The sequence below is a fragment of the Pezoporus wallicus genome, unplaced genomic scaffold (genome assembly GCF_028554395.1).
Source record: "Pezoporus wallicus isolate ANWC-B61680 ecotype Strahan unplaced genomic scaffold, APGP_CSIRO_Pwel_v1 contig_5935, whole genome shotgun sequence".
NCBI lineage: Eukaryota > Metazoa > Chordata > Aves > Psittaciformes > Psittacidae > Pezoporus > Pezoporus wallicus.
Window position 1 is genome coordinate 1,176,508 of NW_026637215.1, and position 143,437 is coordinate 1,319,944.

At 42.5% G+C, this 143,437-nt stretch overlaps 4 protein-coding genes across 12 annotated transcripts; 2 read left to right on the forward strand and 2 right to left on the reverse strand.

Moving 5' to 3' along the window:
* Window positions 1-12,896: 12,896 nt before the first annotated feature.
* RAF1 (Raf-1 proto-oncogene, serine/threonine kinase) lies at window positions 12,897-91,059 on the forward strand. Of its 8 annotated transcripts, XM_057404201.1 has the most exons (19): window positions 47,787-48,042; window positions 58,445-58,500; window positions 66,066-66,281; window positions 67,169-67,281; window positions 68,334-68,436; window positions 69,948-70,105; window positions 71,013-71,111; window positions 72,573-72,726; window positions 74,235-74,294; window positions 76,025-76,052; window positions 76,144-76,271; window positions 77,548-77,665; window positions 81,383-81,467; window positions 82,391-82,567; window positions 83,557-83,603; window positions 85,091-85,209; window positions 86,909-87,040; window positions 88,602-88,736; window positions 89,920-91,059. In XM_057404201.1, exons 3-19 carry the CDS (start codon window positions 66,075-66,077, stop codon window positions 90,058-90,060), a joined length of 2,004 nt encoding a protein of 667 aa, XP_057260184.1. In that variant the 5' UTR covers window positions 47,787-48,042; window positions 58,445-58,500; window positions 66,066-66,074; the 3' UTR covers window positions 90,061-91,059. The 8 variants fall into 8 exon arrangements, with proteins under 8 accessions (XP_057260186.1, XP_057260184.1, XP_057260187.1 ...); XM_057404203.1 differs by lacking the exons at window positions 47,787-48,042; window positions 58,445-58,500 and adding an exon at window positions 12,897-13,049; XM_057404204.1 differs by lacking the exon at window positions 58,445-58,500 and having other exon boundaries at window positions 47,787-48,015.
* Window positions 91,055-103,410, reverse strand: MKRN2 (makorin ring finger protein 2). 2 transcript variants are annotated; one of them, XM_057404216.1, is made up of 9 exons: window positions 103,327-103,410; window positions 102,980-103,108; window positions 99,889-100,064; window positions 98,829-99,133; window positions 97,200-97,414; window positions 95,410-95,520; window positions 94,233-94,377; window positions 93,552-93,707; window positions 91,055-91,370 (listed from the first exon to the last, which is right to left on the reverse strand). In XM_057404216.1, exons 1-8 carry the CDS (start codon window positions 103,350-103,352, stop codon window positions 93,564-93,566), a joined length of 1,251 nt encoding a protein of 416 aa, XP_057260199.1. In that variant the 5' UTR covers window positions 103,353-103,410; the 3' UTR covers window positions 91,055-91,370; window positions 93,552-93,563. The 2 variants fall into 2 exon arrangements, with proteins under 2 accessions (XP_057260199.1, XP_057260198.1); XM_057404215.1 differs by lacking the exon at window positions 91,055-91,370 and having other exon boundaries at window positions 93,537-93,707.
* A 231-nt stretch (window positions 103,411-103,641) lies between these two features.
* MKRN2OS (MKRN2 opposite strand) lies at window positions 103,642-107,705 on the forward strand. Its single transcript, XM_057404223.1, has 4 exons — window positions 103,642-103,872; window positions 104,371-104,420; window positions 105,001-105,163; window positions 106,955-107,705. Exons 1-4 carry the CDS (start codon window positions 103,667-103,669, stop codon window positions 107,178-107,180), a joined length of 645 nt encoding a protein of 214 aa, XP_057260206.1. The 5' UTR covers window positions 103,642-103,666; the 3' UTR covers window positions 107,181-107,705.
* A 2,625-nt stretch (window positions 107,706-110,330) lies between these two features.
* TSEN2 (tRNA splicing endonuclease subunit 2) lies at window positions 110,331-119,979 on the reverse strand. Its single transcript, XM_057404214.1, has 11 exons — window positions 119,759-119,979; window positions 118,869-118,950; window positions 118,074-118,110; window positions 115,765-116,278; window positions 115,556-115,633; window positions 114,943-114,993; window positions 114,114-114,252; window positions 112,906-112,942; window positions 112,160-112,271; window positions 111,112-111,201; window positions 110,331-110,632 (listed from the first exon to the last, which is right to left on the reverse strand). The coding sequence occupies exons 1-11, from the start codon at window positions 119,930-119,932 to the stop codon at window positions 110,573-110,575; spliced, it is 1,374 nt and encodes a 457-aa protein (XP_057260197.1). The 5' UTR covers window positions 119,933-119,979; the 3' UTR covers window positions 110,331-110,572.
* Between the last annotated feature and the right edge of the window lie 23,458 nt (window positions 119,980-143,437).

Here is a 143,437-nt window from a genome sequence, read left to right on the forward strand (position 1 = left end):
GCACTTGGCTGCAGAAGCTTTCACATGTTCTTTATATCCTTGTAGCTGGAATTTTTTAGTCTAGAGCTGTGACATGCCAGCTCCAGCACTCCCATACTACCAGTGAATGCAGCACTGGAACTCTAGTATTAGTCTGCTTTTTCTGTTGTTTTTAAATGTTCTAAGAAAGACTTACCCTTTTTGATCCAGGATTTGAATACAATAATCTCAAAGGGTGGCTTCAGATACTCAACCCTTCAGCTAACCCCTTTCCTTCACCTGACGCTGCCATAACTGTTGCTAACTTTACATACAGCCACCAGCAGAGGTACTTGTTTGTGCTTTTCTGCTAGCTGCAGAAGAGGTTTTTCCTCATGCTCCTATACCTTGGGAGATATTTGTTTCTAGCTACCTGCAGATATTTTGTAGGAGAATTTGCTGCAGGGCAGCAGGGAATTTGTTATTAATTCTTTCCAGGCCAGTTTGTAATCAAAAAGTGAGCTAGAAACCTTGGATCAACGCAAGAATGTCAGTGTTTTGTTTAGGGGCTCCTGACAACCAAAATCACATTGCTAGCCTATGGCATCAAACAAGGCTCTTGGCATTCCAACTGTTCGGTGTAAGAGTATGTGGGAAGTCACCGCTTGCTTTGAGTCGTGAGGACAGAGAGGAGGATTTAACCTCACTGGTCCTCTTGTTGAGATCAAGTCTGTAACTATGCCACTGGAAAAAAAGGCAAGTTCGTGCAGAATGCGTGTTTTAAGTCAGACAACGAATAGAGTCTCCAAAATGATCCAGCATGTGCTCAGGACAGCATGCAGTCCCCAGTCATTCAGTCATCAGCCTCTGCTGCATCCCAGATCTGAGGCGCTGGGACTGGGTTCATCAGATCACGCTCTTACTGTAGCAGACTGCCTTAAGGCATCAGTGTCCAGTCCAACTCCTCCAAGTCTGCATGTGCAATGCAGCTTTCCCCATGTGAGCTGGGACACTTGAACTAGTATTTGAAATCGCTACTGATGTGCATAGGAAAGAAAATATGGCAACAATGAGGAGATGATGCAAGACCGCCGGCTGGCTTGTTCCGTCTTCAACACAAAGCCTTGTTCAGACTTCCCAAGGGTGAAACACTTGAAGAGACTGTTCACCAGAGGAACATCTATAAAAATAATCATGGAAGTAATTGGAGTGTTACTGGGTGGTGCTGGTGCATCAGCACAGCATCTTCAGTTGGACAAGAAAGTAGGAACATTTGTACTTCAACTGTATTATAGCTTTGCAACTAGTAGAATCTATTATTAGCTGTACAGCCTCATTAAAGTCATCTGCACTTACACAGATACATGTTTCTCTGTCTCAGCAATGACTCTCTTAAAAGATTCCAAGTTTATCCCTGTTGGATCCTTGTGACTGGAAGGTCTTTTTTCAGTTACTGTTTCTGATATCTAATGCTTATTCTGCACATTGAAAACACCCAGTCACTGGTAAGCACTTTACCATAGGTGGGCTTCAAACCTTTACGAAACAACAAAGAATAACTCAAAGATGTTACCCCCAGTTCTATGCAAATGCAAGTAGGTCAGCGTCCCCAAATGCATAATTCATCTGTTAAAGACATTTGATTGCTTTATTACAGCTAACAGGCAGGGTGAGAATGAAGCTGAAGAGAGCATTGCTGTCACTGCGTGTACGCCCCACAACCTGTTTCAGAGCGGCTCCTCTTTCCTTGGGGTAGCCCATGAGTCACAGCTGGCTGCGCAGTGTTCTCACGCCCCATGTGCTGTGTTTGTGGGCTCACGTCACTCATCCTGCTTCCTTAGGGAAAGTATGTTCAGCAGAGCTGCCATCATGTGCCCAGAGTCACTCGGTGGTGGTTTGGAAGGGCACAGCTGAGCTAAGCAGGATGGGCTTCTTTCCTTGCTGTTCTGGCCTCACCACAAGCAATTGTCTCCTCCTTTCAGTGTTCTTCATTGTACTGCTTTGTCACAGTGATGCACACAGAGAATGAGTCTTCAACGTAAAAGCTTCAGAAGGTGGATATCTGGGGCTCTGAGTCTGCCCACGGTTCAGGCTTCACAGCCAGGGAACTGGAAGCTCTCTCAAGACCAGATAGAAAACCAAAGACTCAGCCAAAAACGATTCCCACTGAAATTCTAAGGCTAAACCAGTGCAACTTTACAAGTCAGACAGCTTGATTTTATCTCCTTCTGTGCAGCACTGCCCTACACTTGGTCACTGTTCAGGATGTCCTACATGACTATTAGGAATAAGGGGGGCAGCAGATGTGATTTGGAGAATGGAGACTGCAGCTTCAGGGAGCCTGCTGTTCCAGGGAATCTGTTTCTGATATTCCTGGCTCTCTGTGCTTTCAGCATGGGTGAAGGACATAAACCCCATTAGACCAACACCCCCCCCCCCCCCCCAGACTAACGCCAAGACACCAGTTTCACATAAGACTGTAAAACTGAGCAGCACAAAACCTCTCTGAACCTTATTCCTCTGAGGACTGTACTGTGTACTGTGCTGTTCCACATTCCCAGCAGGAAGAAGGGAATGGCTGTGACACACTGTGCCAGACTGCTTCCAGCTGGTGGAGATCCTGCCTTTATGTACCATACAGGGAAAAGAATCCAAGTTCCTTGGCCAGCTGGTGCAGACTGGCTCAAGTCTGCACTGCATAGCCCTGGGCCCTGTGTGGCTGTCTCGAGATCACTGTGATTGCTCTTTCATTTCTTTTCTCAGCTGGAAATGCATGAAATAATAGTGGGCTGTGTTTGCAGCCTGCCACAGTTGTATCTCTATGGGCTGACACCAAAAGTACAGATCCCCTGCCTTTGGGCATCTGAAGATACAAGAACTACTAGAGCAGCATTAGAAGAAGCTGGGTACAGTTCATGTCCATCTCTCAAGGCTGGACATGTCCCCTGGTTTCCTTTCAATGCTAGAAGGAAACCCAGTAGTAAATTAACTTGACTGGGGCTCTAGGATGAAACAGCAGTAGAGCACAATGAATTTGTACATCCACATCACTGAATCCTCAGTGGAGTTCAATGAGGTAGGAATGATCTGAGCATTTGTACTCAGACTATTCCCTCGAAGCTTTTCAGCATCTCCCTCCATATAGGAACCCCTGCCTTCTGGGAAAGAGTTCAAAGGTGACTGAGGCAATGCAGGGCTGGAAGCAGTTTCATTCTTTAGCTGCTTGTGTCCTAGGGCACTTCTTAGCCAGCTACAGAATTCCCATTGGCAAGGGGAGCAAAGGGGCTCAAAAGCTATCAATAAATTAAAACTATTCGAATACCTACCTCTTGATTTTGGGAAGAGCTGCACAAAAGGAACAGCTCCGATAAAGAAAAGATTTGATATTTATCCATAAGTTAAAGCTTTATACACAACCTTAGCAAACTCAGGCAGTAGTTTAAAAACACGGTGTTGGTAGTCAGTTTAACACCCTTGCTTCTATTGTTTCTAGCTTTAATAAGTACATTCCTCTTGGGTCAGAGCTCTCCATGCTTAGTTCTAGATCAAAAGCCAACTTTCATGTCGGAAAGACCAAGTGAAATGAGTTTTCAGCTGCAAATTATTCAAAAGTGGGAGCAGGAAGGAAACAGACTTTAATGCTCTGATAAAAGTGTTGCCCTCTGGTTACTGAAAGTTCCTAATGGACTTCAGCCATCTCTCCAGGAGTGTGTTCAGACTCAGGAGGACCAGCTCCCTGGGACTGGATGTGGCTGGACTGGTTCAGGGTGCTTTGGAGGCATTTTCTCAGCGATTCTCCTAGCGTTACTGGGGCTGGTGCCACAAAGCACAGGCAATCAGGTTTCACACAGTCAGCCCTCCTGCACAGAGAAGAATGTGGAGACACAAACCAAGTAACTCCTTCCTCAAGATGGTGCAAAAGCTCTCCCATCTGAGTGTCTCTACAGCTGTGAAGAAGAAGGTCTGGGAGGAAGATGAATGATCCCTAAACCAAACTGATTGAGCATGTAAAAACTGCATTTCTAAAGGTCATGTTGCTCTCATGCTAGCTTGGCTCTGGCTGTGCATTTCCCTTTGCAAGGTAAACCTCAGCTGTTGCTGTTATTTGCTCTTTGCGTATGCCATAAAATAGACAGGACATGAAACACGGAAGCTCCAGAGATGCAGGAACACATCTAAGTTAAAGAGTTTTCTGATTTAATACTGAACTGAAGTTAAAATTTCACTTCTGGCATGGTAGTTGCCTTCAGTACCTTGCAGAGCCTCTTTCGCCACTGAGTTACCTTGAGTCCCTTCTGGATACTTGGCTAAAGACAGAACTCCTGCAAAGTGTAAGAGATGCTGGGCCTGAGTCAGGAGCATGCCTTTGGCCTTATGAGGCAGACTGGCTGAAGAGCAGACAAATATGCAAAGCAGACCGGCATGTTTTATCATACATGCAAGAGCCCAATTACCTTTATATAAAAAGCCTGAGGGGTAGGTGTTATGTGGAATTTAGACCCGGTGTGAAATAGCCAAAACCGTTTAGGCAATATAATGAGTCATGGGTAATGACTTTGAAAAAGACCTCATGTAACCACATATGAAGGGCAGATTCAATCTTCAATGCTCCAGGTAGCTGTGCCTTTAAAGGAGCTGACATTCACTTCACCTCCCTGGTATGCAGTGTCGGATAACCACAGCTCTGCTGAACAATAGATAGAAAGCTGACAGGCTTTCAGAGGAGGGAGCTTGGTTTACATTAGGCATTTTCCATCAGGTCTTTTGAAAAGGTACACCCAGGTCTGAGAAAGAGAGCAATAATAACTGCACTTTGTAATGTGTACAGTAAACAGACGGGAGGGCAGGTGACAGGCTCTGCTAAAGTGCATTTCTAATCTTAAAAGTGACTTTAGAAGTGACAATGTGGGAGGACTGCTTCAATCTGCCTGTCTTTTGCTCGTTCCTTAAACAAGCTTTTTCTTGAGCTGCCAAGTCTGCCTGTTCCCCAGGGAGACTGAAGTCAAGCAGGGTTCCTCCTGACTCATGCTTCATAGACAGCAGTTGAAGATGTGTAAGTGAAACTCACTTAACCCTACCCGGGATGGAAACTCTCAGCTGGGTGGTGCTTTCCATATGGCTGAACACTCAGCAGCTGTGTCCTGTGTACCCTTCATCTACGTGAAAAACCTCAGGAATGGTCTGAGGTGACTGCACTGAAATCCTGTGGAGAGGTTCAAAGTGTCGCATTAGACCAGGATCATGTCTTACAATTACTGTCACTGGTAGAAATACCAAGCTGTCACTAGCATGAAATAATCTGAACATGAGAAATGAGCAGAGGAGAGCTCACTCTAACTAGTATTGCTTTCATTGTTTTCCAGGATTTTCAACTTCTTGTATGGTAAATAGCAAGGAATGACCAAAACCAGTTCAGGCTGTTGCTCATCTGACCTCAAAAGCTGCAGAGGGTTCCTTTTCTCACCTGTACCCTGCTCTTGCAGCAGTTGTACAACTTAATCTGTCCCACAGTTTTTAATCACCAAAAGGCTTCACTTCCCCCCTTCTGGTGTCTGTAAGGAAAGTCCTGGCCAACACACAGAGCCTCAGGAAAGTCACACGAGAAAAAGAAAGGCTCTGTGGCTTTGGATCAGATTCTCTGTGATGAATCAAGTGGATCTGTGCAAGGAGCCCCATGCTAGGGTATTGGTGGTGGCCCTGACTGTCCTGTTGTGCAAATGAGGGTCTGTCTATGGTTGTATAGTTAGTGATATATGTAATATATGATTCCAATACATATATATAAAAAACAAGTAACATATGAATCCAAAAAATAAAGTTCTTATTGTTACTAAGTAGCTGAATGATTAGATCTGAACTCTAACTGCTGTTTGAATTTGGGCTGGAGTCTCCATAATCTCAAGTTCTTTCCAGGGACAGAAGCTAGACTGATTAATAGGACTCATAGTCTGCTGAGTTTCACTTTATAATACCTTTGCAAACTGTTTGGTTTGCAAATAACATAGGACGTATATATATATACACACATACACACATATATCTATAGAAATATGTATCTAATGAAAAATAAAAAGCTAATTTTATTGACTTGATTTGTGTTAGTTTTCATTCTTCCTAAAATTTGGACACTTCCTCCAAACTCCCTCACAAAGCAAACTTCCTCAAGAAGCCTTTTTAGCCTCCTGTACAAACCAGAGGGAGTCCCATCAGGAGTCAGTCTCCACTAGCAGACTCAAGCAGTTGCTCCCAGCTGATAAGAGGAGAATGGAGGCCAGGGACTCCTCCCACCCCACCACATAAAACGAGGCACTGCACATCAAGGACCCAGTTTCAACCACAAAGCAGTCCTTATCAGCACCAAGGAGTGTCTTTGTTCTCATCCTGGCTCCTGACCTGGACCATGAAAGTAAATATGCTTTATGGTTGCTTTTCCTGTGTATATCTATTGCATAGGACAAGCAAGAATGGACAGCAATGAAAGTGTAAAGACTCTTTTCCGGCAAATCAGTTGAACCCCTGGCCTGACCTAAGTATGTATGCCACTCCTTCATTGTCTTTAATGAAACTTCTGCTTACTTAAAAGGACCTATTCTGGTAATACTTTACCTCTGCCGTACATACACAGCAAGTACACAATTCTCAAATCATCTATGTATCTTTACTGCTGCTCCATGCAGTTGGGCTAGTATGTTGACCATGTTGATAGTATAACATCTGATAGTATATTATTTGATAATGTTATTAATGGCATCACAGAGAATTCATCCATGGTTACATGACGGTGGAGGTCTGAGACTGTAACGCAGAATTCTCTTCCACAATCCTTATTGTAACTAACTTGGTTGTAACTGTTGACTTGGAGGACTCTGGCATCCTCTCCCTGGCTGTGCCTCTACGGAGATGCTGAATTGCGGTAGTTTCATAGAATCATAGAATCACAGAATAGTTCGGGTTGGAAAGGACCTCAAGATCACCCAGTTCCAACCCCCCTGCCATGGGCAGGGACACCTCACACTAAACCATCTCACCCAAGGCCTCATCCAACCTGGCCTTGAACACTGCCAGGGATGGAGCATTCACAACCTCCCTGGGCAACCCATTCCAGTGCCTCACCATCCCAACAGGAAAGAACTTCTTCCTTATATCCAATCTAAACTTCCCCTGTTTAAGTAACTGTTCCCCGTTACCCCTTGTCCTATCACTACAGTCCCTAATGAAGAATCCCTCCCCAGCATCCCTATAGGCCCCCTTCAGATACTGGAAGGCTGCTATGAGGTCTCCACGCAGCCTTCTCTTCTCCAGGCTGAACAGCCCCAACTTTCTCAGCCTATCTTCATACAGGAGGTGCTCCAGTCCCCTGATCATCCTCGTGGCCTCCTCTGGACTTGTTCCAACAGTTCCATGTCCTTTTTATGTTGAGGACACCAGATCCTGAAGCCCAACAATACTGCTGCACTCACAAATGAACTTGTGACACCCTGGCTCACACAGAAGTATCAGAATCATCAGAATTATTCTGTCATCAGTTTCATGAGGTAAACAAAATGGAAGAGTTCTTTTTCTCTAAAATTATACTACTTCATCATTGTCTTGGGCTGTAATTTTACAGCCAGCCCTGTCCCAGCTGTACAAAACCTCTAGTTTGCTATGTAGTAATGAGGTGTGACTGCTCTTTGCTAAGAGAGAGAGAAGCTGGTGATACTTCTACATGAGGTAATAGTCATATGGGAGTTCACTCCCCTGCTCAGACTTGGTTCCTGCTTTTCAGTGTCTCCATCTATAAAGCAGTATATATTACAGGGAGATTTCCAGGCCGTTGAGAGCCTGTGTAAGAAAAGCAAACAAATGTTAACTTATTCCATCATCCCAGAATATCAAAGTGGCCGGAAGAGTCATTTCTCTAAGAAATCCAGGATTCTGCTAATGTTATTTTGCTTTTGATTTTGTTGAGTATTAACCCACAAGAATGAGGGCATAAGGCATATTTCAGTCAATAGGTAGAATTCAGTTAAGTCTATCAGAAGATAAGAGTGATGTAAAAAGAGAGCACATAGGCAGACTAATTTGATTCTGGAACAAAATAATCTTTAAGGACTGTAATAAATTGTATCATCTAAAAATTAATTCATTTGGAATCAGAGATTTGATTATTTTAGTAGTGATATATTTAGAATGTATTACATGTATTAATAATAAGGATTCTTATTTGCTACAGACATCCAGGCGTCTGCTTGCCTGTCCTGCCCAAGTCTGTATACCTGCACTTGCCTCCTTCAGGCTTGGGTTTCTGATCTGAATAAGCCACCATAAAATCATCCCTGAAAACAGTGTGAAAGGAATCAAGTGAAAACACTGTTAAGGACATTCAAGCAGCAAGTCCAAGTTGGTAACAGAATGGTATTTGTAGGGAACTGAGCTCCTTGAAAATATTCTTTACATATATAATGTCTTTTCATCAACACCAAACCTATTACAGCTAATTTGGGTAATTTCCTTGCACGTGAACAATGAGGACAAAGGAAGTGTAAAGTGTATGTTATAAATGAATGTTGAGTCTATTGATAGGTTCAGATCACGATACATAAGAAATAGGGGTATACCTATTTCCCTATATGAAGGAAACACTCATGGAAGAAGATATGTAGACTTTTTGGCTCATGGCATGAACGATGGACACATTGCCACTTATGATTTGGAACTGCATCTGAAAGATGTGTCAATGAAAACCATAAGCACCCCAGCTCCGAGATGTGAATCTGGTTGACAGTTGACAGACATGTAATTTCTCACTCCCAGTGAAAGAAGAGCGAGAGCAGATCACATCCTTCTCAGGCTAAGGCAAAACCCTCACATTGAAGGAATTAATGTAAAATGGTTTGGCTCTGCTCATCCTGGCACACTCTGTGCTCAAAGAGAGAGACAAGGCTTGAGAAAGTAACTCTAAGAAATGAGAGTTCACTTCTTTCCATAGAGACCCCAAGTTTACGTACTGCAAGTTAGGCTGCATGGATATGCTCGTCCCCTCTCAAAATCATAATTAAGGTTGATGGACCGAATAAAACCTTTGGATTTGAACTTAAATTATCTATGCCTTCCACAATTCTCTTCACATCATTGGTTTGAAAACCTGCCTTCTCCACAATACAGATTCCCAGATTAACAGTTTTTACCATGTCCAAAGAAAGAAAGAACAAGCCAGTGAAGTAAAGAGCAACCTGCCTGAAAGCAACATGCCAGGGTAGGTAGGTAGCAATCTTTCTTTAGAGATTACTTGTAAAGAAGCTGTTCATTAGTGGCAGCTACACAGCACACAGCTTAGGGTTTGGATAAAATACACTTGCATGTGAGAATAAGCCAGAAGAATTCATGTTTACCCTAATGCACAGGACTTACTGTCTGCTTTACAAATATTTACATGCTAAGAGCTTAAGGCTTCTTGTGTGTCCTCTCATGGACTCGCTTCTCTACATTTCTTGGTGACAGAAATGCACAAGTCAATGAATCATGACCATTCGTGGTAACTCAGTCCTTACTGGTAAGTCATCTGAGCAGCACTCTATTTTCCTTTTATATCTTATAACTAAGGCTGCCATGTAGGCTTCCTAGAATATCTGGCTGCATTTCCTGCCCAGCATTGAAAATGCGCTGCCATGTACATTCAAAGCTGTATATAAACACATGCCACACTTAAAATCACTTTTGGCAAGGTAACTGATTAAACAGGATGTAATGTATATCCCCAAATCATACTCTGGGCCTCAATACTATAAGGGCTTGTATTGTGGCCATCCCTGCTTTCCCACAGAGGCTTCTTCCCAGGCAGGAAGAGCCCTGCTGATAGAGCCCGCGGTGGTGTCAACACGTGTTCTGTCCTGGTGGTCACGCCTGCTTTACGATGCTCATTACACCTTGGGTTGTGCTCACCTGAGGTTCCTTGGTGGTAGATAGTCCATACCTGCTTCCAGCTCTGCAGAGACCAGCCCACTCTCAGCATTCCCTGGACTTTCTGCCTTGAGTGCCTTCTCCAAGCCCTGTGGACCAAGTAGAAAGCTTTCTGAGACAGGCTTAATACTTCTGAGCTCTCTGGCAGCTGCTGCGTCAGCTCACGTTCTCTGATACAATCTGTGTGTCCTGAATGCTAGGAAACAGAAAAACCCAAAGAGCAGGTCAGAACCTCACAAATCAACATTAGTGTTTTTAAGAGGAGGAAGTCAGTGGGTAAATTGCCAATGGGACATTGTGAGAATCCTTGGCTCCCCATCAAGCCATGGTCTGAAGCACTTTCAAGTAGGTGTATAAGGCTGCTCGCCAGCAGCAGGAAGGGAAAGCTAAAGAGCTGGGTCATTTCAGGGAAAATCTTGAGGAGAGCAACTCTATGGAAAAGTTGCATCACTGTGGGAGACCAGTGAGCTTTCCACTATAGCTCTGCTTGACATGACAAGACGTTGAGGCCTCAGAGTGGTAACAACAGTTCCTAAACCATGATATTCAGTGTTGGAGGTCAATAATATCAGTTCTCTTGTGTTTCCTTTTAAGAGTTTGCTAAATGGGACAATGAAGATGAAGAGTGAACCACCATGAACGAGGAGGCTCAAGGAGAGCCAAGAACTGTGGTACAGATGCGCTAAAAAGAGCAACTGAAAAAGCAGGGGACAAGAATACAGCAGGACACAACATAGATACACTTCTACAATGTCCTCCCAGCCCATGCCACAGCAACGTGGTGAAGGCAGAGCATTTCGTGCCTGTGTGTGAGGTGGCATCACTTATAGTTGAGCAAATATGACTACTGAATAGCACCTATGCCAAGGAGACATGCTTACATTGCAGGATTTCCCCAAACCAGCTTTCAATATGCCAGGAATAAAAAAGGAGAGATGGAGCTTTCTTTATGCAGTGGAGAAAAGTGACTGATAACATCACTCTGTTCAAGATCGCAGCTTTACAGTTCTTTTACTCTGTGTTTGGTACTTGCACAAAGACAGAGAAGATGCCTTGTAAAAGATTAATTTTCAAGCAATTTCAGTGTTAACACACAATCTAGCTATGCAGTGTATTGGCAGATCAGTGTTCTTGTTCTTTCCATGAGGAGTTTTGCTGTTGCAGTGTCCTTTGGTCCATGGTAAGACCAGTGTTTTCCCTGATTTTCTTGGTTTTTTTTACCTTGAAATGTTTCTCTTGATTTTTTTCTTGATTTCAGCCTTCCAATAGCTAAAGGGGCTACAAGAAACCTGGAGAGGGACTTTTTACAAGACAAGGGCCTGTAGGGACAGGCCAAGGGGAATGGCTTGAACCTGCCAGAGGGGAGACTGAGATGAGCTCTGAGGCAGAAGCTCTTCCCTGTGAGGGTGCTGAGGCTCTGGCACAGGGTGCCCAGAGAAGCTGTGACTGCCCCATCCCTGGCAGTGTTCAAGGCCAGGTTGGACACAGGGGCTTGGAGCAAGCTGCTCTAGTGGAAGGGGTCCCTGCCCGTGGCAGGGGGTGGAGCTGGATGAGCTTTAAGGGCCCTTCCAACACAAACCAGGCTGGGATTCTGGGATTCTATGAATTGCACTCTTTCTTGGGAAGGGCTAAGCCTGCCAAAACTTCAATCAATAACCACGTGATGTGCGAGGGCAGGAGTCGTGCATTTACCACTGGGGTAAATGAACTTTATTCCCTGGAGGCTGCAGGAGGAGCTGTGGTTTAGTGAGCTGCACGAGGGATGGGCAGTCTGAACACTCATCTAATCTGGGCTCTGCTGCTGACTCATCATGTCACCTTTGGGAAATAACTGCCTCCATGCTCTTGGTTTTTTCTCCTGTGAAGTGGTCCCACTGCATTGTAGACACTGGATACCATAGTTACAGATCCTAGAATAGTTAGGATGAATAATTTCTCAATCAGAAGCACTGGCAATCCTTCATTTTGTTCTCTGCTACAGGAAGAAAGGGACAGAAGTGATAGAAAATGAAACAGATGTTCACACTTCTTTTGGTAATTCAGCTCCTTACTAGCAGAGACCAAATGTATTCCAGCTGCATGCTGTGAAAGAGCAAGGTAACAACCTGACACCTTCCTACCAAAGGCTGGGTGGAAGATGGGATAGCCCACATGAATCCTGGACAGAACTGGTTGCTGCAGTTCTGTGTGTATCAAGCGAGCCATCGTAACTTGGAAAGTCTGACCTGTGAGATCACTGTCAGCAGTGACCTGCTGCCAAGCAGCCTATTCTGATTTACTGCACTAAAGTCAACCTTGCTGACAGAAGCCTTTTCTAAAGGCAATCTGCTTTGTGCATGCCTGTCCTGTTACTAGCTTACTGGAGAATGAAACATCCCTGTTCATTTTCTGTAAATCTCTGATCTTGCTTTTGGCAGTCTGGTCACACAAATCTGTTGTAGGACAGACTTATTTGCATTGCTGATTTCTATTTGCTTACCCCTAACCTTTCCCAGCTATTCCTTACATTCTGATGAACTCTTCTTGCCTCCTTTCCCAAGCCCTGCCATGAGATAAATGGAGGATTCAGACTATGTGTCTGTGGCCAGTGCCAAGGTTTGTGCTCTTGCTCTCGGCAGCATGCTGATCATGGCTGCAATTCCTGGCTCGCAGGGACTCAGGATCCAGTTACATTTGCTGGCGTCAAGCAGGCTCTGCAGACCACTGTGAAATACTGCATCTAAAAATAAAAGAGTGAAAAAGGACGCAACCAAAGGGAGCTGGATATTAAAATTCCAGGGAAACTGTATAAAAGTTTGGAAGAAGCACATAAACAGCCTGAGGGAAAACACTGACACACTGGGGGAGTTTGAACTGAGCCGATGGGTTTGCCTTTTTTAGCTCTGTCCCCCATGTGACACTCGAGTCCAGCCTGTGGGTCCAGGTATTTCTGCTAACACAAAGAATGCATTTGGAGCCTGTGGAAAGGGGAATCGCTGGGACTGGCTCAGCTCCTGCCTGTGTTCTCCCCAGGAACTGTTAACTCCAGTGCACTTGGTTTCTGCTCCCAGACGGGTCTGCCTCAAGCCTTTGGATTTCTCCTTCGGATCAAGACCACTCCTGATGGTGCCAGTGGGCAAGCTGGGTGTGGGAAGGGGTGTCAGGCTCTGGTGAGTCTCAGGGGGTGGATGGATGGATGGATGGATGGATGGATGGATGGATGGATGGATGGATGGATGGATGAACGGAGGGAGGGAGGGAATATGATTTTCACAGCTTTTGCAGTGCTTTTAATTGTACAGTGACATGGGGAGAATTAGTGAACCTGTGAACCCAGGCTAAAGGGTCAGGATTAAACACGTGATGGACCTGCTACACAAGGTTAAATTAATGAATCTGAGAGCAGATAGAAGAGCCCAAGTGCTATTTCTAAGGGGCATTTTGTGAATCTCATATAAAGAATTTGGTGGGAATCTCATCATTTTTGGATGAAAAAATCTAATAATCTTTGTCTTTTTCTATTTAAATATTAAACCAGCACAAGAATGAAATTGTACCAAGTACAAGCTGCATTTTTAAGTGCACCATTTGTTGTGACTGTCCTTTCCTGACCAGCACGGTTGCATTTCAGGGTTTCAGGCTGCCTGTGTTTGAACTGTTTGTAAAAAGTCTTTCTAGATGTAACTGAGGCCTATTTGCAGAAGGCTTTATTCCTGCCTTCTTTTTGATGCTTTGAAATTAAATCCATGATGACCATGAAACTGAGGTTTAAAAGTAGACGTGTGTTTGCATAACAATGTATTATACATACACAAAACTGGAGCTCCATGGCTACCCATAATTGCAGTGATAGTGTATCTGCAGTGGTAGCTCCTTGGAAGTTTGCATATAGGTCAGAAGTTTCCAAGTGATGACTGAGATTATATGTATTCTGGATTGCATTTTCCACATGTGCCACAGTTCAGTCATGGGATTCATGGGCACTCGTGAGAGCAGCGAAGTTCTGCTCCTCCAAACTAACCTGACAGTTCAGCTCTGAGTACCTGAACCAGCCCTGCTCTGTGTTGCTCACATATTGCAGTGTCTCAGCCTACCTCTTACTTCAGCTTCTTAACTCATTGCTGCAATGGAGTCTCTTGCACTGGATGAAGCAATAGGACTCAGCACCTTACTTCCTTGGCCTTGTGTATGATGCAATTTTTAGATTTGCTTTGGTCCTTGATCCTAAGTGCAGTAGCTCACACTGTGCTTTCTAAAGAAGCCTAGAAACCATCTCTTGTGAGTATTAGGTGGGTGTTTAAAACTGCATGGGTATCTTTGTTTGGATTCCTTCTAATACATGAAGACTAAACCTCCTTTGCCTCAGCTGTGTGACCTTGAAAGTACTTCACATGCCACATTTTATGCAAGTGAACAGTTTTGTACCAGTATAGCTGAAATGTTATAATCACATGGAACAATTTGAAAAACACAATCCAAGTATTTTACAAATGATGCTGCTAATTTACAGTTCTTCCTTTCCCTCACTAACTTTGTAGAAGAAATTTGGACCTATATGTTTTAAATCACAGCAGAGAAAAAGCTAATGGAGCCATCAAGTGAGTGTTTGAAGCTGTTTCACTGTGTCTCAGGCTGCATGTCTTCTAAAGAAAAAACACCTAAAAATAAATATGCAAAATGCCTGTTACTTATGTATATGAATATATGAACATGGCAGATGGTAGTTTTGCAGCACTTCAGGTTTGCCACTTACCAGCTGGTGAAGTGCACTGTACAGTGAGAGCCTCTGAGGTACAAAGGACCTGAAGGCATTGCTCTGTGATCCTACACCACCCACAGTGGGTGAGCTGATGGAGCAGAACTCGAGGCACAGTTGTGTGAGGACTCAGAGCCGTTATGAAATAGCCAGAAGGCTGGGGCAGGATCTGAACCCACTGAGCCAGGCGCTGTATCCATGACAGAGGTTCACCTCCTTGCTGTCAGGCCTGCTGGGCTCCTCTGTGGCCTCATCTAACTGTTGTTCAGCTATAGAACAAATCCTCTGAAGCCTCTGAGTAATGAAGGTGAGCGAATATGTTGAATTTGTCTTTACAATAGAAAACTGTCAAACTCACCCCCCCCAAAGAGCTAGGTTTTACATTTTTTTTCCCAGATAGTCTGAGATTTAGTACATTTCACCTATTTATTTGGAATTCTTTTGAAGGAAATATCAGTCATTCATATCCTCTGATAGAAAAAACACAACCAAGCTTTTTGAGGACTGTCTACAATTGGACAATATCTGGCATCAGGTCAGAAGTTGCAAAAAAAGCAATAATATCCTCCTTTATCAAAGCCTGTGTCAGCCAGGACATTCAGCACACAGGAAGGTCTGGAGTTGTTGCCCAACTCTTAAACTCTTTGGCTGCCTCGGGATCATAACTTCCCTTAACTGCCCCAGTTCTGTGTGTGTCCAGGCTCTGTCCTTCTGTGAGTCCATGCTCTTGTGAAATCCTTCCTCTCATGGCTCAGTAAAAAAGAGTTACTACATGTGTTGTATGAAAGCCTACCTTTTCTTATAACTGAAACACAGGTCAAGACCAAAGGTGGGGGACATGAAATACCAATTCCCCTTTTCCAGAATGGGGAACCGAGGCAGAGGCTAAGTCAGTTGCTCAAGGACACACAGTTTCCACTAGTGGTGAGGGAACCCAAGCAGACTCACTGAAGCTCACAGAAAGCTGTGAGTACCACAGGGGTGGAGACAAGCAGGCTTTGTAGCGGAAAGATCCAGTGTAACTGTAGGACAGAATGATGTCAAAATAAAGTGATATTTAGGAGTGGCAGAAAGAGAAACTTCTGAAGGAAGGCTGAAATTAAAGGAATTGTAGAAACCTGGAAGACGCTCAGCACAGTCCCAGCTCTGCTTCAGTGCAGTGAGGAAACGGAGTGACAGGAATATCAGTTGTCTTCTTTCTTCATCTTATCTTCTTTCTGGTGCACCTTCTGAGTAAAGAGTAAACATGTTAAAAGCCTCATGCAAAGTCTGGGTGCTGTGTTCTGCCTTCATCAAAGGTCTCTGACAGCACAGAGTGATCATGGAATATGTTCCGGGGAACATGCACAAGTTTCTTGGGAGGTTTGATGCTGACATCTTAAGTTTCAGGGCTTAAGCATTTAAACTCTCTCTCCACCATGAGAAAGGATGACGGGCACAGTCTTGGCCCCTGGCAACCTGTGTATAAGTCCATGCTGTTCATGCTTTCAGCTTGCCTGGGACTGTGACCCAACAGCCAGTTCAGCCTGTAAGTAAAACCAGTGGATGGCCAGCAAGGGGAACTATACCAGTTCACAAGATGTCAATAAACACATCCTTAATCAAAGTAACCATCTCACCATATTTGAAACACTTTCTTGAAAGGCTGGGCACACTCCAGCTTCAAAGAAATAGTTGGAAATGCTTACTCATTTTACTATTTTTCTTTCTTCAGCAATTGATTGTTGCTGTCTTGTCCATCTGGGGGCACACACAAGCATACTGTCACCTTAGGGCAGAGACTGAGCATGCAGATTTAGAGTTCAAATAATGTGCTGGCAAACTAATAAGCAACAGAAATCAGGACTTTATGTTTGGAACTGTCAAGTAGGCATGGTTATCTGTACCACCTGGATGTATAGTGTATATTATGTGTCATGCTCTCAGACACCTTCAAATCTAGCTTACCATCTTTATAGGCTTCATGTAACTCCATCTGTTATTCTGCAGGTTTTCTGCTGGTTGTATGTAGCTATAAATGTTTCACAGAAGTCAGCTAAGTTTTTGTTAACAGTTGTCTAGCAGAACCCAGCTCTCTCCACGTATATCTTCACTGTTGTCAGCAGCAGGTACTAGCCAGACCAGCACTGAGAACAACTTACATGTGTGCACAGCCCACAGCATCTTTGGTTATTGGATGGTCATAGAAGCATCAGTAATTCAGGATCTGCAGCACTGAGCAGTGCTCACTGACCTCTAACGCTGCCACCTTTACTTGTTGCTGTGTTTTAGGCAAGTAGAGCAGAGTTAGAACTCGCCCTCTGAAGGTCTGGGTCACAGCTCCCTTTGCCTGGTTTCTGAAGGCATTACTTGGGAAGCAGCAGGGGTAATTTTGTATGGTGTGCTTTAGTTTTGGCCTTATTTTAAAGACCGATTGCTGGAGCAAGTTGAATGTGCTGCGTCTTGAGTGTTCCTGAGGCTGGAGAGCAGCCAGAAAAACCAAAGAGCAAAACTTCTAGGCAGTTTTCCATATCTACAATAAAACTCAAGTCTCTAGCAAAGTTATCTAAGGAATTCAGGCCGAGAACAACAAATGGAAAAGGAATGACACAGATAGGGCTGTGCTCTAAGGAAAAAAAAGTGAAGCATTTTATGATTTTGGACAAAGTTTCCTGCACAGCTTTATCACTGTGTTACTTTCAGTCCTCAGAAAAACCTGATCCAACATATTGCCACTTCAGCAGCTACATTCAGGTTCTCATTCTCTGGCACCCTGGCTATATCCAAATGACCTTAGAGAGAGAGATTAAAAGTTATTACCCAACCTTGCCCATTCATACATGAGGCAAACTATGGTCCTCTAGCCAAGGACCAAAATGCTGTATATAGTTCCACCCCAGATTTTATTTGGTGCCTCAGCTATGGTACAATCTGTTGAGTGTATGCTTCTTTGAGGACAGGAAGACTCTGCTCACTCTGTACTCAGTGTTAGTTGAGTACATTTCAAGAAAGACAAACCATTGCTTTATGAGCAGCAAAACTGAAGCAGCTTCACTATAGTTTGATATGGTCTCATCCATAAAGCACCTTTGCTCCCCTAATAAATAGGGATATCTTAGCTCTGTGTCTCATTTCAGGGTCACCCCCACAGGGCAAAATCCTCACAGAGGGTGGCGAATCCAGTTTTAGGTAAATGGTGACTGGCCAGCCTGCTGTAGTCAACAGCACAGTGGGAAATGGTTTCCTTGAAGGAAAAAACTCAAAATCCACTCTTTTTTTCCTGCCTTTGGTTCCTGTCTTCCAAGAAATGTTGGGAATTTAATTATTTCTGAGATCTTGGCTCATGTGTCAAATCTGCTTGAAATTTGGAGCAAGAGATAGGCCGAGCCATTCCCTAAGGCTCCTTAGGAAAGCACGTGAATCAAGACGGCTCCATGAAAAGCCGCACACCCAAATGACTGGAAGTGCATTTTTTTTCCCAAACATAGACCCATGCCAGGCAATGGCCATCAGAACCCCTTTGCCCAGCATCCTTTTTCTTGGCAGCAATACATGCTTGTGTTTGACAATGAAGCACAAATCTTTTGTCATCTGCTTTGAAGGAGATGACAAGTTGAGAGTAATGTCAAGTTATATTCCCAACTTCAGCTGAATCCAGATCACTAGTAGATTACCATTGATCGGGCTGTAGGAGAATCACAGAGTCCTAGAATGCTTTGTGTTGGAAGGGACGTTAAAGCTCATCCAGCTCCAACTCCCTGCCACGGGCAGGGACACTTTCCACTAGAGCAGGTTGCTCCAAGCCCCGTCCAACCTGGCCTGGAAGACAGAGTAACAAAATGGGAATGTAGTGAGCTTTTCCCCCAGAATGCCAGCTTACCATAGGTTTTCCCTCTAAGCTCCAAAGCTATACTGTGTTTCAGTTCATCGGCAGATATCCCACACTTCTTCAAAATCTGAAGCAAAAAGACTGGGATGAGTATTGTGGGCATTCATAGTATGCTAGACTAATATTGTTGGCTACCTACTCAGCATACCTCAGTAAGTCAGCACTCCCTCATCTGCTAGCTAGTCTGGATTCTGTTGTAGTTGATGTGGTTGCTACTTACTTAATTTCTGAAGCCTGAATGATATCTTTTGTCTGGTTTTTGCATGCTCCTATAGCGTGGATATGTGCTGTGTGCGGGAATGCTCTATGCTCCTTCCAGTACCTCTCTCCAGGTACTTGAGAATATGAACTGTACTTTTCCTCCTAAGCAAGCAGCACTGTATCACTCCTACTGGGAAAGCCAAAGAGGATAGTGATGCCATACCTACAAACAAGAGCAGTAGCTGAATGCAGAGCTAAAGGATGCACCAGCATTTGCAAGAAAATGGACTGAGTTCCCTTTCCACTGAACCAATCCTCGCACAAACCCCTGTTATACCTATGCAGTTCTCCTCCAAAAGAGCTGTTGGCTTTATTTCACTTCTAATCATACTGCACTGGAAGTTTTAATTGAAAACCTGTTCATTTTGATACTCAGAGTTATATTAAGTTTTACGATCAATTGATTCAGTTTGATACTCCAATTTAACACTTACTGATTTTGATTCCAGAAGGTGTACAGAAGTCCCTGCTTAAAGACCTCATGGCTGAGGTTCCTTAGCTTGTTCCCTTTTTGCAGTATTTCCAATCAGGGATCACTCTTTTCCCCTGCCTCAGATTTGGGGAGAATCAGCTTTTGTTATCCTGGAATGTATCAGTTATCAGTAAGTATCAGGGGGTTAAGACAGAAACCTTAGTTTGGAGGCATCAGAGTCCAGAATTCTGTCACAAAGTTTTATTCTACTATATCTTGTACTCTTATTCATTTGCAATACAGGAAGAAATCATAAGTTCTTCCATCAAGAATGTGGACTTTGGTTGAAATGGAAGAACACGTCCCTCTGGTGCCCAAACCAAGTTTTGGCAAGCCGTGGTTTTGCATGCCCCAACCACCAGGCAGACACCTGCACAAATACTGTTTGCATACAAATAAAAGGTGCGCACAGAAGTCTGGAGCACAAATCTAAAAGCTGAACCACACTATAGAAGCCAAGCCCCAACCCTCCATCTCATACAGTATGTCATTGTTGAAATAATGATTAAAGTAACTGTGCTAAAGGAAGAAATCAGAATCAATGTGTTTGATAAACAGTGACATTCACGCCTTCTGACACTGAGACTTCACCAGCATTTTTAATAGCTGACTGAATTTTATGCAGAGGTATTTTTACTGCACTTTTAGGTTGGTTTTGCTTTTAGAAAATGTCTACACACATACCTACAGTCTTTTACACCACTGTACCCACATGCTGATCCAAGAGATCCTTGTCAATAAGCTATCTGAAACAGACGATTCTGCTTTAGCGACAAGGTTGGTCAAAGGAGGTGATCCTGCCCCTCTACTCTGCTCTCATGAAACCTCACTTGCAGCACTGTGCGCAATTCTGGTGTCCTCAAAATAAGAAGGACATGGATCTGTTGTAGTGAGGCCAGAGGCCACGAGGTTGATCAGGGGTATGAAGACAGGCTGAGAAAGTTGGGGCTGTTCAGCCTGGAGAAGAGAAGCTGCATGGAGACCTCAGAGCAGCTTCCAGTGTCTGAAGGGGACTACAAGGATGCTGGAGAGCGACTCTTCATCAGGGACTGTAGCAATAGGAAAAGGGGTGATGGGTTCAAACTGAAACAGGGGAAGTTCAGGTTCTTTACTGTGAGAATGGTGAGGCACTGGCACAGGGTGCCCAGAGAAGTGGTAAATGCTCCACCCCTGCCAGTGTTCAAGGCTAGGTTGAGCCTTGGGTGACATGGTCTTGTGTGAGGTGTCCCTGCCCATGGCAGGGGGTTGGAACTGGATGATCTTAAGGTCCTTTCCAACCCAAACCATTCTATGATTCTAAGATTTACAGTGTCCTTTTCTCCTTTTGAAAACAGGGGACCTGCAGGTAGGCAATGCAGGACTTAACGTTGTTCCTAAGCAGAAGTCCCAAACATGTCAACTAGTGTTGAAAGCTCTTCCAAGCCTGGTGTGTTATGTCAGAGACTGTTACTGAACCACAGGCTCCTTCCCACTGTTCACATGTGGTGTATCCTTTAGCATCCAAGTGTGAACTGAAATGGAGAGAAACTGCTTGAAGTAAATCCATGAATTTATAGATACTGGGATAATATTTTCTTAAGCTGAAATGAAATTAAGTCTTCTCAACAACTAGCTTATTTTTTTCTCACTTTTACTTTTGTTACTTTACTTCCTACTGTGTATTATTATTACTTATTATAGGAATAATATTACTATTTTTTTGAGGAAACTAGAATTTAATCTGTTTGTCTACCAATTCACTGGTACCTAAAAAAGCTGTCTAAAACTGAGTTGCTTTTCCCAGATTTCATATGGAAGATTATGGAACCTTTCCTGTTAGGAAACCTATGATGGATTTGAAACTAACTTTGTAATTAGGAGACATAAATGACACGAAACAGGTTTGGATGCAGAAGCTTGAAATGTCAGGCAGAGAAAGCTGTGCTGCTATCTAAAGGCTACCCCAGAATTAACAGTATAAATCCTGTATTTTCTATGCCTTCCAAAAGCCAAACTTCAAGTGCTTGGGACTGATTATTTGGTAACGTCTAGCTGAGACCTTCAATAAAAATCTGTACTTAAAGACAAAAGTCGTTGATCTCTTGATGAGAACCATAGTCAGGAAGGTGAATGTTTTACCAGACATATCAAAGCAAGCTTTCATTAAGTCCCACACCTGTGTGTTGCAATGGCTTTGTGCATCCCAAGAGGCAGTGGCGCTTGCAGCCATGGCCTTAGCATGTGTTGCAGTATTCACTCTGCACTCTCTAGACTGTGTGTGTGATTTCTGAATCCAGTTTCTCCACTGCAGGGTTTACTATTTTGGCTGACATGCACTTTGTTAGTTTTAATTTGAATCTACATGGGAATACACCTGAGTGGACACTTGCTAGTAGTACAAAAAGAAGGGCTGTCCAGAAGCAGAACAGTGCTATACCATGGCACACACAGGACCTATCTAATGACTGACTGCACGTGAAAAGAAGTGCTTTACTGGTGAAAGGCTATGTGTTTCTAGTGCAATACTATCTTGCCCAGATGGGTAACATTTCAGGGAAACATTTCATCTCCCCACAAGAGAATTGATTTTCTTTCTACCCAAAGCCCATATATATTGAGTGAAAAGGCTGGTTTGTCTTTGTTTTACACTATTCTCAGGATCCTTGCCTACTTTCCCACATGTGGAACAAGGCAGAGGTCACAATGATAATGCACAGGCATGATAAGAAAGAAAGACAGCAACCTCTTTGCCTCCCCTCTGTGCTCTTGCAGAAAGGAGATGTCCATGAAGCTGCTGCACTGGAGAGCATAGGTCTTTATCGGAGGAAGGGGATGAAGAAAAAGTACTATACTGCTCACAGTGGTTCCACTCTTAGAGAAGCTGCAATTTACCCTCGATATGAGAGGGCAGACTTTTGTGCCTGACACACAAGTAGGCCAGCCAGCAACCACGGTGTTAATGTGAAGAGAAGAGACAGCTGGTGAGGACAGTGAATCCCCAGCTCTGCTGCTCGAGATGCCAGCAGGAAGAAGAGGCTATAGGAACAGCTGGAGGAACATAAAGCAGCACAAATTCAGCATTGCTCAAAAGGAGGAAAACGGAAGAAGCATTAGTCTTTTAGTTCAAGCTCAACCCCTTTTTCTTTTTAGGCCCATTATCACAGCATGCTGCTTTGCATTTAATACTGCAGCCTCCTCCTCACTTCTACATATTCATAGACTTTCAACAGCTAGACATGCTAATGGCAGAATCTTTTCAAATTGTGACAGTGGAAGATGCTTTATCATCATGCATTTACCTAAATGCAAAGTGCCAAATGCAAAATAACAAGAATAACCCTGAGTTTGCAAAATGGGGAACAAAAAGTGGGTCAGGCATAAGCGTGCTCACTGCTGATCTGCTGAATTGCCAAGCACCTGAAGTTAGTGGGTAGCAGCAGTTGCAATTGCTCGTTGAGGTTCTTCCTATCTTACTAAATCAAGTCAATACTTGCTCAATGATCAGAATCTCTCTCAGCTTCAATCTTGTGCTGGAGCTCAGGGGAGGAGACTTGCATGCAGGCTTCACCATTCTTCTTATAAGAACTAATAAACAGTGTAAAAATGGAAGCAGGAGCAATCCGTCTTGCCTGAGGATATTACTGAAACCTGGTTACATGTAGATTCATTTGATGATGGCAACTCCCAATCTGAAGTCACCTGTAGCAGATGAGGAATTCCTTGGGTGTATCAGATACTTCATTTACCTTTGGGCAGATACCAAGAAAAATTACAGGTTAGTTAGCTAGTTCAAAAGGGAAAAAAATGCATTGCAATTAGAGAGCCCATTATAAGCAGGAGACTAATACCTGCCAAGCTGCATTCTGGGATGTTGGGATTGGTTCCAATGCCATCAGATGACATGCAGAAGAAGATGCAGTAAGTGCAAGGCTTTGATTTTGAAATTATACACATAAATATATATACACATATATTGTTTTTTTATCTGAGGGAAGATTGTAATCACTATTTAATCAAAGATAATGTTTTCAAGGTGCAGAAGCAGCTATGGTCTTCTTCAGATTATATATTAAAAGTTGGCTATACCTTTATACATCTTGTTTTGTCATGAGCAAGGGTTTCAAATTGTGGATATGGTTTTACTTTGAACAGTGCATTATGTATTGCTCACTAAATACAAAAGTATATGGTTACTCTCCTGAGAGAGCTAAGCATTTAATGTCTGATAAATTGATACTACGGTAGTTGTGAAAAGCATTTAAATACCGTAACTAATTTTACTCATGCACTGGAGACTGCTTTTATTCTCTGTTTCCACAAGGTACATAAGAGACCCTTAAGAAAGTTTTATGCCCTGTTTGAATGTATTAAACTCCTATGTTAAATAAGTACTGTTTAGAAATCCTTTTTAAGCGTGCACAGCTTGAAGCCTATGTGGCAACACTCGGTCCAGCACCCAGAACTCAGGAATTGACACGTTCCCTTGAGTTAGTTTACAAACTAGTGGATGTGCAGTCTAACTGGCTGTTTTACCTTCCTCTGCTCAGCTTCACACTTCCCCATCAACATTTCCACCCCTGTACTGTGAATGGTAGGTGACGCTTCGGGAGTGCATGGCCATGTAGAAAAGGGGATTCTTGTAGCAATTTTGTTCCTGAGAAAACACTACTGGATTTTATTTCAGAAGTCAATGAGCTGATCTACTGAGACTGAAAAACAAAGGAAATTTGACAATCATTCCTTTCTCCTAAAGTAATTGAAGGAACCTGTATCTGAAAGACTAGTAAGAATGCTAAAGTTAATGATACACTACTATTACTATTTTTAGATTTACACAAGATTCAATTCTTTAAAAGGAGTTCAAATCTGTTCAGAACCCAGATCAGTGTAGTTTGTGTATATGAGTGAATGCATGGCGAATGGCTTCCCTCTCACTTCCCTATCCCTTCTCTATTCTATCTGAGCACACTCTAATACACAGATCTCCAAGATCACATTAAGGTAATTGTTTTTCACATTGGTGCTACTGTACAGAAGGAAGCAGTAGCCATGGGATGTAAGAGTGCAGCTGAACCAGATACAACTTGAGCATCTATTGTAGAAAGTGGCTCTAATATCTAGGAACTGTTTCCTCTGGCTACAAAAGTGAGGGATGATAATCGCTCCCTTTCTGCAGATAGGCAGCCCTCGATTTCAAAATCCAGTTCACAGTATCCTGTCTTGCTGATTAATGACATTGCCAGAATTAAGCTGTAAGAACCAGTATAGTGCTGTGAGAAACAGCCCCAAACCTGATCCAATCCCCCCTAATCCACCCACCTCAACCTGCCTGCCAGCTTCCTGCATGTAATCTCTCTGCCTCTGACCTTGTGAGAGTGCCTCCCACCATGTGCTCTCTAGCACCTTTCTGGATCTGGTTTCTTTCACAGGCTTTGCATTCAATTCCTTCACACACAGTTAGATGCTCACAGTGCTTTCCTCAAAGTCTTGAAGCCCAGAATAAATGCTTTGCCTGACTTTTTCTGGTTCTTCCTTTGACCCAACTCTCCTTACAGGCAGACACAAAGCTGAAGGGATGCCATGATTTCCTTCAGCAGCATGCAAGCTATTAATATTGCTTAAAGAGCTGATGAATCTGTGAGTTTCTAACTCACATAAGCATATGCGACTTCAGTCCAAGTTTATGTGCTAACAAGGGCTTGTGGGAAATGTAATTATTTCACTGAGGAATTACCCAAATTCTTGAGTGCAGGCTAATGAAGAGGAACTGTTACATAAACCAGAGCCAAGTTTTACACATTTAGTTCTTAATCAGAAACTTGTGCAATATTGTTTATGTAACTGTCCAGATTCAAATTTGGCTGTTGTACCACTTCAGATTAAATAGATGCCACAATAAGCACTCGTATTCTGGCCAGAATCACTGCAAATAAACATGCAGTCAGAAATCTCTTTCATTTAAGGACAAAGATACAGGAGGTGAACCATGGAGTCAGCAGGATCATTCTTCTTTGATACTTTTTGCCTGAAGTACCCATGTAGCCTTCACACTAATACTTCTTATCCAGTGTTTGCTTTTCTTCCTGTTTTCCACACCCACCACACCTTTACATTGACTATCAATTCCTACGAAAAATATCACTTTGATGCTATTGTACCTTGCCCCTCTGATTGTGGCAAACTGCACCAACCCCCACCTTTCTGTATCCTGCCTCTCCGAATGTGGGTCAATGCATACGCAATAGAGACATTTTGCCTTCCAAAAGGCAGTGGTTTATTCTCCTGGTTTCAATTACACACTGAACTCTGAGATCATAAAATGATATGATCTCATCGTTTAAGTGTCTCCAAGTACCAGCAGCATTAAATGACTGTTCTTCTCCAACAAGCAAAATGCAGTATTTCACAGCTCTTTTCACCACAGCGGTGGAAATCTGAATGCAATATGGGTAGCTTTTACATCCATGTTGTGATGCTTTTTAAAGAGGCCAGATGGGAAACAAAACCATACTGGCCATGTTAACAGAGCTTTGGTGGTTCCTCTTCTCTACTCCAGTAATAAGACACACAATATTCAAGTCCTCTGTGAGGGGAGGAAAAACTTATTGAGAAAGCGGATATTTACAGTGATGCTTTTTTCCAGTAACTCTTGTGCAAATGGTGACCAGAGACTATGCAAGAAAGAGGTATTTCAGAAATCTCAGTGCCAGGAACCGTGCCCAGAGGTTGAAATGTCCAATAAATTCTGTTAGTAGGAACGTCTTGACCAGTTCCTGTACCATAAATATGAAACCTCCTCAAACGTTGCAGAGGGTGTATCAACACCCCCAGTGAAGGTTGTGTTAGAGGACTGGTAGGCACATCTTTAATACTGCATAAATTTACTGCATAAATACTTACAATAGCCCCCAGGGAATGTGTATCCTAAAACTGCTTTCCAGGTTGAAACCTATGATAACTGCTATTTTTACTTGTTCTACCTATACTAAAACTGGCATGGATATTCTGTGATCACATCTTCTCTTGCAATATATTGTAAGTACTCGAATAAAGAAAGATTTGTGTGTCTGGTTTGAAGTAAGCACAAAGATAATTCAAAACATTCAGATTCTCTTGTGTTCATATAATTTAACTGCTTAGAGTCCCATCAGTTATCACTTTATGGGCCTTAAGCTTCTGCTTCAGTGGTATTTGTTGGATAATAGCAAAAAGCAACTGAACAAGTTAAGAATGAAGTACAACTTCCAACCTCACTGCAGTGTTCAATACTAAACTGTCCACATAAATTGTAATTGCTCTCTAACAGGAAGCAGGAGATGTTTAATCTCTTTCAGAAGAAGCAGAAATCCGTTATTCACAAATCAAAATTATTCATATGCAAAGATGATTATCTATAAATTGCAGCTGCTTTCAGATGCAGTGTTAGATTACTCACTGTACTCTGAAAATTACTGCAGAGCAGTAGAGAATGCTTATGCATATTTCTTTCAAGTTAATTCCTTATGCAAAACGCATCTGTTGGGTGACACTGCTGAAGCTCATGATTTTCAAAGAGTTCCTTGTCCTACACAGTGATTATTTTAAACTCATCTGTTCAGCAAGAGAACTCTTCCGGAATCTTCCAAATACAAGTTTTCTCATTGGAAAATAAGACACAAAGTCAAAGGTTTTGCATGGAAATTAATTGATTTTGGTGCAGCTTTTGTCAGGGAAGGTTTCAGAGCTTCAAGACAAAGCTTCTGGTTTAGATGAGACATCCCTTCATTACAAATTATCAAATAATGTAGACCAGTTCCTTGGGACAAAATAAGTTCCAGGATTTTCCTCTTATTCATGTGTATTTACCCCAAACAAACCAGTTCCATCAGGAAAGAGTGGAAAGCCTACTGCAAACCAGCCTGCTGAAAACCAGAGCAGGGTTTCTGTAGCCGACTTGGCTGTGGCAGAACATGAGGACCTAGCGTGTAGGTAAGGAGACTTTACCCCTAATGGTTTTGTTTTGTTTCATTGACAAACTTCAAAAATGGTCTTCACTTTATCCTCTAAAGCTTCTTAAGAGGCTCTTCCACTCCATGATGAAGGAACTTCTAATCCAGAAAGAACTGATTTGCAGATTCCAAAAACACTTGCACTGTTACAGCATCCAAGTTAGGAAACAGATGTGCAATCATCGCAGCTTTAACAGGCCTGGATTCCTCCCTTCAGATAAAAGTAGCAAAAGAAGTAAAACTTTCTTTAAAGCAGAAGCATCCTACTTGACCCCAACTCTTTGCATGTGGCCATCCAGCCAGTTCTTTATCCACCAAGTGGTCCATCCATCAAACTGATGTCTCTCCAACTTAGAGACAAGGATGTCGTGTGGGACAGTGTCGAACGCTTTACACAAGTCCAGGTAGATGACATCAACTGCTCTACCCCTGTCCATCAGTTCCGTAGCCCCATCATAGAAGGCCACCAAATTGGTCAGGCAGGATTTCCCCTTAGTGAAGCCATGCTGGCTGTCACCAAGCACCTTGTTGTGTTTCATGTGCCTTAGCATGCCTTCCAGGAGAATCTGCTCCAAGATGTTGCCAGGCACAGAGGTGAGACTGACTGCTCTGTAGTTCCCCGGGTCATCCATTTTCCCCTTCTTGAAAATGGGGGTTATATTTCCCTTTTTCCAGTCATCGGGAACTTCACCTGACTGCCATGATTTTTCAAATACGATGGCCAGTGGCTTAGCAACTTCATTCACCAGCTCCTTCAGGACCATCCCAAGATGCATATTGTTTCCTCAGTTCTTTTCCTGTATCTCAGTGACTTGAGTTCCATGTCTGTGACTTCATGCCACTTTCTGTACTCCAGTTGCTTTATCTTCAGCTACCACTCTTGATACTAGCTGTGCATAAGCCCTCAGTGTTGAACAGCTGCAGAATATCTTCCATTCTGAATTTGGTGCTGGTACTGCAGAATTAACCTCAAAGAGTCCAGTCTGGATCCCAAAATATCCCAAGGAAGAAAACTTGCACAACAGGAACATGAAAGCATGTGGGAGTGTAGATATGTGTATTTCTTTGATTATCCCAAACACTCTGCACTGGAGTTGGTGAGGTTGCCAGTTCTCCCAAGTGTATAGAATACAATTTGCCCTTGGGGTACAGAGCTTCTGAAAATGCCTGATAACAGCTTCCAGTAACGCCTCACATTCTGTTCCACCATCCTATCTGCTTCCATCAGTTAGAGATCCACCTGATGACAACATCCCTCATCAATACCCAGGGCAGCCAGCTTTCATTGCGTCATGGTCCTTATTTGCATTTCTGTTCCTTGTGCACCTGCTTTTATCACAGGCTTGAGATGGCTTCTAGTCTGGAGTCCTCCAGTCAAATAGAGAAAATCTCCATGCTGAGAGGGAGAGCAAAGCCCAGCTGACCCCTTGTCTGCAGAACAGCAAGGAGAAGGGATGAGGGCAGGCCTGGACTCATGGGCACTTTCTGCTTCTTTTCTTCCTATGAGGGCTGCATTAATGATTCTGTTTCCTATTAAACCTCTGCTGACAAAAGTCATATCAGGTAATGAAGGAGAGAAAGAAAGGTCCATGTGCCTTGTGAAGTAACGACCTAGGTCTTCTACCCCAGAAGATGGGAATAGCAGATAGTCAGAGGAGGTTTCCACATGTAGCGCTAAAATGAGATGAGAGCTGGAACTGCTGGAGTTCCAAAAGACTGGCTGGATCACAGGACAGGATCATCCCACTCTTGGCAGAATCATAAGCATTAACAGCATTGTACTGTCAAAGTTCAAAGGAATTGGTCAGGGACTATAGTCTGTTCCTCAAGCCAGACCAAGATCATATCATGGATGAGCCATACTACTAACAATACATAGAAGAATTTCCCTTTGCAGGATTAAACACTGAGTTGTTGCTACACAACTGGCTTTGGGAGATCAGAGCTTTACGCAAACAAGAATTTATAAGTTCAAGATAAGTTGTTGCCATACAACTTTTTATTTTAAACTTCTCACTGGAAGTCTTTATACATTTTCCAGAAAGACTTGTAAGCAGTACAAATGCTGTTCTCCAGAACTCCTGGAATGTTATATCTCAACAGGGTTTAACTGTCCTTCCCAGCTTGGAAACAAAGCAGTCATCACTTTTATTCTTTAGGGAACTTGCTGATTTATGGTGGCATTTGACACTCCTCAGACACAGTTTTGGATCAAATAGCCCCTATAAAATCAAGGATCCCTGTAACTACTGCAACAGGAGCTGAGTGCTAATGATGTTCTTTTACAGGCCACGGAGCAAATAGGGCTTCTACCCAGAACAGTGCGATGTTCATAACATTGCAGTGTCATTCAGCATGCTGAGAACTCTGAATTTTGATTCTGTTTATACTTTGAACAGCAAAACCAGCTTGTTTATGCTGCAAGTAAAACCCTTCCTAGGTAGGCATAGGAGCTATTACAGATGTTGGGAACAAATGTGTAAATGCTTTGAGTGATAAGAATGCAAAGAAAAAACACCACTAAATCAGAACCAGTTTTTCCTAGTGGAAAAGGATATACAAACATGTGCTTTTGGAGAACATGCCTTTCTATGATGGATTTCTCTACTGGGAGTCTTTTTGCCTCTTGGTTCCCCATGCCCCATAGCCAAGAAAGGAGGCAGATGCCTCAGATGGAGGAGGACCATGCTATTTGGAGGTGGGACTTTCTCCTACAGCGTGAAGTTTGCTGTGCATGGGCACAAGCACCTGCTTGGCCCAGGAATGTCAGTGAGGTTCCCTCCTGACTTCCACAGCACACTCTGCCTCTCATCCACCAGAAGTGGACTAACGCCTACAGCTGATTCATGGCTAAAGTGGGAATTCATGTAGGAAATAGTTCTATTTTCTATTCTAGTATGCTCTTTAATCCTTCTTGTTCTAAGTAGTAAAGGGGCTTTTTGTCGGTTTCCAATAGTTTGTTGATTCAGTGTGATGTGGTGTTTGGGGTCTTTTTGGTAGCTTTCCAGTGTTAGTAAGCATTAGAGAAATTTTTCTTGTCAATATTACAGTCATAGCCAATGCTAGCAGGAATCCTGGATTAGAAATGAGTATGTCCCTCATATAACCAATGCTGATGCCTTTAAACAGGTAAAAGTATTGTAAGAACAAAGGAAACGTGCCTGTTCCCACTTCAAGGATAGGAAATAGAGGCATCAGGAGGCTATGGACCCTTACTGAACAAAACATTTTCCAAAATATGAGAATTGAGTCCTCATAACAGTCACACTCAGAGTCCTGTGATGTTCAGCTTTCTTTGCTTCATCCTTCCTCACGGAGAAGAGATTCAGAGCAGCCCTGAGGAGAAGGACTTGGGGGTGTTGGTTGATGAGAAAATGAACATGAGCCGGCTTCAGTGTGCGCTCGCAGCCCAGAAAGCAACCGTATCCTGGGCTGCATCAAAAGCAGTGTGACCAGCAGGTCGAAGGAGGTGATCCTGCCCCTCTACTCTGCTCTCGTGAGACCTCACCTGGAGCATTGTGTGCAGTTCTGGTGTCCTCAACATAAAAAGGACATGGAACTGTTGGAACAAGTCCAGAGGAGGCCACGAGGATGATCAGGGGCTGGAGCACCTCCTGTATGAAGATAGGCTGAGGAAGTTGGGGCTGTTCAGCCTGGAGAAGAGAAGGCTGCGTGGAGACCTCATAGCAGCCTTCCAGTATCTGAAGGGGGCCTATAGGGATGCTGGGGAGGGACTCTTCATTAGGGACTGTAGTGATAGGACAAGGGGTGACAGGTTAAAACTGAAACAGGGGAAGTTTAGACTGGATATAAGGAAGAAGTTCTTTCCTGTTAGGGTGGTGAGGCACTGGAATGGGTTGCCCAGGGAGGTTGTGAATGCTCCATCCCTGGCATTGTTCAAGACCAGGTTGGATGAGGGCTTGGGTGACATGGTTTATTGTGAGGCGTCCCTGCCTATGGCAGGGGGGTTGGAACTGGATGATCTTGAGGTCCTTTCCAACCCTAATTATTCTATGATTCTATTCTATGACTTGACTAAGTAGTTTCTGGTAGAGCCACAGCTGGAGCCCTGTACAGTTTTAAATCCAATGTCTTTGTAGTTGTTGCTCATTATAATCTGAAATTTGGTATAATATTGTTGTATATATTTTTCTTGTGCATTTTTTATTAAAAGCACATTATTTCCTTATTAACACCTGGCTTTATGAAAAGAATTAAGCGGCATAAAGCATCACACCTTCATATTCAAGTACACCGGAATAAAAGAAAACTGCAATGCATGAATCTGGGAAAAGTAACTTCAACAACCAGGAGCTATGATAGGCTCCAAAGTCAAATGAGCCTGTTTCTGACCTTGTCAATGGTGTTACAATGTGATAGAAAGATGACATAATGCAGAACCTATTTATGGGCTACTTTAAATTCAGTACCAGTTCTATAAGATGGACCTGGCAAGTCATGTGCAGCTCATAGAAAGCAGGGCCCTTGTTTTGTTTTGTTGTTTCTTAAAGGAGATTTTAACCCTTTTTTCTCTTTTCTAGCCATATTCCATGCTGGAAGGGGTGATGCTTTCTCATGCGGTTTGAAATATTCAGTTACTTGGCCAATGATCTCATGCACCAGGGCATACAGAATGATGCTCTCTGCTTGCATTCGTGCATTAGCACAATGCATACAGCTATTAATTTTCTTTAACCATTCACAGCTCAGCACTATGCTGTGTGTTTTCAATATATTCTAATGGTTTATTTTCTACCTGGCTTCCTTAGAAAAGTTTTAGGAGTATGTTTTTAGTAAGATCTCTTCAAAATACTGTAGACTCTGGAAAACCTTATCCTGGAGCACATAACTACGGGAGTGGGGTGCAAAACTGAAACACATTAAATGCAGATTAGCTTTTCCAGAAATGAAGGTCTTATCCATTACTTCAGTGCACTTGGCACTGTTATGCTAATGTTAGTATAAGATTTTTCTGCCGTGGGATACTGATGTAAGCATCACAGAATCCCAGACCAGTTTGTGTTAGAAGGGACCTTAAAGCTCATCCAGCTCTAACCCCCTGCCACAGACAGGGACCCCTTCCACTAGAGCAGCTTGCTCCAAGCCCCTGTGTCCAACCTGGCCTTGAGCACTGCCAGGGATGGGGCAGCCACAGCTTCTCTGGGCACCCTGTGCCAACGCCTCAGCACCCTCACAGGGAAGAGCTTCTGCCAAAGAGCTCATCTCAGTCTCCCCTCTGGCAGGTTAAAGCCATTCCCCCTCAGTCTGTCCCTACAGGTCCTTGTCAAAAGCCCCTCTCCAGGTTTCCTGTAGCCCCTTTAGGCACTGGAGCTGCTCTCAGGTCTCCCCTTAAGGAGCCTTCTCTTCCCCAGGCTGAACAGCCCAGCTCTCTCAGGATCCATATGGATGAATATTGCCCATGACCTGATTGGGTGCACTGGGGCTAACCTTTTTGTTGGTTTGTGGTTTTCCTAGAGTTTTGCTGAATATAATTTTTTCCATTTGAAAAAAGCAAGGATTTATTCCATGCTCACATTACATCACTACATGTGACTCCATCTGTGGCTATTTCTGTAGCCTGTGGTCATATCACTCCTAGAATCATCGCATTGCTCCTAGAATCAGGATGATAAATGTTAACACTGAACACTTAGTTAGGAAACTTCTGTGTTTTCTGACTGCAGAGTTCCTCATTGTACTTCTCCTTGGAGCCTGGCTTCTCTGTAAGCTGTTCACTATGCTGGGTAGAGTCTGCAATACTTTCCAGAATACCTGCATGGGAAAACATTTCTCCTTCTTCTGCCCACCCCGTTTTTTTGACTTCCCCTTTTTTTGGGAGCAATCTGGGCTGACAATCCTGTGTGCTTGAAACTTGCTCTTTTAGAACCCATGTCACACATGTTAATGCTACTTTGGGTTGCCAAGGAAAGTGCTATGTATAAACAAAACCTCTGAAAACACCATCTTTTTATGTATTCTATGTATCTTCATTCCTGCAGTTAACACCCAGATATTTCTTTAGAATATACCTGTGGAGGATTTTCAGGGTTTTTTGAAACCTTTCTGCAAATACAGAACTGCTTTTTAACCCTTAAGTTAAAGCAGATGGGATTTCTGCTTCACTGTAGAATGTTTCAAAGTAGTTTCATGTCATATTGCTATTTTTTAACTCCAGTTTCTGGGTATGGAAGAAAACTGTGTTTGTCCTACTTACTTAAACAAAGGTCAAGCAAGGCAAAACATGCACTCCTCAGAATTCTGTGAGGGTTTTGTGAAGGTACAAGAGCATTGCTAAATCTCAGCCATGATTTTCCTAAAAAGCCCAGGCAGTCCTGGATTACCAGCTCAAGATCCCGAGAACTAGGGAGCACTTGGAGAGTAGAGCTGGATCTAAAACTTGTGTCCTAAATCCTTTTTAAGTTAGGAGGTTCACATGACTTAAATGCTAAGTAATGTGTATCAATAGATAATTGGTGATTATTCTTGGTCAAACTGGGCTTCGTCAGAACCTTGGATTTAAGGCATATTTTGAAGGCAGAAAATCTGCCCATTTGGAATTGCATAATTGGACTAAGAGGAAAGTAACTGATGAACCATTCAGGATGGAAAACAAGCAAAATCAGATCAGCACGGAGCAGAAGTAGGAAAGGGATGAAAATGTCTTGCAATGACTGAACTGAGATGCTGTCACTTGAAAGTGACAAACTGATAATATTGGCTGCATTTAGTAAAAGTAGAAATTAATTCCAAAACACTGTATATACACACCTTTTTGGTGGGAATATGCTGTGTAGTTCTATTATACTTCATGTACTTCCTACATACAGTAAAACATTAAGATCTGTATTGTAATACTTCAGAGATGCATGTAAATTAAAATCTGGTAATTCATTTACTGCATCCCAGCCTGGTTTGTGCAGGAAGGGACCTAAAAGCTCATCCAGTTCCAACCCCCTGCGCAGACAGGGACCCCTTCCACTAGAGCAGCTTGCCCCAAGCCCCTGTGTCCAACCTGCCCTTGAACACTGCCAGGGATGGGGCAGCCGCAGCTTCTCTGGGCACCCTGTGCCAGCGCCTCAGCACCCTCACAGGGAAGAGCTTCTGCCTAAGAGCTCATCTCAGTCTCCCCTCTGGCAGATTAAAGCCATTCCCCTTGGCCTGTCCCTACAGGCCCTTGTTCAAAGCCCCTCTCTGGGTTTCTTGTAGTCCCTTTAGGCACTGGAGCTGCTCTCAGGTCTCCCCTTAAGGAGCCTTCCCCAGGCTGAACCAGCCCAGCTCTCTCAGCCTGTCAATTCAGTTCACAGATGTCTCTAAATCTGGTAGTCAAATTGTGTGAGAAGTCCCATTACACAAATGGAAGGCATCTGCTTTGTATATTAGTCCTAAAACTCTCCAGTTGCACCTTGTCAATAGGTACATGCTCTGCTTTAACTGTGGTCGGTACTGAGACCATACAAAATCAAAATCTTCATGTGTAAGTATATATCAATCACGTTCAGCTCTAGCATATGTCATGTAGCTGTGTCTGGCAGTATGGTGAACCTGCAGGATAACTGTTGTTACACAGTAAGAATTATGGCAAGGAAGTTGTATGGCTGGATACTGAAACATCAAACTGCCAGCCTTTGCTCCTCAACTTTGTCTCCCATCCCTCTCATTCATTCATCATATGCCCTTAGGCAAATCAATCTGTCTTCATTTCCAATAACAGCTGAATGGATAAAATGCTTGCAGGTGCCTCAGAGTTTAAAGATGCTCTACTAGAGACTCAGCATCATCTACTGACTTAAAAACAAACAACTCTCACTCAAAACAATCAAACAATGCCCCCCCCCCCAAAATACCAAACCAAACAAACTGAAAGGGCCTTTACCTCCAAGCCTAACAAGGCTGAACTGCAGAACAAAGAGCAATATTAACTGAAAGAAGTCATTTGTCAGAAAGAGTAATTTGTTGCTAAATGAGAACTTGAAAGCCCCTGGCTCTGGCACTTTCAATATAAAATCATAGCAGGGTGAGCACAAAGCACAAAAGGCAACTTACAGAAGCATAAAACTATAGAAGACTTTCAAATGTACAGAAATAGAAACTGGGCCTCTAACTCAGGAAGACCTGTCACTGACTGCTATAGGATGGGAGGTCACAGCAGGGCAAAACACTTGTTTGTTCACAGCACTCTTCCTCATCATCTGTCACTGGATTTGCTGTGGTTTGTGAAGTGCTGTGAGAACCTGGCATAGAAATGCCTGTAAATACACACCCAAGTACTCACTCTCTGAGTTTGCTTAATTCTCATTCAGGTCTATCTGTTTAGTCTCTACAACAGAACTCCATAGGCTTGTGAGAGGTACTTGTCTTAAAAATAACTTTTCTCTGTCATCCTTTTATTTTCCCAGCTGAAGAGTCCTAATCTAGTTAGTCACTTATGGAAAATCTGGTTTCTAGCTCTTAAAATCCCTGCTGCCCTTTTCTGTTCCTCTTAATTTTATTAACCATATGTTCTGGCACAGGAACAGATCTGCATGCTGTATTCAAAATGTGGGGACATCCTGAACTTATACAATGCACTAACTACTTTCCTCTGTTCTCAGCTCTCATCCTAAATTCCTCACATTGTTTCTTGTCTTAACCACTGCTGAGCACTGGGCTGGCATTTTTAGGGAGTTATTCACAATAAATCTCACATCTCTCTGTCTGGTTGGCAAGAGCTAAACCTGAACCCCTGTTTACCTATGATGGAGGCTGTCTTTTCCTAGACTGTTGCTTTGCATTCGTTTGCATAATATTTAATCTACTATTTCACAATCTAATATTGCACTTTTTCACTGTGTATGTTTTAAGTCTCAAGCATCTTATAAACCTGTGTTTATCAGCAAACTTTGGACCCTTCCTGTTTACTCTTATTGTTTTTTAATACCCCTTTTGAAGAAGTCAAATGGGCTTTTTTTTCAAATCAAACAATACCTATAGTGTAAGAGGTGAGTTAATTGTAACATAGGTGGAATTTATGAATAATAGACAAAAATCCTAATTTAGCAACTTAAGCTGTGATTGTATATAATGATATTGCTGCTTCTGTCAGTGTGATAAACAGATGAGTAAGAAGGTATAGCTTTTGAGATACTCTTTGCATATGGCAAAAAATACTCTTTCTGGGATCACAGAGTTTGTAAATACTCAGGCTGCAGGTTCACAAACCAAGTAACTGATCTGTAGGCTGTTATTCCATTCTCTACACATCTCATCCACCAGTTGAGCCTCCCGGCTCCTTCTCTTGTGTTAAACAAAAAGTGCTGGGATGGGGAAATTAGTCATGAGAACACAAAATCTGACTCACTACGCAGGGTCATGACTGCTAGATCATGACCCTGCATAGAAGGGAAGAAGCGTGCAGCTGGGGCTGAGAGGGGAAAAAGGGACTGTCCCTTTGGCAGCAGTATGTAATTAGACTGTTACATATATTCTGCAATGGCACCTAAGCCCTGAAGTATAGCACTGCTCCTACTTTTTCTTCACAAAGGAAAAACCTGAGGTATAAGAACCTAACCAAATCCACAGTTTTTCTCCATGTGACAAATGCTCTGATGCACTGTGAAGCTTTAACTGCAGACAAAACCCATGAACTGCTTGTCCATGTTACCAGCCCTGTGGCTTGCTTTGAGCACATAATCTGTGATAGTTACACAGGTTGGTACTCATACCACTTCTGCTGGAAGTGAGAGCTTATGGCAGGAAATTAAGCCGAAAAATGAAAAGCTCTCTAATGAAATATAAAGGTTGACTCAGTTCAATCTGTCTGATAGTATCTAATTCTGGTAAGAATAACCTGTAAAAACTTCTTAGCCTAATTCTAAAGCTTCTCTGAATTGAAAGGCTCTCTTCAACCTCTTCATTATCAACAGCTAAATACAGCTGGCATTCTCAGTGGGAAAGCATCCTGGGTGGCATATACCTAATGCAGTGCAGGTGATGCAACAACTTTGGCAGCAGTGAAGGCGGGGGAAGACAGCAATGTCTGAAAGCAGAGAGTGATTGAGGCTGCCTGATAACAGGAGCCTTTTTGCTGGTTGTTTACTCTTGTAGTATCAATGGGAAATCAGACTAAAAGTACAGGTTAACCTTAAAAATAAAGCAGTTTATACTGAAGATAGATGCTCATGTAACTGAAAACAACTGTATAGCATTTCATCAGCTGCTTTAGTATGACACACTGATACTCATAATGACATTCATCTATTCTAAAATGCTAATGAAGTTTTATGCCTTGTAGTAAATAACCCTGTTAATAACCATATAAATACCATTCTTCCTTTGAAAGCTTTCTACTGCATTGTTATTGTGAAAGAATAATTCTATATTCTCTCCTATGATAAAAGTTTTCTTGAAACTGCTGTTCTTTCCTTACCTCGACTGAGGAATGATGTATTCAATGTGAAAATGACCTCTTTTCATAAGGAAAATATTGTTTGCTAATCTACATAAAAGATTATTTATAATACTGCTCAACTTTGGCTACTGGCAGTTTAGATCCTTGGCAAGTCTTCTTTTGTAGAACATTATTTATGTTCTCGTTTCTGCTTAGTTTCTGGCCCAGCAGAACAATTGAGTTTACTCAGGATTACTGAATTCTACACTATTAGCTACTTCCAAGCAGCATTTTCTTACCAAGAACACAAATTGCAAAGTAAAGGTAATGAGAACATATGGCTTTTTGCCAAATTCCAAGGTAGGCTTCCTTGACAAGCATCACCTCAAACAGAAGTCGTTCTACAGCAGTTCCACTTTCCTCCAGGAAAAGCTATTCTGTAAAAGGGAGTCTCAGTGATCCTTACTTGACTATTTCTTGTTCTATACCACTGTACAGCAGTAGCATATTTTGTTGTAAATTCTTTCCATTGCTCACAAAGCCACACAAATATCTTGGAGCTTTCCTCAGAGAATTCTTAACTTCCTACAAAAACAAGGAACAAAAAGCTATCAGGAAAAGTAACCAGCAGATTTTTAATCACTTGAGTCTATTTCCTATCCCAAAGAGAAACTAGGATTTTCCACATGTTTAAGTTAAATACTCAAGTGAATTACATAACCTGTATTAAATAAATATATGAACTATTATTTTATATGAACTGTATTGTGTCAAATATGAGAAGAGATCCTTGTTCTTACTCATACTCAAAGACTTCCTAGGATTGCTACAGAAGTGGAAATTCTTCCTGAATAGGCCTGTTGAATCTTTTGCTCACTTAAATGGGAGATTTCATTGTGGTTTTCAAATGCATGAGCTAGCTGCCATCACTCCTTTTGGTAGATGGAAGCTTCTTAAATCTCATGGTTTAAATATAAAATATTGGCTGACACATGCATACAATAACTGTAAGTCTTTAACTTAGATTTTCCTGTGGTAACACTCCCCTCCAAGTACCAGGGAGCTGAGTTATACTGTAATATCAGATTTCACCACTTTGAATACTGCAGGACAAACTGTTACACTGATGGTAGTGCATGATGCTAAAGCTTTGCATTGATAACACTTAAATACTGTAGACTGCTCCAGGGTGTGTTCAAATGAAAACTTAATTGCACTGAGGCTTGGCATATGGTTTTACATATTTGTGCATTTAAAAGTAATGGCCCACCTTGGAGAAAACCTGGAAGCAAAGAGGAATGCCAGGTGCATCTGGAAGAGGTGATTTTTGTTTCTCATAGTCAACTTACTAATAAGGAGCTTACTAAATTTAGTAAATCCTGTCCTCTGATACTGAAAGCTAATGATTTTCTTATTACCATTTTAACCCTCATGTGTTCCTGGTTGTGTTTAGCTTGCTTCTGGTCTTTTGTTGCATGGTTTTGGGTTTTTCCCTCCACCATCTCAAAATTCAACGCTAAATCTTGCCTTCTGACATCTCTCTGAGGCATATGAAGATGGGCAGAAAAGCACAATTGTAGAAATTAAAGGGCAAAGTGTAGTCATTATACATGAAGTTGTAGCAGTAACCACCCTCAGTCATATGCTTTGCTATGATAGCACTAAAACCTGAGGTTAGACCTTTGGTTTCAATGGAAATATCCTGAACTCTCCTAGATATAGACAAAGCGGGTGTGAAATATTAATCTAGAATAGATTTCATTTATAATATTATATAGAATATCCTGTATTTCAAGTATTCTGGGAAGTTGCTTATAAAAATCTGAAAAAAAAAAAACCCTGTCTATAAGCACCAATACATTTTTAAGAATAAACATAGTTGACTGTATGTTACCAAATGCTAGCTGAAGGCTGGGGTGGGGGAAAGGCAAAGCATCTTGCCTGCATTCTTGTCAGCTAAGAGCATGACCCTGCTTGAAAACTCAATAAATCAAAATCCATTTCTTGGGGAAATAACTTGGTTGCTCTGTGCTGAATGTTTCACCCAAATATTTAGTTGAAATAGCTAATTCTGAAGCCTGTGATCCTGAAAACTACAAAAAGTCATATAATTTACCCAGAGTGCTTGATCGAAGTATCTGAAGACTGCATGCACCAACATAAGGTCATACTTTTTCTTACCCACCACATGGCCTTTACAAGAGGAGGAAAGGAATCCACCTAAACTTATTTTCAAGAGACAGCCTTAAAAGAGGTGTATCTGTCAAGTATGTCCTGGGGAGATGTCTCAGCAATTGATCCTCCTCAGATAGCAAGAATGCTTTGGACTCTCACCTAACCTGCCTCAGGAAGGATTTAACTTTACTTCAGTTATGATGGCTTGGCTTCAGTTATAGAACCATCAAAAAGCACCACTGACGCTATAATACTGCAAGTAATACTTCACTTAGAATTAAGGTAATAGCATGGCATATATGAAAGAATTAAAATAGTCGTATGCTGAAGTCATCAACCCCCAAATTGGAATTCTAAGTCAATGCATATTATATACCGGTAACAAGCATTTGCTATTCCTTGCCCTCCATTCAACTTTATGTGTGTTAGGGGATAAAAAAAAAAACAACACCCTTTTTTTCCTTTTTCTTTTCCTGTCTGAATGTTAGTGTGTGAACATAGAATCAGCTTTCTGTAACTCACAAAGATGTTAGCAACACTTACTTCATGAAAAACAGGCCTTTAGTGCCCCCCCAAAGATACTTCTTTTAAATTTGGCCTGCCTATCAACTAAAAGTGATGTCTCAGCAGTAATGTTTTAGCAGTTACCTAATTCCTTATGTCACTGTTCCATGTAGGTGAAATGCAAAAGGAAGGCTTACATAATCTGTTGCTAATAGAAAGCTTCTGTCTCCACCAGAAATAAGGTTGAACTTAAGGAATGTCTGAATAAATTAATCTGAATACATCTGAGTATTAGATATACATCTTGAAAATATTAAAAATACTTGGGTACAAGCAGACATGTTGATACTTATTTCCCTGCAATTGCTGAAAGATTTAACAAATCTTCTAACGCAGCACACCACAGTTTTGCAGTGAGGCATAGCAAGAGACTTGTATGTTTGCATTCCTTTGACCTGATGTCTTTGCTAATTACTGTTGAAATAATTGAGTTGTTTTGCTCATAGCATTGTTTTGGGGTTTTATTATCTTGCAGAAAGAAATTAAAAAAAAAAAAGAAAAGAAAAAAGCACTTACAAAAACAAGACCAAAATGAACATCATTTTGTATTCGAAGTTTTAAACAGAATAAAGCTGACATTTCCACTGGAGAAAAATGATATCCTGATGGATAGAATCAATCTCACCACTGTCTAATCTAAGAGAAATGAATTTGTAACAACAACAACAAAAGCCTCAACAAATGACATGAAACATCTGACAAAAGCAACCCCCTTTTATAATTGCAGACTAAATTAGCCATATACATATGCAATATATTTAATTTCAAACCTCCACTGGTGCATCATCCTACAGAGCTCCACATGGAGAAACCTACTGCTTTGTTCTGCTGCTGACAACGATAATGCTGGTACCTGGAACAGAGATGGGGCATATTAGCATACACTGACATTTTCACCGGTGACCTTAGTCTAGCTCTGAAACCCTGCACGCTTTAGGCAGTTCTGATATGAACTTATACTTGTACAGCTACTGAGCTTCATCAGCTTAATAACAAAACTCTGTCACTGTTGTCCTATTTTCATGACCGTTTCTGAGCTTACTTGCTTACAACATAATGTTGTAATACCCTTGTCATTCCCTTCCAAGCACAGCTTGCTGTATGTGACACCGAGGTACAAAGTATCAAAGGCTAGCTAAACTAGGGGTCTATTGCCAAAGGTAATGTATGCCTTTGATCACCTATCTTTGTTTATCTGACTGTTTGAGATGAACTTGAAAGACAATGGATAAATAGGCTTGTGCTGAAAGCCAAATCCTCTTTTTTTTTTTTTTTTTTTTTGCCTTTGCAGAGCTTCTTGTAACAGAATCCAGTAAATAAGAGTTCTGTTTCTCTTAGTACACGAATATATGCACGTGGTTAAAATGGACTTTTGTCTTCTTGCTAGATTCACTGAACCTTTGAACGATGCCAGGTATTTAGAATGATGCCAGGTATTTATAACCTTGTACCTATATTCTGATTAGTCTGGCTTTACCTGGGAATGGCAGTGCTGGAGAGCAGCTTGGATAGATATGCTGGCTAGACTGCTTTTGATTCCCTTGTCTCTTAGAATCTACCTTTGATAAAAGCTAAGCGTGGAGTCAAAAAGAGCACAAGGGAGTGTCTCTGTACACGATACATATGACAAGAATAGGTTCTCATCAGAAAGTTTGGCTTTTTTATGAGGAAACACAACAAATGGGATTTATAAAAAGATAAAGTTCATCATTTTACCTGTTGTTGCCTATCATCCCTCCATGTGTTTTGAACGTACACGTGCAGTCTGATATAATCAGATACATACGTGCACATCCACCCCTCTTTCTATTTCACCCTAGCAATACCTGTAATTTTTTCATAGAAAAATGGAATTTTGCTGTCATCCTAATGTGCATTATTACAATTAGTAACTTCTAGAGAAACCCAGCATTGAATGCAGTTCAGTTCTACACACTAGAAATTGTCCATGCTCAGGAAAACCGATGCACAGCTTGAAGTCATGCCAGATCAGATGATCAGTCTCTTTATGTAGCTCTGTATCAGGTGTAATAAAAACCCTTTTGCAGCTGAGCAGTTATACATTCAGGCTGGTTCTAAGAATGTTTGTCAGGAAAGAGCTATTTATGCATTGTTATTTTTAAACTCTAGTACCTAGCTCTGAATAGATTTTATTGTGGTTAGACTTTCTCAGAAAGTCAAAATAAACCCAATAAACCAGTTTGGTTGGGTTTCAAAAATAGAATACATATGTAAACCAAAGTGCTGTATTTATTGTCTATGAAGGAGGAATGACTGTTCAAATACCCACACATGAAAGCCTAGATTTTGTTAATTTTTTGCCTTGTTTGAGCTCAAATAATGTTTATTCAGACTGTGAATTTACTCACTGTGCAGGCAGCACCTCTCAGTTCACTTTAAATCTGTAAATTGTTATTCTAAAATGATTTTAATGCTTTCATATTCACGGTATATGGCGGTACACTAACTACATTTATCTTATGCTCCTCTTTGAGGCTTCCCAAGTTGTGTCTGTGATGAAAGGAATGTTACTCTGATTCTTGACCCTTGCATGGGGAATCTAACTGCTATCCCTGCAATATATTTCCATCTACAGAGGAAAAGCACAGCTATGGTCACCTAATAAAATACAACTATACGTGTCACCATTAACTAGTGATCCCTTTTAACCACTTAACTGAGACCCCTTTGAAACCAGGTGGCTTTGGTGATACTTTAATTGTTTAATTGCATTTTTTCCAGCCAGCTGGTACTGCATTTGCAAACAAAGAGGCAGCCAAGGTGTATAGAAGCAAATGAGTCAGTGGACATGGGCTGAGTCATGGAGCAGGGACAACTGCCTGTTAGCAGGACCTCTGCTTTCATTTTGGGTTTCAAAGTTAGGACCAGCATTCTTATGTGTCACAACTTCTCTTTACATGAGAAGAAAATGAAATCTTGGTAATACGTACTATACCTGAACCAAGAAAGCACCTGAAGCTCCCCTGGCTGGAGACAAGTCTGAGAGAACTGGATGGGGGAGTGCAGTGCCTCTGAATTTTCCTAGAAGCAAACTGCATTGCAGCAAAATTGGAGAACCAGAAATTCTCTGCTGCACTTCATATAACAAGCCCAGAGACACCGGATATCTATAATACCATAAATTACAGTAGGAGCATATGGAGGACTGAAAACTGGTACAGAGTTTGTTGACAATTTTAAGGATGTTTCACATATGAGTATCACTGAATTAAGGCAAACATAACTTCAAATTTTTCAGTAACAGATTATTGTGTACTGCTCTCAGAATAATTTTTTATTACTGCAAGGCTTAATGAAAATCTGTTTCAATCTTACTCTGAAGTGTTCCCACAAAAACTTGTCTTCAAAATTTATTGCAATTGATGTTTTTATTGAATATTTTTATTGTTAGGTTTATATAAGGACAACCCAAGAACCATGTAAGTATGACTGCCTAATAGATGGATTATAGTATTAGAGATGGGATTGATTCTGGAAGGATATACAAACCAGCAGAGGATAATGTCCTTGACATTATAAGGAATTGTATATGTTTCTTTTACATAAATGTGTTTCTTAAATGCAAGTGTTAAAGCGGTAAAAACAGAGGAAAGAAAGGAAAAATGAAAGACACTAACTTAGATTTATATACAGAATTGAATGGTCAACAAATAAGGTAAAACTTGTTTGCAGTACTGTGGAGGCACCTATGGCAAAATGTATTTACCTCAGGCAGTGTGTCTCACGAGGTGTGTGCATGTGTAAAACATGACAAAAGACACTTTGCATAACAGCTCTTGTAACTGTATTAAAGCACTTAAGTTAGCTTGACCCTGGCAGTAAATAAACCAAAGTGTACTTAAAAATATATGCTGCTATTCCATCATGCTTCAGCATCTCTGAGGTTTGTACCAGGCAGTCTATTCTGTATTGTACTGAGACAAAGAAGGAAATTCTTGGGGGTTAGAACCTGCTGATACGCAAGCCCACACAGCCCTGTCTCAGCCTGACTGCCTTCCCCCGAGTTTTCTGAGTGCAGGAATTGCTTAAATGGATCTGCTTCCAGAAGCCAGCCTTTCCAGGGAAGTAATGAAGTCACTACATGCTTAATCTAACACTGATGATAACGACTGAAGCTGTTGGAAGGAGGTGTCTTTTGCGTTGTACTTATGGGAAATTAGGTGTTATTTTCATAAGGAAGAGAGAGACTCCCAAGGTTTAGCTTCACTATTTGGCTGAAGAGAGTGGAGAAAGGTACACACTGTAGCCAGCCCAACACCACCCACATTTAGTTGGATATGGAGAAAATAAAGAGTTAAGAGTTTGTTCAGGATAAAACAACAACAGTAATTAACATGAACAGACTGTGCTACGGTTTCCATTCCACCAAAACAAGTTTGCTGCTTTAAGAGCTTCATATATAAGATGTCCTATTGTTGTAAAGTAATGTATGCAATTTGAATTTGAGAATGCATGAAAAAATGCAAACAAACTATAAATTACATTCCCACCCCTCTTCTTTGATCACTTCAGTGACATAGGGAAATAATAAAGTCTTTTAGCTGAACTACACAATATAAATAGTTTATGCATCATCACACAAGTAAGTTGCTCCTTATTTGGAGTGCTTCTTTTTCAGGTTGCTACTCCTTGATTTGTTCAAGGCCACTTTCTTCCTGGTCTCTGCATGCTGCAATTCTTTTGTGTCTAACGTGACTTCAGCTTTTCCTAAGCAAAGCTTTATTGAAAACCAGCAAACAAAAAACTCCAATGGGTAATAAGAGAATAATTTATAGTATATATAAAAAAACTGGCAGCAGTACAATGTGGCTCGGACTGAATAACCTTGGATGAAATGGCAAAGTTTGTCTTATAGAAATCCTTGGCTTGTAGAGTAAGGGAGTAAGATTTGATACCCCAAATTCTGTAGGAAAGTGTGTGTATATACATTTCTTCCTTTTCCCAGTCAGCATTACACTAATGCTTGCTACTCCTGATCAGTATTTCATGTGCTAAAGCTACAATGAAGGTTACAGAATGTCACTTAAAACATCTTATATTTTTTGAGACTCCCCAAGTAATCACAGTGAAGTAGGCCTTGAGTACATGAATATTGCACATAGCAAACTGAACCACAACAAGTTAGTAACAGGTTATAGTCTACATGCTGCTTTCCAGCAGTCAGTATTAAAACTGTTCTCAAAGATAGTCACTCAGAATCATCCATCCCACTCTTAACTGTGAGGAAACTCAAGTCTGTGAAGCTGAGATAGCTTTGCCTCTGACATACCCACTGCATGAAAGGGACTTCCTGAGTCTACAACCCCTCCACAGATTTGCCTAGTGTCTCAAGTTAATAGCTACTGTCACTAACTCAGCCCACCCTGAACCCTAGCTCTCATTCTCCTTCAAATCACTCCTCTGGCTGCTTTTTATAGAGGTAGAAACCAGATTATGAAAATGTAAACTTGTATTATATGCCTACACCAATGAAAGTCTTAATACCTGGACACTTGCATGTTAAACATGTTGCAAACCTAACCACTAAACACAAACAGATAAACCTTGGGAAGAATGCTAAAAATTTTCAGCTTATTTTAGAAAGTTTGTTCAGTTTTGTTTCCATTCTGCTTCAGTGCTGTAATGATCCTTTGCTTGGTTTTCTTGTTTGCTTTTTCTTTCTTGTAACGATTATGTTTCTTTTGCATGTGTTACACTGTTTATCTGAAACCTGGCTTGCTTTCCTCTGAATCCCTCCTCATTTGCTCCATGACTACAATCCTTCATCTTTCTACTCTTTTAAAGAAGAAGATTAAAACTTTCTGAAAGGTCTGTCAAAATCACCTCTTCTTGAGGTGGTTATCCCTCTCTTCTTTCCCTTTTAAGCATCTCATGGCATATTCTTATTTGTATTTTCTATTAAAATATTTTAAACTCTTTTTGCATATTTTGCAAATATCTATTTGTCTACCATACTACATGGATATGCTTAGTCTTAAACTGTGTGAATATTTATTGTACACAGTGCTTTTAGTTTATTTGTTTCTCCAAGGCCAACTCTTGCAGTTGGATACATAGATATGACTCCTGTTAAAGTCATGTAAACTGTGCCTGTGCATCAGAGGACTCCTTCAGTTTAAATGTGACCATTTAAGAGAAAAGTTGCTCTGTAAGAACGTGAAAAGAATGATTCACACTTTAAAACGTTGTCCTTGGTTTGGATTTGCTTTTCTGGTAGATATGAGCCCATGGCAATGGGGATGAGAATAAGAAAGGAGTAAGTGATTTTCCTACTAGAAGGGTTGAAATCTCCTTGTGCTTTGTCTTGTAAAAAAAAGTGCTCCAAAAACTATAGCTAAATTTGTCTTTAGCAATTATCCTCTAAATTGGGGGCATTATTACATCGGAATAACTTCCAGAATGTATGGGAATGGGGTACTCAGCTGTAGTACCCTATAGAGACATGGAAATGTCCGTTTCAGCCTTCTGGAGCTTCTGGTTGCCATCCCCAATTCAATCTCCTATTACTTGGCAACCACACCTCTTCCCGGAGGGCACCAGGAGCTACAGACTTTGCATGGGTTGTGTTTTTGTTATTTGGTGCTTAGGAGAGACAGCACTGCTCTTTTTCCTTGCCTCTGTGAGGTTCATGTGACTTTAGCTGAACTCAAGCCTTGGTTTATAGCAGAAGAAACCTTCTTCTGTAGACAAATCCCAAATAAGGCTGAGAGAATTTTGATGGAGGCTCTTTTTAGAGAAGTGCTTACTTAATTGACAACTAATATAACTTATATGACTTTAACGCAAGCATGTATGCGCTTTAAAGAAACAGTTCTAGGAGAGACGTTTTACTCTGCAACGGCTACCCTTGGAAGCTCTATTTTGGGGTGATAAATTACCTGGTTAGCAGTGAATACGCAGGGCTGTGCGTTTTCAAGCCTGAGCTCCCGGAGCTCGGTTTGCCGTGCAGCCGCAGTACCTGCAGACAGCAGGGCTCTTCCGTACCTCGCTCCCAGGTGGAGGCTGGCCGGGCTGCACACGGGGCACTGCTGTCCCACAGCCGCTCGCCGTCTCCTGCAGGAACAGAGGTTGCCCGCTGTGTGTTTTCTGCCGCCCCAGCAGCTCACACCCCTCCCCTCTCGGCACGTACCGCCCCTGGGGAATTCCTGCCCGTTCCCTGCACAAGCAGGCTTTGCTTTGGCACAGGTAGGACTTACGAGCGCCGCTCTGGAAGCGGCCGAGGCCCGCGCTTAATTAACCCTCACACAACCTCGGCGCTCACCCTGGGCAGGGCTGAGCGGGGGGCGCGGGGCTCAGGGGAGGCGGCCTGCAGCCCCTGCGGGGTCCGCGCCGTCTTCCCCGACGCAGCGCAGAGCTCATCCCTCCCTCCCGGAGGGGATGGAGGAGGAGAGGCGGCGGGGGCGCCTCCCTCCGCGGCCGGGCGGGGGCAGCCGCAGCGCCTCAGCCGCTCCAAATGGCGGCCCGCGGCGGGGCGGGGAGGAGCGGGCTCAATCGGCAGCTCGGCGCTCTGCGGTCAGGCCTGGAGGCGGGGAGGAGGAGGACGGGAAGAGAAGGAGAGACAAGCGAAAGGGAAGGAGCTGAGCGCCGAGAGGTCGATGGGCGGAGGATAAATGTCTCGCTGAGTGTGTGGCCGCCATTTTAGATGAGGAACGAAACGGACGGCACCGAGCGGGGCAAGAGCTTGGGGTGAGCCGGCGGGAGGGACTGACACAGGTACGAGCGGCGCTGGGCTGGCGAGCCACGGGGACGTGGCTGGGAACGCGGGACAGAGCGTCTCTCCCTTACCCCCTTTCGGCTCTCGGCGAAGGGCGCCTGGATCGGCGCCGGCTGCTCGCGGCGGCGACTCCGCTCCGGGCGCGCTGACCGGGCCGTGAGGGAAAGCAGCGCGGGGGAGGGCGGCCGCTCGCCCCCTGACACGGCCTAGCAGGAAGGGCGAAGGAATCGGCCACCTCCGTACCTGCGGGCTGCAGCTCATTGCAGAGCCCTGCGCGGTTGGATCGCCTGTGCCGGGCTCGGGCGGGGGCTGCCGCCGCCACGGGAGAGGAGAGGCAGGGAGAGGGACGGAGGTGGGCTGGGGGTGCCTGCGGCTCGCCACGGCGGGCCGGGTGCGAGGGGAGGTGTGTCGTGGCCGCCGCCTGTCAGCCCCGGCGCCGAGCCCCGCGGAGGGGGCCGTGCCCGGGGGCTAGCGGGGGGGATGCGCGGCCCGGGCGGGTGTGCCCCGCGGCTGGGGTCCGGCGTCGTGGCAGCCGGCTGGCGGGATGAGCAACGGGCATCCAGCGGCACTGGCGTGGAGCCCTGGCCGCGGCGGGGGGGTCCCGGCGGCGGCTCCGCTGGCCCGGCCTCCGTGGGGCTCCGCGTCGCTGCTGGCAGCGCTGTCCCTGCCGTGCTTCCAGCGGGGCCTCCCGAATCTCTCTGTTACTTTGATCTTCTGAGCCGAGAGCGGAAAATGCGTGTACGGTGTATTAGCATAACTGAACGCGTTCTGCTGGGGCGTTCTCGGGTTTGAACGGCTCGCTCGGCTCTTTCTTGTCGACTTCGGTTGAGTTTAAAAACAGACGTTTGAAAACTGGAGTAAGAATCTTTAGTTACCGCATTTCTTCCAAGCTGTTACAACTTTGCCATGTAGAAATAGTGTTACTGCAGAGCCAGGATTGTGCTGTTTCTGGACACATTTTATCTACAGCCTAAGTGTACACACAAATAACCTGGCTGTGCTAACAGCAGCACGGCTCTTGTCCATTGTTCGTCTCAGGCTAAATAAGCTGTGCAGAGTTTCTTTTCCTTCTTAGCCTTCAAGTGACATCCATAAATAGAGGGACCTTACCTGGGACAATGAGAGCTCAAAACCAGTTGTAGTGGAATTGCTAAACAGCACAGTGTGCATTCCAGATGCAATTGTAGGTATGCAGAACAAGAAGGGCCTTTAATGGAGTAAAACTATGATTCTTCCAAAACTGAAGCCAACTTAAAATATCTGAAAATAGATTTGTACAACAGACTTTTGAAATGTCTTTAACACTTCTGAAAAACTCAGCTCCAGATATTGCCTAAAGGATCAGTGCATTGTGTAAAAAAAAAGAAAAAGGATATAATTTGAATGGGCATGCCTACAGTGGTGGTGCAGAAGAAAAGATTGGGTTGGTGAGTGTGAGAGTTAATTTCAGGCAGTTTGGTTGAATCCATTCTGTGGACACCCATTTAGAATGGAAGTGGCATTAATTTGGTTTGTCTTAATGAAAATTTTCCATCAGTAAACCCTAAGACTACAAGTAATCATTAAAAAGCTATAGATCTGTCTCTATGTTCATGAAATGGCTGACTGGTTAATTTGGTAAGCAGTTTAAGCTGGGGTTATTGAATGAGAAGTGGACTAGCTGACTTGGGTTGGAGCAGTGGTGCTTTCAGAAATCTGGAATGTGTTTTTCATATGGTTTGTTGCCATACTTAATATCATCAGCACTGGACAACTTATTGTGCAACACTGCTGACTAACCTGCTTTGAAAGAGAATCTGGAAGTAGCAGAGAAAACATCTCCAAAGAAGAGATAAAACTTTGGTTTTTTTTTCAGTTGAATGCCTTTCAGTTGAATTTTCCATATTTTATTCTGTTACAACAACAAAATCTGTTCAAATTACATCTGAAGTTACTGCTGTCTCAGGGCCTGAACTTACTACAACTTATTAAAATAACTCACATTTTATAAACCACAAACATGACCCATGGAAATCATTGGTCAGCATTTCTTGGTATGCTAAATCAGCACTAGTTTCTTCGGGGACATACTCCACTCCTCCCCCCAGTTTATTTATTTGGCTAATTCACTTTTGGGAAACCAGGAGTTGGGGGAAAAAACAAGTTTTCCTTGTTTTGTGTCTTTGAAAACAAATTAAATTGGGATGATGAGACCTCTTCGTTCTAAAATTTCTGTAAGAGATGGGGACCAGAAGCTGCTTGAAAAATTACTGTATGTAAGTCTTCAATCTGTTGGTTTCAAATGCAGGAGTTGTGTTAATAAATTCACTTTTGTGTTACGAATACAGAATGTTTAAATTACTCTTATGTTCCTAATAAAGTTATGAGAGCAGATGAACTAACAAAGTCTAGTTCAATGTGTATTTGGGGCTCTGATCATGTCTGCTGCAAACATGTCTTTGTCTTCTATGACCCCTTTGGTCACTCCCCATGCCACACCTTTGTGGCACCCCTTGCTTCCCCATCTTTGCTGTTGGCTTCCTAACACCCTCCAGGTTTTGTCTCCTCCTCTTCCTCCTCCTTTCCCTCTATTCCTTTGTTGCCTGCTTACCTTCCTGGGCTGCCAGCTAGGCAAGAGGGAGGGTTTTATGTCGGCTTGGTTTCCTTGGTGGTGATGTGCTGCTGCAGCTGGCACACGAAAGGTTTGTGCTGTGGCACCCAGCTGATGATGGGAGGGCAAAGGATTCTTCCATAGCCCGTGGGAGTTTTGATGCCTGTACCTGGCTGTTGAGTTGAAATAACCTCATACATCCAAGAGCTGCAGGAGGAGAGGCAGCAGCATGGCATGACCACATAAGGCTAGTTGCCTCACAAACAAAGGAAGCATGGCTTGGTACGGTTGAATTTCCAAAACTTGTATGCAAATAGAGCTTGAAACAAATGAGTAATTCAAAAGGAAGATTGTTTTGTATGGAGTAGGTTCCTGGACCATCTTCTGACTTCAGAATGCAGAAATCTAAAGAGTGTGTAACTGTGTGAAGAGAAACAGAAGTCACCATTCTATTTCTCAGAAAAACATCAATTTATGAGAGTCAAAGTTATTCCTTATTTGGAGAAGTAGCCAAGACAGTTAAAGCAGATTAAAACTTGTGATTTAACTAAAATGTCAAGCATTTCAGCAGGATTTCAGTAAGCTCGGTGTAAGTGGCATTTGTAATGGAGCAGGTGTGTTTACGTCTGCCTTGTACCAGTTTTGTTTGCTTTTGCGTAACTGCTTATGCAAAACTCTTCAGTATTTTCTGGTACAAACTATATCCATTGTGTATTGAATAAGGTTGTGGAAACATTTTGCCAGCTCTAGAAATTAATGGGAAGACGAGTTGCTGCAACACTAGGAAATCAAGTAAAAATGCCGGCTTTATGACAAAACAAGGTATTTTAGCAACAAGCATGCATGAGCTCATGAGTTTTGAGACAGCATGATAGAACTTACTCTCTATGGGTAATCCAGATATGTATTTAGTGACATTCCTAGTTCCTCTGAAAACAAAGTCTGTTTTGGATGAGGTTCTGTGACTAATTCTCAGTGCTGTGTTGGCTCTTGCTGCGTCCTCTGGTTTTTTGTAAACAAGGGGTTTGCTTTGAAAAGCAGCTGGCACACGTTTATCCCTGTAGTGACTTGAATATTGTGTTTGTACTAGAAATGTCATCTGTTTCACACAAAGTTGATTTTGTGGCAGCAGTGTGTAGTGACCTTTTAGAGTTTAATAGAATATGGTCATCTTGTGTACTGAAATGCTGCAGTGCATATAGAAGGTGAGTATAGACAAAGCACTGTTCTTGAGTCATTTGTAAATGAGGAAAGCATTTTCATGGGAGACTTCAGAGCTAAGAATTATAAGTGACAATAAATAGAATGTTTACTTATGTGAGTATTCCTTTACTGGGGTTTTAAGTAGCATAACCAATGTGATGGATACGTGCGTTTTCCAGAGGGTTTTGCTTGCGTATAGGGTGTGACAAGCTTTTTAGAGCTAGATTTTTAACATATTAAAACTCTGGATTTGTGTAGAACAACATGGTGGCAAACACAGGGCACTGGATTTGTTTGCAGTTGCAGGTGTGTCTGGGTTCTGCTGTTTCTCCCATGCATGTTCCAGACGTATCCTGCACACTCACGTAAATGAAGCAGAGCAATAGCACAGTTAAAGCTGATTGGTTTTAACTTCAGGCAAAAGAGTTTTAGAATTGCCTTGCAAATTATCTGCGTGTGTGGTGAGTGTGGAAGCGACTCTGCCTTGTTTTCTTTGCACTATCTGAGAATCTGCACATGGGACCTGTATCTCCAGCTTCTCTGATATAAGCCCCTTTTTATGTTTGTTGTTCTTGGTTTCGTTGCTCTGTGGAATCTTTTCGCTTGCTGTGTTGTGGCTTTGCAGATGTTGAGTCGATTACGGTAGTGCTGTGGGTTTTCTCTTACTACTATGTTATGTTGCTTTGTTTCGAATTCGAGCTTACCTTGCACACTTGCTATTGGTTTGACCCTAAAATATCTCATTTCTGACAAACAGCTGACAAAAGGGCTGTTAATATTGCATTCCAATTGAAACACGTAGTATCGGTTAAGAGCAGTTGAGACATCTTGTATATTTTTAGTTCGCAAGCTGAAGGGAGGTTGCTTCACTAACTTGCAGCTGGGTGTGGTGTGGGGTTAACCATATTCATTAAAGCTGGCTCAGAGGTTTAGACTTGAAAAAATGGCTCACAGCCCCCATTATAGTATTGTTACAGACATCTTTTCACTACAGAACAAGCTAGAGTTTTGACAATGAGGGTTTTAGAAACACCAGGCTGGAGACACTAGCAAGAGGGAGGGGCAAGGTAGCATGCGTCTAGGAGAAGGATGTCTTTAATGTACTTTTATAGGGCTAACATTTGGCTATACATTGAGAAAGTTCAATATATGACTAATTGAAGTTTAGTTTCTTTTTCTGTAATGTCATTTCTTTTGCTGGTCGTTAGCTTCCAACATATGTCCCTGTCAACTCTATCAGTAATGTGTGCTAGTTTTCACATGTTCCACTTTCTGATTCTGTTCTCATTTAACTGTTTGTGCAGCCATCTGGTCATGGTTTCAATGTTTTCTAGTAGAATAGACTGGTCTTTTCAGTCTGTTCATGTGCCACAAAAGGCACTGCTCTCTCTTTACCCTTCTACTACCTGTGAAAGAGGTGAAATGTGTGTCCGCCACTGTGACTGCTTGTTGAACAAACAAGTAAGTTATCAGTCTTTGTTCTTTGTCCTGTGATTTCCCCTGTGTAGAAGAAACTACTTGTGAGATTTTACGTGAGAGTTTCTTGGTGGGACTGAAGGCAGCATAGGGAAACAGGTGAAGATATGCATTCTCCCTTGTGTTTGCATGGAATTTACCTGGGAACACAGGCCAAGAGTCCTGCACAGTAATACAGCAAATGTAGGGAGGACCATTAGACTGGAAACTTCAGCGGTGGCAGTGTTGCTGGGAAGGAAATAAACTTGTTAATCATATTTCAGTGATTTTTGAGAAAATTCAGGCTTTATTGCTCCCCCAAACCTGTTAGTTACATTGTTCCCAAATTAGTATCATAGAAAGTACAATATTTTTAGAAATCAATTGCTAATTCCAAGGTTACCATCAGGGTAATATTTCCCTTACTTTGACAATTTCTGATACGTATTTTTTCAATTCCTTCAGGTCTCACATATTTCCTAAGCCCATTAAAATAACTTTTATCAGTTCTTTATTTCTGCACTTGTAATTTTGTGTGGTTTTTTAGAACCTGTATTGTAAAAGTCATGTACTAAGTATGGCAGATGTGTCTGAACTCTCACTACTGTTGAATTTGCATGAGACCTTCATGTAGGCACTGTGCTGGGGCCACCTTGTGCAAATAAGAAACATATTTTGATTATGCCAGCACTTTCAAACTTCAAGAGAGCTAAATATGCTGATGGTAATTCAGGTTTTCTCAGAGGGGATAAAAGTACCTGTGCAAGGTGAGTGATGTCCTTCTTTTTTACAGCTTGCTTTTCCCTCCCTATTGCTCCCTCCAATACCTTTTGAAAGCTGTGTCAAATCAATACCAATCTGTAAGCATGAGCAGGCAGAAACCTGTTTGCGGTGTTGAAGATGGGAGGATACTGGTTTCCCTTGTACCTAATTAGAAAGCTGAGCAATTCCAGTCATCTGTAAGTCAAGCTCCTGGCTAAGGAGCATGAATTTCTTCTAGCAGAACCTTTCTGTCTCAGTTTGATCAGTGCTGTGGCAGTTTGAAAGGTTCATATTGTGACAGTTGTTGTCTTTATGTGGAAACAAGGATAAAAACCTATCTAGAGTTCTGGTGCTAGGGAGTTGTTGGAGTTGAGGGGGGAGCATTTGCAGAAATGGGCTAAACCAGGTTCATTGGAGGATGGCACATGTGCAGCTGCAAGAGGCTGTAGTAAGTTAAGTAGCTGCCAGAGTATGTGGTAGCCAAAAGAAACAACAAAGTGTGCAAGCCTCTAATTTTATGCTGACATTTAACAAAAAATAAACCATATTCTGAATTACATCATTCATCTGTGTTAAATGCTTTAGAAGCAAGTATAAAGCTTACCCAGGCAATAATGGCATGCTGAAACAAAGTGTTCATGTTGGAGTGATACAGTGGATTGATTTCAGCTGAAAGTGAGTTCCAGAGCTTACTCTTAGATTTCTCAAACCTTTTAAGTTGACTGTGTAACTTGTTCACTGGCAATCAGGAGGTTATAAAAAGAGAGCCAGCTGATGTTGCAATCTAAGCACAGGCCATATAGTGGAAAGACTCTCCTTTGGCATGTCCACTAGTGCTATTTTTACCTATTCCAGTAAGATCTGCCCTTGTGATGTTGAATTACAGGACAGTACCTGGAATCATTTTGTTTTATAGAAGTGCCCTATGCTCTGAAGAAATCTTTCAATAACATTGTCAGGCAGATTGACATAAAAAATTGTCTTAGATTTAAAAATACTTTTTCTTCTGTCACCCTGCCACCACAAATAATACTGCTGCTGTAACTGCAAGAGGTTCTTTCACTTCTGTTTGCGTAGTATCTGGCTGGCAGGGGGGGTCTTTTAATTTTGGTTTCCTTTGTATATTGAGTCTTTCTCAGTTTCTCCCATGGAGACTTTAAATAGACAATGTGATTGATTTTAGAGACAGGCAATTAACAGTGTAGCCCAGGATTAAGTGTAGTAGGAGGGTTTTGTCGTAACTTCTAAAAAGTCTAGCTGATTTTGATTACATTTTAAGTTGATGGCTCTTTTCACACAATAGAAAATCAATATTTCTTGCTGGGAATAGATTTCCAGCACTGCCAGTAGCAAAGTGCTGTATCTACCAGACTGATTGCAGTGAAAACTGGAGGAATCAGCAAGAATGCCATAATAGTGTAGCACTGGGCTTCAGTTGTAGAAATAGCACATCTGGAATATAACCCATGCAGATGTTTGACTGTCTGAAATGTCTCACGCTTGGGATGACCTAATCTTAAACACAGTATTGTCCAGATGGATCTTCTGAAACCATCAGTGCTTAGTATGGGAGTGACTTGTCACCACTGAAACACAAATGTAGCAGTTTGGAGCCCTGTGTGTTTCAAACTCTTGCTCTGTTGGTTTCTGCAATCAGGTGTGTATTTGTAGCAGAATATTTCAGTTTTCAAAAGCAGTGGTTTGACCCTGAAGTGTGGTCAGTGGTGCACTTCTGTGAGTTCACCTTGCAGAACACCTGCTTCCCTTGCTCCTTCTCCTGCACTCTGGAGTATCTCAGGTGGAAATCCTGCAAGTAGGCAAACTTCCTCCAGGCCAGAGTCATTTTCTTCTCCCTTGGCTTTGCCATTGTCTTAGGTGAACAATTCTCAGGTTTAATTGAATCTCACATCTGCAATAACAGCTAGTTATTTTTGTCAACTCTTTCACTTCTTAAACCCTCCTTGTTGCCAGTTCTGTTAGCAAATGATCTTGCTGATTGTTGCGTTTCATGCATCTCTTATCTGTCAAGGAAAAAAATGTGATTTTTACACCCTTACAGCTTTTACTTTTGGTGGAGGTAGAAATAATCATACCTGCTGCATTAACCCATCACGTTAGTTTTATGCTATGCCTTCTCTTTTTGGTTTTATGTGAGATTTTTTTTTTCTTCTGACCGAGCTTACAATTAAAATGCTTTAGGTTTTCAGTCTGTAAAACCTCTACCCTTCCCCATCAGTTTTCTCTCCTTTTTCTCATCTAACATTATACATCATACTGACTTTTCCCAAAGTTTGTCCCAGAGTCTTTTCAGCTCAGTTTTTAGCTCTTTTTTTTCTTCAGGAGCTGGTCTTTATGAATCTCTTGACCTCGTAGCTGAATGCGAGGACCAGAACTGCATCCCTGTTTTTATCAGGAATTGTCAATCTGGCTACTTTTAAAAGACAAAATCCCAACTCTTCCCCCCTACCCTCCCATGCCTTCCTTAGTTCCTAGGAGGATGTGGTTCTCTGGTTTTCTGCTTATTCTCATGGTTCTTATGGTGGTTTCATTCTTCCCTGTTTTACTCTGCTTCTGGCCCCCACATACTTTCTGATCATGTCACTTTTCACACCTTATTCCTCAGTAATGGAGTCTGTCAAAAATAAACAAACACCTCCTCTGCCTTGATTCAGTGGGGATTATTTCCTAAATATGCTGGTGTTGCTGACTGCTTGTCTGCTGTTAGAACCAGCTTTTCCCTGGGGTACAAAACACAGAATCCTCCTTTCTCCCCAGTCTCCCTGCTTACCTTTTTCCAAGATGGAAACAATATTCACCTTATTTATATGTCATGTTCCTAAATGTTTGTCATTGAGAAGTACACAAGTTAGTAAGTGGGGTAAATGTACAGTTCAGACTGTAAGTAGGTTTGATTTTACAGTTACTAAGTGGCTCAAGGTGGGGGTCCCAAAGCATTCTTCTGGTTTGTTAGTCTTTGGGAGTTTACTGTCTTGGGTAAAAACGTTGCAGTTCCCCACACACTATTGAGGAGAAGAGGATGCTTCTAACCAAAAGTGAGCTAACAATGTAAGATCTCTTATTTTTTTTACGTGTACTTCCTTGTATTTAATGTAAAGAAAGACAATAGGAAGCTGGGACTGTTCAGCCTGAAGAAGATAAAGCTTTTCTATGAGGGTGCTGAGGCACTGGCACAGGGTGCCCAGAGAAGCTGTGACTGCCCCATCCGTGGTAGTGTTCAAGGCCAGGTTGGACACAGGGGCTTGGAGCAAGCTGCTTTAGTGGAAGGTGTCCCTGCCTGTGGCAGGGGGTTGGAACTGTGTGAACTTTAAGGGCCCTTCCAACCTAAACCGTTCCATGATTCTATGATCCTGTCAATGTGTAAAAATACACTGATGGGAATGAAGAGGACACCAGACTCTTCTCACTAGTGCCCACTGACAGTGCAAGGGGCAGTGAGGACAAATTAAAACACATGAATCTCCATCTGAACACGGGAAAATAATTGGTTTAGCTGTGAGGGTGATCAAACACTCAAACAAGTTGCACAGAGAGGCTGTAGAATGTGTACTGGGGGTGTGTGTGCTCAAAACCCAGCCAATGTGGTCCTGGGCAGCCCAGCGTAGCCAAGCCTGCTTGAGCAGGGAGGTGGAACTAAAGGATCTTAAGAGGTCCCTTCTAGCCACAGTGACTCTGGCTGTGTTGCATCTTTTCCTTCTCTAATCATCTCTGTATGGGATTGTTTTAGGAATTGCTAAGTAAGATGGGAATTTTGGGTAAGAAGGCATTTTACCATTTACTGGCTAGTGAATGTTCTTGTGTATTTGATTTACACCTCTTTCTTGAACTAATCTGAGCTTCCAATCTTTTAATCAAGTTCCAATCTTTTAATCAAGTTCTCTTCAGCTTCCCTAGGAATTCTTCCTCTTACAGTTAGTGCTTCATGGAAGATACAGATAGCCTTCAAGGGCTTAGCTTCTGATTCCTTGCTTGGTTTGGATCCAGGTTTTGTCATAACATTTGTGAGTCAGCACGGTGTTTCTGTGTTCTCCAGTGTCTTGAGAAGAAAATATTCAACTTATACTTGATTTTACTTCAGTGAGTTTTTAGCTGTGAAAGATTTTGATGATGTTCTTGAATAAGAATGAAGTGATGTTGGGCTGGGCTGGCATTTGGTTGTCGTGCAGTCTGTCCTTACATAGTGTGTTGCATTGCACTGAAAAGTTGCATAAAATAGTGAAAGACTGGAAAGGCCTGAAAACTCGAGCAGAACTCTACTATTGATGTTAATTCACAAAGTAATTTCTTGGTTATGTATTTTGTATGTTTCACACCTGTACAAATTTGTCTTAAAATAGTAAATATCTTCTGTTTTTCTGTGTTACCTTCCACAGATGATGTACTTCATCCTTTTGTCATAGGAGTTCAGTTGCTGAAAGCAGAACTAAAGGTATAAATAACTTTCAATGGTTATCTTTCCCTTCCTCATTACCCTGCCTCATTCTTTCTTCTGAGGTCCCTGGACCTTTCCTGGGGGACAGGAAACTCTGCAGCTGAGCTTGGTGCCTGTTTTCCTTCACTGCTGCTGGAATGTCCTTTCTGTTTTTGAAAGAATTGCACAAGATTGGTACGATCCCTCCAGTTGGTTCAGTGCTTGCTTTATCCAAAGTGTATGTTTAACTGAAGCTCTTACTTTAGTCAGTCTCCCCTAAAACGGGTATTTACTTTGCAGGTGGAAAGCCCTTCTTCAGTTTAGAACTTTAGGACTTGATGTTTGCCTGTCTTCTACAAATAGCATTTGCCTTGCCACACAACTGCAGGCCTGTTGAGAATAATCCAGATTTAATGTAAACCATATCTGTGACATTATCTTACAACTGGTGGTCGTGTCCCCCTCCCCATCCCCTCCTTTTTCTGAGATTGTATCTCTGAAATAAAAAGTCTACTGTGGCACTTTATTAAATAAAGAAACCCCCACCCACACCAGAAGTGTAATTTCATGGATTATTTAGTAAAATAATGTAAGATAGCATTAAAATGAAGCATCATTTCTTTTTAGAGGCACTCAGGATAGGAAATATTTGACATAACGTAATTTTGCTTGTATACAGTCTGTAACTTCTAATTACATTCTGGTTTTATTTGCCATTTTATGCAGGTTTTTTTGCAAATACTAGTGCATAGGACACCATCAAATAAAGTTGTTAGAGCTGTTCAGGCAGCCTGTAACTGAACTACTCAAGTAGTATCGCATTAGACTTAGTTCATATGCTCAGTTATTCCCAGGTTTTTATTTATTCCCAGGTGCTATATTAGCAAATACAAGGGAGAATCTTTTGGTCTGTCTTCTCACAGAAGAGTATCTCAGTGTCCCTTCCAAACCTTTCTTGGTGCTCTTGTCCCTGCTCCCCTCATCTGTACATTGTTTCCATGCCCAGGCTCTTTGAAATGCAGTATTGACCTCCCCATGGCACTGCTGCTTCTGGCACAGAGCCCATGGTTAATAAAGTGAATTTATTAGTTTAAAGCTGCCCTGGGCGAATGCAGAGAACACCCAACTTTGGAATTAGCTGGATTACTGCATCCTGTTGTGTCTAACTGTACACATCATCTGGCACTGCCTGCTGTTTTGCAGTTCTAACAGCCAGTGTGGTATGGTTGAACCTTACAGTTAGCTTAACTAGCAGCTCCCATTAGTTACTTGAATAACCTAATCTTAGGCTGAGCTCCTTTTCAGCAAACCCGAGGTTGGTTTAAAGACTGGTATGTTCTCAGTGGTAGTGTCCTCACTGTTACTTAATTTACTACATGCAACTGAGGGAGGACAGAACCAGTAATTATTTGTGCTGAAATTCCCAGTCACTTTTGTTTAATCCTTGAGAAGTTGTGTGGGAAGGGCATTTGGTGAATTGCTGACATTTGAGTAACTTTTCCATCCTTGCTGTAAAGTGGATCAGTTCCAGGCAACTGTACGCACAGTTTGGGGCTTTCATCCCGACTTGAAACAATTCAAGCATGAGCAAGTTCAGAATGCAAATAGGCACGTGTCTGAGAATGTCTGTGCACTTGATTGAAAGACTGGGGATAAAAAAATGCTTCTCTAGAGTGTCCTATCTGTGTAATGGCAATGCACATGTAAACTCACAGCCTCACTGCCGCAGTGCAAGGTCTGCTTTAAAGATCGCTCTAAACTGGAGGATTCTGCTCTGAAGAGTTTAGTATTATAATGAAGAAACAAGAAGTCTGAGTGTGACAAGAATGTCATGTAATGGGATTCTGATCCAGTCAGATGTAAGAAAGCAGTGTTCAGTTTTTATTTCTAGTAGTGCATTTGAATTTGCCCAATTAAAAAATGAGAATGTCTTAAATAGAACTTCAGCCTTAATAGTCTTCATAATGCTGAGAGAACACACTTTGAGAGAAAGCATTGAGTGGCCACCTCTCAATAGTTATCAATTTTGATTATAAGATAAAAAATATAAGTAGCTATACTAAAAAGGTTTTACTCCATGACGTAGAGTTCTGGTGCTTTGTTAGCAAAACTTGGACAAAATGGATGTGCAGAATGTGTGTGCTTTTCGTGCTTGCCTTGGCCTGTCGTAGGTATTTCAGTGGCAATTTTCTAAACTTTGGTGTGAGTCTGTATTAACTCAGCAGCTGTGCCTGACTAAAATCTACAAAAGCTTGGAAAAACCTGCTGCATTTTCCTTTTTCCCTGAGATTGGGAAAGGGGAGGATTCGGCTTCTGTATCCCTTTGAGCTCTTTTAGCTACAAGCAGGGTGTTCAGTGCTCGCATTCCTCTAATGAAGGAGTTTGGGTTTTGTAGGGACGCTTACAGAGTTTGACCATTTGAACTTCACGTGAAAGGAAGTGGGTGACATGGCAGCAGGCTGTGTGGAAAGGACAAACCAAACAGATCTTCCCAAAAACTACTTGGGAAATGTAGCTTGGCACCATCCTAATCAAGAGAGGAGGGCAGGCATGGAGCGGCCAAAGGTGCAGATAGCTTGGTGACGAATAAATACCTACTAACCAGAGCCCAAAGTACAGTCTGCTCCAGCCAAGTAGTATGACTTGGTTTATGCTTACTAACCAATGTTTTACTCTGTTTATGCAGTTTTCTGCATCTTTTTGTGCCAGAGATGAAACTTTCTTTTAAGCCACTTTTAAAGCTTGTTTTTTTTTCTACCAGAAGTGTTCATTTTGAAATGCACCTTGGGTTTTGTTCTGTGGTGGTTTGCCTTTGTATGTGTATCTCATTAAGCATGAGTGTGACTATTAACTGTTTGCATGGATAAAAATGGTTGTGTGTGTGTTGGGAGGCGAACTGAATTTACATTTTCCTTAAAAGCTTTTGGTGTTTGCTTCAGAAATAAAGGGCAAGGCATATAAACTCTATATGGAGAGTTTAGGTTTGTATCCTGTGAACTTCCAGGCTGTTTCATTTCCACTTTCAGCATTCCTTTGGGAGACAGATTAAAATCCTTACCAGTTCAGCCTAAACACTTTTTGCTAGTCATGGAACAAGTTAAAGTATCTTTGGGCTGTGAATGAATGCTGTGAGTGGATGATCTGAGTGAATGACATCGAGGGATGTGTTACTGTGAGATGGACACATTGTATAGCCATTTTTGCTTCTGGTTTTAGCGCTTGTTCAAATGACTAGTGATCAAAATCTGTAATCTGTGCAAAAAGCTCTAATGAAAAGTGCAGTCTTGGTCACCATGGGCAGAGTACTTGTGCAAGGTGGAGGAATAGTATCAGATTATCTTTTCTGCTCACATTGACTGTTTAACATGAATGAATCAAGATCAATTTCCTGCTGGATCCACAAGAGGACTGATACACTCATACTTCTAATATCTTAAATCTTTGAATGCTGCTGTGCTGTTTTTCAGTTGTAACAGGCTGTTTGAAGGCATTTTCATGAAAGTGGAGAGTTGCTGGAAGATGTATCTTAAAGAAAAAACTTAGGAAGATGCCTGAAAACGTTCAGCTGGCGATGCATTATTTGAGCATGGCTTAAACTTAAGTCTAATATCTGGTAATGTTTCCAAAATGTGCTTGTAACTTATTTAAGGGAAGAAAACTTAGTTTTTCTGAAAGAGACAAATGAAGAATTATGTCTTTATGAAGGCATAATTGTAAAATCTTTATTTTAAAGGAAATTTCTCCTTAGAGCATATCAGACGTTTTTACTGGAGTGGATTGGTGTGGATCTTGGGAGAACTGTAGAAAATGAAATTAGTTTCAGTAAAAATGGCTTTCATCAATTTCTGACTAAAGCAAAAGACCCCAGATGAATGAGGGAATTAATCCTAGGGCACAGGTTACAGCGCACTGAGAGGTAAGCTGTGCTGTGCACATGTCTTACCTATTCAGAGGGCCAGAAGGTGGCCATGCTAACCTGTACGTTGGGAACTAGGATGTCTGTTGTCTTGTGCTGTTGTGCTTTGCTCCCTGTTCAACGTGCCAACTAGAAATCGTGTGCATGTGTGCAATATTACATTGTGTGAGGTTTTGGTAGGGATTTTTTTGTCAGTTTGAAGCTGGTCAGGTAATTGCCATGCTGATTCTCTTACCTCAGATCTTTGTCTGCAGTGAGCTGTGAGTCCAAAGGGGGGTGGTTTTGTATATATTATTACAATTTTTAAGCTTGGTTTCTTTACACTTGAGGGCAGGGGAAAGATGTCATTCAGTCGCAAATTACTTCTTAAGAAGAAGTTTTTACTACTATCTCTGTTCTTTCATGGTAATAATTTGGAGTAAGAACAGTGACTAGAGTTGGGGAGTGAGCATGGCCGGTAGCTGCCCATGAGGTATCAGACTTGAAATGCTCTTGAGTAGACTCTTGGCCTGAGTGAAGAGGTATTGCCGAGGGCCTGGAGCCTCCTGTCATCCCAGATGAGGGTTGCCTCTGAATAACTGCAAAAGTCAGCAGCAGGACAGTTGATTGCTGATGTTTCTTCAACAAGCTCCACCTTCCCAACTGCATGTCCTTGTACCATGGATGCCAAGAGCAGGTTTAGCAGCTTTTCATCATGGGTTCCCTGTCTCTCCCCAGGAGACTGCAAGTATCTTTTAGCCTTCCCTTTATTTTCCCCTACCCCTCCAGCCTCAGGCTGCTTGCAGGTTTTGTCCACTCCAGGCCACATCTGGTTTGTCTTCTACCTTCAGTGTAGCTCCTTCTTGAGGTGTGTGAACAGAGCCCATTAGCCTTCAGTTCAGGCAGGAAGGAAAGCTAAGGGTGGCATATGCTACATTTGCTTGCCGAGTTGAGGAGGTGCTTTCATTTTCTAGAAAGGGAGCTCTCAACATCCGAGAATGAACTCAAGCTGCCAGGAATACCGTCAATAGCTCCAGCCAAACAGAGGGCAAAAATGCACTGATGAAGTGTGGTGGCAAGAGAGAGCAGGGCGTTGCTGGGAGAGAGGATAATGCCACATGTACACAGTCCTGAGAATATCCAGCACCTCCTTGAGGCAAAGATCCTAGGAAAGAGAAGGATGCAAATGCATAATCCCAGATACGACTGACATTTGTATTGTACAGAAGGCTGACAGAAGTCTGCCTGTGTGTACAACAACCTCAGACTGTGTTTCTGTGATCTTCTGGAGCATGCTGTTCTACATTATGCAGCAGGCTTTTCATACTTGGAGCAGGGAAGTACCTCTTTTGGTATGAAACTTTGCTTTTGCCAGGGTGCAGTTTTGCATTTTTTGGTCGTTTCCTGTTTTCTCTTGGATTTTTATGGAGATGTTGGCAGCATGGCTGTAACGTTAGCATGTTGTTAACTTAGGTCGGCAGTGACTGCAAGGAGGGTTTTGATTGTTGCCCTGCTGCTCCTTATCTCAAATAGTTCAGTAGAGCAATCCAGTTGAGCTCCTCTTGGTTTCTCTCATGTATTATCTAGAAGGGTGAAATGAAGTAGGGTTCCCCATAGAGAGCACATTAAGAGGGGGAAAGAGAACAAGCTGTCTGGGTTTTATCTTACCCTCTTATTGAACAGTTTATCTCCACTCTGCTTTTATTATTGCCATCTAAGTAGTTACACACTTACCTGTCCATATGCAGAATATGGTTGTTGCAGCTGTATATAACTTTTTCACCTCTCTGACTGCTGACAGGAAGGCAATGCATATGAATTGTGAGTTGGTTGTAGTTGCTTGTGCATGCTGAGCTCAGTTGTACCCCAAAATCTGTTCTCCCCACCTCCATCCTTTTTTCAGAATGTCTCTGGGTCTTCCCATTCTCTGCTCCCTTTTTATATCAAATGTAAGACCATTGTCATTCATGTGCTGTGGATTTAAACCCATCATTTCCAATTATCTAAATCCTATTAGATTTTGAGATTGGGTTTTGACCCTTTGGACAACTGGACTTGCACAAATGATGGCATTGATGTGGAAATGACAGCAACTGGCAGGAGGGAGGGAGAGGATAGGCATGTTCATACTGTATCTGTTGTCAGTGAAAGAAATGTTGATGAAGGGACCCAAAGATCCCATTGTAGCAGAGTGTCAGAGGCCCAGAGTCCTACTGCTGCAGTTTGCATGGGATGGTAGGTGTTTGATGTAACACAAACCTTTCTCTTGAAGCTTGTTGGTACATGTTTCCTTTATAGCAACTACTCAGATCAGGGTTTAGGTCTGTAGCAGTGTTAAGGACTTAAAATCTAACTAAGGCTTTTGGAGTTCTGCTGTGAGTGAAAAACACTGACATTGAAAGTTTATCCTTCTGGGCATCCCAGACTGGGCATTTCACACTAGTGGAGTTTTTTTCCCCCCATGAATTCCATTACTTTAGCTCTTCAGCTGTAACAAACACCATCTTTTTGCTGACATAAGCAGAGGAGCTCCTTTTTTTTTCCTTGGCATGGGTATCACACAGAAGGGCATGTGGAAGTGAATTGGAGGATTCAAATCATTTACAACAAAGGAGGTACAGGACCACACATGAAATGGGTTTAATAGATACTGATAGGTGCTCAGTGAAGGAGTGTTTGGTGTTATGTACTAGATGAAGTTCTTAGTGATTTCAGGGGAACAGTGTAGGGCTTTCAGTGTAAGCCCTTTCTGTACCATAAGGATTGCTTGGAAGACCTTTGTTTTGGCATTTCCTGACTGGTTTGCTTTTTGACTTTGCAGCTTTAATATGACTTTCTTTCCCTTTCATAGTGGTGATCAAGAATACAGGTGATGTGCACAACCACTGAGGGTTAATTTGGAAACCATCTACTAACCTGGCAAAAATGTGCACTTGCACTGTGTAGTTTTGAACATCAGTTTCTCAGAGGTTCATAGAAGGATGCAGTTTTATGGAGGAAATAAACCATCATCTTATTTTCACTGTTCCTTAGTCTTTCTTTTCCTTTTTAAAAGCTTGGCAATGAATCTGGCTACTTGGAAATCTAGCAAGAAGTACATTTCACTGTTCAAAACTGTTTCAGACTTTGTTTTTGGTTAGTTTAGGACAAGATGCATCTGGGATAAAAAATGCACTGATACCTTTTTTTTTCATCCCTGAGCGTGCAAAGCTGGTCCTGTGTGCTTATCTGGAAGCATGCTTTTTATTCCAGTTCCTGTTTGGCCTCTCTTTCTTAACAGTACAGTCTCTGCTAATGCTTGTGTGCCCTATCTGGCTTACAGGACTCTTCTTTTGGCCTGCAGCTAGCATCTAGCCACCTGGCTGAAAGCCCCTCAGGCGCTGGTTACCTAAATTAACATGATGGCAAACTGCTCTGTGACACCAGGGATGCAGTGAGAGGAATTGCACATGAATCTGTGATCTGTTCGTGTTCAGAAAGTCAAGTGCTTTCAAGACTCAGGCTATGCAGCTGTGGGTGAGCTGTACCGTGTATGTGTAGGTTGATCATGTCACAAGGCAGAAGGCAGTGCAGTTTTCAGATGCTTTCAAAAGAGGCTGTGAGGTCTGTTGTCTCAGGAGGAGACAGTGCCACTTTATAGTGAAGGATATTGCCCTTTTCCCTGACTCTCTCAATTTTTGTTTCTTAGACCGCACCGATGGAGCACATTCAGGGAGCTTGGAAAACTATCAGTAATGGTTTTGGACTCAAGGATTCTGTCTTTGATGGCCCAAACTGTATTTCACCAACTATCGTCCAGCAGTTTGGTTATCAACGCCGGGCATCTGATGATGGCAAAATATCAGATACTTCCAAAACTAGTAATACTATTCGTGTTTTCTTGCCCAACAAGCAGCGCACAGTGGTAAGTCTGCATTACCTTAACATAAGAAATGTTGTACTGTTCCCATTGCTAACACTGTGGTGTGTATCTGGCAAGAGAAATGCCAAGCTTCACTAAAGGTCTTTATTGGGATTAAGTGTGTTGTAATCGGTTTGTTAATTCTAGAGGATATATTTTGAAAGCAGTGTATATGTATTTTGAGAACTTGTATTTCTCTACCTTAGTGCTATATTTTTCCTATATACATTAGTAAGATGCTTTGCTTACATATTTAACATTAAAAGACAGTAGTTGGCTGACCTAAGCCTGTATGAAGTAAAGCATGTAGTCATTTCTGTCAGTTTTCTTCCCTTGGATGACTACAGTGAAGTATGGTAGTTAAAGCTGAAGTGAAACTTCTTGAAGGCACACTTCTATTTGATTTCTTGGAGCTGAGTGTACTAATAATAGTGTCATCAGAGTTCCCTGAAACATAAATGAAGCCTTTTTTCTACACTTAGGTAACTATATGCCTTGATTTCTATTGCTTTTATAGGTTACCTGCTTGTATGAGAGAATGTATATGTATAAAATCCCAGAAACTTAATATTGTAAGAAATTGGAGAGTTATAGAATGGTTTCAAAACTTCCCTTGCAGTAGCTGGGTACATGGCAGGAAACATGCCTGCCTGGCTGGTTGGCTCAATGTGCAGCAAGTTCAACTGGAAGGCACAGCAGTCTGTTACATCATGGTTACAAGTAGTTTTTATTACTCTGTTAACTTCAGAAGTGAACAGCTCTGCAGTTTTACTGCAGCTTCTACACAAAGGAGAAGAAAAAGATTCTTTTGTGCCCCCCCCCAAAAAAAAAAAAAATTTTAACCAAGTTCTGCAATCACTGACTGCATTTTCTCTTTCCCTTGGTCACAGGTGAATGTGCGGAATGGGATGACCTTACATGACTGCCTTATGAAGGCACTTAAAGTCAGAGGTCTGCAGCCAGAATGCTGCGCAGTTTTTCGACTCCTTACTGAACCAAAAGGGTAAGAGTCTGGAATGTTATATGGGAAACTTCCAGTTAGAGAATGTCAAAACCTTGAGTTTAGAATAGCAGCAATAATGGTTTCTTCCTTCTCTCATGCTAGTTTCTTTTAAAAGCAGTTTGGTTGTGAACACTGTCATGTTGCTTTCTTTGCCCTCCTCGAAGGTAGATCCTTCAGCTTCCTGGGTATTAAAAATCTTACCTTTGCTTTAAAGCTAAATATTAGAAATGTTTAAAATTGAGGGGTGCACTCTTACAGAGGCTTTTGGCATACTCCATATTAAATGATTGTGATATCCCTTCGTATTTTGAAGTATTTGGATATTTCTCCCCTACATTTGTAGTTGGCAAATTTCAGTGCTAGTGATTCTTAGCCAATTTAAATGAACATCTCCTCTGTGTGCTCAGTTTTAAGGCTCTACATTCCTCTACAACTTTTCAATGTTTGGATTTAAATCTCACTTCCGGTATTCCTTATTTTTTGTAGGACCGGGGATGCTGCTATTAAATACCAAATGATTCTTTTACAAGCTGAGGGAGTGAAGGTATCTCATGGAGTTAATACATTTAACTTCACACCTCGTAAGGCTTGGGCTTAATGCTCTTTTAAGTCTCAGTCATGAGGCAGTCATTTGTGGGTTTACATCTCTATGTAACAGAGTCCATTCTGGGGTCACCAGTAACTTTAGTGCTGAAGCACATAATATGGCTTTCATGTCACTAAGTCTGTCATTCATAATTTCTTATGTTTTGTTTGTAAGGATATTTCTGTGACTATTACAGCTCCTAGGTGTCTTACTTCAAATAATCTATATAGCTAAATGACTTACATGTTAAAAAAGACACAGAGAAAGAGGTGAATTGCTATGTTTTTGAAGTTGCTTCTAATCTGTAAGTGAAAGAGACTGAAACAGAGCTCACTATAAGAAGTTAGCCACGCTTTTCTGTATTTGTTTTCAGTTTACTCAAGAAAACTCACAAACACAGATCATGGCTTAGGCCACACTTCTTAACTCCTCAGTAATTTTGTTGCCCCTATTTTCTCTCTTTCAGAAAAAAGGTGCGTTTGGATTGGAATACAGATGCTGCCTCCTTGATTGGAGAGGAGCTGCAAGTGGACTTTCTTGATCATGTTCCACTCACTACACATAATTTTGTAAGCCTCTCCTTTTCTGCATGTTGATGTAATTTGTAACAACTGAACCACATATGCTGTCAAGGTCGTGCTAGGCCTTGGGTATCTTTTGGCTCGCTAAACACAGGAGGAATTTTGAAAGTGATGGCTTGATTCATTCACCCCTACTCCCACAGATTAGATTGGTTAAATATCAGTTTGTAACGAAACGCCAGAATTCTGTTCATATTTACTGATCCCCAGGTGTCAGAGACCTTGAAAGCTCACATTATGCATGTTCTTCAAAAGTCTAACCATTGCCATTTTAATTTTAGATGTGTATATTTTTGTAACTGTCATATTAAGATCTCATGTCTTTATAGTCAGGGAGAAAACTTGCATTTTCAGTCTCTTGCTCAGCAGTCAGAGAAGGCTGGATGGGTTTGGCTGTTGTAATGGCACTGAATATATGAGGGTGCTGATAGTTCTGCAAGGTCATGACATTGTTTTGTGAGCTAATGCTACCTTGTAATTTGGCAGTGTTTTTTTGTGAAAGAAAGACTTCAGATTTGTAATTCCTTCTCAAAAAGTGATTATTTGCTCAGTATAGATCGAATGAATAGAGGTGGTGGTGGGTTTGGTTATTTTTCACAAAGAGATAATGCCTCTTAACAATTTTATCTTGCATTATGTTGTTCTCCCTGGGAAACAACTGTATTCCTCTTTCTAGCCTTTTTGTTGTTTAATCCCAGAAATGTATTGTCCCAAGTGGAAAACCATAAAGATTGTAATTTACATCCATCAGAAAGGTCAAGATTGATTTACAAAACCTGAAAGTAGCTTTGCTTCTATTTTACTTCCTCAGAGAACTGCAAATAAAACTGTCTGCAGTTGCTTATCAGAAAACTGGTATTTTTCTCCAGAGCTGGAATAAGCTCAAACTTCAAGTTTTCCTCCACTGTATGCTCTGGAGGATGAAACCCTTTGGTTCTTTTTAATCTTTCTGTCACATTTCAGAAGCTTTAGCAAAATGTTAAATGCCATTTAAAGGAGGAGAATTTCCTTAAACTGTTTAATTTATGAAGGAATTTGTTTCTTATGCAAGGGGTGTTGGTTAGTCATAGACATGCAACAAGCATTTTGACTAATAAAGAAACCAATGAGGTGCTCCTTGCAATCTGATCCTCCTTCATCTCCTTGGCGATACTAAAAAAACAATAAAAGACCCAGTTCCTGGCCTACCCAGCTTTGTTGCCTTACCCAGCACAAACTGGTGCTTTTTGAACTAGACAGAACCTTTTTCCCCTTTAAATAGTCATGTAAAGAAAGCCCAAAGTGTTTGTAACCTTTCCAGGTTTCCAGTCAAACTGGAAATATAGGCAAGAATTCTCAAGCATGGGTTTGACTTCAGTAGCACTGTGGGGGCACTGATAACATTTTACTTGTGGTGTTTATTTATGTCAAGCTCTGAAGATTTATTTATGTCAAGCTCTGAAGATACTCACCTTGGCTAAAGAAGAGAAGCTGGATTAATCATTTAATGTGTTTTCTAGGCTCGGAAGACCTTTCTAAAGCTTGCTTTCTGTGACATCTGCCAGAAGTTCCTGCTAAATGGGTTTCGGTGTCAGACATGTGGCTATAAATTCCATGAACACTGCAGCACTAAAGTCCCAACCATGTGTGTCGACTGGAGCAATATCAGGCAACTCTTGTAAGGACTGTTCCTTTTTCATAGCCACAGCAATTCTCTGTGACAGACAAGCATTGGGTTTTTTACTCTTCCGTTATAGAGTTAAATTGGAATTGTTGGGAAGTGGAGTCACTTTCATCAATCTACAGAACTTGTGTATTGATTTCATAAAACAGCCAGCAATGATTGTCTGTTCCCAGGTGAAGAAGGCCATTTAGATTAAATGCATTTTGCTCTTGCTGTAATCTTTAATATTCTGGGAGAAGCAAACAAGATCATGAATGAGCAGGCAGTTGCTATGATTCCCTCTGTTTCAAGAAAATAATAGTGATTCCTCCTGCGTAACACCTTTTTAGAAGAAAAAAGGCACAATTCAGTTGGACTTTAGCTGTTGGAAGCATGAGTGTTCAGAACTACCACAACTTTTGACACCCTGTTGAAAATGCATGAATGGTGAGAAAACTCATGAAGGATAATACTTTCCTAATGTTGATTAGAAAAAGTTGAAGATCATTATGTTAGAAGAAGTCCTATTATGCAAAAGTGTTAAAATCTATAGTTGGCCTTATGATGGGCCTTAGTGATTGTACTACAACTAAACTTGATCGTACAGTTACACATTTTCTGATGCTGATGAGTTAGACTGTAGGATGACTTGTGCCACTTGGTGCTACCTAGGTTTAATAGAACGTAAAAAATTTTGTATCTTCAGTTTAGAAAGAACACAATGAAATTTTCTTGGGGAGTCTGAAGACCTAGTTTTTAATCATGCCATACACAGCAGAAAAACACTATGTAAAGATAAGGATGTGTTCATCAAGTTCATTGTGCTGGAAAGAAACAGCCCTTTACATTGTCAGCTTTAAAGAGCATTGTACAGGAGGTAGTGTAGCAGTTGAAATTGTAATTGTTTCTGTTGATATTTCAGATTGTTCCCAAATTCAAATATCAGTGACAGTGGTGTCCCTGCACTACCTCCCTTGACAATGAGACGGATGCGGGAGTCTGTCTCCCGGATACCTGTTAGGTAAGCTAGTATTTCCTGTCATTTCTGGTTTGGGAAATACAATTTTTTTAAAAGCAAAAAACCAAAATGCCCCAACTCCTCAAAACTAGAACCATCTCATAGAAAGTTGGGATAAATGTGCAAGAAGGCAACACCACTTCATCACAGATAACATGTAGTGTCCTTTCTTGTTCTTATATTCAAGCAAAACACTGATTTGGAGTTTGATCTTTTTAATTTTGAATCTTAAGACTTTAAGGGAGGGTATTAAAGGTTTTCTGGAGACCTTTGTTTTCCTTCCTAAGCAATTCAAGGCTCCCTCTGGTATTTTCATTGATTTTATTTTATCTGATTAGGTAGTACACATGTAAAGGCATGTGACTCATTTTGCATGGCTGGCATACGTCAACTAAAAGAAGGTTCCAATGTTATGGTGGCAGATGAAAGTTTAAAGAGAGAACAGTGGAAACTGAAAATATGCTCCTCTAAAAGAAAAATCTGAGACCTAAAAAGAGTGTGCCTGTAGTTTTAAATGCTAGACTAAAACCTGCTTTCCTTTCAGAGATGCCTGACTTCTGAGCCTAATTTGTGCCTGTATTTTTCCCTTGAAATTCTAGAGGCTGCAGAGGGCAGGCCATCTCTTGTTTTCCCTACATCCCTTTGAAAGTCTTGGCCTATTCAGGAATGAGGCACAGAGCACGTAGCTGACTTGCAAATGGTTCTATATATTCATTTATTTATTTTTTTAGTAGCAAATACATCAGGAATTGATCTTATGTTATCTTTGCCATCCTACTCTCTTTCCAGTGTTGCTGAACAATGACTGTTAACTTGATAGGGTTTTAAGCTTTTTGTGATGGCTGGCTGATTCCAGTTAGGATACTTGCGTGATTTGGGATACATAAAGTATGAATGACCTTAGCTGTGATTTATAGCTCTTTGTTGAACTGGATTTTAGTGTTGGCCTCCTTTTAACCGATATTGGGTTTCATGACTTCCTTGCTGGCTGTTCTCTGCGAACCATTGAACAGTCTTGCAAAGCTTTGCAAATTCAGGGCTTAGCAGTAAAAACAGCTCTTAAGCTATGCACTGAACAGGTTTGAAATGAGCAGTTTGTCTAGATTTCACAAACCTGAATTAATCTAACAGAGCCAGTATTTTATCAGTATGTTGAATGTGATTTGATGGGGATTGAGCTGAGCTGTGGCAAAATTCATAACAGCAGAAATAGACTTACATTAAACACACTAGATAAGTGTGTGAGCTGACAGGATCTTCAAGTTTTCTCATTTATTTTCTAACTTAAACTGGGAATGGGTCAGCTGACCAAATAGTGTAGTTGGTGTGCAAGTCCCAGCTTTTTCTGTGCTTGGAATTCTGTGTATGTTGCTTTTGGACAGGTGACATTGAACAGTATGATTCAGTTGTTAGAGGGGGAAAAAAATAACCACAACTTTCCCATTTTCTCTCTTTCCTTCTCAGTTCCCAGCACAGGTATTCTACACCTCATGCCTTCACCTTCAACACAACAAATCCTTCCTCTGAGGGTTCTCTTTCCCAAAGACAGCGATCTACGTCCACACCAAATGTCCATATGGTTAGCACTACAATGCCTGTAGACAGCAGGATAATAGAGGTAATGCTGATGGGGAGGGAATAGCTGAAATTTGAACTAGAATTGTGACTGGCCATGTAATAGTCACTGGTTGGGTTTTCTTCTTTGCTTTTGGTCATTACTGCTCGCCTTGGCTGAGTGCTGAAGAAGATACGTGGCACATTTGCATAGAAAGCTGATAGTTCACTCTTAGTCTTTATATACTTTTGCTGAAGTTCTAGGTAGGTTTTGGGGGCCTGTGAAGATGTGGGGGAGCTTAACAATAAAGTTTCACAGAGCTGAAAAGAAAACAAGCTCAGTTTTGCTGAAGAAATGCTTATTAGGCATATATAAAAACGTTCTTCCAAACTTGCAAATCTGGATGTGTTGGGAGCTGGTGTTTATTTTCAGTCAGACTACAAGTACTGTAAGTCTGGATGTAGTTCTCGGAGTTGGAATACTCGAGTCAAAACTTTCTTGCAATATGTTTTGTGTTATATCTGAATGGAATGAACAGTGATTCTGGGCTTGTGTGCTAAAGCCATCTGTATCTCAGAACGTTTTTCTGCTGTTACTTGCTTTCAAGCACCTCTTTCCTTTTTCTTCTGTACCTTAACCTGGCAGTAGTGCGAGACAGCTCTTTGAAGTCAGGCCTAAAGTGGTTGGGGTTTGTTTTGTGATGATAAAATAAGGGAGTGGTGTGCTGGAAAGGTTTGCAGAAAGAAGTGCTGAACTGCAAGACTTCAGAGAGGTTTGTTGGGTTTTTTTTTGCTCTGGAATAGTTTAAAAACTGTTTAGGCCAAGCAAAAGCCTTTGACTGCCAAGTTTACTTGCATCTTCAGCTGGTAGTTTATAGGCTTCTCTGAAATGGCCTGGAGAACTCCTCTGGATGTTTCAGCTGAAGAAAAGTTTACTGCAGCCCAGTAAAGTTGTTTTGGTGAGAAGCTTTGTGTCAGCTGGGCTTTATGGGGAAAGGTATTCTCCTTTCTGTTTGGTTTTCTTAGGCTTACAGTCTTTTCTACAGCTTCAGAAGCGTGGCTGACCAGCTTTAATGCATGAAAAATAATGAAGCAGTCAGGAAAGAGAATATGAATTATTGAACTTTCTAGTCTGATGAGCCTTTAAATAGACATTGCTTGCTTTATGCTTTATGCATAGCAGTAGAAACAGAACTGCTTTCAGTTCTGGCTCCTCATCATGTCAGAGGGACTGAATAAAAATCACTGCCATGTCTTAAAGGCAGTAGCTGCTTTTCCAAAGGGCTTCAAAGACTGAAAAAGTTAAAAACCTCCCAAACACCACAGAAGGTAGTGGAGACCTTCTAATATGACATGAGAAAGACCACTCTAATAAAGTGGTTTACCAAAGGATAGATACTAGTGAACTTTTGGGTTTCAATGGGAATACTTCAAAGTTTTACTGCGCTTAATGATCATCTGTCATCAGATTACTCTTTCTTTTATTTATCCTAACATTTAATTCTTCCATTTTTAAATTTTCTTTTATACTTCCTCTGTTCTTTTCTCTCATCTCTTACCATGTTGGCCTAGAATAACAGCCTGAATGCTTCTCCCAGTTCCTGGTGCAGACGGTTTTGTTTGAGGGGAAGAGTAGGTATTTTCTTGGTGCCTTTTGTTTTCTTGTGATTAACAGGATTGCTGTAACTTGTAAGCCGTGGCAGTGTCCACATTCAGTGTTTTATCTGGCCTTGATTTGGTGCACATGTTTATAGCATGTTTATACTTAAATTGAGGATACTAATAGGAAGATGCAAATTGATGGAAGTGCTTCACTTTTAGTTTAGCTGTATGAATCCACACTGCGATGAGATTTGGTGTGAGTTTGAATAGGCTTGAATTAAAGATGCATTCGGTCACACAGTTTTTAAAGCCAGGCCCTTAAGCAGATCTATTGTGTAGGGTTTTTTCTCTCTCAAAACTTTTGTTGAATATAAATGTACAAAGGCCTTAGATGAAGAGCATGATTTATTTTATTCATATCCAAGTAAAGCTGCCAGACTACAGCACTGTGTATGGTATGATTTGTGTTGTAAGAACAGCTCTAAAGAATGCTGGGGTTTGTTCATTTGCTGTCGGACTCATAAGCAAAAAAGAAAATATTCACATCAGGGTTGAAGTTCAAAATTACTTTTTCCTTAAATAAGGATTACTTATGCATCAGTTTGAGAACAATTTATTTAGTTGTCCTTTGCCAGCTCCCTTGAAAGCAGTTCCATTCCCAGGCTGGTGTACAAAACCCATCACCTGGTATTGATTCAGGGCCTTAAAGAGTTTTATTGTCTTCAAAATGGACAAAAGTAGAGTTAGAGGTACTGGGTGTAGAGTCAAGCTTGGGAGAATGCGACTAGCAAGCTAAACTGATGTATTTCATAAATGAGTCTTTACTAAGGGAAACCTGCGTTTATTTGAAAACTGTATGGTGGAATGTAGGCTTGTTCTGTCCTCCTATGACATCTTACATTTGTTATTCTACTAATGAGTGTGAAAGTTTGACTTGACGTCTCTTAACTTTGACAGTGTTTAACATTTCTGTAGTGCATGTTCTTGCTTTGTACTTAATACAGTACCTGGATATTTTACCTTTCCTGTATGTACTTTGGGATAATACATAGCAGGTGAGAAAAGTTGTAAAGTCTTGTTTGTCAGAGCTTAGTTATCTTGTGCATGGCTGTAGAATTGTGTTGTAAAGTGCCTGTGGCATGAGGTGAGAGTTGTCGCACTGTGCCAGCTAGTGAACTGTGTAAGAACGTGCTTTTCAAATACCATCACACATTAATCTATGGGGAAATGTCTTGAAAATAAGATGCTTTTTATATTAGGGCACCAAATGTAGCCTTTTTTGGGTGGACATAGTATGGCAGAGATACTGAAACATGTATATTGACTTGGAATATTGGAGGAGCTTTTAAAAGTTTTCCTCCTTGTAATGCCAGAGCTTTTTGAGAACCCCCAGAGGTGTAGGACCATCTCAGGAGCTATGCTCAGGCCTGAAATACACGCATGTGCAAAAATCCCATGGTGGGAATGCAGACAGGGTTTGCAGTGGTTTTTCTTGTTCTGTGTCTTTTTCTTTTCCTTTTTCTTTTTCTTTCGTTTTTTTTTGGCAGTAACACCTCTGAATATGCTGTGAATATTTTAAGTGTTTTGGAAGAATTCACAAATTGCATGGGTTTTAGTATAGAAACCAAGCTGTCATCTTGTGAAGGATGTTGGTCAACTTGACCAAAACTGTCAGGAACAATTTCAGCACTATTCCTGTGTCTTCTTTTGTATGCTGTCATTATGTTTATTAACTTTATTACCTACTTTCTCTGTTCTAGGATGCAATTCGAAGCCATAGTGAATCAGGTATGTTTTCAAAACCAAAAATAATTTAGAATATTATTTTGTGTTTATTTTCTAGGTCATAAATTGTTTTTCTTCTGTTTTAATATTTCAGCCTCACCCTCTGCTCTGTCTGGAAGTCCTAACAATATGAGCCCAACTGGCTGGTCTCAGCCTAAAACCCCAGTCCCAGCCCAAAGAGAGCGAGCCCCTGGATCTAATACACAAGAAAAGAACAAAATTGTAAGTATGGCAATGTCTGATTTATTAATTTTTAGTTATGTAAAGTGGGCTGGGAGTAGTGGTGTGTTGGGATACATTCCTGTAATTAAAAGGCAATACAAGCTGATGGCTATCATAAAATGGTTTGGGTTGGAAAAGGACCTTAAGATCATCCATTTCCAGTCCCCTGCAAGTGGGCAGGGATGCCTCACAGTAGAGCATATCACCCAAGGCTCTGTCCAGCCTGGCCTTGAACACTGCCACGGAGGGAGCATTTACCACTGCTTTGGGCAACCTGTGCCAGGGCCTCACCACCCTCACAGTAAAGAACTTCTTCATTATATCCAACCTGAACTGCCTCTGTTTAAGTTTGAGCCATGCACTGTGTGTATGTAATAGCAGTGTAATAGTAACCAGCTTGGGAAGGCTAGCACTATTACATTGTAAATACACAGAACCAATTGTCAATCACTTTATCTCAGACAGCATTGTGAAGTTATTTTTCAGCACACATTTGAGGATTACCTTTCCAAATCTTTAGGATCTCTATCTTTTCTGAAGTTCTTTTTTAATATGTTTAAAGTTAGCCTTATTTATCACTATTTGAACTGCGTTGCCATAGCTTCCATAGAAAGTGGCTATTGATAGCGCTGTCATTTTCATAGGGATTTCAGTCACAGTGTCTCAGGCATTTAACAACATACAAATTTTCCCTCAAAGGCTTGATTTGAACTTTGGGTGGGAAAAATTACAACAATAATGAATTAATATCTCAAAATTTCTTTGAGGCTTATAATATTAGAAATGAAAATAAAGTTGTTTAGTGGGACTAATCACTGCGGCATTGGAGAATTCTGCTCTCATCTTTTTGGTTTATTCCTTTTAAATATGTAAAGGAGTTCCTGAATTTTAGTACTGTTGTTTTGAAAAAGTCAATATTTCAGATGTCTTTCAGTAGTTGATTATGAAATATTTGTTCCTCTTAAGATCTAAGGTAGGAGTTTCCAGTGCAGAACTTAGCGATAGCTTCCTAAGCAGGTCAAGCCATCCAAGAAAATGTTGGTGTGGAGCAGTGTGGTTTTGGCTTTGGTTTTTTGTTCGGTTGTTTGGTTTGGTTTTGGAGTTTGTTTATTTGTAAACAAACTCACTACCCCTCACAAATTGAGATGGGAAAAACAAAGTCCAAACTGCAGCACATCTTAAACATGTATGAAGGGAGTTCTTTCATTCTTGGTGTGTATATAGAATATATTTGATTGAATACTAAAAGTAAAACCCATGTCAATTTTTGTTCCAGAGGCCTCGTGGACAGAGAGATTCCAGTTATTACTGGGAAATAGAAGCAAGTGAAGTCATGCTTTCTACCAGAATAGGGTCAGGTTCTTTTGGAACAGTTTACAAAGGCAAATGGCATGGTAAGTTCTTGACAAGTGTTACAGTTTCCTCAAAATGTTGATAAGGTAAAAGGTAAATCTAGAAACAGGTAAAATTGTTTTAATGGTGCTGTGTGCTTACCTGCCACCAAAGGCACTAGGTGAGAAATACTCATTGACTAATACAAGCAGTGGGGAAATGAAGGCAAACAACAGACATCAAACTCTAAAATCTCACAACTGCCATCTACATGTGCACTGTGCTGGAGCCAACATTGTTTTCTTTATCACCACGTTCTCCAACAGCTTGTCCTCTGTGGAGATTTTTCTTTCCATTGTCAGGATTGAATTGGCAAAATTACCTGGGAAATTTCACAGCCTGATGTGAAATTATATTTACCTGCTTTTCAATACCTCTGTGGTTTAGTTAGCATAATATATTCAAGGTGGCAGGGAAAGGAAATGAGCATAAATTGCTTTTGCTGTGGAGTCTTTCTAAGGAGAAAATGGTTGATGTGAGAGTTTATGATATAAAGTTAGCTGGAATACTTTGAAAAGAGGCACACTGGGAACTACAGAACCAGTTTCTAAATTCAGGGCTTGTGATGTAAAAAGGGCCCTCCAGGCCCTAATTTAAATAGCTTTATTGTCATAAAATAAGCTGGAAATTTACCTTCCACCCTCTATTTTTAAAGAATAAATACTTGCATGTCTTGATGCTGACAATATCTTGGCTTTAATAGAAGAACTATCCTTATGCTACAAGTAATATTCATGAAAAGTTAAACTGATTTTCATTATACAAGTGAAATGGAACACAAAACAAGAGGAAAAATAGGTTAAATAAGAGTTTACTCAGGACGCAAGGTAAGAAATGAGAATTTCTCATTAATATTTATTGTAACAAAACGTTTGCAACTCTTCATATATCAAGAGCTTTGGTGTGTTAAACAGGAAATGTATGGGGCTACATAGGTAGGAAGAGCTCTCAGTTGTGTGCACAGGATGGCTGTCTCTTAAGTCAGTATCGATAATGTTTGATATTTATTGTAGCTTTTTATATTCTCCTGGTTTCTCAGGGAAGTCAAAATGAAATTACTTTTTTTTTTACTCATTTTTGATGTGTTCTTAAGAAACTTACAGGGTTCTATTTCTTACAAGTCTTTTCCGTTTAGAATTGAAGAAACAGGGTGCTCACTGTGCTTATTAGTGAAACCGCAGAGTTTTTTTGTAGTAACCTAATAGTACAAATGCAGCAATAAAAATGGTGAACCTAAATAAAATTAACTGAGGTGGGCAGATTACTGCAAACTTCAGTAGAAGAGCCAGGTGAAGTTAGAGGTGTTGGGTTTCCTGAAACACCCAGCTACAAAGGGCTGTTTGCAGTGAACCTGTGGGAGGTTGTGTACAACTGGATGCAAACCGTGTTAGGTTTCCCATAAGCTTTCCTGGTTTAGTCTTCCACACTAAAACTGAAGTGTCAAGGGCAGTCTTGCTCTGAGGAGTGCGTGTCTCAGTATGGAATAACTTCCATATTTTTCCAGCTTGTTCTGATGGTTAAGTACTAATTCTCATATTTGCACCACTTCTGTTACAGACCCCATTTGGATCCTGTAGTGTCCTGTAGCATGCTTCTAAATTTAAAAGGCGGAAAGAGAACCAAGGCAGTTTAAATGGGTTGGAAGACTACCTATCATAAACACTCACATTTCCCCTTTGACCCTGGTAATCAGCTCTAGGGTTTTGGTGGTTGGGGGAGGGGGGGTGTGGTGAAAGCTGATTTATCTTCAGATCGCTGCTGAACAAAGCAAGTGCTATTGTGTATTTGTTTCTGTAGAGGAAACTGCTTGGGAAATTCCATCAAGCTTAAAGAAAGTGTGGCACCTCATTCAGTGAGCCCACTCTAAGGCTAAAAACATCTCTTCATCTGTGGAGCAAGGATCATAATGGAGAATAAACTGGAAAATCCTCTGAAAACATTTGGCCTGTAGTCAGTGGGTGCTGAATCCTTGCCTTGTCTGGGCATATATCTTAGCAGGTGTCTACTTCAGGTGTTGGTAGACCATCTGTTGGTCTTGCATTGTACATCAGTAGGAGTCACAGTAGAAACTGGCTGCTTCAAAGCCTCTGATGTTGGTGCTCTACCAGTTATATTCTCTAAGCAGAGAGACCTGTAAGGTATCAAACATTATGCATACCACAGATATGAGATGGTTCTCTTTATGAGACTGAAATAGGAAGTATATCACATTTACTGAAGTGAAAGGAAGAAGATAGAAATGTACAATAACATGTTCAGTAGTTGTGCATCCTTTGTGACTTCAAGTTATACAGCAAATTAAGCAGCTGGTAACTACAGTGGAAGATACTTCAGTATTTAGTGGTTAAGTATTCCTAATGTTTTCAGTTGATCATTATGTTCTAGAGACATGCTAATGTTTTTCACATGTATCTTTGAGAAGAGGCCATATTAAGAAGAAGAAAACTGGTGATTGTGGTGAAGTCTGTCACTCTAGTGGTTTTTTTAAATGTAGGCGATGATTCAGTGATGCTAAGAGGCAGCACCCTTTAAACTGTGGGATAAGTCTAGATTGGAGTATAGAACCTTTCAAATCTTTTTACTGCATGCGGACTAAGACTGAAGTTTTGGTTTGTCTGAGCTGCTTACATCTTCCTGTGACAGTGTTAAGTTTATCTTGAATTCTAAAATGCTGTCCATCCACAGTTAAATGTGATGCTTGCTTCTTTCCCAGAGGAATTAGTGGGTTTTGCTGGTGGTGCTTTTACTTTTGTTAGTTGCCTCCACTCTTGCACCCTTTTTGAATCTCTTCACTTCTACTGTTTTCTGGATGTACACTGTAAAGGTTTTTACAACTTCATTCTCTAGAAACAGTCTCCAAACAGATAGCACTGGATCATCATCTATTCCCTTTGTGTTACCATTTAACAGACACTGAAATTTAAAGCAAGCACTGACAACGAAAGCAATTCAAATGTAGTTTTAAAGTAAAACTTTCTAATCTATCAGCTTAAAGAACAGTAGAGAGGTTCTGCTTTCTGGGGTCCCCAGCTTTGCTGTTGAAATACTAAGATCAGTGATTTTTCTGCTATTCCTTGGTAGAAGATTTGCTCCTCCATTGATGGAATTTAGCAGTATTTAAATCTAGCAAGGTTAGGGTATGTACATTATATATATAGTTTATATATCTATATAAACTTTAATATACAGAATTATAGGACAGTTAGGGTTAGAACGGACCTTAAGATCATATAGTTCCAACTCCTCTGTCATAAGAATACAAAGGTGTACATATATGTACACTAAAGCTGAATAGAAAATGGAAAATGGTGAAACTGGATACTGTTTGGAAGCTAAAGCACTCTGATGTGACTGCGTTTGAAATGAGACGCTGAGAATGCAGCTACACTAGAATACCTGCCCTTTCAACAGCCATTTCAGATGTTGGTAGCTTTATATCCTGCAGAAAGCATTTGTGTGATGCTAGCCACAGTTAGAAACTAGAAGGGAAGCAGGTGAACAATTAGTGACTTTTTCCATTAGACTGAAGTTCAAGTAAATGAATTGCTTGATATAGTGGAAGTTTATATGTCTGCAGGAAAACTCTTGACCTGTTACAAGTTACTGGAATTGTACTGTGCACAAATGGGGAGTGTTAAGACTACTGTATATTAATGTTACTTTGGGAGGGCAAAAAAAAGCTTCATTTTTAGTAACTTCTTCGGTAACTGTATTTTCAGGGGATGTAGCAGTGAAGATACTAAAGGTTGTGGATCCAACCCCAGAACAGTTCCAGGCTTTCAGAAATGAAGTGGCTGTGTTAAGGTGAGTTGCTAGTTTCACTGCTAAATTCTGTTATTCCAAGGTACTCACTTGGCTATTACCCCTCCTTTAAGCCATCTTGCCCAATATTCTATATTTGAGAGACACAAAAAGCAGATCTGCAGAGAAGAGTAAACGAGACAGTTTAGTGATACTTGCTGTGAGACAGCAGTCTTAATTCAGAGTATTTCAGTAGTTCTTCACTATTCCTGAAGGTTGTATTTTCGGATGAATAATAACACCCATAATCGTTCAGGTCCTATTTGGAATGCAGGAAAAGATGAGGATGAATAAATCCTCCCAGAATTCTCATCACTGGACAGAATACTTGAACTTTGTACCTTTCACAAGTGCAGCATAACTACTTCCTTTGATGTATACTCTGATCTGCAGAACTTTTTTCTGCTTGCAAATACTGCTTTTGTGGTATCCAGTTAACTAGCCGTAATATTAATCCTGAAACGGGACCCCTTAGAGTACGTAAGAACTATCTGTTAATTCCTTCACAGTTTATAGTGACCCTTCACTTTCCTGTCGGGATTCAGTCTTTTATCTAAATCTGTCGCTTTTTCACAGCTTTCAGGGTAATTTCTAGCATTCCAGTAACTTTCCTAATACCACTTGCAAGCATGAATGTCGGTTACTAATTTCTAAACCGTTGAATTTTCATGACAACTTCTTGAAGGTTGATTTTAAAAACTTCCTTGCAACTAAAAGGAATTTTAGTATCCTAACTAGAAAGCAGAAAATCAGCATATTTTTGTATCTCTTAAACTCAAACTTTACACACGCATTCACCCGGCAAAAATGTTGCTGGAAACTCATGTTTGGACTCAAAACTGAAACATGTTCCTTGAGCCAGGAATTTTTAAAAGCATTTGAAACCTCTTTTCGTAAAGGTCTTTGTCTTTGCTACTTTCTTTTAGGAAGACTCGGCATGTTAATATTTTGCTGTTCATGGGCTACATGACTAAAGATAATCTGGCCATTGTAACACAGTGGTGTGAAGGAAGCAGCCTGTATAAACACCTGCATGTTCAAGAGACCAAGTTCCAAATGTTCCAGCTCATTGATATTGCTCGGCAGACAGCACAGGGAATGGAGTGAGTAGGATCAACAGCACTGCTGGCTATTTTTGTTCTTGGAATGGTGTTTCCCTTCTTACTCCCAAAATCTAGTATGTAGAGTTACTCTGCTAAGATAGTAATGGGTCAGAGTGGTACACCCAGTAGAGAGCTTGTGCAGCGTTAGTTTCAGCACTGTTGTATGCATTCTTACTTTGATTTAGTATCCCCCCCCCCCCCCCCCCTTGGATTTGCCTTAGCTGATGTTAGACCACTGGTCACTTAACAGTTAGCTTTTCTGTATTTTATCTTCTTTCATAGGTTGAGGTCTTACTGCCAGGCAACTAGATGAGATCCTATTCTAAACATAGAATTAACCTTTTTTCCCCTCTTTGTATTACTTCCTATAACATCACAGTGTTTGGCAAATACTAATTTATACTCGTGGTACTTCTCTGAGATGAGGGGGTGGCTGTTCCTGTTCTACAGCTACAGACACAAGCACACAGATGCATTTTGGAAGCCTTCCCCATACTCTTGGAATGTGTTGCAGTGTTCAGAGGCAGAGAAGATGCTGACAGTAGCTGACGCTGTCACTGCTCATCCATTTTGCAGCTCAGGACCCATGTTTTCAGTCAGACACCTGGCAAACAAGGGACATATATTGTGACTGCAGATTAAAGCAGTTTGTAAAAAGTAAACCTGAGATAGCATCCAAATTTCATACACATGAGGACAGCACCGAGTTCTAGGGCAATGCACAGCTACATAACAGTGATGCCACCCTTCTTGCTTTCTGAGGTTTATTTACTACATTGCTTCTGCTTTCTGTAATGCATAAAGCAGTAGTCATCAGCTAGTACTTGCTAACTTTATCTTTTCCCAAAGTAGACACTTCCTTTAACTAAATCAAGAGTGTGTGAAATGTTTGAGTGTGTAATAAATTGTCATTATGTCTGTCAATAAACTGAAAGACAAAGTTTATGGGAACAGCCTTCATAATGGTACTTCTGGTTTTTCTTTCACAGCTATTTACATGCAAAGAATATCATCCACAGAGACATGAAGTCCAATAGTATCCTTTTCTACCTTAGCTGTATTTCTTTTAACGTGGGTGATTGTTGTTAATATGGGGCTTTTGGGGGGGGAGGTGGGGGGTGTGTGAAATAGCTGTTTCAGATGTATGTAACTACTAATGAGTAATTCAGTGGCTTTAACCTGCCAGAGGAGAGATTGAGATGAACTCTTAGGCAGAAGCTCTTCCCTGTGAGGGTGCTGAGGCTCTGGCACAGGGTGCCCAGAGAAGCTGTGGCTGCCCCATCCCTGGCAGTGTTCAAGGCCAGGCTGGACACAGGGGCTTGGAGCAGCTGCTCTAGTGGAAGGGGTCCCTGCCCATGGCAGGGAATTGGAACTGTGCAAGCTTTAAGGTCCCTTCCAACAGAAATCAGTCTGGGATTTTATGAATTCCTGTTGATGAGTATGAAGTTACGTGCGTAAAGCACCTTCACATATCTGACAGAAATGAAGCCTAAACTCTTTACTTTAAACTCAAGAAAAGGCAAACTGTTACCACTGTATTTCTTGCAAATACATACTTTCAGTAATGCATATGGAGTAAAAATGTTGTAAACTGATGTCCTTTGCCTTGCAAAATGCCAGCTTTGGAAATTGCCAAGAACGTCCCTGGAGCTAACAGCATAAAATACAACTTCCTTTCATAAAATGCAAACAGAATGTTTTGCAAATGTTAGCATAAAAGAATATGCCAAGTGATTCCATAATGTAAGGAGATTCCCATTTTCACTTCATTTAGAAAAATAATCACTTTGGGATATGGGAGGTCAGGAGTTTGTGATTCCTGATAATGAAGACCATTTTTGTGTAGTATATTAACTCTTTTCCTGATGTGGGAGTATGAAGGAGGAGTCAGTCATGTTTATATGCCAAATCCTCTTTTTGAATATAAAACATTCTTAAATGAAGTTGTAAAGTGGAATCTCCTTGGAATAACCCCAACAAAGAAAGTGCTGCCTGTCAGTCTTCCAATCTATTCAGTGCATAGATTGCAGATAGTACAGATGGGGGTATTTCCAGTTGAAATAGTTAAATCATGGCTAAATCTCAGGAGATCAGCCAGAGAGCTTTGTATAAAGAGATTTTGGATTTGATTCCACTTGGTTTTATTTAGTTTCTTTTTTGAGCTGTGATGACTTCTTTGTTGTTCCTCTATGTGTCTCTTGACACCAGTTATTTAAGTACCTGCAGTCATTGGTGTTAACTAACACAGTAGGTTTCTCTCCTAGCTCACCGTAATGATAGTAGAACAAACTGTGCTGAAACGTCTTGTTTAGTCTTAAATGTTAATTCTGTAATATGGATGCCAGAAAATGGCTTTTTTTCTGTTTAAAATGCAACTTGTAGCAGCTTGAAATAAATAAGCAGCAGTTGTTGTGGGGAGTTGGCTTGCATTTGTAAAACCTGAGCAGGTACTTCAGAATCATGTCAGGAAATTCCAAGGTGTTTGCTCAGGTCTCCCACAGGATTTCTTTAACAAGTGTTTAGATATATTTCTTCATGAAGGTCTCACAGTGAAAATAGGAGACTTTGGCCTGGCAACTGTAAAATCCAGGTGGAGTGGATCTCAACAGGTGGAGCAGCCCACTGGGTCAATCTTGTGGATGGTGAGCGAAACATTTCACTCATGTTAAATAGTTGCTTTCCTTCTGGTAAGGTGTGTTTTGGCAACTGAACCCTTATTTTAAACCTATAAATCTAAATGAATCAACATATGCTGGTACTGCTGTGTAGGCTTTTATTCTAGTTGTCGGGCAAGTTCAAATTGAAGAATGAAGTGTTGGGGTGCTTAATTGTCCGAAGTAGACATCATTCGCCTAAGGGTTCTCCTTCATTTTAAGTATTCAGGGGAGCCTTTTTCCTGCCATAATCCTGCCTTTCCCCAAATGGGCTTGTCTCACAGGAGAGCAGGCTTTCATCTGTGTAATGGTGGCTTTGTGGGATCCTTTCTCTGCCTTCTTCATTGTGGCCTCTTCTTGCCCTCCTCCCTGCGTGGGACTTGGCAACACACTTGCTGATCATGCATTTATCAGCTTTGGCTGGGGATTGGGGAAGTGCTACTTCAAGTATGGGAATGAGCACGGTCATCTTTGGTGGTGACATTTCATATATATCAAGCTGCTGCTGTTAGGCCCAGGACTGTCCCTCAGCCTGAATCAAACAGTTGAGTAGGTTTTAGTGCAGCTCAGAACCGCAGCAGGTAAATGTCCATTTAGGTACAGAATTCTCAAGTTCTAGTGGAAAGCCTATGGAGTTTCTTCTGGAAGTGGTACTGCGAAGCCCTTGTCTGAGAGGACATTCCCAACTATTGCCCCTACCATAGAATCATAGAGTGATTAGGGTTGGAGGAAGCTTTAAAGCATGTTTAACTTCGTGGAACAGTGCCTGTGACCAGGTTAAAAAGCATCATTAAAATTATGCAAGAATGTCTTAGGATTTAAAACTAACTTCCCTGTAGGTATGCCTATATACAGGAAACAGATCTTCTGGAAAAAAACTCTGCAGTGTTGCTCTTTACAGGTTTGGGGGTTTATTTTAATCATTTATAGACCATTCGTCTTTGCTGAGTCATCATTAAGTAGCAGGAGAGGTTGATTCTGTTTCCTCAGTATAATCTCTTACTGGGTTGAGTTGTGGAACTGTTGAATTTTAACTAGTACTTTGCTCAGCAGTGCTGAAGGACTTCACAGGGAAAAAAGTCTTAGTCCCCAGGAAAGGTGTTTGGATGGTTTAGATCTTGTTTTATTCAGTCATTCAACGTTGTTTATTTGAAGTTCTTTAGCCTTACCGTTTTGCTTTGTTTTGCAAGGATGCATTTCTTTCCTGATCCTCAGTATGTGCTATTTTATATTTTGCTTTCATATTCATGTAAATGTTTCAGGATCAATTTTACAATGGAATGAATCTGTATTAGAATTTTGTATTTTTCCTCTTTAATATTGATACCTGTTTGAGAGCTGATGGTGAGAGACTCGGATTCCTTTGTATCTAAGATGTAGCAAAAGTCAATAAATACTGCACATTGGAATAATAATAGTTTTTCTAATGGTAAAATGCTCACTGAATTAAAGCATTGCTTTGTTTACTCTCAAGTGCACTGATCTTTTTTTAAAGAAGATATAGAGTAGCAGTGCTTGAACTTCTCCAGAGCCTTAGGTAAAACATCAGAGGTTCTGAGCTATCCCCGGTTCGTTCACTCATTTTTGGTTGAGCTCACTCTCTGCTTTCCAAATATTTTTCCCCTTTGCTTATCCTTTCCATTCCTAAGTTCTCTTAATACTGACTTCTGATTTCCTCCTCCAACAGGCACCAGAAGTGATACGGATGCAGGACAGTAACCCGTTTAGTTTTCAGTCAGATGTCTACTCCTATGGAATAGTATTATATGAACTAATGACAGGAGAGTTGCCATACTCCCACATAAACAACCGAGACCAGGTGAGAAAGCCTCTTTGGATGCTGTGTTTTATTTCTGGAAGGGTACATTTTGTTGTCCTCAAGAAATGTAAGATAAAGGCAAATACAAAACAAGAACTGAAGTGGCGTTGACAACATGATTTGTTTCAGCAATAAATATGTGTGGGAGAGTGTTTAAATATTGACAGTGACAGCTACGAAAGGAAAAAAGATTTTTTTTATAACATTTTAAGCGGCCTGTTGAATTTATTCACAGTTAAAGCTTTTGCTACATCAATAAAGATGTGAAGTTTCCCTTTTGATGTTAAATATGCTGTTATTTTATCAAGACTGGGTTCTGTGCTTTTTACTAAGCGAAGAATCAATACTGGCTGTTGTCATCCCTGTTAGTACTGAATGATTTAGTCATTGCTAAGTTCTGTTCTTACGAATCAGCTAACCAAAAATTACAAAGAAACCCATGAAGGACAGAGACCTCATCTGTTCTCTTTACACAAATGCTTTTTCTGGCTCAGCAAGTGTAGAGCTTACTCGTTCTGCAGGGCATGAACTTCAGACAACTGGATCTTTTCGATCTGTTTTGCTTATCCTCAGTTGTGGTTTGTGAAGAGGTCGGTTCTGTTAAGGAAGTTTTTTCTTAGTTTTAAGATTGGGATATCGGAATGTGTTTTAATTCAGAATATTAAAACTATGTGCAAGCTTAAGTAATCACGACTGCTGCAAAAGATGAGACTCTTGACCCTCGGGGAAGTTTTCTGTGGAGGAGTGCGATGTTTCCTGGAGAGCAATGCTGAGACCTTGTTTTAGCAACATTCTGTTGGCTTTTTTTTTTTCCTGAGACAACAGCAGTTGAAAAAGACCCAATAGCACAGTTAGTTCTGTTTACCTCTCCCCACTGAAACCCTCAGCAGTCAAAGTCCCCCCAACAACCAAACCTACCACCATTTTACCAGGTAATAGTCTTCTCAATACTATACAGCCAACTCTTAAGGTTACTGGAAGTCTGATCAAAATCCTAAACAATGACCATATTAACTTGAACTAGAACAGAAAATGTAATTTCCAACACTAATAAAATCTTTTATTGTCTTGAAACCAGACAACCCCCTTTTTTTGCTACATTAGTTAGTGATCTCTTCTCGCTTGATAGCTGTACACCTCCTTTTGCAACCTGTAGTATAGAGATACCTGAACATACAGCTCTACTGAGGGATTATGCTGTTGTGCCAAATTGGCTGACTGCTCCTGACTACTGAGGCTGAGGGTTGCTTCTCACTGTAGCCTTCAGTTGAAGGACACCGCTATGTTATGTCCATGTCATGTAACATCCCCTGTTCCGTTCTGAATGCAATAGCTCCTTCCCTTGTTGAGCATTACAGAGCAGTGCTGCTCTGATTTAATCATGTCCTCCATTACACAAACCCAGGACCATTGTTTCAGTTAACTAACTGGGACAAGTTGACAAGGCTCTGCTGGTGTGTGTGCCTTTGGGACTTGTGTTTAATCCTTTGGGACATTAACGCTATCCAGTGAAACAACTCCTACAGCTTTGGTTTTCTGCCACTTGCTGCTTCTCTTTCAGATTATTTTCATGGTTGGCCGAGGGTATGCTTCTCCAGACCTCAGTAAATTGTACAAGAACTGCCCCAAAGCAATGAAGAGGCTTGTAGCAGATTGTTTGAAGAAAGTTAGGGAAGAACGACCTCTGTTTCCACAAGTAAGTGATTTCCTGCATCTGAGTTTCAGAGTATTTTGTGAACAGCCATTAGCACACAAAGCATTCTAGAGGTTTTGGTTTATATGAAGTGTACCTGCTTCCTATTTTAGTCTTTATTCATATGTGTATTTCTCATAGCCCAGCTCCCTTAAGCAGTTTGTAATTCTAACTGGACATAAGGGTCACCAAAACAATACTACGCATGCAGACTGACACAGTCTTAGGCTTACACTGGAGCAGTTTGCTTTCAACAGCTGACCTGTTTTAGAGATAAGCAGACAAAAACAAAAGCCCTAACATAATCTCTGCTGAACCCAGGACATTATCTTATTTTAGTGTAGGTTTGAGGGAAACGAGACCGTTCCCTCTTCCTTCCCCACGGAAGAAGCAGACAAAATCCACTGAGGGATGTAAATTCATGTAGCAATTTTAGGTGGTTTTACCAAACATACTTTACCTTTCCGTGTTGCTATGAAGATGATGAAGGTACCTTTAAGTAGCTGGAATTAAATATCAGCAGATTTTGAAGAAATAACTTGCTGTTACAATCAAGTACAGCTTTTGTTTAAAGTGTTCTTTATAATGTTGTTTTCTAAACAGAGTTTTAGGTAGAGGATGCAGTTCTCTCCCTGTCACTCATGGAGGACTGCACAGATGCAAGTTAATTGATCATAATGTCTGTGGACTAATGGAAAGTATCCTCCCATCCTCTGAAACTCAGTGAGACCCTACATGTCAATGAAACTATGTGGCAGAGTTTGGTTATTCACACTGGAATATTCCTAGAGTGTTGTTTCCAGAGCCTCCACACAGTATGCTGTTGCTCTTAGAAGATACACTAAAAGCTGTAAGAAAGGGGAATGGCTTTAACCTGCCAGAGGGGAGACTGAGATGAGCTCTTAGGCAGAAGCTCTTCCCTGTGAGGGTGCTGAGGCGCTGGCACAGGGTGCCCAGAGAAGCTGTGGCTGCCCTATCCCTGGCAGTATTCAAGGCCAGGTTGGACACAGGGACTCGGAGCAAGCTGCTCTAGTGGAAGGGGTCCCTGCCCATGGCAGGGAATTGAAACTGGATGAGCTTTAAGGTCCCTTAAACACAAACCACTCTGGGATTCTCTGATTAAGACTTAAGTATAAAGAGCTCCTTGTCTAACAGGCCTTGTTTTAATGTTATGTATTTCCTTCAGATACTGTCGTCCATTGAATTGTTGCAACATTCTTTACCCAAAATCAACCGGAGTGCTTCTGAACCGTCTCTGCACCGTGCTGCCCACACAGAGGACATAAATTCATGCACGTTAACATCAACGAGACTGCCCGTGTTTTAGGATCGTGCTCCCCTTCCCTCATCCTCTCCAGTGCTGGGAAAGGAACAGAAGTAACAGAAGTTGTGCTTTTAATGCCTCAGTGTACAGGATCAGTGCCAGCAGGATCATCTGCCTCCCAGTTTTAAGAACAAGCTGCTAAGGATGTCTGCAGTTCTTACCCTGCAGGGACACGGCTCCACCTTGCCTTTTTCTACAGTTTCTTTTACTGGGATAGTTAACAGACTACAAATCAAGAGATCTATTACTATTTTTTTAATAGATGCACTTGAGCCTTATTTTTCCCATACCCAGAAGTGATGGCTGTTTCTTTGGCAATGTTTCTGGATTGATTTGAATCTGTTGGTAAATTGGTATTCTTTACAGCAAGGATGGCTCGCCTCAGAGAGATGATGTGTTCTGGTGCTCTTTGATGTGCCACTGCAGGCTGGGGGAGTCCTCCTGACATGGGTATCTGCAAACAAGACTGAGGGAAGAGGAAAAAAACTTTCTGGAAATCAGCTCCTGCCTAAGAGCTTTCATCAAGCCAATGAAATAAGTTAAAATGCTAATTCAACACTAAATAGTTTTGCAATAGTTTTGCACATAGAAGAGAAACTCTTGCAAAAGAATGGAATATATTCTGAATTGTTCTGCTCAGAGAAGGAAGCTAGCCAGTCTTGCTATGGTCATCCTCAGTAACTTAAGCAGCTTACTTTGGTACTATGGACTTGTTTCCTGCAGCCCAGCGAGGTGGGAAGTGCAGAAAGCCAGGCTTTTGTGGCTGAGAACAGGCTCATTAACACTCTCCTTATACTTCTGCAAAATGAGCATAGTCTTCATCCCATCTGAAGCTGTCGTCCAAGAGATGCACTATCAAGAGGAAACTGAGCATATACAGTTTTTCTTGCTGATTTGGGTTTTAATTTTGTTTTTATTGCTCCTGAGAAAAATGCATTTATTGTAAGCCAAGGTTCCTCTGATTATCTTATTTTAATAAAATAAATTAAATTTTAGGTTGAAGATTCAATGTCATCCTTTAATGCAGTAATCCATCGCTCTGACATGTACAGCTAGATTGGAACAACTCAGAAAATGATATTCAGAATGATTGTTTTAAAAGCAGTTTAAGTAAAAACATTTGAGACCACCACCTCCAGGTTTGCAGTCACTTCCATTGCAGGATGGTTTTTACAACAACAGCCTCAACAGCATCAACTGATTCAGGTACTACGCTGCTGGATGATGAAGCTGTTGCACGGCACCAGTTTCGCTGTGTTTTATCTTCTGTGGCCCTGTTGTTTGCTTAGGTCCAAGTGAGTGTTTTGTCATGGCTGAACTCCACAGGGGACAAAAAATAGGGTGGGTTAATCTAAGAAACTAGTTTTTAAATAGCATTCTGTTTAAATACATTTACTAGGAAGCCAAGCGTCCATTCCTGATGTGGAAGCTTGGGAATCTGTGGCTTTCTCTGTGCATACCTCTCTAAATGTTACTTATCTCTCATATTACCTTCATTATAATATAGAATAGTTGACGAACAAGAATAAATCGTATAAAGCTGCTGCTACTTCAGGTCTAAAATGATTAATCCCTAGTTTTTAGAACAGATTATGTTAAATTAAAACTTTTATGTTGTTCCTGTGTAGCTTTGATAAACAAATTGTCTTTTTAATCTCAGACTGCTGCTGCCTGGTTCATGTCTTCGTGGGACACAGGAAACCAGGAATGTCTTGTTTAAGGTAAAGCACACCCCCTCCATTGACTTCTTTGGGGTGTATTTTATTACTTTCTTTTGCTCACCTTTGTGACTGGTGATGAAGAACAACACTCACGTGCCTCTCTGTACCTTTATGTGCCACTGACCAGTAAGCAGTCACAGACTGTGCCAAGCTGAGGCCTGACTGCAGTAAGCACTGTGAAAAATTAACCTTAGGGGGGAAATAACTGTGGAAAAGTTCCATTTCCTGGGTCAGAACCAGAGCAACTTGTGCGTGTTCAAGGGTAGGGAGCTGCTGGCAGCAGAGGTGGGATGAGTTCTCCCTCTTCTGTTGGAACCCTCAGGTAAATGCAGCCATTTCCACGTAGGAGGCTCCTCAGCTTCAGCTCTGACCCAGAAATGCCAACCCATGGTGAAAACCGGTAATGCTGGAGTCACTAATTTGATGCCATTTAAAATGTCTGAACACCAGCTGAAGGCTGCTGTTTGCTTTGTGACAGGGACACAGATCCCCATTTTCAGCCATCTGAGCAGTGCCCCATTGGCTGTGCTGACGTGAGGCTTTTGCCCAAGTGTCTCTGCATACACTTTGCCTCACAATACAGTCAACTTCTGTTGTCTCAGCAACTGACCTTTTAGAAATGCTTGAGGCTTTAAGCCAACAGCATCCCTTCAAGGGTATGAGGTGTTGTCCACACTGGCCCTCTACTGACTTTAAGACCATCTGCTACATGTGCTTAAGAGGTCACTGCTTGCACTCCCCTGGTGTCCTGCTGTATTGCTCAGGAGCCATTTCAGACTGAGTTCTTAGCTGAACTGCCAAGTTAGTACAAATGGCTTCACACCATTAACTTCCTATATCAAATTTCACCATCAAATTGCTTTTGCTCAAAGCCTTTGCAACACAATTTAATTATGAACAAAAATGGGATTCAGCAGCAGCTCCATAACTCAGAAGAGACGTACCTTAATCCCTCACACCACTGCCCTTACCCAGCCTTGGCACATCCCTTGAGGGCAATGCCTGAAGGCAGGAGTTAAAACTATCTGCTCCTGACTGAAACAGCTTACACTGTATACTTCTATCTATAAGGATCACTGAAAATGTAGTTACTTAACTCAGGCTACTGCAGTGAAAGGCATCAAGGGTTCCCAGTTAAAGACATTTGAAGTAGTTAGACTGAACAACACTGTCACTATTGCTGTTGCCACTGTTACTGCACCTAACTCCTTCCTCTCATCAGTGTTTCCAGAATCCAGGTTATACTGCAGGCTCAATTTCGCTGTCTGTTGTGACTCTGGCACTGCTCCGAGTTTACTCTGAACTCTGGGTACTACTTTGAGGTATAACGTATTAGTTCTTAAATCTCCTTTTTAAGGAAGAGAAAGCTTTGCTAACCATTATTCCCAGTGGGGTTTTGTACATACACAGTTGGATTTAGTGTGAAAACCAAAACCAATACAAGCTAAACCCTCCTTAAACTGATTTAGCAAGTTTTTAACAGCTTAAGCTTTAAAAGGTAAGGGAGGAGCTGTATTTACACTGCCACTCAGCTCCCAGGAGAGCATCTCTTAGGCCAAAGAGAAAACCCTCTTGGGTTGAAGGGATTCTGTTTCCCATGCAATCAATTCATCTTTTTCAAATATATTTTGGTATTTTTGGTTCCACACAAAACCAATCTGAAAGCCTCACTGGGACTGCACAAATCCACCACAGGGCACACTCCTCCTAACTGTGCTGTGTAAAGTCAGAGCAGCACTAAATAAACAGCTGGATCGCTACAGCCAGAAGCACCTCCCGTCCTCTTTATTGAGAAGTAGCAGAGTCCTCATCGGCCCCTGAGAGGTGCATGAACAGTTCTCCCAGTTCAGTGACATCGGTGTCCGTGCTGGGCACACTCCTGCTCTCTCTGTCTTCAATGAAGTCCCACAGGCGAACAGAATTGAAGAACTGCAAGAGAAGAAGCTCTTGTCACAGTTCCATCAAATATTGGCCCTTCTCAGTCTTATTTCTTCATTAAAACAAGCCCAAAGTTGACCCTCAAGAGCTGAGTCTGCACTAAGGCTCCTGGCACCGCTGGCAGTGAAACCCAGTGACACCCCCTCTAGCACAAAGGTGACACAGAGCGAGGCAAACCAGCTGCACCAGCCTGCTGGAGCATGGCCCTGCCACCACCCTGCACCATGAGCTCCTCAGGTGGCTTTCACCTGGGGCAGGCAAGCAAGGCCTTTAACACTGCAGGGGAAAGCTTTAAAGGGCAGGACTCCTTTGGAGAAAGGTTTGCCATGAGGACTGCAATAGTAAACGTGAAATCAGAGGTGTCTTCTCCTTCGCTACTAACAGGCCTTTGCTTCAGGGAAAACCCAGGGCTGCTGTCCTCGCTTCCCTACAGCCCTGTGGCATCCGACACACATTTATGCAGTAAGCTTCACACACAAGCCATGGTTTAACCACCCCTGGGGAGCCCTCTCTTACCCGCACAGTGCCCTCGGAGCTGAGCTGCTTCCTTGGCTTTTCAGGCTCGGCTCGCGTCCCATCTGGGTAAGCGTGAAGGTAAAGACACTTCCCCCCGAACGGGCACGTTCCCTTCCCTTGTTCAAAGTACTTGCAGGGCTTTTTCCTGGTGTAATTGGAAGAGAGGGTTATTGTCTGCAGGTAGGAAGGAAGCAGTGACCTCAGGGCTGCTGCTCGCATCCTCAGTGGTGCAAAGTGAGAACCCAGCTGACAGCAGTCAAAGAGAGGGGAAGGATTATTAAAAGCAAACCAATAGGTAAATGAACAGCGTCAGAACTCAGAGGAATTAAACCATCTTAAGACACAGGAAGTGAAGAATGGTCCAAGCCTGTCACTGATCCTGCACACGTGTTTTCACCACACCCAGCAAACCCACTATTCTTTCCTAGCAACATTCCTCTCCTGTGCTTTCTAGCACTATGCTTTTCTTGAACCAGCTCCTCACCACCTCCTCTGGAGGGTCTGCAACACTGGCGTAGTTCAAGTGCCCACCAGTGTTGTCACTCATCTGCAGTGGAAACTACAAAGCAAATGCAGCTGACCCTGTAAACCTGATCTGCAGTGATGAAAGAGGCAGACACGTCCTGGGCATTCCCAGGATATACAAGCCCAACAGTAACAAAAGCCAAACCCCAGCCAGGCAGCGCATTAGGAGCAGAAGGGATTTGTCTGTGACTTCCAGGCTTCTAGGGCTGACTTTTTCCCCCTTGCTGGCACATGACTGGATTTGTGCTGGCCTGACCCTGCTCTTAGATTAGGCTTGGCTTTATTAGTGCCCTATTACCATGTTTTCATTCCATGTAATGTTAACCCTTAAGTTAAACTGACTGCCAGGAGATCTGTCCATAGACTGCACCAAAGCCGTTTCCTTCCAGGCAGTTCTAAGGGACCAGCTGAAACAGCATGAAGCTGATTTTGGCAAGTGAACTGAGATCACAGAGCACCGTGAGTCTGAACGATTTCTGAGCTATAATTACATGACAAACGCTTCTGTGGCAGGCCCCAAGTGACATCAAAGTGTTAGCAGAGATGATGAGCTTGCTGTGGGGCAGGTTTAGACCTCCAGAAAGCTAAAAGCACAGGCACCCCAGCTGACTTAAGGCCAGTGCAAACAGTGTGTGGCTGCTCCTGGACTTACCCCACTCCCTGCTTAAATGCTTCAATCAGCTCGTTTTTCTTCTCCTGGTCTTCTACCCAGTACGTGCTGGGAATGACGAACTCGGAGATCACACGGCACTCGGGGCAAGACCTGAAGGCAAAGCACCAACGCTCTGTTATTTCCCAAGGGACACTCCTCAACAAACATGCAGGAACAGCCACCTCCCGAGGGGCAGGGAGCTGATGCAGGCACCGCCTCACTACCGGCACACGTGCACCGCTGTCATGAGCATCAACTGAAATAACCTGATTCGGTGCAGCCAGAGCTTGTGCTTCCTTCTGCTTGTTTCTAGGCTCAGACAAAGGTCCCAGCTATCTCCTCAGTACATCAGCACACGCTAATCCCAACACACAGCCATGAACCATCCCCGTTACCTGAGCGCTGCAGCCCCCACGCAGCAGAAAGCCAAAACAGCTGGGAAAAGGTCAAAGCCTTTGAGATGGCACCTGACATCCACCAGCAGCAATGAGCTGTCCCTTCAGTGGCTTTACTGGATGGATTTCTACATGAGGAATCAGTAAGATCAAGGATCAAACATGCAACTTCAGGTCCCTCAACAAGCCTAGGAAAGGCTTTATGACCCTGCCTGTCCCACAGCTGCTCGGTGTCCCCGCAGGCTGAGCCAAGTCCCTCCTTTAGCTTAACTCTGCAACCACCAGTACATTCACTGTTATGGAGAAGGGTGAAAAACCATGTCAGAAGCATCTGGGTCAGGATTTAATCCATGTTAGAAGCATCTGTGCCAGGATTTAATCCATGTTAGAAGAATCTGTGTCAGGATTTAAACCATGTTAGAAGCATCTGTGTCAGGATTTAATCCATGTTAGAAGCATCTGTGTCAGGATTTAATCCACATTAGAAGAATCTGTGTCAGGATTTAAACCACGTCAGAAGAATCTGTGCCAGGATTTAATCCTTGCTCCAAATGGGAGCTGAAAACCCCCAGTTTTTCAGTGATACCCTCCAAGAACACTGTGGTACCTGGCTGGGAACAGCTCGGCTCCAGCACAGGTTATGTCATGCCCTAAGGAGCCAACGTTCACTTCCATGAAATGGATAACATTGTGCAGAAACGTCTGTGCTGGCAGGAGACTGAAGAGAGTTCCCACCTGTCCCTCACCATGGCTGTGACTTGGGAGAGGTTTCCATGAGATGCTCAAAAAAGGGAACAGCCCCAATTCAGCGTCTGAAATTCTCTCCTCTGAGGAGGAGCGTGTTTGGAATACAGCTTTTACAGAGCTGGAGGATAAAGCATTTGCTCAGATACTGATAAATGTGTGGTTAGTGGGACATTTAACCTTGAGTAAGTTACAGTATGGAACAAACCCCAGTAATTCAGCAGATGCACAGCCAAAAGGAGGCACTGCTCCTGCACATGGGTTACTGCGAAGGGCGCAGGTTCACCAGGTCTCAGTTGCTCACAGTCCACGTGTCTACACTTTGGCCCCCATCAACACAAGACAGGGCTGTCACCAAGGGCAAGCTCTTCCATACAGGACCACAGTGAGAAAGCAGACTCTCACCAAGAGACATCCCACGTGTCCTGCTGGTCTTGAACACTGCTCTCCCAGCCCCACTCCCATGTCCTGGAATTGGCCAGCACTCGGACCAGGATTTTCTGAGCTCAGAACTTATTAATGGCTATGTTAACATTTACAGCAACACACTCCCTAGTCACCAGTCATATTTCTCTAGGAGTCAAAGCACACCAGAGAGCCCATCTCACTGACCCAGCCACGGAAAGGAGACTCCGGTTAACATCCACTTACTTTATGATGGGATTCTCAAACTGCTTGGCACACCTCCACTGCCGGATGCAGGACAAGCAGTATGTGTGGTTGCAGTTGGAAAGGATCCCAAACCTCCTCTCCGAGGCCGATGGCTTCTCATACACCACTTCCATGCAGATACTGCACACTTTGTCCTGACTTGCCTGAAAGGCAAAGGCCTTCTCCATGTCGTGCTCAAATGTCGCCATGCACATCTGTCATGGGAGAGACATCCCTGGTTACTGCAGTCCACACATTGCCTGTTCCTCAACAGTGTCTATGGACGGGACCTGCTGCAGGGAGAGCAAGGCACGCTCGCTAACAGCATCATCCCTAACCTTCATCAGCAGAATTTAGTTTGAAGAACACCACATTCAATCCCACATGTCAGCCCTTCAACGTCCTCTGCAGCTTCAGCAGTATCAGAAGGAACGGGCCCTAGTGCTTGTCCTTTACCCCTTTCTGTATCTCTGTCATGGCACCTGCATTGCACCAGGAGATGCTCCACATCCCCTAAACCCATTGCACCCAGGGTCCAGCACAGGTGCCACACTCAAGGTGTTACTCTGCTGATCCTGAAGACCACACTCATTCACCACAGTAAGCTCTACACCAGCTAGGAATTCATCTCTTATTACAGGCTTTCCTACAGCCCCTCTCATCCTCTGTCCAGGAGGGACAGCCACTGCCAGTCCACTCACACAGCACTACAAGGTGAGTTGGTGCTTACACCTGCGTACGTTCAACTCTTACAAGAGACCCAGAACTTGACAAGTAAAGTAAATCACAGTACTACTGAACAAGGACACAGACTAATTCTGCGTTGGTATCAGCACTGTGCCTGCTGCACCTTCTCAATCCCACGCACCCTGCGGCTGCCAGAGCTGAGCCACGGTGGCAGGACACTGCCAGGTCCCGACAGGCTCTGGGGAGGAGCGAGCTCTCCACAGCAGCATCAGGGACATCCAAGCACCTAACACCAGAGAGCTTTAACCCCTCAGGTCCTGCCCCAGGCTCATGATTCAGTAACCACTGATGCTGCCGGTCTTGCTCCTCCTCAGCCTTGAGAACTGTTCCTGACTTGAACCTGGAAGCCAGGCAGGGAAAAGAGGAGCTCCTTCAGCCCACCTTTACCTGACCAGTTCCTCATGTGGCCCCTCCAGCTCAGCTCCAAACCCTCCGCACTCAGTTCAGTCTGTCTCTACTTGACCCTGTCCTGACACCAGCCACAGCCAGGAGGAGACACCCAAGGAGCTGATTCAGGTGGTGAGCTCAGAACACACCAGCAGCCCACAATTCCTCTCCCCCACCATACATAGCACCGTGGAGATGTCATGGGAGCTGCAGAAGACATTGTCCTGAGGGAGCTTTTCCATGCTCTGGGAGACGCTGCAGGCAAGTGTCCGATAAGGATGAAATGGGAAAAGAAGTTGTGTAAGAGGCTGTCTGCATCAGCATCACCAATTAAGCCCCAGATGCTTGAACAGAGCACTCTTAGCATCACTTTATAACGAGACAGCTCTTTGGACCAACAGGCTCCTACAAAACACACCTTTGGGTCTTAGAGCAAACCAACCCAACCTTGCACTGAGCAAAGCAAATCCCACATGGATCTCACGTCACTCTTACCATCTCGTGAGCCTTCCTCTGCTCCTGGTTGAAGGGGTGCAGGACTTGCAGCCCACATATCTCACACACGTCCCCGTGGATGTAGAGGCAGCGCTCTCCGAAGTGGCAGGCACCCGCTGCAGCGTAGGGACACAACTGCTCTGCATCAGCACAGGAGCCTGCAGCCACCGGGTCCTCCAGCCCGCTGCAAATAGCTTCCAGGTAGGAATGGGGCTTCACTTCCACACTGTCATTTTGGTCACTGCAGCACACCACGTCCCCCGTGCCACTGGGTTTGTGCTTCTCTTCAGTCAAGCCACACAGATCTTAAGGAAGAGAAATGTATGAGCCACACGAGACACGCCACGAGAGGCTCCTTGCCAATGCTAGCCTTTCTTTTTAAGAAAAAAGCCCTTTTCTTCTCAAGGCAGCCTCATCTCTGAGCACCTCTGACTCACAAACCACAAGAGCTGTCACCAGCTACCTCCTGAAAAGGTCGATTGCAAGATTCCATCAGTGAGAAGAGGCAGAAGCAGCGTGCAGGCGGCGGGGGCTCCCTGCCACCGCGATGGGTGATGGAAGCACGATGGGTGCCTCCGTGCTTGTGTTCCTGAGAGCTGGCACAACCTCCACCGAGCACAAGCCAGGCACCATGGCCCTGTTTCCCAGCATTTCAAATGCCCTCATAGTGACAGCAAAACGTAGTTTGTTGTGAGCAAAACCCCAGCCTGGTTTGGGTTGAAGGGACCATAAAGCTCCTCCAGCTCCAACCCCTGCCACGGGCAGGGACCCCTTCCACTAGAGCAGCTTGCTCCAAGCCCCTGTGTTCAACCTGGCCTTGAACACTGCCAGGGATGGGGCAGCCACACGCCCCAGACAAAAGCAACCCCTCAGGAACACCAGGTCAAAACCCAGCCAGCCGGAGAAAGCCATTACAGTACTGACAGGCAGAAGTGTTCCCAGGAACCCATCCAGGACTACATCCCCCTGCTCCTCTCAGCGAGCCTCAAGCAATAAAAGGAGCAGCACAACCCAGCAGCCCTCACAGCGCGAGGGCGAGCCCAGCACCGCTCCCACTCACTTCTGTCCCTCAGCACCAGCGTCTTCTTCTCCCTCTTGCCAGCCTCGTGCCGTTTGCTCCTGGTGACCGGGGCGCTAGGCTCGGGTGGGTGCCGGGGGCCCTGCGGGGTGGCCAGCGGAGCAGGGGGTGCAGGGGCTGCTGCTCCCCCCGGCGGAGGGAGCCGGGTGTGATCATACCTGCCAGGGAGAGACAGAGCAGTGAGAGAGCTGAACCTGTGTGACTGTACCTGCATAACAGAGAGCAGTGAGAGAGCTGAACCTGTGTGACTGTACCTGCCTAACAGAGAGCAGTGAGAGAGCTGAACCTGTGTGACTGTACCTGCCTAAGAGAGAGCAGTGAGAGAGCTGAACCTGTGTGACTGTACCTGCCTAACAGAGACAGAGCAGTGAGAGAGCTGAACCTGTGTGACTGTACCTGCCTAACAGAGAGCAGTGAGAGAGCTGAACCTGTGTGACTGTACCTGCATAACAGAGACAGAGCAGTGAGAGAGCTGAACCTGTGTGACTGTACCTGCATAACAGAGAACAGTGAGAGAGCTGAACCTGTGTGACTGTACCTGCCTAACAGAGAACAGTGAGAGAGCTGAACCTGTGTGACTGTACCTGCCTAACAGAGAGCAGTGAGAGAGCTGAACCTGTGTGACTGTACCTGCCTAACAGAGAGCAGTGAGAGAGCTGAACCTGTGTGACTGTACCTGCATAACAGAGAGCAGTGAGAGAGCTGAACCTGTGTGACTGTACCTGCATAACAGAGAGCAGTGAGAGAGCTGAACCTGTGTGACTGTACCTGCCTAACAGAGACAGAGCTGAACCTGTGTGACTGTACCTGCCTAAGAGAGAGCAGTGAGAGAGCTGAACCTGTGTGACTGTACCTGCCTAACAGAGACAGAGCAGTGAGAGAGCTGAACCTGTGTGACTGTACCTGCCTAACAGAGAGCAGTGAGAGAGCTGAACCTGTGTGACTGTACCTGCATAACAGAGAGAGCAGTGAGAGAGCTGAACCTGTGTGACTGTACCTGCATAACAGAGAACAGTGAGAGAGCTGAACCTGTGTGACTGTACCTGCCTAACAGAGAACAGTGAGAGAGCTGAACCTGTGTGACTGTACCTGCCTAACAGAGAGCAGTGAGAGAGCTGAACCTGTGTGACTGTACCTGCCTAACAGAGAGCAGTGAGAGAGCTGAACCTGTGTGACTGTACCTGCATAACAGAGAGCAGTGAGAGAGCTGAACCTGTGTGACTGTACCTGCATAACAGAGAGCAGTGAGAGAGCTGAACCTGTGTGACTGTACCTGCCTAACAGAGAACAGTGAGAGAGCTGAACCTGTGTGACTGTACCTGCCTAACAGAGAGCAGTGAGAGAGCTGAACCTGTGTGACTGTACCTGCCTAAGAGAGAGCAGTGAGAGAGCTGAACCTGTGTGACTGTACCTGCCTAAGAGAGAGCAGTGAGAGAGCTGAACCTGTGTGACTGTACCTGCCTAACAGAGAACAGTGAGAGAGCTGAACCTGTGTGACTGTACCTGCCTAACAGAGAGCAGTGAGAGAGCTGAACCTGTGTGACTGTACCTGCCTAACAGAGAACAGTGAGAGAGCTGAACCTGTGTGACTGTACCTGCCTAACAGAGAGCAGTGAGAGAGCTGAACCTGTGTGACTGTACCTGCCTAACAGAGAACAGTGAGAGAGCTGAACCTGTGTGACTGTACCTGCATAACAGAGAGCAGTGAGAGAGCTGAACCTGTGTGACTGTACCTGCCTAACAGAGAACAGTGAGAGAGCTGAACCTGTGTGACTGTACCTGCCTAACAGAGACAGAGCAGTGAGAGAGCTGAACCTGTGTGACTGTACCTGCCTAACAGAGACAGAGCAATGAGAGAGCTGAACCTGTGTGACTGTACCTGCCTAACAGAGACAGAGCAGTGAGAGAGCTGAACCTGTGTGACTGTACCTGCCTAAGAGCAGTGTGACACAGCCTGGACCCGATGTCAGGACAAACGGAACTGACCTGAAAAGCTGCTTTTGTTTTTAAAGGGCTGTTCTGACAAGTCACCTGAACTGCTCAGCCCCTTTGGAAGCCACACTGAAAGGCTCCTCAGCCTCCAAAAGCAGATGCCTCCGAAAGCACCCCTTTATTTCTCTCTCCAGAGACACCCAGCACAGCTGGAAGAACACTATTTATGTGCACATTCAGTTCAGTCTTGTCACCCCTCTCACACCCAGGTTTCTGGCATCTCTCACATTGAAACTCCATGTGGGAGCAGTGGCATTTCGTGATCTGGGTTTTCCCCTGCAAGCACCAGCACTGGGACTTCATGCTCTGCCAGCAGAGCACACACAGCAGGTGACGCTGCTAGGAAAGGGCTCAGAACAGCTCAGGAAACTCTCCTGCGGCAGAGCAGAGCCATGGGGCGGTGAAGGGGCCGGTTCAGCAAAGCCAGGGGCATACCCCAACACTGATGGGAACAAAACCACCCTCCGCATCTGTCTACAGCCCTGCACGTAGGACCTGCAGTGCCCACAGCCGTGCCGTGCACCTGAACCACCGCTGTGACCCCAGTGCCCCAACCTCCAGCCAAGCAGCTCGAGTACAACAGCGACCACCTGGCACCATCGCTAGGGTCCGGTCTGCACCCGCCTCATCCCGCGGCAGGACCACGCATCCCTGGCGCAGGGCTGTAACCGGGGCTCCTGCAGCGACAGCACTGCCCCATCAGCACCAGCTCCTCATCCGTGACCCACGCTGCCCCCCAGCACAGGCTGTAACAACACGAACTAACGAGGGGTCCTTGCTAAAGCCTTTCCCGAGAAGTTTTAACCACCAGAGCTCAGGGGAAGTTTCAGCTTCCCACCGGGAGCGCACGAAACCCCCTTTGCTCTAAGGCAGACGGGGCTGTTCTCAGAACCGTGCGCTGAAACCTGCGCTGCAGCGCTGGCTGCGCAAGCCGGGTTTGGTACTGCGAGGAAAAGCGCGTATCCAACACACTGCTTCACTCCCTTTGCCGTCCTGCCGCGGGCGCTGGTTCCTGGCGCACCAACCTCACTGTTACACCCGGTTCTCCCCGTGCCGGGGCTGGGAAGGCGCGGGCTCCTACCTGCAGCGGGCTCCGTAGGCGCACTGCCCCTTCTGGTAGTACTTGCAGACGGTGGAGGACTTGCTGCTGGACAGATCGTGCGAGAACAGGCACTTGCTCCCCTCGCGGCACACTCCCTGCACGTAGTACCTGCGGGGAGCGCGGGGTCAGCGCTTCCGGGCCCGCTCCGGCCCCCGCGCCCCGTGGCACCCCCGGCCCGCACCCGGGCCCCGCTCTCCCACCCGCCTGGAGCGGAGCGCGCTCCGCTGCGCTGCCGGGTCCCGCACGGGGGGGGGACGGGCCCGGAGGGGCCTCCGCGGCCGAGTGCACCGCGGGAGGCAGGCCGCGGCCCGAGCGGCGGCGCTCACCTGCACGTCACCTGCTTCGTGCTCATCCTGCCCCGCTCCGCCCCGCGGCCCAGCGCCGCCCGCCGCGTTCCGCTCCGCCGGGGCGGAAGGGCGAAGGAAGGGCGGAGCCAAGAGGCCGCGGCGCCGCGCCCCCACCCGGACGCTATTCAGCGGCGCACCGGACCACCGAGGCGCGGAGGAGCCGGGCAGGCTAGAGCGCCGCTCGGCCGCACCATAGAGAGGCGGCGGCGGGGCAGGCTAGAGCGCCGCTCGGCCGCACCATAGAGAGGCGGCGGCGGGGCAGGCTAGAGCGCCGCTCGGCCGCACCATAGAGAGGCGGCGGGCGGGGCGGAGCGGCGCCATGGCGGAGGCCGCCATTCTGCGGGTGGTGCACTGCGGCTCCGCCATCTTCTGCCGGCGCGCTCCCCAGCGCTGCCCCGTGTGCGGCCGCCCCCTGCCGGGCGGGCTGAGGAGCGCCCCCCTGCGCCTGCCCGCCCCCTTCCGGCACGGGCACCGCCAGCCCCGGAGCTTCCTGCTGCGGCCCGCGGCGCCCAGAGGCGGCTTCCGGTACCGGGCGGAGGGAGCGGGAGCGGGTCCGTAAGGGGAGAGCTGAGAGCAGCTCCAGTGCCTGAGGGGGCTGCAGGAAAGCTGGAGAGGGGCTTGGGACAAGGGCCTGCAGGGACAGGCCAAGGGGAACGGCTTGAACCTGCCAGAGGGGAGACTGAGATGAGCTCTTAGGCAGAAGCTCTTCCCTGTGAGGGTGCTGAGGCGCTGGCACAGGGTGCCCAGAGAAGCTGTGGCTGCCCCATCCCTGGCAGTGTTCAAGGCCAGGTTGGACACAGGGGCTTGGAGCAAGCTGCTCTAGTGGAAGGGGTCCCTGCCCGTGGCAGGGGTTGGAGCTGGAGGAACTTTAAGGTCCCTTCCAGCACAAACCAGGCTGGGATCCCACGGTTCTCGATTCTTGCCCCTCGCAGCGTAAGCACTGGTACCAGCTCTGTGACACAGGCTGTCCCGGGACGGGCAGCGCTCCCACCCGTCGCTAACATCCCTGTGTCTGCCTTTCAGAGGCTACGATGGGAACTCTGATCTTCACGTTGGAATAACCAATAGTAACGGTAAAAACTCTGTGGTTGCCTTACAAACGTTGCCCTTGCCCATTCCCTGTGTTTAGTCCAGGTGCCCAGCTCTGCCTTAACTGCTTCCCCAAGGTGGGCCACACGGTGTGACAGTCATGTCAGAGCCATAACCCCAATGCTAACCCATCGCTCTTGGTACAGGAAACACAGTTGTTGCTATTTTCTTAACAACCCCCTAATTACCCCCCCTTTAACAAGCCCCATTAAAAACCAGATCAGGTTCTCCCAGAGCAGGCCCACCCTGCAGCACCTCACTTCAGGTGGTTATTTCGTAGAAACATGGCCTGATTTGGGGGCTTAGGAAAGAAGCTTGGTTGGCCTGAAGTTCTTTTCGGTATCAGAAGACATCCAAAAAGACATTGTAAGATTGAGAACAGGTTTTGATGAGGGCAAGGACTGCATTTTCTATTCTCTAGCCTCAGAATGCCACTGGTAGGAAGCTGTGGAATACTCTGGGAAAGAATGGGCAGATGGAAAAGTAGCAGCAGGTTCCATAACTTAATACAAGAGGTCAGATGATGGCTCTGATTCTCCTGACAGTGCTGCGTTGTACTTTCAGGGGTGGTGTACAATTATGATGAAGAGGGCATCCACAGAGATGAAGCTGGATGGGAAGAGTGCATCAGTATCCCACTGGTCCAGCCGGACATGTTTGAGCTTCTTGAGCAGTGGGATAAGCTGCTAGAGGAGTTTTCAGTGCGAGAGGCCTGGCTTCCTCACAGGTGTGCCATGGTAAAGCCAATGCAATGGGGGTGTCGGTCTGGGACCATAAATTGGGCTGTTCTGCTTTGGGCCCTGGGAGGCTTGTGGTTCCTTGCTCCTTTAGGACACACGCTGCTAACAAAGCAGCCTCAGCGATGCTGCCTTGACATTCAGCAGAAGGGCAGTATTTTTAAGCTGTAAGTAACAACTCATTTGCTGGAATTCCAAAGCTCTAAAATCAGAGATCCTTTCAGGGGAGCTTTCTTCAGCAACAAAGGTATTTTTCATGAACACCCCTCTCCCCACCAGACCGAAAGGAGTTCAGTGAGGTGTCACCTTGAGGAGGGTGCTGCTGAGGAGAGAAGCAGAGAAGTCCAGGCAAAACTCTGTATTTCTTCTAGGTTTCAACAGCATTGGATGTATTTGCATTTCTGACCACACTGATGGGATTCTTGCCCAGCTCTTAAATCCAGATGACTTCATGGTTGTCAGTGACGATCAGCGCTGGGAACCGAGCTCAGGCTCATTGCCAGCTCTTCCAAGCTGGTTCCTAACATTGCCTTGGAGAGAGTTAAATACAGAGGAACTTCCCCATCTTCGAATGGAACCAAGAGTTCCAATGAGAATGGTCACCCTGCAGCTCTCCTTGAAGCTCATGCCTGGTGACAGTGTTCCCAGCTGCACAGCCCTGCTCACACACACACTGCCACATCACCAAGGGCTCCCCAAGAAAACACCAGCCCTCGACCCTTTCATCAGGAGCAGTGCACGTAACACACAGCCCACCCGAGCACAGCTCTGTGAGGGGTTCAAGTCAATAAACATAGATGTCATCTCATAGAAAAAAGCCCCCATCAAATTAAAAGCATTTTTTAGCAATTTAGTATGTGCTTGACTATCCCATTTCAGAGTTAACATATTATCTCCTTAGTACCAGGTGAAAGAATTTGACGCAGACTTTTTAAAGGCTTACAGACCTTGTCTCTGATCCCTGTGCAATCCCAGCACTGGGACATTACTACTACAACTACCTTGCTGTCCAAAAAGCACTGGTAGAAGGTGGATGGATGTGTGCCTGCCACCTCCTGACAAAGTGACCTACTTCTCCCACAAACAGACCAGCCACCACTGAACTGATGTTGAATTCTCTCCTCCATTTGTTTTCAATGCATAGGAACTACACTAAACTAATCCTGGAATTCCTTTAGGTTCAGGCCAAGCCTAATTCTGATGTTCTGGACTGCTTTTCATTTCCTGGATGGTAGATGCTCCAACGTTAGGGTAGCAGGAGGGAAAACAAGGCAAGGGTATTTTAACTGGCTACTCCTCCTATTCAGTTAGTGTGTCTGTCCCTGTGTGACTGGCACACTGTATAGCAACTGTATCAACATATGAGTGACAGAATTCACTTGATTTTGAGTAAGTAAGTTTCCAAGTTAATGCCATGCTAAAGGAAGCGCACATGGTGGCACACAATTAACGTGACTGCTGCCGGAAGACGTGTTCAAGATAACAGTGACAATACATGGGAGAGCAAAGGTTAACACGGTAAATGCCAAGTAAGTATGAAAAATAACTCATTCCTGTACAGTCTGCAGCTCTCTCTCTGTTAGAGGTTTTATGCTTACAGTTTCTAGTGTCCCTGGCTGGAAAGTACAACCTACAACTTGCAACCAAGAGAAGCCCCTGCATTAAAGGAAAGCGGCGGCAGTTCTTGGAAGAGCATGTGCTTATTTCACTCAGTAAAACATCCCTCCACGTGCAGCAATTAATGGATAGTGCTAAGTTACTAATGAGGTTTTTTTCCCTAGGTATGATGAAAAAGCCTACAACTGCTACACATACGCACTGGCATTCATTAACAGCATCCTGACCACCCTTGGGAAACAGCAAATGAGCAAGAGTGAATTCACGGAGAGATTTGTGATCCCCCACACAAAGAGAGCTTCCAGATACATCACTCTGCATCAGGAGCTGACAGCTAAGGAGTTCTACATCGTACCCCTTCCTGAGCAAGAAAAGCAGTGCTCAAAATGACAAGCTGCTCTAGTCAAACTTTGCAACATGCAATAGGAAAAGAAGTCTTAAAACTCCACAACTCAGGGTTTCAGATGGATGGTGGATTAATGCGTTTACATGGTAAGCTGCACGTCATGGAAGGACTGGGAAACAACTGGTGCATTTGAATGAAATAGACACACACACACAAAATATATAAATGCTATAGAATATTCCTATAGGAACTATCCATATGGAAAACCATCTTCCTGTCTGCAGTCATGATATGCTGTCTTCTGCCAAGACACTTAATACCAGAAATCACAACTGCTGTGTAATCAAGGGGGTTGACAAATGAACTGTAGTAATTTAAGATGTAGCAAACCAAAGTGTTGGGTTTTTTCCTGTCACAGTTGCTTACTGGGGAGTGAAAACAAGGGAATTAATGCTTGCATGCTGCTGGAATCCAAAGTCCATGATTTAATGCAGATTCACTGCCTGCAAAGTTATTTTTCCTTAATCGCTAACAAATATAACAAATAAATCCACCCTCTTTGCCAGATACATTTCTCTTCCAATTCTTTACATTGTGCACATTTATTGCTCAAACCAAGGCAGATGCTTAGTATAAAAGATAATTTACTGCCTGCATCTCTTAGTGTCTGTAACAAGCAACAAACTGCTCAGGGTTTAGCTCAAACTCTGTAACGTAACAAAAAGAAACATAAGCAATTAAATATCCTCCAACAGCACTTCCACCTGTTGTACATTACACACAAACGTATGCTGAGGCCAGAATTGTCCAGTTCAGAATCACAGAATGGTTTGGGTTGGAAAGGATCCTAAGGTCATCCAGTTCCAACCCCGTGCCATGGGCAGGGACACCTCACACTAGAGCAGGTCACCCAAGGCTCTGCCTAACCTGGCCTTGAACCGTGCTAGGGATGGAGCATTTACCATGCAGCCTTCTCTTCTCCAGACAAGTTTTTTAGCTCATCTTCATATGGGAGATTGTACAATTTTACTTTGTTTCCTTATATCCTAGTTTAAGAAAATAATTCCATCTTTTCTTCTACTAATATCTGCAAAGCCAGCTGGTGTTAGTCTAGGTGCAAGTCCTATTTTCTCAAAGATGGAGGAGTAATCATAAATGATGGGGGTTTTCTCCACATCCAGTTTGTGCTTTTTTATACACCAACTGCATTAACCTTGCCCCTCCAATACTCTCTAGCTGCACACACATTTCACAGACTTTCCTCTGTGTTCTTCCACTTCTTGCTAAAGTCTAGGTGGTAGTTCCTTTAAAAGGATATTTAAAAAGCACAACACTATTAGCCAGGACAATGAGCCCCAGATGTGCAGTTCTGCTGCTAGAGACCTCCCGTTCACTTACTCCATGATCAGATTTCTTCAGCTAGGATTTGGCTTACAGAAAGAAATGATGGTGTGCTATTTGAGTGACTCCAAATCCCCACTTTGTTGAAGTACTGCATTTGAATTGGCAGAATACAAGTACAATGGTAAGTACTATGGTGCAACTATTAATGTGAGGTACTTGGTAGAACAGAACTGAAATATGAAGTACCATCATCTACAGCTAGAAATAAAACACCTTGCCATATAGTCAACACATACATACCTGTTCAGCTTGAAAAAGCTATTGTGCAATTAACATTTTCACTTTACATCCTTCCAGTCAAAGCATTAAATCAAAGCAAAGATTAGAAGATCCTCCACTTTGAGGTGCACATAGTTTCCTGAATTCATGGCATGGCTTTACAGCTAATACTGCCTCAGTAAATGACATTGTGGTTTGGTAGAAACAGCCTGCGTTGACAGAACTTCCACCATCCCTGGAAAGTTTCCTGTACCCAGGAGGCAACCCCCTTTTTATAGTGAATGAAAAGAGCACAGAATCCAGAACTCTGTCACTCTGAGCAGCTATCATTTATCCTTACTGCTGTAGCAAATGTGTTCTTTCAAAACACAGTGTGTATGTGTGTGGAAGAAAAATCCTAACAGCATGGTGAAGCAAGGAAGCCAAGATGGAATTGAAATGCCTGAATCTAAAGCAGCAATACTTACAATGCAGTGTAGTTGATGCTTACTTCTTGGCTTTTCTTGAAAGACAGCTGAGTACCTGCTGGCTGGGTGGCTGGTTTGTTTTACAGAGGTACCTTAGCAATAGGAAATACCACATTTGCACTCCAGATGATTTAAGTCTTTCAAAAAGGTAGGAAAGACCTCAGTGCTGTTCCACACCTCCCTTGGTACAAAACACAGCAGTGCCTCCTAGTATGTGCTACAACAAATGACAGGCCAGGGCGCAAAGAGCTACGAGTGCACTATGAAAATAAACTTACAGACTGCTGCAGCTGCTGGATGAAAGGGAAAAAGACAGTGATGAAACTGCCAGGCTAGAGAGACTGACTTCCTCTCACTCACTCTGCAAACCTTCACTGTTTTCTGCATAGCATCAAAAGAAAAGGGCATGAACTTGTGGCTGGGGCATCTTGCTGTCACGGGGAAGGTCACGTCCTTACTTTCATGGAGGAATCTTACCCTGCAAATCCCAAAGAGAGACAAATACCTTACCACATGGGGAAAGGTGCCTAACACCTAACTTTTGCCCCAGAATTAGTTTAAATCCTTGCACATTCTGGGAAGACTTCCTCAATTCTGAGCACTGTCTGTGAAAAGAAGCCATTAAATCCCAGCACTTAGGCATATAAGAGCAACGTGTGTCAACGTTCACTACTGTGACAACCGTGCCTCTCCCCACATCTAAGTTTGTGCAACTTCATCAAGGCTGTGAAGTCAGGTTCTGGTTGGAGAACCAGAGGTATCCCAAAAGGTTATGTGGCTCACTGTAATTACCAACCAAAAACCAGCATTAAACTTGGAGACTCAAGTTGAAGCTCTCATTTGTGAGGACATGCTGGAGCCTGTGCTGAGCTGCAGAATGAAGTTAGCCTTCCAATTCCCAAGTTGAACTCTGATGAATCTGTGAGGTACTCCCAGAAAACTGTTTGAGCCCTCATTGCTTAGGCTTTGAGGCAGACATCTGGATTTTGGACTTCAGTGGCTCTGCAGGCTGTAGTGCCTGTTCAGCATTAACGTCAGAGTACTTCCAATACCACTACTAATCACTGCAGCGTAGCCAGCACTCAAAACATACACTCTGGAAGTTTTAAGGAAACAAACAAGTTGTTTGATTTGGGACACAGCTTTAATATTTTCCCCTTCATATGTTCAGTTATTCAATACAACATCCTCTCCGGTAAACAGAATATACCCCATTTTAAATAGCATTTATACATACCAACTGGCTGTTTACAGAAACTCTCCTGAGGCAATGGTTCATCATGAGAAGATCAGGTAAAAAAAATAAGAAGTGGCTTTAAGAAAAGAAGTTTTTCCTATCCTGTCAGTTAAAGTTCCTCTTTCTCACAGCGCTCACGGGAAGAAACCCAACGAGTTACAATCAGCTCCTGAAATAAAACCCAGCAGTTATTATGGGGGGAAAAAGAAAAGAAAAAGGTACAGCTCTTCAGTGAGGGATGGGGATGAAGCCTTCAGCAAACTGATGTGTATTATGTGCGCCCTGAGAAACTCCAGTAGATGACTAATTTGTTTCTAAGTGCGCTGGTCTCTCACACATTTTTCTCCATTTTTAAGCATGCATTAACTTCACAGGCTCCAGAAACATCCCTGTATGCCCATGCAAATGCTTACATTCACACAAGCAGCAACATTCTAATTTAGACGAGATCATCTTCAGTCTCTTAAAAGCCTGCAAGGCACTTCTCATGCCTTGGGGCACAAAGCAATTTAGTTATTTCATTGCGGCTGTGTGCAAAAAACAAAGCATGCTAAAAAGCAAGCAACAGTTCCAGGGGGCTCATAGAGTTGACCGTCCAGCTGCTCCTAAGCAAAGCTACACAGCCAAAGGAGAGAAGTGGTTTCTCACCTGAACCTTAATTCTTTTCATACATTCTGGTGTTGACATGTCTTTTTCAGTCATGTCAGAAGGTTTAATCAAATAGCACAACATCAGTTCCTGTTGGTAAACAGAAAACATGAATACACAAGCTTCAACTGATTTCTTTCTATACAAGTTTTCACAGGCTGAGTTGGACTTGGGGGAGACCTTAGAGCAGCTCCAGTGCCTAAAGGGGCTACAGGAAACCTGGAGAGGGGCTTTGGACAAGGGCCTCTAGGAACAGGATAAGGGGGAATGGCTTTAACCTGCCAGAGGGGAGACTGAGCTGAGCTCTTAGGCAGAAGCTGTTCCCTGTGAGGGTGCTGAGGCGCTGGCACAGGGTGCCCAGAGAAGCTGTGGCTGCCCCATCCCTGGCAGTGTTCAAGGGCAGGTTGGACACAGGGGCTTGGAGCAACCTGCTCTACTGGAAGGGGTCCCTGCCCATGCCAGGGGCTGGAGCTGGATGAGCTTTAAGTGCCCTTCCAACCCAAACTGTTCTAGGATTCTATGCACTTTTAGGTTAATTAGAAATGCAGATTCCAAGTTTCCTGTAAGATGTCTTCTGCAAGACCTGTATAATAATCATCTCTCCTTTTCCTTAGCAAAGCATAAACTAGAATTACAACACCTGAGCACCATGGCTGCAAGTATGGAAGCACTATATTTGAGGTTCCATCAGAGAGAAAATCTTTTGGAGACTTTCAGCATCGCTGTTCAAAAGAAAGTCCTTATAGATGGAGAAGGTTTTAAAAACTTCAGTAGCAAACAGGAAACAAATGCCCCTTCATCTTTCTCCTGTTCATGACACAGCTTTTAACTTTCCTGCAGATGACAGAACTTTACTAAGCCTCCTCCAGAATTCGTCTGGATATTGTCAAAAGGAAGCTTGTTTGCCTACTGGCAACTCCACGTGTTCTTCAGCAGACCAGAAACAGAAGGCTTCTCTATCCAGCCCCACTCCAACTCCCTGCTCTTCAGAACTAAACTGAACTTTTATCATTCTAAAGCTATTTTAAACCTAGCATCTGACACTTACCTTAGAAGCATTAGCAGTCGTTCTGTTCAACCCAGACAAGGTCTTCCAGCTGAGTGGTCTGCGAAGAGAGCCTTCAAAATTATCATCAACTAATTCAGCAATGACAGAATAACTGGAAAACAAGGAAAATTCACTGAAATAAAATTACCGTTTTAGGAAGATCACTAAACTTAAGAATTAAAGCCTGAAAACTGGTGTTAAACAATATGCTAGCATGCAAGAAACTTAAGTATCTTTCTACTAGGAAAAGAGAAGAGATAAAGCTGTGAATATGCTCACTGGAACTTTCCATTCGCACCCTTCTGCTGATGTTTGTAGCATTCTCTTACAGACACCATTCTGAGGTTTAATACCAGTTCACTATCTAGTTCAACCTGACTAGCTAACAAATAAAGACAAATGTCATCCCTTAAAAGGTTTTTTTCTTCCAAATTATATTAATAATCCCTGCCATATATTTTCAGAGGTATTACTAAATCACTTTCCTGAGTGCATTCATCATATGAGTGCTAAATATGCTCATTGCAACTTTGCATTTTTAACGTCTTGCTACTGCTACATGAGTTCAAGGAAACTGAATCATTTAGTACCTCTGCTAAAAGAACTTTTTCATTTCCAGTATGAATGCATCTGGCAAAGTATTGTGAGTGAAGAGTATGTGTTTAGCCAGGCAAGATACTAAGTTTGTGTGAAAAACTTTTATTAATTTGAAATTAAGAAAGTAGACAGAAACATGAGCTTCAAACCTTGCATGATAGAAGGGGGGGCCCTTTCGATACAGCACTGAAAGGAAAGAGAAACACCTTAGTTAGATAACCACAGAGTTCCCATCTGAGTTTAATGTTCCATAAATATTTTCAAATGCTTTGCAAGTTTTAACCACACACAAACTTTAACACCTGAATGCTGAGGGAGTGGGGGGGAAGGGGGGAAGAGACAAAAAATCCCTGGGAGCAGCACAGGGGAGTAGCAGGCAAAAGATAAAGTAGAAGAGCCAAAGGACAGTCAGCAACTGCCACAGGAAGAAGTTTAGGATGCCTTTTTTCTTCAAGAGATTCATTCTTTTAATACTGTACTTGCAACAGAAGTTGAGTCACTGGAGTCCAAGTAAAATATCACAACAGGCCATTGAATTTCTGTTCCAAGCAAGCATTTTCCACAAGTTTTAGGAGAGGCACAGGGCACATGTTCTTAGACACTGCACCCCAGAACCACTAAAAGTTCCTTCTTATGGATATACAAGATTCATTGCAGCTGGACTGCTGTAACTGAGCTAAATGGTTACTTTTTCCATCTTCCCTTTGTCATGAGCACGTAAGAGGGGATTTTCTTTAACTATCACAGCTTTTCTTACGCAGCTGGCTAGCACACACCTCTCAGGAAGAGAACAAGCAGCTCTTACTTAGCAAGGGATTAAAGACACTACTAATTATTTATGTAAGATTAGAAACTCTACCCTTAAGAAACAAGCGAGTACTTTCCCCCATCCTCCCCTGCAAAAAACAACTATACCATACAGAAACAGCCTTAGCTCTAAGTTAAGCAGAAGTCCAGCTTCCATTAAATGTGATCAACACTGAGATGCATGGACTTTGATATGAACTGGGATCTAGATGCAAACCTGCTGTTCCAAAGACTGTACGTTAACAATGCAGGTGTGTTCAGAAGGGGACAGAAAAACTTGGGAATTCCAGTAAAACCCTCTATTAATTTTTAACCTCATGAAGCAAAACAACCTTTCAAGCTATCTTTTCAGCTACTGGATACGTGATGTTGTCTTCCACTTACATCCCAACTCCTGCTGAAACACAGTCCAGCCAAGAATGCCTTTTTACAACTGCAAGTAGCAAAGCCAGCTCCTTATTGTTGAATTCAGCTTTGGCACTGGAATCTTGCTCTGCCTGAAAAGAAGTCAGCTGCAAATGATTCCATGTTTTCTAAGGAAGCTACTCACAGAGATCAGTTCCATACTTGAGGCCGACTTTGGGGACCCAGCCCTTGCTGCGGAAGTAGTGATAGGCCATGTAGGTTGTTTTAAAATCAGGCTTCACTTCGCTGAAAACTTCCCATAGCTTCAAAATAGTGAGGGGCTCCTAAAAGGCATTAATATGTATTATTATTAATATGTATTAATATTTATATGTATTAATATGTATTAATATTAATCAGATTATATGTATTAACATTAATCAGCTAGAGACTACTGTGTATAGTAGAGCCAAATAACCAAATATCAAATATCACAGTCAACTGCAGAGAGCATGAGCTTCAAGCTATAAAATATGGAAATCCCTAGATACAAGACAGAAACCTGTTGCTGCATTTAGTGAGTGGTTTAGAGTTTCTTTAGCATTTCACTATCAGTCTCATAATGCCCTTGTTTAAATGAATATCTAAATCTTAAACTAGAAGCATAGGTTTCAATTATTTGTCATTACATTAACAGTAGCTTGATACAGATTAATACTTAAAATGCCAAGGAATCTTTCTGTTTCAGGAAAGAGAGACTATTCGCCATATTACTCCTCCCAAACTTGCTTTCCCCTTATTTTCTGCCTAAGGTACAATCAAACCCCTTCTCTATAAAAGCTGTGCTTAAAAGCTTTCAGACCAGTATTTCATAAACAGAAATGCCATTATAGGAAGCTCCTAATTACTCTGTTGGGTATTTCCTCCTTCAGAATTAACAGCATAAAATATGTCGTAGTAGGTAAAAATTTCAGACTAAAACATACTCAGACTAATGGTATCACTGGCAATCCAAAATTAACCCCATCTCTTACCTCACCATAATAAATGCTTAAACATCCCAGAGCATACACCAAGAAAAAAGCCTGAAAAAATAAACAGAGTAAGTTTAACTGACAGCTAGACTCTTCCTGTAACTTATATTCCATGCAAGAGCAAAGTCTCAAATTAATTTTACACAAGAATCCTAATGACATCAAGACAAACAATTTGCCTAAAAGTTTACTTTGAGATTTGTCTCCATGCCCTTTACATTTCAACAGAAGCATGGGCTGCAGACTCCTGAAGGCAGTGTATAAACTAGCACACGTGGGTGTATTTAGAGACAGCACAACTGAAACATGATGCATAAAATGGTATATTCCTGGTGTTCCTATACTGAAGCCCTACCCCTGGTGTCCCACACGTGGGATTATTCATGTAAAGCAAATGGGATTGGACCCAACTTTTCTTTTTTTTTTAAACCAGATCATGTAATTATCACATTTAAAATAAGTTTAATGACCAAGACAGTCTAAATACTTAGGAGACACAGAAGAATCCCGTACCTTAGAAACGGGTATTAAATTACCTTTAACATAGATTAATGTTTCATTTTCAGATTAAAAGGGAAACAAGTTGTACTGTACTTGAATCACTGAAACATACCTCTTCCAAGCTGAGCTGTAAGTATTCAAAAATCCTAAATGGATTTCTTCGGCACACTAGTTTTTCCTTCTTGACAAGCTACAAGAAAATAAACAAAACCCAAAACCCCAAGACTCAATCAGTATTACATTAACCTGGAAAAAATACTGAATTCTGAAAGTGGTGCTGATATCACTCTTCTAAAAGATTAGGATACTCTTTATCCTTACGCTTTCTTGCCCATGAGCAGTCTCATCTTCAGGACATACACTGCATTCTTCTTCCTCTTGCACCAATACATATTCTGGAGCACATTCTTTTGACTTCATCATTGCACAAGACTTTTGCTCAGTGCTCTCTTCTGCCTTGCAGCCACAGTGTGCAAGAAAACCATGCTCCTGGCAAGACACTTCAGCTTTCTCTTTCAAGTCACTTTGTTCCTGTTTAGGGCCACATACAGGATCAAATGCTGGATCTCCTTCCAAACACGCTTTCTTGCGGCCGTTGTCCTCATCCTCAGGACTTGGGTCTACTACATTTCCAGTATCTGCAGAAAGCTGCTCTGTGTTTTCTGTACTTGGGCCCATTCTGTTGCAACTAGCACCGCTCTGTTTAGCTCCATCCTCTTCCAACAGTGGCAGCTCAAGAGGCTTAGTGTAATTTTCAAGAATTTTGGTAACTGAGCAGCCATCAAGTCCTTGCTCTTGCAAAACGCTTTTAGCCCACTGAACATGATACTGGTACCTAGCAAACAAGTAACATAAATGAGACAGTCTAGGGAATTGCATCCTTTAATTAACATCTTAAAAACAAGCATCTTAAAAGAAACCCCCAAGATTCAGCACTGTTCACAAACCAAATCTAAACGCACACCCCAGTAACTGCTATGCAAAATACAGGCATGCACAATGGAACAGGAATCCAGTCTTCAGGAAACTCTGCTATCTCGTCAAGACTCTGCTATCTTCTTTGGCTTTATTTTGCCTTTTAAGTTCCTGAAGTAACAAACACTGTTACTGACCTCATCGCTGCACAAGAACCACGCACTGAGTTTCACAAAACAAAACCCTCACCAGGCCAAAAGCTCCCTTCTCCCATGGAAGCATTAAGCCTTAATTCCCTGCAAAAGCATCTTGTTATCAGAGCTTGCATGACTAAAACAGACAACAAGACTTTGCATATAGAGCTCTTGCACACTTCATCTATCATACAGTTAACTACTAAGAACAGTATCTTCAAAGCTCTGTTTTAGCTACCTTTGCAACAGCAATGGCATAGCGAAAACACCAGTGTAAAAAAATCTTCAACACAAACTACCTTCAGTTTTAACCAAAACCCTCCCATCCCTAAGAAACAACAAAAAACCTATTGGTGAGATAATGACTGAAAGCTGTAAATATTTCTAATATATTTCAGTTATGATAGGAGTTTTTAGTTTTATTTCTCCTTGGAAGTCAACATCAATGTCCAGCTGAAGGCATTAATCTTCATCCTGTAAAAGCTGCAGGCAGATGAATGCAGCTGTCCTTACCCAAACCTGGACAACTTTAGTATATTCTTTACTTCCCAAACCAAAATCCTAACATGGCGATTACAGACCATGTAATGAAGAATTACAAATGACAATTAAATGCAAATTTCATGCGTCGATATAAAATGTAAGTCCCTCTGAAGTCTCATAAGAAAGCTATATGATTTAGTACTGTACTTTGTGTTACAAAAAGTAGTTAGACTCCTCTTTCTCATGTGATTTAATTAGCATATAATTTGCACTTACAGATCTTTACCAAGACTAATCATGTTGCATTTTCTGCACCAATGTAATTACACTGCCATTGATGCTCAGCTGCATTTGCAGGCACATAAAACAGTCACAGAGTAGACTACTACTGCAGTAATATTGCTACTCTTTGTCTTACATAAAGTTGAGGACTGAAGGAGAATAACTTCTACATTTAAATAAAGTAAAATTTTTAGCGTTATCGTAAGATTAAAGCAGAATAACTGACTGGCGCACTCTTAACACCTCATATGCTATTGAAGTGGAATAAAATAAAGATGTGCTCCAACAGTGCTTTGACAAGTGTTAAAAGAGACTTCTTTTTAAAACAAGGTAAAACGTTTATGTATCACAAATGTCCAAGAACTACTTCAGCTCACACTATAGTAATTCAGTAAGGAAATCAGTTACTTTAAATAACGTGCCCCAGAAACTCCTTTTGCCTCCTCAGCTGAGGAACAACTTTATTATGCTTGATATTATCATGAATTACTTACCCATACTACTATGTGTGCACTCAGTCTTGGCTTCTATTCAGCAATTAATATCTGCAAGCTTACATGAAAAGCCATGCTGAGTATCCCCTACTCTATTTCTAGTTTTAATAATGTGATTATAAATGAAGTAAAAAGGAATAGAAGTCATCATCATTTATACATCCCACAATCTGAAAGCCAGGAAGATGAAATATAAACCAGAATCTTTTCTAAAACAACCAACCCCAAACCACCAAGAATAAATTAATGTAAATTAACTTACTTTTTAGCTGTAATTATAGGCATGTTTATGTTAGCACCTGTAGAAAGAAAAAATCATACATTATTTCATCAATATAAAAGGTTTCCATGTGATTTTGATCACCAAGGTAAGCTGTAGCTAATAACTACTCCCATTCTCAATTCTTGATGCCATTTTGGTCCCACTTGTACTGAAGGACACAGCAGAAACAGGAAAAGCACAGAGGTAGCAGCCTGCACACGAGGAACAATTAAATGCACTATCTTTCTCCTGCCCGTAAAAAGACAATTATGGAGGGATATGATAACATCCGGATATGTCTACTGAGGCAGAACTGTCATGGAAAAGATGAATGAAGACTTTCACTACAAAATAATGTAATAAAGTAAATGACTACAGAATAAAGTCTGTCAAATCCAAAAGCAGACTAGATGCAATTGGCTATAAGCAGATTAAATTTTACATACCCTTGCCTCATAACTCCATGACACTAAAATCTACAGTAAACCCAAGAAAAAGTGGACAGCTACAGGAAGAAAAGTTCAAGGATGACAACTTCACTTACATAATTCCTAAGCAACAAACCAGTGAACACTAGGAGAATGCACTAAGGGTCTAGTGACATGAGTTTCCTGCTCCTGTGCTGTTCCTAAGCATCTTGTACTGGCTATCATCAGGTATGAGGAGAGAGATCCTTAATCTGACCCAGTAGAGGTATTATTTTTCTATGTGCAACCTAAAATACATCTTCAATGACTGGAGAAAAATGGAAAGCACCATTGGAAGAGGATGGAAGAATAAATGGGCACAATTTACCTTGCCACTTGGAAACCAGTGAAGGATCTGAAATGCTGTACACTGGCCGACTTCTTGAAAGAATGCCTTTGCCAAAATAGCCCTTCAAAGAAAAGGAAAAATCCTGATTATGTCACGACACAAAAACTAACTTCTTTCCAAATTATAAGACATTGCCTGCCAAGATCAGCTGAAAAAAACCCAACCCTGAAATTCTGCAGCATTTAAGCTTTGCCTAACACTTGCTGCTTAGCATCTGGTACCTAGTTCAGTATTAAACACCTGCACTCAAAGACTTAACCAGTGGAGGGTGGTGAGACTTTCTCCTCCATCCTAAATATTTGTCAACCACCACCTCCAAGGAGACTTCTGAAAGCAGATGCAGAAGAAAACACCCATGTATCAACATGATGACAATGCACGACAGAAAACAAAGAGATGGCCAAAGCTATTGCCTAAGAGCAGTGGTGAAAGGGTACTCACAACATAAAAGGCTTAATTTAGCTTGATTTACTCAGGAAGAAATCACTCTGAAATTAAAAGAATCCTACAAGCATTTCTAAAACATTAATATTCCAACCTCCTAGGCTTTAAAAACAAGAAAATGCTTTTGCAAGGTTGAATAAAATGTTGGAAAAGAGAATTAAACGTAACAAGCACAAAGTCCTGCAGGTGTTTTTCAGCTCACAATGTCACTTCATTCCCAAATGTATTTGCGGGGATAAGCATGAAATACTCTTCACATTTGATGCAGAATATGTATTTTATAGCAATTTCAGGAGAGAAGGGAGATATGGACAGTTACCAGAGGCTGAAGGGGATTGAAGGCATAAAGGCAGGCAGATTTTAACAAGCATTACGCTTTACCTATGTTTAAAACACCAAGAATACTTTGGAAACAGGGTACGGACCTTGTTATAAAGCTGCTTGATATCTTCAGGGTTTGTCACAATAACATTGTTAAGAAGGATTTCAGCCCGGCACATTCTGAAATCCTTCCCACCGACTTCCACGGGAAAGGGAGATTCATAGGACTCAAAAACTCTTCTTTTCCTTCTTGGGGGATGAAAAGCTGCTGCTGCCATTACCTAATATGGATGTTTCCTCCTATGAAGCAGAAACAAAACAGTTACTGTTGAGGAGTTAAAATTCACCCATTTTTATGCTTCAGCAATATTCACCTGTATCTATCTAATCTATCTCTCTACGTGTTTTTCCTCCTGGGCACTGCAGTGCCCCAGTTCTCAGCCAAGAGCACACTGAAGGTGAAAGGCGAGCCCTAGAACTGCTGAAAACGCTTCAGAAGAGCAGACGAATGAGCCGAGAAGCAAAAACCACGGCACGCGCGTGCCTCAGTATAACCTGTTTTGAGTAATTACTGCAACGAACCCCAAGGAAAACGCAGCGGCTCGGCTGTTTCTTTTCCTTCCAGACGGAACCCGTTTCACAGGGAAGCCGAACCAGGCCCGGGATCTCCGGGACAGGGGCACCGCTAAACCCCCTCCCGCAGGCCGCGGCTCCAAGCGCCACCCCCACCGCACCCGCCTCAGGAGGCCGGACCCCGGCGTCGGAAGCGCGGCGCCTCACGGCCACACGGAGCCCGGCCCGGCCCGGCCCGGCGCCAGCGACCCCGACCGCGGCAAGGTTCGGGGTGACCGGGAGCGGAGCCCCGCTAGGCCGCATATACCCGCCCGTCGCCATAGCGACCGCACGACACCCACCGACCCCCCCCATACCTCACGCACCAGTCCGCGCCGCGAGGCTCCCCCCGCGCATGCGCAGTGCAGGCCCCGCCCCGCCGGCGGCGGCGGCCTCAGCGCCGTGAGGGCCTGGGTCCTGCTGCCCGCCTTGGGTCAGCGCGCGGGGTGGCGGCGGGCTCCTCAGCGGGACCCGCGCGGGCGCTGAGGGAAAGGTACGCAAATAACGTGATAAATGAGAGCAAACTTCGCTTCTTCTCGTTTGATGCGCTGGGAACTTGTTACCGGTGTGAGCGTCGCTCGTTGGAGTTATAATCATACGTGCAAATATGATGCAGCTACTCTTTTACTCCTGTTTTGAGGTGATACTATTGACGTACCGAGATGTTTTGGCTTCAGGGAGGCTGACTCTTAGCAGACAATTCACAGAATCCCGGCCTGGTTTGTGTTGGAAGGGCCCTTAAAGCCCATCCAGTTCCAACCCCTGCCACGGGCAGGGACCCCTTCCACTAGAGCAGCTTGCTCCAAGCCCTGTGTCCAACCTGGCCTTGAGCACTGCACCCTGTGCCAGCGCCTCAGCACCCTCACATCTCCTCATGTCTAATCCAGAGGTCAGTGAATTCACTGGTGAAAACCTGTAAAAACACCTCATTTTTATGAGGTATTTTACCTTTTATTCCCATTTAACAGACATCATGAGTCATGGGGATCAGCGTTATAAGGCCACACAGGAAATGTAGCACAACACATGAGAATGCTGAGGTAGTGTTCCTGCAGTTCTTTCCTATAGAGGTCACTTCATATTGCATCTGATGAGTATTAATTGAGTTTGGACATAACTCACACACAAAGTGCTGAAGGTAAACCACAGAGGACCCTGCTGTGCTCCTGTCAGCAAAGCACACAGCAAATCCTCTGAGATGGTTCATGGAGCTCTGCTGCTAAAATACTTAAAGTGCTCCAGGTCAAAACATGAAAGCAAACCAGCATCAAAGATGTCACCCTGTTTCAAAATTCCTTCTAAATTTGTCAAATCAAGTCCCATTTAAATGGCGTTTATTTATGCTAGATATACCTATGTTTTGTTATTGTGCAGACACATTACCATTAGGCTTAATGTTACAGCGAGAAGTAGACAAAACACACAAAACCTTTAGGTCAGTTGCTTTCATTCACATCTCATTATCTTCATACATCCTTGAGGGGGAAACCACAGCATACGCCACTCAGCCACTGCCCTGAGTCACACACAGATTTCTTCAACCCCGTATCTGCTCCCATTGCTGTGAGCCCAGTCTGTGCTTCAGCCAGAAATGCTGCTATCTGAAGGACAAGCTTGCTCTATGATGAGTTGTTTTTTAGGCTGTCAGTCATTGTACAGACACTTTCACAGATACCTGCATTTCCCTTTTTGTGATGAGACAGCAAACGGCCAGGCAGCAGCTAAATGACTAAACCATAGCTCTGAAAAGCAAACCCTCCAGGCTGTAGTAAATCACGAACTGGGAATGAGTCAGAAATGTCATACTGCTGTCCAGAGTTGAGAAGAGATGAGACAAGAGTGACCTGTGAGGAAAGGCGGCAGTAGCTCAGTCTGGAAAAGGTAAAATGGGCAAAACAGACCGTTGTGAAGAGGCAGGCACACACTGCATTTAGAAGTAATGTTGTGCCTGTGAGGTGAGTTGCATTGCAACTCCTGAAGATCCCTTTCATGGAAGTTTACAGGTCTCTACAGCTCAGCAGAAAATGTAGTACTGCCCTTGAGATGCTTTTGTTAAGTCATCTCTCAGCTTTCCATTTCTATGTTACAGCCTCTCGGCTCAGGAATGTCACTTTGAGAATAAACTGCTTCATGTTCTCTCTGCCTGATTCATTGCTTCTAGCACAGAGTACTTGATTGCACACTCTTTCTTGATACTCAGCGGGGTTATTCCACTGCTCTTTTATACACCAGTGTCAGCTTTCTGAAAAGACCCTATTTTCTAAAGCGTGATGAGAACGACTTGGTTGCAACCCCTCAGTTCCAGAAATGCATTGCCTTAAACTTTGACACACTTGCCTTTGCTGCACAGTTTCCAGCTGTCTGTAGCCTCATCCTCCATGCCGTGTTGTTTCCACTGCCGTCCCCAGAATTCCCTATAGAGGCGCTTCTGCTTGGGGACACTGCTGCATGCCCAGTAGTGCATGTACCAGCAATATGCCTTGCCAGGGGGAAGTAGCTTCTGCTCTGTGTTGTTGCAGTGTTTCTCGGTGGTGGAGGAGTAGAACTGAAAAACACTAACAGTGGAAACTGTCAGGCTTGTTAAACTCTTTCTGTGCCCACATAACTGGTAATACCCTTTAAAATTTGCATAAGCATTTGCAGTCATGTAGTCTCAGCCTTTCTGTGGTTTACTGTGTCTTTCCACAATGACTGTTACATTACAGAGTACATCTGGAATCATTTCAATGAAACATTCTGTTTATAAAGAGCTCATTTAATATTTTATTAATGAATATTTTAAATCTAATAATAACTAATTTTCATGCTATAAAGATTCTGCTGCCAGTAAAATTAAGTTGCCGTGTGCAGGAAAGTGCCAGGGAGTTTGATTGTCCAAGGTGGTTGTTTTCTGGATGTTTGGGGACTTTTATAGGGAGTTGGGAAGTTAATTCCCAGTCCTATCCCAGCCAAAGCATACAGGCCAGGTACTCCTTAAATACATATTTTACATTCTTAAGCTTATTAAAAGAAACAGAAATGTCAGCCTGTAAAACTATTTGCCTGTGTAGCACTCTCAAGGAAGTTAGTCATAAAATCATGAAAGAATGCCCTATTCTTGTAACGTCTTTAGGTAATTTTGGATTGCATGCCAAAAAAAAAAAAAAAAGTCCTGGCTCTTCACGAGATACATTTCTGTCTCTGTTTTCCATGGAATTTTCCCGTAAAATGTTCTTATCCCAAACTGGTGGTAGTCCACAAAAAGGAACGTTGTGACACTTCCTTTTAACTGCAGCCTGTTCCCTTCTCTCAAGGTGATGTGACACACAGCTGCTGGAGGATGGGCTATAGTTATTTACATTAGCCTGTTTCAGCTTCCACAGACTGACAGAAATTCCCATGGAAATTCTGGTTCCATTAACTTTGACAGAGATATGGGACTGTTTGGGGAAACTTTTTTAAAAAAAAAACAACTAGGGAATACTTTTCATTTTTATTAATATTCAGTATCTTAATTTTGTTTATTAAAGAAATAAATCAAGGTTAGTTTCTGCTTAGTTTCAGATGGTTTCCACAGGAGACAAAAAAAAAGAAAAGTCAGACAAATATTGGCCAAGTATCAACCCAGTAAGAAATCCCTTAAGAGCTGAAATCCCGAGGTGGGTGGCAATAAATTGGATAGCATGAGAAAAGAGAACATTGAAAATGAGTATTTAGTGCGCAGACTTACTTCAGACATGGAAAGTGATTTTGTGTTTTTGGAGATTAAATACACTTTTTTGAGGAATTCTTAGGGAGCCATCTGATCCAGGTGACATCTCACCACTCTTCTGCAGGAGGTGAGCGAGCACTCTGCAGGCGTCGCAGTGCACAGCGTCCCTTTTCTGCCCTCATCACTGGCACTCAGTGTCTGTTACAGACTATATGCACTTGAAAATTATGTGAACATTAATTTTCTCTGCATCAAGCCTTTCAGCATCCCCACAGTTCTACCCTTGGAAATGAAGGCAAAAGATCTGAGCTTGCAATTTCAGGGGAAATTAAGGGCACTTACAACCTCTGGGTTTTGCCCATCCCTTGAGCTCCAGTATCAGATTTATTTACCTTTTGTTGAAGAAACATTTGTTCCTTCATGGGTCATTAGTTTTTTATGCTTCATCAATCACTCAGGTAAATTGTTAAATGACGCACAGCTTCTGTTTTGCAAAATTCTGACACTTTCACCTTCACCTTGTGCAACTTAAGCAATGGGCCAGGCAATGAAAAGCAAGGACAAAACTCCAGCAAGATAATCAGCAAAAGGCCATTTATTTTATTTCAGTGGAAAAGAAAACTGTAATACTGAGCGATTCCCACTAGATGTCCATATTTCACCAATTTTCAATTACAACTTCAGCGAGCACAGCAGCCCTGTGCAAACTGCCTACGAACTGCTGTGCTCCATTGGAAGATGTGACTACACTATGGATTTCCATGTTAGAGAAGCTGGGCACCTGGTTTTTTGTCCAGAAAGGCACTGAACCTAGCGCCAAACACTTAACCCCGCCTTTCACATGGTACGTCTCCTGCTCTCAAAAGGCAGCTGGCAGACTTTTCAGATACACTCTCCCTGGTTGTTTACAACCTTGCTTTTCTTATTCTTTTCAAATTATTATGTGCTTTTTATTAACTTGTAGGAATAAATAGTTGGAAAAAGCTTTCAAGCTTTTTAGTTTGGTTTTCTGTTTGGTTTCCTGTTTTTCACTGCATAGTTCCTTTTTGCATTCAGTTGTATGCAGAATCCTAAACCACTGGCTCAGATTTTTAGATACACCTGCATAATCGTTAAATAATTTCTTTGCTCATTATATTTCTCTCCAAATATTGATGTCTAATATTTACCTGCTTTTTCTGGGTATCTAATGGGTGTTGGAGAGCACAGTTACGCTCATGTGCATGTAGGTACAGTAACTGAGCACACAATTTTAAACAAACTGGATGCAAACAGCTTTTTGGCCCTGCTGTTCATTTACAGAAGATGCTGCTCAGCAGATCTAGAGCATCATTATTATCATGCCAAATCAGTGTCATTCTTACTGCTTTCCTTGATGACCTGTAACACTGCAAACTGAGATGCTACTTTATGCTTAATATACCCATGATGTTTTTGCTATTGGTGTACCAGTTCATTAACAAGAGGTCAGAGACCAGAAATGAGGTCAAATGTTAGCCAATTCCAAGGGCTTGAAATGAAGGCCTTATTTAAGATTACTGAATTCCATGCTAGGAATAACCCAGAAGAAAGTCTTTTTTTCACTGTTTTTCTTCTGGTTTCCCAGGCATTTTCAGTTTCATTAAATGTAAGGATGGAATAGATTTTAGAGAATGCTATGTACCAGACAGCTTCCAGGACCAGATGCAAACTAGGCCCTAGTGATTTATAACTCCCATAGATGTGAGTATAACTTCTAAAGCTGAATCTTTCTCTGACACTTTTACCTTATTTACAATATTAAGGAAACAGAATAGGTTCCTTTTATTACAGAACAAAATGAAAATCTGGTGTCACTCCATTTAATCTAGACCATGCCGGATCCAGGAATGAGCTTTCACATTTAGCTGTCTCTAAGCACATAAACAATCCTGCTGGATTCAGCTATTATCTGAAATGTGTCTCAAAGCTCATCCTAAATGCTGTCTAGGTTCATGTGTCATAACTGACAAAAGGACAAAATAACAAGCAAATCAAGATAAATCCCTACATCATCACATTCTAAGAATGGAAATAAACCAAATAAATCAATTTGCTGCCAAAACTATATACATTTTTGAACACAAAAAGAAACCCAGAACATCCTCTTATGGAATATATCCCAATCTTGAATATTTACTTTCCGTTTGTTTAATAACAGGAAAAGGTTTGTAGGTCTTTTGTTGAGTTTTACTTGTCAGCATCTTAATATTCCTATGGTATTCTTCTTAAAACTATTAACAGGAAAAAAAAACAGTGCCATGGCCTATACTAGGAAATGTTCTGTTTATTTTAAATGCATTTATGAGCACACAAAGACAAACAATTACCTATCATAAACCAAGTGAGCAACTTATAATGGCTTGGTGTCTCATTTGTACTTCTTTATATAGTTCCTTGGCTCATTTGTCCCTGCCCTTCCTGTGTTCTGTGTGTTACCTCTCCCTGTACCTTCTGAACTTGAGTGTGGATTAAATCCTTTTTTTTCGTTTCCCCCTTACCTGCTGGGCTCTGCTTCTTTTGGTGTTGCAGCCATAACAACCATTGGGCTAAAGGTTTATAACACAACTACAACGGGGTCAAGGGATTGTCACTAGCATGAATCCTAAAACTGAAGGGCTTCTTTTTAAGTACATAGCCCTTAGACTAGCCTCTGACAGAAAGTATGACAAACAGCTTTCAATGATCATTGGACTTCTTACAGAAGTACTTCAAAATGTTTTGGCCTCGCCTGTTCCATTGTGGCAACTGCAGTAACCACAACCACTGCACCGAAAACTAATCATGTTAAAAAAGTAGGATAGTTCTGCTACTGCAGGATAGACCAAGCTATATCTGATGGGCTAGTTCTCTTCACATAGCTGTAATGTGATGTGGGCTTGTTTAAACAGTGAGTAAGGTACAAACAGTGACTGGATTCCCTAGGATCATAACTGTGGGCACAGTAGTGTTTGAAATTCATGCTTCAGATAAAAAAAAAAAAAAAAGACAAATAACTAATAAAAGGAAGTGCAAACAGTAGGGAAATCTTGTTTCCATCTGTCAAGCTGTATAAAGGACAGTTGTACTGGAAAGAATGGTTGGCGTTGTGGAGGCTACTGGGGCTCAGGCTTTGAGGACATCTTACATACTCGAAGTAGTTGGGTGAGGATGCATGATCTTCACCCAGTTGTTCTGCATCTTCACTGACTTAGCTATACAACAGATCTTTGGCGCAGAGACCAAGTTTTCAGTGATAAACATCAGGTTCAGAGACCCAGGCTTTCTTGATCATATCTATTTCCTGATTATTGTCATTAAAATGAGATTTAGCAGGAAACTAGGATCATTACTACTCCTTTAAAAATGTCTGGTTTCTCAGCCATTGGATAAAAAAGCAATGCTGTTGAATTGAGATAGTTCACCAGCAGTTAATCTGGGAAACACCTCTCATTACTCAGGTGACTGTGACCAGTTATCGCTAGAATGGGTAGGTCAAGCACAACCTTTTAAAACTGTGTGCTAGTATGGGCATGCTGCTTCAGCTAACGTAGTCTTTACAGGAAGTTACTAGATCTTTCAAATGGAATTTAAACATTATTTATTGTGAGAGCTCTGTAAGCAAGACATGATTAAGAAATCTGCGGGCAAAAAAGGAGATGGTCCAGAAAGACTTTTTATAGACTTTTTTAAAGGCTTCTTTTTGTTATGCTAAGAATTGAAAAACAAAATCGTATTAACCCTGATCATGAGCATGGTCACTGAAAAAAGATGGCTGTGTTAGTATGAACACTGTAGGTTGAAAATTACTTTTGTCAACCCATTGAAAGAGTGGCATTTTCTGTTGCACTTGACTTGGAAATGGATGAACTATACAGAAGCTATCATATCACAGAAGGCTTTGTTTTCATTGCTCAAACAATGCTGGCTTTTACACCCTAGGATAAGTAACTGTTGGGACTGCTCTCAAGTATGAAGAGAAGACTAAACACTTCAGCATTACCATGATGGAAGTGTGCTATTATCCAAACCCACACTTGGAGTTGACCTCGGTGTGTGTAACTCAGTGCTAAACTGAAGTGCTTGGTCTTTTCTGTGCTTTGACCTCAGGGCTGCTTCTGCACGTTAGTTGCCACAAAGCAAAAGTCATAGCTTTTTTTTAGCACCTAAGTCAAGCCCTTACTGTATCTTTCTGCAAGGTTATTTTCACATGTGATACAATTTACAAGCTACAATTCTTTTGCTTCTTATACAAATCCACAGCAGAGGCATGGGGCCAAGCAATATGGGTGGCTGTATTTGGATGCAAAGAATCCTGTCATCACATTGCAGCGTGTTATGAAACCTACTGTGCAATGTATGACACGACTGGATTTCATATTGCAAGGGAAGAAACTGATTGTCAAATGACTACTAGATATTGGTATTCAGGTTTGTAAAAGAACAGATAAAAACATGCAACTCATACATATATAATAATAAGCAAAACTACACATAAACACCCCATTTCTCACATCCTTTCCCTGACTGTAGCAGGTGGAAAACACACATGTAATCTACTGATCTAAAATGTATTGGCTTTCAACATTTATCATATTTCATATAAGTGTCCTGAAATATTAGAGAAAATTAGGAATATTTGAATTGTTTAATGCCTTCAACCCATCACAGATGGAAGAGTCCATCTATAGATGAACATCTTCCATTCCTTGCATTAGATCCACAAAGCCCCATAGAAGAATCACAGTTCTGCCAGATGCCATTAGGGCACTAGATTATGTGTTTGGACCTTGGATTAGGAAAATTGCCTGTAACCAGAGAGCAGCCTGATGAATACACCTCTGTGAAGGCTCACATGCATGCACTTAAAGTGTTTAAGGTCTGGAACAACTTAGATTTACGCAATGTTCTAGATAGAATTGCATCAGTTCAATATACAGGCTGCCTAGAACGATGGGATGAAACTTCCTGGTTTAGCACACCATTGCCTATCTGGGTTGAGCAGGGAATCATGGTGTGCTGGTACCTAGAATTTAATTATCTGGGGAATGGTAATACGATAATGGTGTGAACAGATAGTATGCAAGACATACCGATTTCTTATCTGCATTTTGCATACATTCATATGACATGCAAGTTGCTGTCAGGTGCCCCTTGTCAGCTGCAATTTGGGAGCCTGATTCTGCTATTGTATAAGGGGACATTACATTTAACAGACCTCAACCATACAATGACATCTGAACTTCACTACTTACATTACTGATGGCTGAAAGCTTAATTCTCTGTAGCTTTCAGATACAAATTTCTGTGTTTACTTCTAAAGAGTGTTACAGTTTAAACCATACATGCTTTACTTACTTTTTTACCAGATCCCAGCGGTCTGTGATACCTTTCTCCTGAAAACTGCTTCTTTATCTTTCTTTTCACTTCAAGGTACCTGTTTTCCAATTGGTATTGCTTACTGATGCAGGCCTTTAGAGATAGCTACCATTGTAAAAATGATTTCTGCAATGCAATTATTCTCATTCCTGATGTTCTTCATTGCCTCACCTTGTAACAGCTACTTGTGCCTTGCCTTAACCTTTCCTAAGGCAGGGACTGTTTTCAAATGTAGCCATAGAGCAACAGAGTAAAACCTTGTTCCTGCTTGAATCCCTAACACTGCTTTAATGCAAGTATTGTGGCAGTGTGTGTGTAATTCCTTAAAGCTAAAGTTACTCAGTGAAAAGTCGCAGGGGTCCAAAATGAGCAAAACTTTTGTAAAATTCCTATTGCTAATCTACGGAATTTCTAACAAAGGTGTTGAAATCACTTACGCTTTTGCTGACTCATTTCCCCCACGCGATAGCTGGTGACCTCAGAAATACCCTCACAGAAGTTCAGGGCACATAGTTGCCATCTGTACCATAAAGAACACACTGAACTCTCAACTCCAGTTCATCCTAAAACTTTTGCTTCATATACTTTACTGCACGGCAAACCTGAGTCTGATTTCAAGTGTAATTTCCTTTTATAATCTGTTCTGACTCAGATGCTAAGTAAGAGTGGTATTTACAAAATATCTGTATCACCATGCATTTATCTTGCCAAGAGAAGTTAAATGGTTACATATTAAAAAGATTTTATAAGCATGATATGCCACAGTAAACATCAGTAAAAGCTGTTCTAAAACTATTTCTGTCTTTTGTTGGGAAACAAATTATTGAGGCTTGAAGGGGAAGACTGCTTAGTTAAAAGGAAGGAGAATTAAACATACTGAGGTTTTAAAGGAACTCTGGTTTGCTGATTAAGTGCTTTCTACAGAAATGCAGCTAATATTTCCTTCTTTTTTAATTTTTAAGTCAGGCCCAACTGCCAGTAAATTACTTTCTTTACTGTGGGTGGAGGTTTATTTTTAGTCACAAAACCAGTATAGATCAAGACAGGAGGCTGAAAAGCAAGATGTCTCCATGCTAAACAAACTGCTACTCTTGGTGTCAACTCATGCATCTCACTGTGGCTCAGCCTAACTTTCTGTTGGGAAGCAGCCATCTGCTACGGCCATAAAGCTGCCTTATGCCAGAGTCCCTTTCCTTATCTTTCAGCTTTTAAGCTCCATGCCTTTGGTTTTATTGTGGTTGAATTTTGCAGTACTTTGAGACTCACGGTGGTGCTGGAATTTCATCTTCTTGTCTATGAACTTTTGGTGGGCACTACGACAGCATTGCCTTTTAGAAACAGTCTCCATATGTGATAATAAATAGTTCAAAACAAGTCTCCCACCAAATGTTTAACATCACCAGATGACAGCCTGCTAACCCACTGGAAAATGACAGATGTTTTAAATGCCTGCTGGGCTGTTTGTGCAGCTTCTCTGAGCAGGTTGTCACCTTATTCTAAATTGAGAGATCCAAGGCATCCAGCTTTTAAATGAATGCTTTTCCTTTGCTCTTGAAGGTCTCTATGTCCACCAGTGCTGTTTACCACACTGTAGTTTATGCTGAGTTACTACTTTTCCCTCCTGCTCCCGTGTGTTGATTCAACACATCAATAGAGAAAGTAATTCTCATCAGCATAAAGTCAGCATATTTCATTACATTAGAACATTCTCTATCATGTCTCCTAGCTTTCAGAAGTATTGAAAGACTAAATCGGTTTATGCTTGAGAAGCTCCTTGAGATCCATACATAATCCATGGGAAATACGCTGTTTGGTTTAAATTAAGTGCAACTCTACTCTGAGAATAAGCCTGCACACAGTGCTGCTGCTTCAGTAGAGTTGTACTTTGTTCATAACAGCTGACCAGTTAAAAAACTTGCTTTTTCCACTCCTCATACTGTAGAGTTAATACAGCTCCAAGTGAGTGAACTGCAGATTACAGTTCATGTTCTGAAACCTCAAACAGAATTGTTTACTAAGTTTCAATCAATTACACCTATGCAAAGTCATTGTAAGTGACAGGTGGGTCAATGAGGGCATAGTTTGCTGATGTGGGGCATAGCATGGATGAATTTGAGGCCTAACTTGATCTCTAGAAATTTACGCTTTTGGACACCTGCAAAAGGAATCTGAAAGGCTCTTCCCTTGTGTTCCAGAATCTAAGCTAAATTTGCCAGGTTTGTAGTTGGCAAAAAACTGTTTCTGCAATGTCTATAGTCAGTATAACTTCTTATACACATAAATCTCGGACACATGATGTCATATGCATGGATCAGTCCTTGTTGCTCGGTGCAGAACTCATACAAGTAAATACCCATGGATTCTTGCAAAAATCAGGATTTGAGAGTGCTGGATCCTGTGTATATTAATGGCACGGTTATCCAGTGACAGCCTGATGTCAGTAACATATATTGAAGGAAAGTCTTGGGACTACAAACTAATAACACAACTCATTGCAAGACTGTAACACGATTGCATCAATTCCTGCAATGGGTGTATGAATCCCTTGAGTGAGCACTGTCTGATTAAAAACTGACTCGTGGTTGGATTTGAATACTTGGAATAAATAAACCAGCAATTGACTGTTATGCAAGGGCTATATACTTTCCCCATAGACTTTCACAAAATGCCACATTTCTGACACCTTTCCAGCAGGCTATTTAAAGGCACCATGGTCTAGGCAGTCAGGATGCTAGACTGCAAATATGTATACTGGGTCATGTTCTCCATTCTGACATGCACTTGGCAAATAACACCTCAGTTACTCAGTACCCTATTTGCAAAACAGAATGAAGCCACTTACATGCCACTTACTTTGCTATTAATAGAGCATGGGACTTATTTAAGACCTATTAGTTCTTATAATTCCTTTTAAAAAATCCTTTAAAAGTAATTATTTTACAAAAATTCATTTCAAAATGATTATGTATTCATTGGAATAGTAACATCTATCTAAATGCAAATGTACTGCTTCATCCTATTAAGTATCTATAATGCATATTTAAAATCTCAATAAACCTCCTTACCCCATAAGGAATATTCTGGTCTCATAGGTAAGCAGCAGGAATTTGAGGCAGCTTTCTGAGGCACCCTCATGGTCTGTATGAGGTTGCAGCAAATTGAAAAAACCCATAAAATGTGGATTAAAGTAACACTGCTCTTAAGGACAGAATTTAACTGTTCCTGCACCTCTACAACTCCTAAACAGCAGTAATGGCAGAAGTGCAGACTCTGAACTACAGACAAGCCCACTCCGTGGCATCTGATAAAATGGGAGTCTTGTATTTGTTTATCCACATCAGTTCTTGGTGTGTGTGTGTGTGTGTGTGTCTGAGGACCACCACTTGTTTACATTGCTGAGAAATTACTGTGTCAATTTAAACATGACAGGTATTCACACCGCATTAATTCCTTGCTTCTGCTTCTATTGTTTCTCCTTTTGCATAGCCAAGTGACACGGACTCAGAAGGGAGATAAAATAAGCCCATGCTCTGTTAATCAAAATCTTCCCATGCAACCCCATGCATACTTTTATAGATGGCAAATTTAAGCAGAAGTATCCCCTAAAACACCAGGAAAACAGGTAGGAATTGCTAAACAGTACCAGGTCTTTATTATCAGGGAGAATTCCAGTGTGACCCTTCCTCCTGCTTCAGAAGGTGTGAAAAACGAATGTAAAATGTTGCATTTCTGCAAAAGCCACGGCCTTTGCTGGAATGATAACTGTGGTTGTGGAAAAAAATACGTGTGGTACGCTGAGCAAAGACTTAAACTTCATGGGTTTGAGCTCCTTCTCAGGAGGTAATCTCTTTCTCAGCACACAACTGAAACAGGCAGGCTACATTAGGTTTCAGAGGAAAGGAGTCCTTCTGTTGGTTCCAGTTCTGAGGCCATGGGTGCAGCAGAGCAATGTCTCCCCTTCCGACAGTGTCACACCAGCTGGGATGGGGTTTGGATCTATTGTCTAGGCACCCAGTGCCAGCCCTGTTTCCCTACTGCTTGCACAGTCTTCTCAGAGGTGTGCAAAAGAACCACACATGTGACAAATGCTGAAAGGCTGAGTGGTATTGAGGCTATTACCTTCTCTCAGCTTTTAAATAAGAGGTTCAGGATTAGAAAAGCTCTGGAGCTCATCGTAATTTAGACTTCTGCATAAAATGTCCTTGTAGATAATGGTACCGGTGTTTCTTCCACATATCAGGACTTCCAGGCAAACTCAACTGTTTAGTCTGTCATACTGCTGCAAAGTTAAATAACGTCAATGTACATAAATAACAAATATACGGACTTACTATCTACAAAATAACAACTTTTATTTGCGCCACAGGGTACCTAAATTCAGGCTGCTAACTGCTATTTGAAAAGATCTGTTAAGAGGTGTGATCTATATTACATTTCTGTGAGGCAATATGTATTCAGAATGAGCAGATTCTACTTAGCACTGAAGAAAGGAGGTAGTGGATAGCAATTTACTTCATAAGACAACCAGGAGTCTGCTATACTTATCACTGTGTAGCCAAAACAAAAAAGAGGTGCCAAAGTACTAGCTTTCTTTAGAGATACTCCACTGCTATCTGTCTAGTGCCATTGAACACAAGGATCCAACGTCTGTGGACAGACTGTGGTATACAATATTTTGGTTACATTATCAAGGCATGTAACCCTGTGGAAGCCAAGGGAGTTCTTAGTCTACTACCTGTTTGCAGCCACTCTGGGGAGAAGAATTTCCAGTAGCACTCAGTTCGTACTGGCAGTGAAACAAAGCAAGTCTTCCAGGAAGAAAGGAAGCTCCCCTGCATTGACTACAATGGAAAATAAAGGCAGACACAATACAATGAGTACTTTAAAACTGGCTAGGAACAACGTTACTGTCATTCATTCCAGGAGGGTGTTTCTTTTTCATGCAAGTGGCCAGAATCTTCATTTTATTAAATAAGCATTTACAACCATAAAAAGATGTGAAAGGGGGGAAATGGACTGTTAGCCCACAGAGAGTTCTACAGTAGAATTGCTAGCATTTCATGAAATTTGTCTTTAGGTCTGCACTGGTTATTTAATAGTTAGTATGTCCTCAGCCTAAACTCCCTGATGAGCCTAAAGAAAATTCCTCAGTTCTGTTAGAATTGAAAAAATCATAAAGAACTTCGGGTTTGAAGGCTGATGCTCTCTGAATCATCTCCCAGTCTGCCTTCATGCCACGTTTTTAAGCTTCTTTCAAGGCTAGAAAGTCTGCATGAATTGCTGAACTTCCCATAAAGCACCAACAATCATCCGTAAAATAAATCCTAGAAGAGCTCCTCATCATCAGGAGACAATCAACAACTCAGTGTTTCTCCAGCTTTGTGGAAGTTGTTCCCTTCTTTCCTGTAACAATACGACCCAGGCAGGCAGTCATGACTATGTGTTGTCCAAGCTTGCAGCCTGTGGTCTCCTTCACCCTTCCTGGCTCAGAGACATTGATTCACACTTCACATAGCTGCCAGAATGGAGAGAATTTTCAGGGGGAAGAGAAATGGGCAGAGAAAGAAGAAGGAAGGAAGAGAGGCAAACATCAGGAATTTCTGCAGTTTACCACGTAAGTACAGGATATTATCCTTACTCCTCCAGTAGCATCTGCCCTAGTTTTGCAAAACTCCCATATAAGAGTGAGAAAGAGGTGTCTCAGGAAGATTAAGGTGACTTTAAGGTTCACCATAACTACTAGGGTAAATTTGCTTTTTAAGATCCCAAGAAATGGAACTTAGCATGGAAAAAATATTCTTAACTTATGGTCTTTCAGATTTCCTTATTTGTTTAGCCAAAGTTCTTTTCCTTAATGGTGTTCCATTATTTCCAGTTGCATTTGCAAACACACTACCTTGTCTCCCTCCCCATAGGGATGCTCGCTAACAACATAGCATATTGGTCACCATACTTCATTGCTGTCCCTTTGCAGGCAAGCGAAGGGCACCGAAGGCAAACAGAAAACAGCAGCTCTTCCTGTTCTGGAGTTGCACCAGACGTCTGCTACTCATGAAGTTCACGTAGCTTCCTCTGCTGCTGAGATGAGGTGAAACTCTTGTTGCCTTTTTCAAACACAGTCTATTGCAGCACGGCAAGGTCCTATTGCATCAAAATCGGGTTTCAAAATATAGTAAAACCAACTTGTCCCTAAGTTATTTATGTATTTGATACTGATATCTAAGAGAGCAGCAGCATTACTGACAGCAAGAGGATTCCAAGCATCTGTCCTTAGCTTTCCAGTGACCCTAGGGAAGCAATATATAATCCACATATTTTAATTGCCACAGGGGTTTGTGGGCTGTGGAGGGGTGGGAATGTAGACAAGCATATTTCTGGATCCTACTTGTATGTGTGTGATTTATATGACAGCCTCATCACTGTGGAAATAAAGGAGTTGTTATAGAGATGGGGAGGTATATTCTTTGAAGGAAGAGGTATATGTAAGGAATTTCACTGTCCTTAATGAACCATGCGTATTGGAAGGGTTCTCTTAAAATACCGTAGCATACTGCCAAGAATTATCCTTTAGTTTTCTACAGCTTGAGGAATATTCCAAGAGTGTCTCTAGAGTTTTTTGGCTACAGATATCGGGATTCACCAAGAATTTCAATGGAAGGCTGCAGGAGAAGTAAGAGCTTTGCACACACCTCAGTGTGTGTACGGTGCCTCCAGCTGTTCTGACAGCAGAGGCAATTGAAGCACATGATTCCCTGCTCAGCTCTACTCCTTCCCTGAAGCACCCTGCCACCAGTGTTTGCCCCATTCTTCCAAAGGAGCACAGAAAGAAATGAATGAGCCATCCTGCCACAACTTCTGTTACACTTTGGCATAAGGAGACAGGATGTAATGTGGCTATGATTTCATTTCAATCTCTTTTGAAACTTGCTCATCTTTTAAACAAAGTATTGGATATTTTATATTTTTCTTGTGCAAACACTGCAGCTTCATCCAGGATGATCTCCATTAACACAGAGTGTGCATCTTGTTTCAGAGTCAGTTACAGCACTGAGAAAAATGATCATACCAGGAGCATTCTTTTGTCATTAAATGTTTATGCACGTGCTGAGCCACATGTTTTGTGTGACCAAAAGCAAATGCTTCTACAGAAATATGTCATCTGAAATCTTTCTGCCCCCACCGCTTCCTCTTTTGACACACTGATGCTGAGGTGAGGCCATGCTGAGTCACCCACATAGTGACACAGCATATTTTTAGTAAACTTACATAAGTGCTTGTGAAAGATTAATTTCAGTTTCTAGGTACACTGCTTGACGAGGACCAGTTGCAAGAAACAGTCCCTTTTTATGGCTAGTCAGAATTTCTTTGCCTGTATTGTTCAGAAGAATAAGATGACTTCCATTCTCTGTATTGGAACTGCTGCCTAACATGTAAGGGAAAGAGATTTGTCATTTTGCTCCTTCAGTTAGCATCCTGGCATCCCTGCATATTGCCTCATCAGTCAGGCTGTATTCAAGTTACTAATTTGGATGCAAAGCTACACTTAACACAGTTGCATACAGATAGATATCATTTGCTCAGAGAAGAAATTATTCCATTTCTTCTCCTGTGAAAGCTTAAAAATTGCTATAGAAATTATCTGGCCAATATATAATTTTCTCTGATTAGCAGCAGCTCAGCTATGGCATTAGCTGCAGCTTCTAATATACAACATTACAGGGTCCAAATTCAGTGCTAGTGCAAATGTGTATAGTTTTCCTGGGAGTGTGGTGAGCGAGTAAATGCAATACTGGCTGTGCTCTTTTACAGAAAGATTTCAGAATAGTACTGTGTTAAATTACAGTAATTCCAGAACTTAATCCTAATGTTAGAAAATATGCTAATGCTGGCACTGGGGAACCTCACATTGTGAAGCAGCCCCTCGTTTGCTTTATACAAATGCTGTGCTTCTTGAAGAATATTCTTTATTGAGCACAAACCAAAAGATCTTCCATAGACATCAATAAAATCACTGAATAGTGCAAAGGTGATGGAATATGAACAGCAGATATGTGTGTTGCATAGCACTTTGCGGGAAACAAATTGGTTTGTGTCCTGTTCACCTAGAAAAGAGCCCAGTCAATCAGTAACCCCTCTTGTGAATTATCTAGCGAAGACAAAGAGTGAATGGTTACAGATGCTACATTGACATGCACCCCTAGCGGTGGCTTTCCAGGATAGCCTGTAGCCATGAGTGACTCCACAAACAGGTACTCAGAGTCATGTTACTGGAATCACACCATTCTGTACGTAAATGGAGTTTAAGTTATCTCATATGTATAAACAGAGGAGGAAATAAGTAGCTAAAACAAAACCCTCGTAGAATTCCACAAATCCAGCCATTCTTTTTAAAACCTTGGAGGAACATGACAGAAGCAGCAGAGGATCCAGGCTGTTGATCCATTACAATTCATAGAGCTACTACTACTTAGAAAAATAGAGTAAAAATTATTTCTATCTAATATTCCAAGCTACTGGGTGGTTGTGAGGTAGAGTCAAGGTATTAAATCTGGTATACTTGATATCTAAAATCTGTCAAAGATGTGGCTGCCAGGAAAACAAGAAAACTCTGCATGTACACTGTTATGATGCATGTGTAGCCATTTCCAGAGCTAGGCTGAAAATCCACCCTGTCTCTCATTTCAGAAAGGATGCTTATCAATGCAGGCTCAGACTGAGGGCTAAAAGACACATTCTTTAACACGAAGGACCCTGTGGTCTCCTACCTTAGAGCACTGATTGCAGGAAAGGGTGCCAGCTCAGAGGCAGTATGGATGACATAAGAAATTTCAAATTAGTCGTAATTTTCTTTGAATCAGGAAAAATAGCAAATACTCCATGAAGTAAATAATACTGTTCTTGTCTTCATGATCAGAACAACTTATATATAGCCATAAATTCAATGGTGCTCACTTTTCAGTATCTGGAGAGGCTTTTCCTGTTTGGAGGAGACCATAAAACAAAGTGAAACTTAAAGATCAGCCACCAAAATCTGACAGGCCTCCAAGACAGGGAGGCAGGAATAGAAGTCCCAGGAACAGAGCAGCTTAGTCCATTTAAGATGTTTATATATCATCGAGCTGCTTGCTGAAACTGAGAGTGCAGTTTAGCAGTCAGAAGCCAGGACAGGTAGCTGCAGAGTTGGTCAGAAATGTGAGTCCAAACACTTACTTATTCAGTATTTTTAAAGCCAGTTTATCTGAATATTGCTGAGATTTCACACTGCGATTCTCCTTACAGATCTGTCTTAAACCAATCCAGCCTGTGGGATTTCCATCCCTTTCTTCCCTCTGGCTGGCATGCTGCCTCTCCTGTGTGCGAGCACAGGCTCTGCCATCCCTCCTGCTGGTGACAGGGGAGCTTTTCTTCTTAGTGTGAAGAAACAGGCAAGGGCACTGCCCCACTGGGCTTCTCTGCCTAATGTGTGGGGAAAGGAGGTGCTCAAGTCACCTCTCTGTACACAGAAAGCATGATGGGGATTCTTCTGTGTGGCTATGTTTGAGGGCATTCCCCTCACCCTGACTGGCTTAGGAACGTGAGCAGTGTAGCTTCTCATCCTCGGAGAGTGACTCAGGATGACTTCTGCTGGCATCTGAAGATGTTCAGGCAGAACGATTAACACATGACCTGAGGCCAACTACAGCTGAGATTTTGGATTAAAAATGTAAGAGGAACATTTGTCACGGAATACTCCATCCTTCAAGGAGCAGAACATGGTCTAACAGGGAATAAAAGCAGCATTTATTTTTCTTTAGAGTGCTTCTGTTTCACTAGTTTTTTCTGACCCTAAGAACAATCATATTTGGATGGAGTGCAATTCTCCCTCACGAGTTTGGCTTAGGGAAGCAGTCTGTGAAGCAACACAACGTATGTTCTTTCTCAGACTGGGAAAAGCTGCACCTTGCACTTCTGAGCAAAGTGGAATAAAGCAATTGGATTGAGATTCTTTACAGTAGATACACATGGGGTTGATATCCTAATGCCAAACAGGGTCAGAGCAAGGAGGAACATTTACACACTTGTCTTTGGAACAAATGCTCGGGGAGTGTCCAAGCTCAGTTTTATAAGGAGATTATCTACTTGGAGTTAATTGTCAGTCAGTTAACCAGAGATAAAATACTTTTGTGTGAATACAGGGTCCAAGCAGTGTTTTGCTCTGAGTGTTCACCTTATTTTCTGTAGAACTACTGATGAGGGAAGCTATGTTACGTGTGGGTGACAGGAGTGTGCACACAGTAGCTTGTTCTTAGAAACAATCATCAGGTTGTGGAGGTTTTTGTTCAGGATTTGTTTTTGGGGGTGTTGTTTTTGTTGTGTATTTTTTGGATGATACCCATTTCTGCATTGCTTATTTCAGAATACGGCACCATGACTGACCGTAGTAAATCTTGAGCTGCACAGTGTGGTCAAAAGCATAGGCAGAGGCCATGCTGTTCACTCCGTGCTATCTGCTTCAGTACAGCATTTGCTCTTCAGTTAATCAGTCACCTACTCCTTCTAGATGGCAGCTTCTCCAGGCCAGTGCCAAGGGGTTTGCTTTGATTCTGCTGGAGTTACACATTTACCTAGTTCTGTATTCCCCAGCTGGAGTCATAATCAGACATCAGTACAGTGTGTAAGTCACAAAGTTCTCCTGCTGATAATGTCGTCATTGCTTTATCATCTGGCAGTGGAGCACTGCTATCAGTTTAGTGGAAATCGAAGCAGTGGTATTCTGCTTACAGATTGTCACCCTAGTGTTTTGTCTATATGCCCAATCCTACACAAGCAAGCCAAGGAATTTTGCTAACTCAGCTACAGCACTTAAGCTTTGCAAAGCTCTGTAAGCACAAGTTCCCAGAGAAGAAATCCAAGAACACGATGTGGGAGGGGGAAAAGTGTGTTTTAAATACATTTAGTGAGAATTACTTAAACACTTCATCAATCAAGTGACAAACAAAAAGTAAGATCTTATTTATAATCCTTCTTTGCATTGGGTTTAGTAAAAGGTTAGTATATGGCAGGAAATTAAAATTGTATTTAATTTTTCCACCTGCTTCTTTCTATTATACCTTGGCCAACAGTGTGTAGTCTTAGTACATTCCGTAACAGACCTCAGGGCAATGTGGGAGCAATAATGAAACACCAGTATATTTTCTGGGAGCAACTGCAAAAGCTGTTGGCAAGACTGGAGGCTCACTTCAGCTATAGGTTATTGCACACATTTCTCAGACAGCTGCTAACAGGCAAAATAGCTCTGCTGGAGAATAAACAAACAGTGATTTCTCTGATTTGCTTCAGGAATGATTTCCAATTGAGTCAGAAGAATGATTTCTTTCTTATTGTTGTATTTTCTTTCTTAAGTGTTGAAATCTATCATCTAAATCAAAGAAAACCTAAGGTGATTAATCAGCTGAAACCTTTAGTCTTGCTAAACTAGGCCAGTGTATGTTTTTGTCATATTTTCTGCTACTCTAAACCAGAAATGACATGGAAAACTCAGTAAAATAAAGGATTTGAGGCAAGAATGTGGTGTCCACTTTTACTCCATATAAAATGAATAATCAAGCTCTGAAGAACTGGAATTCAAAGAAGCAGTAAGGAGCACTTGGAATGTCAGGGTTAGATGTTGCCATTTAAGGGAAGTGGCCTGGAGGGGTTGGAGAAAGACCAGTTTGAAACAGAGAAATAGAACAACAGTGCTAGAAGGGGTGGAAAGGTCTTCTAATCCATTCTCCTGTTCCAAGGCAGGAGCTGAGAGTCTTGAACTGCTCCTGACAGAGTGAAGGGACCAAGTAGAAGTTGGTGGTAGAGGTTGCTGCTGTAGATGAACCTTTCTGGAGTTTCCCTTTTTTTTGACTTAGGCTTGTTTGAGGTTAGATAGACAAAACTTTGTGTAACAAGACAGTGTTGTACAAGAGCAGCAGTAGCCTGTGCTTCTGCATCACCTCTTGCTTTCTATGAGCAAACCTGTGAATTGCACATTCCTGCGGGTAGTTAAGCATGCGGTTAATCTATTTGTTCTTCCAAATGTGGGGGATTTGCAGACTTTGTTGGCAGCTCCAGATCTAGAAATACTGTTACCAGTGAAATGGAAAAACCCAACACATTTAAGCTAATGAAAGGAAACACTTTGCTGAAGCACAATTAACTTGCAGCTCCTGTTATCACAGGAGGTAGGTGAGGACATTTACATAGTAAGCTGTTTCTTTCAGTGGATAAGCCTTTGCTAATGAGAACAGTATGGACATAGAAGATGAACTTGGACCTGCTCGAGTGAATCCAAAGGAGGCCACGGAGTTGCTGTGAGGGCTGGAGCAGCTCTGCTCTGCAGACAGGCTGAGAGAGCTGGGCTGGGTCAGCCTGGAGAAGGCTCCTTAAGGGGAGAGCCTTAAAGCAGCTCCAGTGCCTAAAAGGGTCTACAAGAAACCTGGAGAGGGGCTTTGGATAAGGGCCTGTAGGGACAGGCCAAGGGGAATGGCTTTAACCTGCCAGAGGGGAGACTGAGATGAGCTCTTAGGCAGAAGCTCTTCCCTGTGAGGGTGCTGAGACGCTGGCACAGGGTGCCCAGAGAAGCTGTGGCTGCCCCATCCCTGGCAGTGTTCGAGGTCAGGTTGGACAGGGTTTGGAGCAAGCTGCTCTAGTGGAAGGGGGCCCTTCCATGTCAGGGGGTTGGAACTGGGTGAGCTTTAAGGTCCCTTCCAACCCAAACTGTTCTAGGATTCTATGATATGTATAGAACAAGTATTTTTCTCTTTGAAAGTAGAAAGTAGCTTGTTTATAGGGATAAGCATAGTAGCACTAGTTCCATTAGCAACAGCAGCTGATCCTGTATCATCTGTTGCTCTATTCTACCTGCTAAAGGTGTTTTGTGGTTTCTGCTAAAGGAGCAATTTCCCACATTTGAAAACTTGGACCATACCATAATAAGAAGTCTGCCTTGTGGCCTCTTCTCCACCTGTTCTTGGATGTACCCACCAAAAATCTTCACCTCACCCATCCATGGTTTGCCAACATTGCTGCTTTTTCCAGCCCTGATTGCATATTATCCCCATGGCAAATACAATTGCCTAATAGCAACAGACATTAAGAAAGCATTTAATGTATTGTTGCTTGTCCTGTAATAAGAAATGCAATAGCTGAAAATGAAGAGGAGGACTGTCACCCAGAACAGCCAGTTCTAAGGAGCCAAGACTTTGGGAGAAGCTCCAATAACGTGCACGATACATTCTGAAATGAGCACCCAGGCAAGACTGGATTATTTTTTGGAGAAGGCAAATTTGAACCCTTTCTTTTGAACATTAAGAGAAATATTACCATCAGATCACACCTGTATTACAAGCTCAATCTGATCCTCTTACGATGATTTCCAGGTGAATGGATTCATATTGGGAGTTCTAAATGTAAACTTAAGAGGGTGTTTGAGAACTTGATCCTGCAGTTAATTATTTTGCTTTCTGAAACTGCTGAATTCCTTTTACCATCTTCTTTTGCACATAGCGCAAATGAGTGACACAGATCCCCCTCAGAGAAGCTCAGCACTGTGCAGGATGGAACATACATTACATAAAGCAAATCTCTCAACTATTTCATCAAGGTCCCTAAGAAAAGCCAGGGACAACTGACTTCTGTGATGTGAAATCACTGCAGGACTTGGGCACCCTGAAGACTTGGACATGACCTCCACTATGGGGAGAAGTATGTACAATTACATGAAATTATCCTTATAGTACAGTCTCATCTTAAATCTTTTCAGTCAGACCCAAAATTTCTTGTGCCTTGGGTTTCCTCTGTCTGACACAAAGCGATTGTGTCCTGGTTATTTTACAAGTCTTATGGATGTGAACATGAGAAGGAAAGAGGATACCAAAGGAGGAAGAGGAAGATAAGAGTTAACTAGTGACATCAGCTTTGCTGGTTCCGTGGATGTATGATATTATTTAGCTATAGTAGCAGCCTCCTTTAAAATTTTATATATTATATGAGAGAATTAAGCCTTCTGTATAAGACTGGAAAGAAGATAAAGGGTGTCACATTATTGTGGAATGAACTCTGATTTGTGTCATTTTTATTTAGTCATTGAAAA

Coding starts and splice junctions, on each gene's coding strand:
- TSEN2 (XM_057404214.1), bottom strand. CDS start 119,932: ATGGCAGCAGCAGCTTTTCATCCCCCAAGAAGGAAAAGAAGAGTTTTT. Junction 118,111..118,868: donor ACTGGTTTCCAAGTGGCAAG/GTAAATTGTGCC, acceptor TTCTTTCTACAG/GTGCTAACATAAACATGCCT. Junction 116,279..118,073: donor CCTATAATTACAGCTAAAAA/GTAAGTTAATTT, acceptor CTTGTTTGCTAG/GTACCAGTATCATGTTCAGT.
- MKRN2OS (XM_057404223.1), top strand. CDS start 103,667: ATGGCGGAGGCCGCCATTCTGCGGGTGGTGCACTGCGGCTCCGCCATC. Junction 103,873..104,370: donor GCGCCCAGAGGCGGCTTCCG/GTACCGGGCGGA, acceptor TCTGCCTTTCAG/AGGCTACGATGGGAACTCTG. Junction 105,164..106,954: donor GAGGCCTGGCTTCCTCACAG/GTGTGCCATGGT, acceptor TTTTTTCCCTAG/GTATGATGAAAAAGCCTACA.
- MKRN2 (XM_057404216.1), bottom strand. CDS start 103,352: ATGAGCACGAAGCAGGTGACGTGCAG. Junction 100,065..102,979: donor GCCTACGGAGCCCGCTGCAG/GTAGGAGCCCGC, acceptor TCTCCCTGGCAG/GTATGATCACACCCGGCTCC. Junction 97,415..98,828: donor AGAGGAAGGCTCACGAGATG/GTAAGAGTGACG, acceptor CTCCCATGACAG/ATGTGCATGGCGACATTTGA.
- RAF1 (XM_057404203.1), top strand. CDS start 66,075: ATGGAGCACATTCAGGGAGCTTGGAAAACTATCAGTAATGGTTTTGGA. Junction 66,282..67,168: donor CCAACAAGCAGCGCACAGTG/GTAAGTCTGCAT, acceptor CCTTGGTCACAG/GTGAATGTGCGGAATGGGAT. Junction 81,468..82,390: donor AATGAAGTGGCTGTGTTAAG/GTGAGTTGCTAG, acceptor ACTTTCTTTTAG/GAAGACTCGGCATGTTAATA.